We start from the raw sequence: 143485 nt of genomic DNA on the forward strand, positions 1-143485 counted from the left end.
AGCAGAGGGTCCGGGCCGTGACCGCCGGCTCGGCATGTGCTGGAGCCGCGCGGAGCGTTCCCAGCCCCCCTGCCAGGACCAGGGGGGTCGGGGGAGGGAGCGCCGGAGAGGAGGAGGGAGGGAAGGAGGGAGGGCGAGAGGAAGGGAAGCAGCGAGCGGGACGGAGCCCTCGGCATCCAGCGGCAAACAAGCGCTCCGGAGCCGCGGCTTCCTGGAAGCGGAGCCCAGCTGGGCGGCAGGCAGCGGCGATAAGCGGCGGCTATCGGGGCCCTCCCGGCCGCCCGGACCCGCCGCCACCGCCGCCACGGCAGCGGAGCCGAGCCGCGCCGGGGAGCGCAGGTAGGGCACACCTGGGCACGGAGCAGCGCCCAGCGGGGCTCGGGGGGCGCGGGGCACCGCACCGGCACCGGCACCGGCACCGCACCGGTACCGGTACCGGCACCGGCACCGGCACCGCACCCGCACCGCACCGGCACCGGCACCGGCACCGGCACCGGCACCGCACCGGCACCGCACCGGCACCGGCACCGCACCGGCACCGGCACCGCACCCGCACCGCACCGGCACCGCACCGGCACCGGCCGGCAGGTGAGGGCTGCGGCACCGACAGGGCACCGTCACCTGTCGGGGATCCATACGGACACCGACGGCGGGACTCGGTCAGCCCTGGGGCAGGCGGGCATCTGTAAGTGGGCAAGCTTCAGAGGATGCCAACATTCCTGCAGAGGCTGCAGCCGCGCAGAGAGGCTCGGTAGCTTTTGGGCCGGGGTAAGGGCATTCCCGGCAGGGAACACCCCGGAACCCCCCGGCAGGGGAGCACCTGGCTGCAGCAGGTGGGACAGTAAGAGGAGCAGGACGAGGTCTATGCCATCCCCTAGGGTTTGCCTTTTGGAGGTCGCTGTATGGGCTGGCTATATTTTAGTTAACTCTTTTTGTCTGTGCAAAGATTACATTTTATTTGCTTTTTTTTTTATTGCGTATTCGTATAAATACAAGTTGAGGTTTTGGGTCACAGCCCAGTTACATTTTGATCGAGAGTTTAATTTCCCCTTTTAAAAAGTGCTTTAAATAAGTTGGGCCATATGGAAGTAGAGTTGTTCATCAACCAAAGAAACTCGAAGGAATTGGAAAAATAAGGTTACATATTTCTGGAGCCATTTCTCGAGTATAGAACCAGCACCAGTACTCAAACTCCTGATTCAGTCATTTCCTTTGTTGGGATCAAGACTTAATCCATCCATACCTGTGTTTTCACAGCTGCAAAATGGGAGCTACACCTATTGATGAGGTGCTTTACATATCTTTTTTTTGAAAGCCCTTAATTAAAAACAAGAAAAGCAGAGGAAGATCATTTGCAAGGGTAGTAAACAGAGCAAAATGTGTCTGAGGGAATATTGCATGTTGAATGGAGAGGCACATGTGAGAGACATGCAGTGGCTAAAGGAGTGGGCAGTGAGAAACTCCTCTGTTGTGTTCCTGTGTCGTGCAGTTCATCCCTTCCCTGCTGCTGCTCTGAATTCTGCGCAGTGAATGACAAAAGCACCACGCGTAGCAGTGCAGGAAAAGCTGCACAAAACCTGCCAAAATGGGCTGGAGCTGTTGTGGAGTGGCAGGCCCAGCCTCTTTATGCCCCAGGTCTGGAGAGAAACGTGTGAGATAGAACACGTGTGAGCTGGTAGTGAACAATTAACTTGGCAACGTTCTCCTTCAGTTAGAGTCTGGATACCCTCTGGAGGAATGAAAGCGCTTCCCGGAGATGGCAGGTCCTGCATGCTGACCCCGTGCTCCATTCTGGAGTCAGTCAGGAGCTGCAGGGGAGCAGTGGCGTTCTGTTCACAGCACGGAGCCAAGAGCGTGGAGACAGAGGCCAAAGAGGGAGTTATGTAATGGATTCCCTAAGAGACACTGTAAGGATGGGATGGTTTCCTTCTGTCAAGACAAAGAGCAGCTGTACGGTTGCTCTACAATGTTCTCCCTAGCCCTGGGTTCCTTAGGAGCAATATAGGCAGGGAGTTGGGATCCTGTAACAGCACATCCACCAATGTCACTTTATTCCCTTCCACAGCTAATTCCTTCAGAAATACTCCTTTGGCATATCCTCATAAAGAGTCTGAGAAGTGGAATAGAGCCACTCTGGCTAGAAAGGGAAACCAGACTCCATCTGTGGGGAGGGGAAAGTTGTCATCCTCATGTGTCTCTTTCTCAGGGGTCTGAGGAGTGACAATGTGGGGTTACAAAGCACCAGGACAAAACAGAGGCCCTGGGTGTAGAAAGTTATCCAGGATAAAGCAAGGGAGGGGGAACTTTCTCAGAAGGGTTATTAATTTGTTCCATTTGGATGAAATAAATAGAAAGACTGGAAGTGAAGGAGATAATTTGTGTAAAATAGTAGGTTTAATATTATTTCAATCTGCACACTTGATCTTAGCCAAAAGGCTGAGAAAGAGGGAGCAGACAGAGTTGAGTTATCCAGACTGTGTTGGCCAGAACTGGATTTTGGAAGGTGATTGGCTGGTGACAATCCAAAATTATGGACATCAAGTCATGCAAAGGACATCAGCCAGCCTTTAATGGCTACAGGTGCTCAGGGCCCTGGCTTTAATTCCCATCCTCAGATGCTGCCTCCGGAAGCACAAAAGGGACATACATATTTATGAAATACCAGGTTTTATCCTCTTTTTTTCAACTTTTCCATTTCTGCTGCCAGTTTATTCTCCCTGAGGACAGACTGCTTTAAACCAGTATGTCTTCAAAGATAGAATGCCTGAAAACTATCTTTTTTTTTCAATTCAACTTTTTTGGGCAAAAACTTGGTTTTCAGACAGACAAGGAATTTAATCATCAGTAATTTAGAAGATCAGAACACTAAGATGATTCTGTCATTAATACAGAAATGCCCTAAGTGTAGTTAGCAAACATATTTATATGTAACTGCTCTAGATGTGAATTTAGCTGTTTCCAATTAAATTATAAAAACTACTTTATGGAGAACATATGCAATTATTATTGGGACAATAACTCTGTCAGTGATATTTTATTGCTCATCAGATACGTTCTTTCCATGAATCCATCCCTGATCTGCTTGATGAAGTAGCAAAAATCTACTTCCATTATTTCCATAACATAAAATCTGTTGGTACTCAAGAGCTTGAAGAGCCCAGGGATGAATGTTTTGGGAAGAACTTCCCCATGGAAAGGGTGCTCAGGCCTTGGCAGGGGCTGCCCAGGGAGGTTTGGAGTGCCCATCCCTGGAGGTGCCCAAGGAAGGGCTGGAGGTGGCACTCAGGGCTCTGGGCTGGGGACAAGGTGGGCATTGGGCACAGCTGGGACTCCCTGGGCTGGGAGGGCTTTTCCAACTTTAAGGATTCTGGGATTCTGGGAGGGGTAACTCATCCTGGGGCAGCTTTGGCCTCCTGACCTATCTCACGTGTAAAATAGTGACAAGCCAGCAATGCCTGTGCAGTGCTGGGAGATGAGAAATCAGCATCAATCTTGCTCCATTACATAGGGAGAGTTATGTTTATGATTAGGGAATGAACCTTGTTCCTCTTAGCTGAATAATTTATTTATTTCACGCAGTAGGAACAGCAGTAGCAAAGCACTCATCATTTTATTTTCAAAAACCCCTGGCTTCTAGACTGTGTTTACCATGAGAGTTTTCTCTAGCCATTGCTGAAATGTTTTAAAACTTGCCATTTTAAGCTATGCATAAATAGGCATAGCTGATGTTCTGTGTGCCTGGGAAGGCAGAAAGGGTGACCTGATTACGTGTGTTCACAGATCTCTGTCTGCTTCACATTCTTGCAGACAGAACAACAACATAACTTTCTTCTTTCAGGATAGTTAATGTTCTGGCCCGGAATTACAGCGCCAGATGTGTTGCCACAGAAACAATTTAAAGGGAGAAGGAATTGTGAGCAAATTGGCTTTCTTGTGGAAAATGTTTGAGAGCTTCTCCTTGGTTTCCCTGTTTCTATCTATGTGTGTGCACAGCAGAGAATAAGGGGACAACTTTGCTTTTGTTTCATACATCTGCTAGTGGTTTAAAATTCTCTGTTCAGGGTTGAAAATTGAAAAATATTCTATTATGGGCATGACTTACGTACCTCAGAGACATTTTTTATTAAATCCTGATTCATTTTTAGAAACCTTTTTCCTTTGAAAATGTGCAGTGTGCTAGCTGATTTACTTACCTCCACTTGCAACATGCTTTGCAAAATATTTCCAGTCACAGTTGTTTCTGTGAAATTAAGAAAACATTTGACTTTATAAAGTTATCCCAGATTTTGATGCTGAGAATTAGGATCACATTCTCCTTACTACAGTTGACATGCTGATGAAAAGAGGGAATGTTTACAGGAAACATTTTGATTTAATCTTGCCTAGGAAGCCTTAAAGTAGCCAAAGCCCTTGATTTTAGCTAGCATTTCTTTTTCTCAAAACAGTGGATACTTTATTCAACATACTTTTTTGTCAACTATTATGAAAATATTTGTCTGAACAAAATGCATTGTGAATTACCTTAATATGTCCTTCTTGCATTTTTGACCACAGCACAGCATCTTCATCCTACAGTTTTGCATTCTGCTTGGGGAGAGTAATGAAAGAAACATCCAGGAAGGTCCCAGCTCTGGCAAAATTTTAAAAAGGCCACAATCCACACATAAAGAGCTTTGTTTCCACAGTTCTTTGTCCTTCATGCATTTGGGAGGTCTTTGTCCCTGCACATTTTGAAATACTGCTGGCTGTGGAACTGAAAGAGCCATAACTGGTTTATCTTAGCAAAAGCTAAGGTGACGTTTGGGTGTCTTTGGAGTGATGGAAAGACCTTGCCATATGCACTTGCATGCGCGCTGCTGCCATGGTTTGGGAGGGAATAGACACAGAGTTATCCGAGGAACCTCCTGTCCTTATTTATGTGTTTAGTATTTCCCTCTGTGAGATTTATGATTATTAAATCTTTTTTCTTATAGCCAGAGTTTCAAATGCCCCTGGGTTTGGAAATACACAATTTATTCCCTTTTTTACTCATTTTTGTACAAATCTGGGATCTTTTCCTTTGACAAAAACTGTTTATAACAGAAATATATTCAGGTATCCCCGAGTTAGGAGCAGTTGCTTATGCTTTTGAAAACAGTTTTCCCTTATTTCAAGTGTCCTGCCGGAGTTCTGGTTTGAAATCTCTGGGCTCTGGAGCTAGGCTGCATGCCATGTCCCACATCGGAGTTCTGGCAGCCTCACAGGCATCTACATCACCCAACAAGATCTGCCAGGCCGATAAGAAATTCATTTCTCTCTTGCATTCCTTCTTCAGGCACAACTCCAGCCCTGGGTGTGGAAGGAATGCAGAGCTGGGCCTAGAGCTTGTGTCTCCTCAGGTTAGAAATGAACTTCCAGTGTGAAATGTGGCTCTGAATCTGCATCCCTGCCTCGCTGGGAGACCACAGGTATTTGCATCCAGGTTTCTGGTTTGGGAGCTCTCTGGGGTGGAATCAGCCCTTATGTTTACAAGCTGATCCAAAGGTGCCCTTAATTAGTTCACATCTCTCCTGTTTGATCCCATGAGAAGGTAGCTGTTGGGGTCCCTCCCCTGCCGTGTAGCCCTGGGAGAGGGGCCCTGAGGGCACAGACACGGGGCTTCCCTGCCCCTGCTCAGCCTCGTTCCCATTGGTTGGTTTGTGCTCCCTGCGCGGGCAGAAGGACCCTTGGTCCCGTGACTGGAACAGTTCCTGGGCAGAGCCCCGGCCATGCGGCTGGAGAAATAAACATCTCTGAAACAGCTAGCAAGAATCTGTCTGTCCATATATATTTCCTTTCCACGGGACTCCTGGTTTGATATATGCGTGTTGCAGTATCCCCACTGCAACAGGTAGCTTGGTGTTTCCTTAGGCAGTAGAGCTTTCCCAGACAGACATTGTAAACTAGAAATATAGGTACTTGTAATTTTCTTAAAAACCTCCTTTGGGCCTGAAATGTCTTGTGCTTGGTTTCAATCCAGTATTGACTAAGACTGGAAAGTGTGAATAATGTCAGTTCAGCTGTATTTGAGTGAATCAAATGAATTTTAAAACTATGTACTTTCCACTTATATTTTTCCATAATTCTCTGCACTTACATAACCTCTGTTTTATTATTGAAATTGCTACAGACTTGAAGAGGGAAATATCATTTCCCAATACTGGGCCTGAACAGATAAACAGGGAGGCAATTCCAAGGCCTCAGTGTGCTTTAAAATCTGGATGTTTGCTGCTTTGATGTTGGCATGAATGGGTTTGTACTTCTACTAGTGCAGAAGAAACACCACCTCAATAACCTTCAGTTTCCCTGTGCACTGAATTTCTGAAATGTTTCCATTATGTAATTGAAATTTTACAAAAAGAGTTTAGAAAATTCCTCCAGATTATAAGGAAGGATTTTGTTTGATGAGATCTGTAAAGTTAAAATAGTAGGCTGGGGCTTTCTAAAAGAACTGGCACCTGTGGATATTCCAAATGCAGCTGTTTGAGCAGCCACTGCAATCCAGTGCATGGACATGGCTGAGAACTGATCTATACAGAAAGTTCATTGGCTTTTCTACAGTTTGGAAGATAACTGGTTTGTAGGAAATTAGTGACCTGGTTTTTTACAATGGGAGGCAAAAGAAGAGCAGTTGCATTGGATGGATCACGTGTGAAAATGCCTCGCCCTGAGTCCATCAGTAACACAGTGTGGTGTAAGTTGGTTGCATGGATCTCTGTAACTGCACATCTCTTTGTGCTGTCAGCACAGCCCCAATGCCCGGACTGTGTGGAAATCTGTCACTGTGCATTGTCTGAAACGGAGCCCCAGACGCTGAGCTGGAAGGTGATGCCCCCTCTGAAGAGCCCTGGCATACAGAAATACTCCTTCAGTTAGGCACAAGAGCCAGAGACAATAGAGCTGTCCTTTGTGTAACTCTGCTGAGGTCACTGCAGCTCGTCCCTAATTCCACTGAGGCCGACTTGTGCCTCTCCCTTTTTCTGAAGGGTTCACATGCCAATGTGTTGTGCAACAACGTAATTTGTTAACAAATAAAGAAGAATTTAAATAACCTTAGAAAATCAGTGCGGGCATCCCAGCTGCCTGCAAACAAACAGCAGAAGTGCAAAACATTTAAGTAGCAATGCAAAGTATCTCAAAATTGCTTGAGCTTGGGTTCTTCAAGAACAAAAGCACAACTGTAAGGAGAACATGCTCTGCAGGAGAAGGCTTTGGGTGAGAACATACACTGCATCTTCTGGTAAGGTCTCCAGTTCAGACATAATTTCTGTGCTGTTTTCTCCAGAGCTGTAATAACACATGATGAATCTTTTCCCCATGTGTGTATGTATGAATTTGACTATGTTTAGTTTCATTTAAAGCAATAAGCGAGGATCCTTTGACCTGTAATTGTCAAATTATGTTTACAATGCAGTAAAACTGCATCTTCTTGTAAAATATCTCTTGTGAGTAAGCCAAGTTATATGGAGCAAAACTCCACTTTTCTGTTAGAACATTGAAGCACTGCCTGCCCTTGCTGCTGTAATTGTGTCAGAGTCTGGCTTTCATCCTGGATCTGTATTAGTGTATTGCTGGAATCACTTGTCAATATGTTTTGTATCTGAATGGCCATTTCTGAATTTTGAAGATCACCCAAGGGTGACTTTCTGCCAGGAAGGTCTCTGGTCTGTGCATTCGCCGTGGCAGTTCTGCAGAGGATCACCAGTGGGAGTTCAGAAGATCTCTGGTCCATAGATGCTGAGTAAACCAGTCCAAAGTCTAAGAAAAACTCCTTGTGATGCTGAAAAATAGGAAACACTAAGCAGATGTGTTAGCTGCAGTAAAAGCTTTGGGTCCTCAGGGAACAAACAGTTGGGTTCACAGACTTTGAAGAAGTCTGAGACAGAGAGCTGATTGACTTTTTTTTGTGCACAAAGCTGAAATGCATTTTCATGAGTGACTCTTGCCATGTTTATTGATGGTATTCATAACATTTCAAGGGACCTTAAATTCCATTAGCTTTTGGCTTAAATGTTGAAGTGGTTTGATCTCAACTGATCCTGCTGAACAACTTTTGCTTAGCACTTCCAGTTGTGTCTGCCTTTTTTTTCCAGTGAGTAGCTCTTGTGTGCTTGGGCTGGGTGTTCTGGGGTGCCTGACATTTCTAGGAATTTGTTATCTCTGGCAGAGGCCTCATTACTGTCAGTCATTGATAAGTGGGAAAGTAAACATGTTGCTGATGAGACAGTGCATCTTCAATGGCTGAGCACTAGTCTGACTTCATTGCACACAGTGGTCCTCCAGAGAAAAAGTCTTCTACCACTCATTAATTTAAAAAATTTTCTTGACTGTATGATTTTGGCTATAACTTACCTACTTCTTGCTCCCTTCTAATGTAGAGTTTTTTTCTTGTTTACAAAGTCACATTGGAGCCATCACTTTCTAGTCTTGCTAGAAACGCTTCTGAAATGTGTGGCAACTATTTAACTTTTAATGAATACGAAAAGGGAGTTTTCACATGACCAAACAGATTCTTTCTATTTGCTGACTGTGAAAGACTTGAATTAAATAGCAATAACAAAAACACAGGGCTGCAGAAAGGGAGTTGGTAGAGGCCAAGGCAGATCTCAGTCAGTTATTCTGATGGATGGCACAACCACTCTCCTTTGGAGATGTGCTCTCAGAACTGGTTTTGTGAGCCCTCCCTACCAGACTTGCAGGAAAACAACTGCTTTAGAGAAACCACTTGAAACAGTCCTTGCTAGGATGTCTTCTGTAGGCCAGAAGAGATTTAAGGGGCACTCCAGGAAGTAGCAATCACTGTAGGTTTTGTAGTGTTTCCGGGGCAAATGATGCCCAGAAGTCAGTACACAAGTTTGCCTCCTCAGATTTTATAATTTTATAATACAGAGAGTACTGCTGTAATTCTGTTTAGGCTTGAAACAATCCAAAGCTGTCTTCTAGGCAGGGCCAGACTGACAAAACTTGAATATCTGGTTTAAAAGCAAATGTAGTCCAGTTTAGACTGCATTTTCCTCAACTGCTCACTGCACCATTTGTATCCTAATGCACATTAGTCTTTCAGCTGTTTCCAAGCTATCTCCTTTTGAATGTTTAATATCTAAGAACCAATTAGTTCCATTTTGTTTTCTTTGGATAGTTTGCAATTAAACATTCTTTCAAGTGGGCTTTATTTAGCTAATTCCATCACAAAAATAAGCTCCAAGGGAATGAAGAGAAGTTCAAGCCAGCCAATGTTTATTTTTATTATTAATAATTTATATTATGGGAGTCCCCGGGGGAACCAGGGCCCCACTAAACCCAGTTTCCCCTGCATGTAATGACTGTGTCTCACAAGACTTTATTCAGCAGAAGATTCCTTTTGGCTGCTGTGGCACAGTGTGGGGGACCTGCTGCAGGGAAAGGACTGATGAAGAGCACATAAAGACAAATCAAGAATCATTATTTTAGAGAAGCTTAAGCTAGGCACCAGAGGGAGAATCTGAGGCATCTTTTCTAAAAAAGAAAAAAAAGGCCATGCTTGTGTATTTTTCCAATTTGAGTGCCAAATCATGACCTTGAAGGTCTTGTTCATCATCTCTGAAATGATGGTAATGCTCCCAGTGACTCTGATGGAAGCAAGACTGGGCAGAGAAGTGATGGTCCTAAAATCTTATCTCTTTCTGAACTAGCAGCAGAGGACACTTTATATTTTAAAAACACACTGATGGGCAAAGCTGGTTTAAAAAATGTTCTTGTTTGGTCAGATTTCTATCAGAAGTTATGGTTTTCACAGCGTCTGGTCCTCAGTAATTGGTCTGCTTTTTGTTTTACAGAAGTCTTGAGAGAAGTAATTTAGGGTCCCTTGCCAAATTCAAAGGTGACACAGAGCCAGCCCCTGGCTTTCTGTAAATGGGTTGAACAGAGTTAGAGCAGCTCCCATCACCTGAGGGATCCTGCTCTCTGTGGGATCCCTGTGTGAGTTAAGAGGTAGCAGTGACGTTGGGATGAGCAGGGCTGTGGGGTTCAAGTAAATTTTCCTGCTGGAGGAATTACCATCCTCCTCCCTTTCCTTTCTGTGGAAGCTTTGCAGCACTCTTTCCATAATTCCAGAGGCAAGATCTAGACAGGAGTTTTCCTGACCATATTCCTGTCCTCATTAGTTCAGTTTAAAGGGGGTGAGACATCTGGTTCCAAGTACAGGTGTGTGGTTAGGATGGAGGGCTTTTTCTCTCCACAGAAAAATCACTAAATCTGGCCATTTAAGACAGATTTTATAGGAGCTAGAGCTGGGCTGTGCAAAGTTCACCTCATTAAAAATAAGCCCAAACCAAATAAAAGCAGAGAATAACAGCATAAAAAATGTAGGCCATGAATGTCAGAGCATGTGTATTAGGAACTGGTAAGAAGTGAAGGGAAAAGTACAGATATACCCACATAGATTCAAAGGTCTTGTTTTTTTTCCATGAGTAAATATTTGGCTTTAAAGCATAAACCTTTTTTCGCTTCTATTTCTCTCTTCTATGAAATTCTATATACTTTTCCTCTTTTTCCAGTGTTCATTGGGATACTGATCCTAACTTAGCAACTTCATTACTTCTGTGGCACAAGGTTATCTTGGTAACATTTATGGGAATAAACCATGGTTGCCATAGGAAGCGGGCTGGATAGATCAGTTCTTAGTAAGGGACAATTTTCCTGGTCAGACAGGTAAGTGGCACAGTTTGTCCCACTTCAGAAGCACCAGGATATTGTGATTCACAGAACTCAGTTTTTGAAGATAACAAATTACATCCCATGTGCTGTTGGACATCAGATTTCCCTCTTACTGGAATTTTGTCATCTGATTTGGTTAATATACCCTTCTCAGTGTAATAATCAAAGCATTTGCCTGTCCATCATGGTGGCTGCTATTGAAACTTAGCCTTGGGACTTTCCACAACCCTAAGGCTGAGATAAAGGACCTTTCTTATGTCATAATTAACCTGGAGATGGGCTCCTGCATGACAAGGCTGGCTGGAGACATGATCACACCTGATAAGTCTGTTCGTAACACACATTCAGGCATAGGTTGGGGAAAACAAGGAGAATGAGGTCTGTATTACAGAGGAAGGATCCTTGGGGTTCATAATTAATAAGCAGGAATCTCTCAAGGCCAGAACTGGTGTGATTCAGTGCCAGGCGAATTTTCTCTTGTCCCAAATGGAGGAGCCTGCTCCTCGCTTGTAAGCTGCTGTCCCTCACCTGCTCCTCCTCGGCAGGAGGCTGGGCTGCGGTGCCCTTCCAGCGGGGCTGGCTGCGCTCTCCCGCTCCGCCAGCGCTGGAAAAGCTGCGGGTCGGGCCAGCCTGTGCAGCCTGGCGCACTCCTGAACCCCCGACCCAGCCTTGCAAGTCTGTCAGCAAGCTGGAAATTGAAACCAGAGGAGCACAGCAAGGCCTGTGCTCGTAAATCAGCTGGTAATGGGTGAATCGTCCTGTGCCTCCCCCAGGAGGAAAGGCAGAGTCCGTGGAGGAGCCCCCAGCACCTCGGAGAGCTGGCACGGGAACCAAGGGCTGTGCCACGGGCTGCCAGAGGATGGAAACCAGGGCTTGGTTATGGGCAATCGCTGCGGCTTTTCTTAGTCCAGCGTTGCCAAAACACCCCAGTGGGATTTACAGCCAGCTGTGATTCCCAGTAACACATTTCCACGAGGGCAGGGGCACAGTCCATGGGGTGATCCATGCTGAGCTCCCCGGGGCTCGCTGGCAGCTGCTGCTGCTGCTGGGAGGCACGAAGTGGCCACGACATCATGTCTTGGAAAATAATTTCCAGGCCATTAACTAGGTCAGGCCAACTTCTGCTGCCGGATTCTGCTGGGAATCTGGAATAAATGGCTGATTAATTTCCTCTGGATGTGCACACTGTCACTGAGAACAGAACTTGGAGCTGCATGCTGAGATGGAAAGTGATTGGAAATACAGGAACACTTGGGGTGCAGGCTTGAAAAGCAGCTCATCCTGGACTTGAAATCTGAGTCCTGTTTTCAAAGAACCCCCTAGAAATGGGGCCATCAGACCTGACCTCCAGCACAGGACAAGCTGTCTGAGAGCACTGCCTGTGATATTTAAATTTATTGCTGCCTAGGAAGCCTGGACCCCAGAATGCCATTTCCAGAGGCTGGCATGAAGCTATGGGAGGGCCTAATGAGTAAAGCAATAACTTGGATCAAAGCTGTTTATCTGATTTTCTTTTAATGGCTTGAGTATGGCTAGGAGGAAAGTATGCAGTATTTAAATATATATTCAAGAGTTAAATCTGCATAGATAAAATTTGCAAAAGTACCAAAACTAGTTACACACTGAATTCCTGCCTTTCTAAATAACGCAAGCTCTGAATATAATTCTTATTAAAAATCAATTGAAGTAGCTCCTAAGAGCCTAAAGTACCTATGAGAACGGGATTATATTCCTGAATCACTTGACATTTTCAAAATACGACGTGACAGATGTAAATTTGGTGCAAAGTAAAGGGCCCATCTCATAATCTGAGTTAAACAGGCTTGGGTCAAGAAGTTCTGTGGAACGTGTGCAGCTACACAGGGGAGCAAAAGCTTCCATCTGCAGCAAAACTGTGATGTAATTACTCATATTGCTCAATCTTAACCCAGCAGAAATGCCTGATGAATGGGTGGAAGCTATTTGTGTCCCTTCTCTCCCTTTTCACAAATCTGTTTGACCAGATAAAAACTCAATATCAAGCACACATTTCCCATGTCTGTATGTCCCATGTCAGTGGCTCTCCCCTGTCTGTGGGTGGCAGCTGGAGCTCCCATGTGCTGGTGTGAGACAGCAATGATAGCCACAGGTCAGAGTCCCTGTGTTGGAGTGAATGACATCAGACCTGTTCAGGTTCTGCTGGGAATCCTTTTGCTGGGAGTTCTTGCCACAAACAGGATTTGTCTGAAGAAAGGATCCCTATTTGCGTGTGATGCTGTGTTAAAATACCTATTTCGAGAGTATTCTGAGATCAAGGGCACTGTGTGTCTCCCTAATGCAAGTTATTTTTCCTCTCTTGAAAATAACCAGATAATTTTTTTCTTAGTTCTGCCCATAACTGTATAAATAGAATGTTTGTCAAACAGCTGAACAAAACCGCTTAAAATGTGAGGGGTTTGAATGATAAATTTGGAATGTTTATGTAGCACAGTAGACATTGCTACTGAGGTCAATGGTTTTCCTGAGGAATGCTGGAGAGCAAAGACTAAACACAGTGTGTATTTTCCCAGGGGATTCAGCCTGGGGCCGTGCCCAGACGGTCACTTCACTCCTGCTTCACTCAGCCTTCATCACAGCCACCTTCAGGGGAATGAGGGCTGAGTCAGGCCCTTATCACCTCTCATTCATTTCATGGTTTGGATTCTTTACATGTCCAACACTGCAAAGTAAGTGCCAAAGCCCAGACATTTCCACCTATTCCACAGTGCATTGACATCACAAAAACTTCAGTGGTCCAGGCCTAGACCAGCCCTGAGACTTTGTTCAAAATCTTTGACAGGATTGTAATACAGAGTGGGGATCTGATTTTTTTTTCTTTATCAGTGTCATGAAAGACAAATGCCACTGTCTGCTGCAAGTGTTTCTGGATACAGCCCATCAGCAGCATTCAGAAGGGTCAGTTAAATCCATTGTCCCTATGTTCTGAAATAAGCAAGAAGAAAAATAATTGTGATTACATCAATGTGATGGCAGACAAACGCAGCCCAGTTTGCAAAATCAGTCTTAAATTTAACTTATGCTGAAGATTTTTGGTGTAATTGCGTTAGGGTTGTCTTTTCACCCATGAAGTGTTTGCAGAATGTATTTCTTTCAGCTAAAATCCTGATCCTGATGCAATTGTAGCAGCAAAACAGTTCTGGTGGAATTTATAATAAATTCAGGGAAGCAGAATGCAAACCTAGCAGTTTTGACTGACTTTTTTTTGAAACAGCCAATGATTAGCTGGAACCACAGCTCATTCCTAAGGTCCAGAGAAGGTCTCTGAAGGCCCTAAATGTTCATGTACTGATTCACTGCTGATTCTGGTTCTGTACTGTGAAAGCTGAGTTTCAGTAGAGATGGTGCAGAGCCACTACAGACCAATGGCACGTTTGTTTGGCTGTCATGAAGTGAATTTTATAAAACCATGCTATAAAAGACATAAATTCCAGGTGGCAACTCTGCAACAAACTCGTGCTCTGCTGTGCACAAAACCACCAGGGGAGTGTCCTGATAGGCACAAATCTAAGCCCCAGATTTTAGCATGAAGGCCCCAGTCTCTCCAATAAACTGTTGGGCTTACCAGATACTGAATTAAGTATTATGTTGTGATAATACAAAATGAAATCAACTCTGTTTGGTTCCCACAACTAGAAGTTAAAATGGCTCTCTTGTCTTTCCAAGTAAAGTGAGTGTAATATTTATGAATAAAATTATGTATAAAAATAACAAGGGTCTGAAAGTGTAAGGAGAAGGATTGCACCTGGCAGTGGAAGGCAAACTGTCATGATCACATAATGTATCCTCAACCACAAACGTGACCCTCAGACACTGCAGTTATTAACAATGGATATCTGTCAGTAATTGTGTTTATTTGCTATAGTGACAATAACTTGCTTGATTTCAGCCTGGCTTTTGTTGTGTCAGGCCAGTGAAGAGCAGGTGGTGCCCCACAGGTGAGGTCTGGAGCCCTGTGCAGGCTGCCAGGGCCCACGAACAGCTGAGGGAAGCAGAAGCTGGTGCAGTTCTTGCAGAAACACAACCAGGAGAAAGTGTCTCCCACCCACTGCCCATTCCCAGTTGGAACATTACAAACTTTGGGGAAACATGAATACTTTCCTCTAGCAAGGGTTCACCAAGTGGACCTCTTGGAGATGCTAACACAAAAACACGGCTACTAATTTAAAGCACTAAACATGAGCAGAAACATTTTGCAAGAAGTCGTTGAGTCATATTTTCCTCATAAAATTGTTGAAACCATTGTGCCCAGAAACAATTAAAGATGTGAGTAGGGCTGGAAAAGTTTAGCCATAAACACAAACAGACACCATTATTTTGTTTGTAGAAGGTGAAGGTCATTTGGCTTGAGGAGCATCCTCAGCCTCAGAGGGAGGGAGCGCAAGATGCAGTTTGTGTGTCCTCACTGCTCAGAGGAGCCCCAGCGTGCCTGGATGCTTGGTCACACCAAAGCTGACACACCAACAGTCTGTTATGGCAAATGGACCACTGAAACAGGGCCAAACAAACCTACTCCTTTGATCTGGAAAAAAAATTCTTTTTTGATTCAAAGGTACATTTCTGAGACCTGAAGTCTCAACCATAGGAATGGCACGTATTAAAACATTACAGCCAGTGAGTCCCTGGCAGCTGGGAGGTGTGCCCAAGACTCACAAGCTTTAGAAGACTTTGTCAGGACTCCATGGTTTTTGCAGTAATTTGGTGTTCCAGTTGCCCCTGGCAATAGACTCCTTTATTTTGGCCTGCTGTTCTTGTGCTCTGCATATGCAGCCCCTGGCTAACTGCTGTTCCGTGCTCTGGGGGAAGAGTAAAGGAGAGGAAGTTCCTCTGCTCCCCAGGGCATAATCCCTGTTTTTATGAGATTTGGATTCACTGGCACAGCAGAGGTTGCAGGTTGGAAGGCAGATTTGAACTGAGCTTTGTCGGGGTCCTTATCTGGTTTATTTCTACCCTAAAGGGAGGGTAGAATTTGAGATGGATCCAGATGCTTTTTCTCAGGGGCACTTGTAATGTAGCTCAGCACTTTTATACAGACACTCCATCTAGAAAACCCTCTGTTTAAACAACTGCATTATAAGTCTTACAAATAAAATGTTTTCTTGACATCCAACTTATGGTCTTCTGCTCAGAAATGTGAAATGAGCCATAACATTTCTTGGTCACTACAAAAAATACATGTGCAAGTGTGTACCAAGAGGTATTGACTTTGTTGGCATTATTTTGAAGCAAGAAAGATAACCCCTTTATTTGTGCTTTATTTAAATTCTCTTCATTCTTAGGGAATTGGAAAGAGGTACTTGTGAGTTGCTTTTGAGAGGAGCAGTACATTGGAGCAGAACATGACAGACTCAGTGGCCTTGGGGATGGAGCTTTGGGCAGCTACAGAAAGCAGATGACCCTGGAGGAGCTGAAGTGCTTTTGGCCATGCCCATGTGAGGGCCAAGGCTTCTCTGGCTCCTACCGAATTGCAACAGTGCATCTCCTGGAAATCCAGAATTATACTGGATTTATAAACACGCGTGGTCAGGTCTAGGAAATTTGGGCAATGTAGTTCTTTTGCTAATTTAGTTTTGGGGGTCTGTACATTTCCCACATACTCCTTCACGTCAGTCCCACAGGTTTTACTTAAGGAGTCTTCTCATCGTTTTCCACTTCCTGTTCCCTGCCAAGGGTCTGCTTGGTTTTGTTTGTTCCATATCTGTGTGCTCCAAAGGCTTTCAGTCTCATGTTAGGCAGGCTCTAGAGCAGCTGCTCTTGCACTTTCTTCCTCCCTTATACCCATGAACTGAGTTTCCCAGGTTAAAGAGCTGAAAAATAGATCCTGGGAATCTGGCTTAGCCTTGATGAGGGATGTGGTCAATAACCACAAGGCTATTCCTTTTATTTCCTCCTTTAACAGCTTGTTATGCAATTACATTTTTCAGTAAGTTACATGCTCTTTTCAGGCTAATGATCCTTTTGATGGGGTGACAGTTCACAGACTTACAAACATCTGAAAACTAGAGGGAAGAATGGAAAATATTTTGAAACTTCAGCTGTGATATGATGCAAGTCCAAGGACTGATTAAGGGTGTTAAGGAGGATCTTTTCAAAGCAAGAGAATAAAAGCACTGTATGGTTTGATTAAGAGGTGGTGGAGAGGCACCTGAGTTTTCCGTGTAACAGATTTCTGTGGATACTCCTGAGGCTGTGGAGTCACTGAACTTCGCTCCTCTGAGCAGTGAAATACCTGGCCATGCTCAGCACCTCTTTGCACACTGGAGAGCTTCCAAAGCAGGTGTCTCTCAGCTGGGATTTATCATTGTCACATCTTGCTCTACAGTGTTCTGCCTGTTTTCCCCGGGTGTATTCCTCAGCTTGGCACAGCCCATAGAACAGGCAAGGAGATGGGAGTTTAAACCTCAGCCCGGGGAATTGACTGAGTGGCTTCTCCTGAACAGGCAGGATCTCTGCTCCTGGAAATGCAGGACAGCTTTTGCTCCTGCTCTGTAGGTGATGGTACCTAAAGCGTGGTCACTGGCAGTAATTCCCTGTACTTGTAGACTAGCCCAGAATTAGCAAAATGCTCTCCAATCCCCTTCCTCTTGGGAAGTGTATTAAACCATTCAGTTCTCTACAGGCAGCCTTCACAGGCAGGGAGGAGGTTGCTCTCCAAGTTAGTGGCAGAGCCAGGGAAAGAGTCTTACACTGACATTCTGGGCTTGTAGTCTGACTAATGGTAGCCATGCTAAAGGGATAATGTCAGGAACAAGGGCTGAGTGCAGAGTTCCTTTCCAGCATCCCCTCTGATGGATTAAGAGTGCTCTTCAGAGCACATTCTCTAATGTGGGACAAAGTTCTGCATGGAGCATTCAGAGCTCCTTGTTGGAGCTTGTACTTCTCTCTCCAGACGCATCCTCCAGCTTTTTGTTATACCCAGATTTACTCACTTGTGGTGTTTACATTACACCAGCTTGAGGGGGAAAGGAAGGGAATTTTTCTGTATATGAACTGTCTGGGTGATTTTCTACAGCTGCTTTGAAGGATATGTCTGTTACTTATATTGGGACTTGGATTCTATAGACATATGGCAGAGAACACAATTCTCCAAAAAGCAAGAGAGTTTGACTGATGGAAAACAAGAGAGCAATCCAAGAGAAACCCTGCCAGAGGAGGAGCATGAACCTGAAATTTACTGTTGAAACCAGACTTCTGCCTTGGTCTTAAGCACCACACAGCCAATTCTACCATTGACTGCAGTGTGGCTCTGCACAGATGCAAGGAGCTGCTTTTTCGACCTGACTAAGTCTGGAGCTTAAGTATTGTTCTGGCATCCACACCTATTTGGAAATACACAGGTTGGCCTGGACTCCTGAAGCACTGGGACAATTACAGGGTTTTTAAAAAGTCAGAAATGGTAGAGAGGCTCTGAATTGAGGCTATTCTGGCTTTTGCATAGTGAGTTTGTAAAATCAATCAGAAATTGAAGAGAGCATGAGAGATTTCATTTTAGACTATTCAACCCCTTATTAATTGTACTGTGGATGGCAACACAGGAAACGTGAATTGCAGACAAGTCTTTTTTTTCAATTTATTCTGCTGTGTGTTGTTTTGACTTTCCACTTCCATGCAGCTCACCACTTGCAGCAGCACAAGAACTGCCAAGAATGTTTGGCCTCGTCTGTTTTTGTGTTTTGTGTTTTGTTCCAGACTCACTGACTGGGAGCCATGTCGGTCAAGCTCACGTTTGTGTCCCCTGGGGATGGGGGTGGGATCAGCAGGAGCTGCTCCTTCACTGGGTTCAGCACTGTGCAAAGCAGGAAACTGGCGTAAGTAACACCAAAACCAAAGCCCCTGGTCCCTGGGCAGCAGGCTGGCAGTGCATCGACCTGAGGCAGCTTTGTGGAGATGCTGCTCCTTCACTCCCACCTAAAACTACCGAGGGCTGCTCCTGCACTGATCAGCAGCTGTGCTGCCCTGCAGACTGCCCCACTGCTGGGCACTGCAGGGACAGCTGCGCCACACACGGGATGCAGCTTTTCCACTAAAAATGCTCCTGTGCTTTTTGTGAATTTAGCAATTCCTGTAAATCCCTGTAAATCTTGAGTGCTTTTAGAAGATATGACCTATAAATGGAAAATTAATATGGCCTCTGACTGCCAGTGCATGCTAGAGAAATATCAGAGTGAATCATTTAGCAGCACCACATAGAAGTTTTGGGAAGTGTGCCTCCAGGAGTATTGTACTCAAAAAAATCCACTTCTGTATCAGCAAAATACCTCACTCATGTAACTAAATACCTTCTCAAAGAACCAGATGACTGAATTAAACTTTTGGTTAAACACAGCATGGTAAAGTATGAGCAAAAAATGAAATCCCAGTATGATTGTGATGCAACTGAGAACTCTTCAATTTGAATAAATTAATTAGTTGGTGAAAATGAAAATTAATATTACCCCTAGCAAAGATCAGATCTCTAAAATCCCACCAACTGCTAAGGTCTGGAGAAAAACTCTGTCAGATGACGTAAACAGGCTTGAGCTCCAGTCCAGAGTGGGAGTTCTAGCAGGGAAAGGATCCACCAGGAGCTGTGGAGAGCAGCTGTTTCTCCACCAGGCACCGTCCAGCAGGGTCCCAGTGCTCCAGACAGAAAGTTCATGTGTCCCTTAGGGTTATCCTCTTACTTCTAACTGCAAAGCTTTCCTGACCAAGTGCCTCTCTTTATGCACTTTTATGACGTTGTTTTTCATTATGTAAGTGTTTAGACAGACAGTTTTGTGCAGGAACCACTGCAGTAAGGAAGATTTCTGTACTAGACATTCAGTCACACCCAGTGAACATGAGAGCCTGCCCTGGCATGGACAAGAAATTTTTTAATCACCCTTTCCTAACTTATCTCTCCCTCAGGCACTGTTGCAAAACTCAGCAGGAGCTTGCAGGGGCCCTGTGCAAGGTCTGTCCAAAGGATGACACACAAATCAGGCCCACATGGACACTCTTGAGCAGATACTAAATATACTTTTGCTTTTCTTTAGCAACTTCCCCTCGGGTCTCTCAGTCAGACACACGATTTTGTGTTTGCCCACCATGGTCTCCACAGGAAGTCAATGTTATTACTTTATCTATATAGTGGGAAATCTGATACTTAAATTACGAGGTTCACAAGGGAAAGCAGCAACAGAACATTCAGCTTTTAGCTACTGGCCCTACAGGCCATGTCAGCTACTTAACTTTCGTATGAAATGTATGAAAATGGGATTCTTCACATCAGTGCTCATATGGGCTGCAGCAGCCAGTGGGAGATGCTGAGGAAAAGGGGGAGTGGGAAATCCCAGCCTGTCTGTGCAGTACTGAGATGCTGCACTTCCACATGAAGGGAACTCATTTCCAGAATCTAGGATCTGCACTCCAAAAATCTGAAGGTAGATTCCAAAATGAAACAAAACCCAGGAGTAATTTGGGCTTTTTAATTTCAAAACAGCATTATCTTGTATCTTCTATTTGGTATCCTGCTAATTAGAGTACTCTAATGGAATTAGATGCTATTTCTTCTTAGCATGAAAGAATTTTAAGTAATGAGCCTTCTAGGAGACTCTTTCAACTGCTTATTGTCCAGACTGTCCCTTCCAGTGTTATTCCTGTTGAAACTCTCTCACTTTGCCTGGAATACTCAAAGATACATTATCATAATAAAGAAAAGTAATATTAATGTAAGGTTCTAATTTAACACTTATGTTCCTTGTTATAGGTAACCTGAGCTCCAAATGGTTTGGTTAATTAATACTTTACATTAAGGCATCATAAAAAACCAAGATAATCAGTGGTGTGAAGAAATTAAGTACCCAGTAATGTTTGGCAACACCTCGTTTATCAGACTTTTTGCAGAACAGATGTTAAAAACTGGAGTTAAGTGGAAATTTAGGACAAGGATAATTAAAGTAGTTACTCAAGGGCTTCTCTAATAGGACTGGGGACAGCTCTCAGGTGTGTTGGGTCTGGGCTTTAATCGCCCAGCACAATAATCTCCTTAGGCCTCCAGTTACATGCCTGGAACTGAAACCAGCCAGTTGTTAACTATTGAGCCTGATGAAGTTCATAATTTCTCCAGGTGAGTTGAATTTAGGATGGAAATTGTAGAAAAGGTAGAAAGCTGTTCAGAGAGCAGCTGCCTGGTTTGGCTTGCTTTGGTAGATGGGAAACTTCTTTAGGTAATGTTATTTTAGAGGCTTTACTTAGAGGGATTATTAACAAACCTGTATAAAAATAGCCAAGACTTAGGGGCGCACATAGATAGAGGTAAGCCAGGCAGGAATTATTTGCAGAGAGTTCATTTTCTGCTTTATAGTTGGCTATAACTGATGGTTTAGAGTGTTCCAACTCCTTAGGCTGGTGCAATAAAATTCTGTGTGGGGCACTTCTTGTAGAAACAATACTTAATTTTGATTTTGCAGGTGCTTTTAAGAGCAATTAGCTGAGGGGTTAGAGGCTGAAAAAACCCTTGGTAATTATATCTTGTATGCAATCCGGGCCTGGCAGTTGGCTTTTCAAACCTGGGGAGTGCTCTGAGCCATGGTTTACATGGATGCTGAGTGCAAGTGAAGAAATAGCAATTTCTAAAGGCTCTTTGGGTGAGCTTTGCCACTTAGACCTTGAGCAGGCAGAAGTTCCTTGCCAGCTTTGCCTGGATTGCAGGTGGCAGTGAGAGTGGGACTGCCCTGGCCCTGCAGCAGAGCTCCCTTCCGCGGGTGACCCTGGCTGTGCCCAGGCTCTGGCAGCTGCCCTGCCTGCTGGGCACACAGAGCCAGCACTGTGCGGTTTCTGCTGTCTGCCAGAGTGTGCTCAGGTGTCCAAGAACTTGGTGATTTTGAGTAAATGCACATGGGAATGGATAGAGCTTGTACCCTGGAAGTTCTGTGGCTCAGGCATTTCTTGTCTCCCAAGTGATGGGGTTTGCATCTTTCCTGTATTTCTTTTCTCTTTCTACAGCAAGTCCCTCAGCAGAAGTTCAGTGAGATCAAGGATGTCACTGAAACCCCCCAAGGCCTATAATTCCCTGCAGAAGGGGGCACTCATCTGGGATCCAAAGCCACTGCAGGTGAAGAAAATTTTTGAAGCTTTGAAGAAAGGACTTAAGTAAGGACTTTTCCAATATTGTAATTTGCCTTACCTAGTCATGCTGCTTAAGTCTGTGTGTCACTGTGCTCTGTCTCCATCTGGCATCTCCAAACACATGTGGTGACTTCCCCAGGCCTGGGACCTTGTAAAACAAGTTTCATTCACTCTCAGACAGTCTGCTTGCAAGCAAAGTGCTCTGATGTTTTTGTTTGTTCCTAGTTAATTACACTGTAAAAAGTGACAGCGAACTCTGCCCATCTCCTGGGGAGCAGCTGAACTTCCATGAGGAAGGGAGGCTTTCAGGGCAGGGTGGCAGCATAGGGATGGGACAGCCAGACCTGGGGAGTGATTGGCAAAAAGCTTCTGGAGAGGGAACTGTGTGGAGTTCGCTTTGACTCAAAAAGCTGACTTAAAATCGAGTCTGAAGATGAGGGTGTGCCCTGCAAAGGCAGAGTGGGGAGGCTGGTTCATCAACCACTTCTGTTTTCCTTCTGCTGATTAGTGAACACTGACAGAATGAGCTGCTCTAGGAGGGTTGTTCAGTGGGGGTTTTTTGGTTTTTTCTTTATTTTTTTTTCTTCCTCTTAATAGAATTAAACTCTGGATTTCAAAAGTGCTCTATGATCTTCAGGTGTCTTGTAACACAAAGGCCTAAGCAGATTCACCTGAAAACGTCAGCTTTTTGATTTCCCAGAATGTTCTATTATTACAGGAACTTCATTTACACCCTGCAGCTGCTATCAGAAGATAAAATACCTTCCCTTGGATGTGTAAACCCCACAGCTCTTTCTGCTGGCACCCTTCTAACAGTTCCTGCAGTGTGTTACTGCTGTCCTCCACATTTTGCTCCTGTATGCATTTTGCTCCTAGTTTGTTTTCCTAAGCAAAGAACATAAAATGCACTGTAGTAACACTTTATAAAGTCAGATGTGTCACGTTTTCAGTCCTATAAAAGACTATGAAGTATTAGCCCTAAAAATATCCACCAATGTCTTATTAGAGGATTTAGATTTAAAAGAAACAAGGAAACCAAATGTTTTTGCAGAGTTGAGAATTTATCTGAGCTTAGGGAGGAGAAACTATAAAGTGGATCAGAATTTGTTCCCAGTTTTGCAGTGAGTGCCACATGATCAGCCTCCTGCCAAAAGTGAGTGGCTGACTAATTGACTGAAGTAACCTACAGAAAACAGCTGTATCAAATAGCAATGCAAAGGCCAAATTTTAAGTAAATGCAGACTTAAGTCCACTCGGTGCTGGAGTGACTCGAATTTTTAGTACAGAACATATTTTATGTGCCTGTTTCTTTATAGTTGTAGAAAATAACTCTTTATTCTGTTAACCATCTGGGTGCCATTCCATCAAGCTGGTCATTCTAACATACCTAAATCTAAAAGTGATGAAGCCTTTCTAAAAGGTAAATGAATGTTCTTCTGCCTTCAGCCTTGGCTGCTTCTGCACTGAGCTCTTACTGGGCAGGTGTTAAGAGCAGACAGCTGAATGCTGGAGACGTGGGATGTCTTGGGGGACCTGGTTTTGGAACAGTAAGAAAATGAAATGCATCAAAGCAAATGTGAAGAAGTGTAGCTGTCTAAAATGAAGTTATTTTGACCGCTCGGAGACTGTCTAATAATGTAGCATTTACCAGGTGATTCTGGTTCCCTTTTAAACATTAGAGGAAAAAGTTACCTAAGTCTGCTCTGTATTAAAAGGAAAGTTGGATGAAGATGGTCTCAGCTGAAAAAGTTTAAGGCCCTGTGGAAACTCGTAAAGCATGCAAGCAACAACCCATGCATGCAAGCAACTCTAGAGAAGCCAGCTGGCACCAAGTGCTTCACACCTTGCAAAAAGAGTTCTCATTCTGGGAAAAGTAATAGTTGCATTAAGAAATTGCCTTAATAGGGTCTTCAGCTCAGTTTGCTAAAACGCTGAGTGGCATTGGCCCCACCTTACCTGGGCAGTGCTCCTGTGAGCTTGGGTTTGTAGTGCAAGTGTTTCATGTTGCAAGTCTTTGGCTCTCTAAGATGGAGTTGGTTGGTGAGTCCTTCCTCCTCAGTAACTGTAAGCAGAGGCTTCCTCAACAACTGAGCCATTCTGCTGCCTTACAGGAAGGGGTCACGCAGGAATAGTTAGAGGAATCAGAGAGGGAGATCTGTGATTTTTGTGTGTGTTAGAACTTGATATTCTCCTCCTACATCCCTTGTAACATTCTGCTGAAAACACCTCTCCAGAGAATCTCTAATGACCACTCTGGGACAATCTAACAGTGGGCTTGCTTTCTCTGCAGTGAATACCTGGAAGCACATCAGGCTGAGCTGGATTATCTCTCTGGTCGACACAAAGATACGAAAAGGAACTCTAGATTGGTAAAGTGTTTTTAATGTTTAAGTACTTAAATACAGTCACAAAAGTAGGTGCTTTCTCCCTCCTGGGACTCCCAGGGGTTGTCCAGTTAAAACACTGAGGTGGGATCCAGCAAAGCATCACAATCAGAATTTTCCCAAGCAAGTGCCCTCGTTGTGAGAGCTTGGGATTTCTCATTGCCAATATCCAGCAGTGTACCTCAGATCATGTTTCTTTACTGGGCTGTACCTCCTTGTGTCCGCTCAGTGATCAGTGTTTGCAATATTAATTTAGTGTAAATGAGGATGTCCTAGTGAGCCTTGCAGTATGTATGAAGGTATCATCACTGTGTACAAATACAGGTGCTCTCCTCCTCAGCCTGTGCTGTTTCTCTTTCAGGCTTTCTACTATGACCTGGATAAGGTAAGGCTGTTGGGGATGAGATGGAATGTTGCCAAAAGAGGAAAATGGGTGATTTGCTGTCTGCTGTGTTACCTAATGGCGCATTTAGGAAATAATTTCTCACATCCCTTTTTCTCTCTCTGCCCTCTTCAAAAGCAAATCCGCTCTGTGGAGAGATACATCAGAAAGTTGGAGTTTCACATTAGCAAGGTAAGGGGTTTATACCTTGTACCTGTAAGGCTCACACTGCTTTGTAAGTGATCTATCCACATGGAAAACACTCTGATTATAATTCATCTGAAGGGGAGAATGCTGGGGACTTGCTGAAAGCTGTAGCCACTCTTTTTACAGGAGGAGGGGATTTTTATTTATTTAATTTCCTGAATGGTTCTATTCAGGCTGAATGTTGGGCACGACCCAACCTGAGTTTTCCTGTGAAACCAGTTTGCATTCTCTGCCGGTTTATTCAGAAAATGCTGCTCTGAAGCCTGATGTGTTCTCCCCCCTTCCCACGAGGGGCCACAGGGGCATTTCTGTGTCTGCTGTCTGCCAGTGCTTCCAGAGGGCTGGAATCTCTCCTCTGGCACAGCTAACACAGCAGGGGGTTGAGTCTGCGTTGAGGGAATTGGTTTCCTGCTCTGCAATTTTTGTGAGCAAAGTGTTACTCTACTACTTGTCTTCTACTCTGGTAAAAGCAGAGCTGATGGTATTCCTGAAAAAAAAGCATGGGATATTGAGGAGCAAACTGTTGCACTCTGTAAAATGCAGGAGTTGCAGCATCCTGCAGTGCTCTGACAGGGGATTTGGTTTGGCTGTTGCTTTTTGTTTTGGCCAGGAAACACTGCTGATGTTCCTTTCCAAAACGCCTTAACTATGCCAGGGTAATTCCAGCTCCTTCTTTCCCATGTTTCAAAGGTGGAAGAACTCTATGAAGCTTACTGCATCCAGTGCAGACTGCGGGATGGGGCCACCAACATGAAACAGGCCTTCTCCCTGTCCCCTTCCACCAAAGCCTCCAGGGAGAGCCTGGTGGAGCTCTACAAGAACGTCCAGGAGTGCACAGAGGTAGGAAATCCTTCACACTTGTAAGCAGGACCTGACTGCTCCTTCACAAAGAGCGCACTGGGAGTTGCTGCTGGCTTTTTTTTTTTTTAATGGTGTGGGTTAAAAGCATGTGTGAATAAAATGCAGGTACATTGTATGAAAAATCCTTAGTACTGGGGTCTCTTATGTCTTCCACTGGAAGTGTGGGATGAGAATTGAAGGAATGAGCTATGCTATTTTTACAAAACCACTGATGGAAGGTAACTGACAGTGAGGAGCTCAAGGAGTTCCAGTCTTCTGTGGAAGATTTTATGTCTTACAGAATCCATTAACATTACTTTTATCTGCCTTTACTGGTGAAAATGTTTGTATGCCCTTTTAAAAAAAAAATAAAAGGAATGCAGTCCTTTAAAAGAAATGGCATGTGTGGGGAAGCAGCTCCTCTGCACTGCTGGGCAGTGCTGGTGACTGTGCAGTCTTTCTTTCAGGACATGTGCTTTATAGAGGGGGCACTGGAGGTCCACTTGGGAGAGTTTCATGTGAAGATGAAAGGTAGGTTCCTTTTTCCTTTCCTTCAAGACTCATCTGTTGATTTGGGGTTTCTGGGTAGCAATCTGATCCACTGAGAGTCCAGTTATTCAGTGAGATCTTGGATAGAATTTTGTTAAAGTTACTTTGCTCCAGTGCTGTAAAACAGACCTGCCATGGTGTTTTATACTTGAATACAAGGTTGACAAGCTTGCTTTCTTCAGCTCAATTAAATGCTCTCCTTTTAAGAGTGTACTGGGCTGGTGGGGTAGCTTCTGCTCAGAGCTGAGGACAAGAGGGAGCGCTACCCAGAGAGTCACTTGATTCATTGCAGGCTGAGGTGTTGGGGGGCTTTGTAAAGCTTACAAACACTGGGAGTTTTCCTTCTCTTTTCAGGGCTGGTGGGCTTTGCACGTCTCTGCCCCGGGGACCAGTATGAGGTGCAGTATATAACACGTATATTTTGCCCTTTCTTTTCCTGGAGTGAGAGTGCATGAGCAGCACAGGAGGGCAGGGGTGGAACATGGAGAGCAGGAGCCAGACTGTGATAAATCCACACTCTGCTGTGAGGAGAACAGAACATTGGCACACTCACTGTGCCCCTGGAGGCTGGGGAGGGACAGAGGGGATTAGATGTGATCTGGGTGTTACAGGAGCGTTTAAATGATGCCAGTGATTGCCTATCAAACCCAGCTGCCAGGGCTTTGCCTTCAGAGTTGCCCTGGAATCAAATAGCAGTGGCTGCCTGTTTCTTGGAAGTTTGCCCTTGGTGTGATGTGAAGGCACTCAGTGTCTCCCTGGGTGCTCTCCTGCTCCTGACCTTTCCCAGTGAATTCCAGTGTCCTGGTACTTCAGCACCACCCCACCTGCAGTGCAGTGTGGTTTGAGCTCCTTCTCCAGTGGGTGGGATGTGGCACTGGGTGCTGACTTCAGGGGTTGAAGCCTGCACCCCCAATTCCTGTCTCCAGTTTTCTGGCTGTATCCAAGCTCCCAGTGTACAGTGATCAAGGGAGCAGCTTTGCTTCCATAGAACTGGAACAGTGAGGGACCTGTGGACTGAAGGGGATAGTCTGGGACACGCTGGCCCAACAGGCTCTTTTCTTTGTGGTTTCCAGGTGTTTGTGCGACTGGGGCGCCAAAAATGGAGGCTGAAAGGCAAAATTGAGACTGATGACAGCCAAACATGGGATGAGGAAGAAAAGGTTTTTATACCCAATCTGCACGAGAAGTTTGAAATCAAGGTGTGGTGTATAATGGTTGGATTGGAATCAGTGGGTTAACAGGTCTTCTGCTACTTCCCCCTTAGACCACCAAGGGTTTCTCAAAATTCTTGGTTTTCTTTCTCTAGCTATGTAAAAAATGGCAGTTAATCCATGTTCTGCCTAGTGAAGGGACATGACTTCTGATTTTCCTTTGCTCCTGGCACTGGTGACTGTATTAGTGCACCTGCTTTCCCGTGTTCTGGGATCTGTGGTTGTGTTTCAGGTTTTTTGTTTGGTTGGTTTTCTGAAAAGGTCCTAGATCAATATCTGGGAATTTCTAGGATGCAGCTGGATGTGGAGACACAGATGTGGATGTAGATATTATTCCCATCCCTCATGTGGATGTTAAGTACCTGTAGTACTGCTCTCTATTGGAGGAGAGAAATTCCTGTACAGAAAACCCACGCTTGGTTCTGGCACTGCCCTGGCAGGTGGGGTTAATCCTTGAGCAGCACTTGTGGGCTGCTCTGCAGCATGACTCCTGTCAGCCTGAAAAGAGCTGAGACTGAAGGCTGTGCTGGATCCTGTCCTACTGGGAAACTGTGCCAGTGCAGGCCTTTGGGCTCTGGCAGCCTGTTAAAGCAGCTCCTGCAGAGTTCCCTCCCCTGGCAGCAGGAGCTGGGTTACACAGGAGACACTCTGGCACCCTGCCAGCACTGCCTTTGGAAATGGGTTTATGAAGTGGTTTTTTACTTTTACTGCACAATGAGGATCAGGTGAGAAGTTAATTCAGATCCCTGTTTTACCATAATTGTTGTAAAAACTTGTATAACTTTGTGTCACAAGGATAGTTTTACTCTTTTTGTTAGCTTATGAAAATCTGCTGATGAATGTCCTCCACACCTCCTGCTCTTTCCACTTTGTCCTCAGTAATCTTTGCCCAGTACAAATACACAGCAGGTTTAAAAATGGGAATGCTGTACAGCTCTGTGTGTGCCCAGCTCCTGGAACCCCTCCCCTCTTTGGCAGCCTCCTGTGAGATATTCCTTGTGGGGACAGTGGCTCACAGCAGTTTGGGAATGCAGAACTGAGTATCAGGGCTTGGTTTGTTGTGGGCCTCAGAGCAGATCTGACCTGGGCTGTTCTCTTCTCCGTGCAGGGGGGATTTAAGATTGTCTGGTAAGATGGAATTGGATGTGTTTGTCTGTCCCTGCAGGTGACAGAGCTGCGAGGCCTGGCCACTATCCTGGTTGGGGTGGTGACATGTGACAGCGTCAACTTCTTCACCACCAAGCCCCAGGCGATCATTGTGGATATAACTGAGCTGGGCACCATCAAGCTGCGGCTGGAGGTCCTCTGGAAGTAAGTACAGCCTCAAACAGCAACAGCTAGAAAACATTTGAAATAATGAAAGGCTCCCAGGTGTGTCCCTGAGTTGCATTCAACATTTACCTCTTTCTATCTGAGAGCAGGTGCAGGGTAGAGAACAGCCCCATGCTCCCTCACAGCAACCCCTGGGCCTGATCTGATGGTGGGAGCAGGCAGGGGAAGGGACAGAAGCTGTTCCTATGACCTTTCAGCTCTTCCTTTGGTGTCCTCACAGCCGTGGAACCTCGCCAGTGGCCTTACTAAGCTCTCTGCTCCTCACAATGAGCATTTGATCTAACTCCAAGCAATGTATGTGTGTCTACAAAACATGAAAAATAATCTTAAAGGTGATGAAATGAAACTGGAAGTAGCAGTTTCTGGGCACAATGAAAAAAATACACAGCCGAAGTTTTAGGACAGTCATTATTACCAAGACACGATCTGTTAAAAAAGCAGCTTTCCCAAAGACTTGGCACCTTCGTCTGTGTGCTGTGGGTAGTTATGGACACAAGGCTGTTTGTGCACTCCAGGGAAGCTGCTTACAGATGTCCTTTTAAATAGCTGAGCATTGTCACGGTGCCTGTGGTTTGTTAAATTGTTTTATATTTTAAATTTGTGATTTGATTTTTGTAGTGGATTAATGCTGTTATTAAAAGTAAATTCTCACTGTTGTGGACAGTGCACTGGCACTTATTCCTCCCTCCAGACTCACCAGCACAGGGTTTTGAGGTAGTTCTGTTATTTCTGCTTTATGGCACTGTTGTTCCACATTGAGAGAGCCATCTACAACAAATCAAGACTTTTTAACCTGTTTGCATTTGCTGTTGTCCAGGATTACACCAGCCCCTTAGTGAGGTGCCCAGTGAAATGGGGACACTCTCCGCATGTCCCTCTGCACGTGGCTCTCTGCAGCCTTGGCTCTTCCCAGCCCTGCATGGCCCAGAGGCCTTTGAACACCCCTCTGCTGTCAGGCCCTCCCTGAAAGGCCCCAGGCTCCCAGCAGGAAAATCAGAAACAGCTCTGGTTCCATTTCTGGGGCTGGGGAAAGTAAAGCCTTATTGATCCAGTACCATTTTCCGAGTGTCCCTTGCATGTGCAGTGGTCCTTGACACTTGTACCTGCAACTGGGCTGAAAAATGTGTCCCTGCCACAGCACCTGAAAATTATTTTCAAACACAAATCTCTTGAGGTCAGCAAGAAATGAACTCACCTTGGCAGAGTTTTGCCTGCCCCTGTTAATGATGCATTTTCCTCGTGAGAGCTGACCATGGCCATGGTATATGGAGAATATAGAGTCTGGAAGAAACCACTTCTGCTCCCTTCTTGTGAACCCCCAGCAGTGGCACTGACAGTCCTTCATTCCCTGCTGCTGGATCTACTCCCTTCCTGTCCTCACTGTCAGGAACTTCAGAATTAATCATGCACATAAGCTGTTCTTACAAAAGAACTGGATGAGGAAAACCCCCTCCAATTCTGGGATATTGCACAGTTCCTCATAACCTAAATCCCCAAAGCAAATTGTATTTGGGGCAAAACTTTCTAGAAAAGTCCCATCCCAGTGCTGCTGACACTCTCTGGCTGCAGTCTCCAGCTCAGAGTGCAGCTTTGGGCTGGCAAGAGGAGCACGTCCGTGGGATTTGGGACAGCATCACACAGCCCTTGGAGCTGGCAGCAGCTGAGCTGGGAGCGGGGCAGTGGTGACTCATTTTCTTTGGGAATTAATCCCCCCTTGGAATTTCTCAGTGCATGAGAGCTCCAGCTCTGTGTCTCTGCTGTGTTTAAGTTTCCTGAGATGCGTTGGGATCCCACCAAGTGGATTCTCCAGAGCATTGCTGTGCAGAGCTGGCCTCTCCTCTCTGACAGTCTGCTGAGGTTGTTTACAGAAAAGAGGAGCTTTGTGGTGATAACTTAGGGTGTTTCTGTTTTCAAAGATAGAGCACTCAAAGTAACAGCTGCTTTTTTCTCTGATTTAAGAATAACTAAACAAATTCATCTGATTTACCCAAAGTTCCATGAGGGGCAAGCTTTCAGTCTAGACCTGCTTTGTGAGAAATCCAAATGTAGCTCTCTCTTCTGCTTCTAAATGTATATTTTCTTTAAATAGGCCTCTGGTCTTCTGGGCTCAAACAAAAGTGCCTTCAGCTCCTTTATAGATTGTGCCATGAGGAGTGTGAATGAGCTTGGGGCCGTTGCAGAACGGCTTTGTTGGCCAGTTTGGCAAGAGGCTTTGGGGTTTTTGCCAACCTAAACAACAGTCTGAATTCTGTCTCACATGCAGGATAAAGAGAGGGCTGTATTCTCTTTTCAGAACTCCAGTAGTGCCCTGCACTGGGATCCAGGGGGCACCATCCAGTCAGAACCACTCTGGTGACTGCTTTGAGCAGTGCTGGCCTGGCTCACAAGGGTTCCTGGAGCAGGAGCACAAAACCTTAAGGCAGAGTAAAAAAGAAAGTCTGGCTTTTATTTTGGGATGCATACCTACTGCCAGTCTTGCTCTTAGAGATGCAAGCTTAGGTGAAGAGGCAGTTCCTCCTGCAGGATCTTCGATGATCCACTGGTGCATCTCTGTGCTCTCACAGCTGGTGCTGAGCCAAGCTGGATAACCTGGAGCCTGGTGCTTGTTGGGCTGGAAAGGGTGGGTGAGACCCAACAACCACCTCTCTGCTGAATTGCATGGGCATTTTCCCCTGGGCTGAGTGGGTGAAAGAAAAATCTCATCATTAACAGTGAGTCCAGTCCACTTGACTAGAATTGGCTTTTTCTTGTATTAATGTAAGCCTGGATTCACAGGCTGAGCAGTGGAATTCAGGCAGGGAATTCTATCTGCCCATCTGGTCTGGGGGAATTGAATCCATGGAGTGGCTGGACAGGAGGGGAGTGATTAGGGCACAGAATGGAGACAGCAAAGATGATCAGATGTGGGTCACTTTGGAGTTTTTTTTTTAAATGGAGCTTTTCTCGCCCGAAAAGCTGTGGCTGGATAATCCTGTGCAGGCATGTGGATGTTGGCTGGGGAACATGGACAGGAAATGTGGAGCCACCATTTCTCTCAGTACAGCCACCCCCCATTAAAGTAATTGCTCCAGAATTTAAGGTTAAACAATGACATTCCTGCATAGTTTTTACCTATGGAGAGGTTTTATGTCAATGATTTCAGGAAGTGACTAAACAAACTGAGGAAAAGCTAGTGACAATTAAAGGCAATAGTCTGCTTGCAAAGTCTGGTGCATGACAGATCCCAGCTATGGGTTGCCTCAAACTCCAGCCTGTGTCTGGGGAGAGCCCACTCCATTTGACTGACTTCCTCTGTTTTTCCCTGGAATATCCACTACTGGGTTCTGTCTGTGCCAGAATGCTGGGAGAGATGGATTCATGGAGCTGTCCCAGTGTGATGGTTTGTTTGCTGGAGAAATGTGGAGGGAGATGATGGATTGTGCCCAAGGAGCTCAGAGCCAAGAGAAAATAGAAGCTCCAGAGCAGACCCCATTCCTGCTTTGCCCCTCTGCTCTGCTCTCCCAGTCATTCCTTGCAGGACCAGGAGCATGTGCTTGTCTGCAGCCAGCTGAAGAGCTGCATTTTTCTGGAGGCTCTTAGGAATTGCCAAAGGGGCAAAGCAGATGTTGTTTGTTCTTGTTCCTTTCCTAGAAGTGTCATTTTGCATTACTGCATCATTGTATTAAAAGCTAAAAATGAAAAAATCTGAGGAATGGATCCCTGTGCCTTTTGTTAAGAATGCCATGGGTAGGAGTAATTTGCTTTCATCAGTAAACACAGCAGGCTTTGGCTAAAAGGCTCTTGCTGTCAGAAACCCAATTTATTTCTGCCCATGAGTCAGTGCAGATGGTTGTTCGTGTGGCTCTGAGGAATGGGCCTGTGATGGAGCCCAGCTGGGTGACACTGGCTAATTCAGCCAATTAACCTGGTTTGGGGAGCTCCAGAGCATTCTCTCTGCTCAGGAAGAACACAGAGTGCTGCACTGCAGGATGCTCTGCAGAACTGTCCCTGTGCAACACGAGAAGCCAGAGAGAGTTGGGACTCTGCTCTTCAACTTTTGCTAGAGAGCAGAAATTCATTTCCGTGCAATTGATTAGTCCTTGTTATCACTTACATCTCCTGCAATGTACAGCTGAATGCAGCTGACTTTATCCTGCTCTTTGGTTCTTGTATTCATATCACTGAGGCTGCAGATTTGTTGCAAACAATTCACTTTTTTCAAAATGCCAATACTCAAGTGGAAAAACAAACTTTCTTTTGGTGCCACAAGGAAACTCAGCAAGGAACAAAAAGTAACACATATAAAAACCAAACTTGCTTTACTTAACTTGAAATGTGTTCTCCCTCTCCTGGTTAGCCGAGTTGTATCCCAGGGGATCATTCATCCGAGTTTCCTTGGCTGCTTTGCAAAGAAGTTGAGAAACTAATGGCTGTGCTGAAGTAGGTAATTAGGAAGTCTCTGGAGCAGCACTTGACAAACTCTTGCAGACCTAAGCCAGTGTCCTCTGGGGCTGTAACTGGCTCATCCCTACCTGTATGAACCACAGAACTTGCCAAGTGGCACTGCACAGGCTTCCTCTGCCAGCCAAAGGAATTGTTTATTAATAGGTGAAGGATAATGAGGTTTTTTATTGGTTTTTCCAGGTGGTGTGTGCTCTGCAAGAGGGAAATTGGCAGTTCTGTTTTATTACTTGTGTTGTATTTCCTTCCTCTATGGTTTTGTGCCTGTCACTGCTCAGTGCCAGGCCAGCACCAGTGTCAGAGGACAGAGCACCTCAACCTTTGGGACCGCTGGACTCCTCTTCCAAAGACTCTGGCACAGGTTTCTGTCTAAAGAGTGCTGAGAATTCTGTGTACAAACCACAGCCTTCTTGCCTGTGTCTTTCTCTGCTGGAGAAATCAAAGATACTGGTCAGAGAGGCAGTTTCTGTTTCCTTTTATTCCGTGTGTTGCTGACTAAATGTCCCAGTTCAAACCCTACCAGCAGATAAACACCTCTGTGCTCTCTGCCCTCACTGACACTTGGGCCTTTGTTTTCTGCTGCAGCCCCTTCGACACAGAGAACCTGTTTCTGTCACCTGGAAGTACTGCCAAGTTTTCTGTGGGTAGCAGGAAGAGCTCGTTGTACAACTGGACCCCCCCAAACACCCCCAGCTTCAGAGAGAGATATTACCTGGTGAGTTCATGGGGGAGAGCAAAGGGTAAAGCACAGACCCAGGGCTTGGTTTTTGGGTTAGATTAGACTGTTTAGGAGCACACCCAGCAATGTGAAAGCAGCACTCTGGGGCCTTTGCAGTTTATTTTGGAGCTTTGTTAAGTTTTTCTTTTAACCCCTATTCTTCTGCGTTCTAGTTTAGATTTTGTAAAACATTTTAAAAACCCTCAACAAAACTCTGCTCAGCAGCTGGAATGGTGGGGATGTGGGTGTCTGCTCCAGTAATCTGTGGTGGGCATCAAACTGGGAACCAGGAAAGCAGAGTCCCCTCTCCTAGGTGGGATCTTGGTCTTTCCAGCTGTCTCCAGGCTCACTTGGGGATCTCTTTTCAGTCTGTTTTGCAGCAGAGGCAGAGCCCAGGGGATGGAGGTGAGGAAGGCCAGCCTCCCAGCATTCTGAGCTACTTGGCTGCCTGTGAGTTTGATGTCCCTGGGAGGAACAAGCCACACAACCCGGCGGAGACGAGCGAGGGAGATTCGTTCAGCTCGGAGGATCAGAAAGGGGCAGAATCCAGAAGTACAACTCCAGCCCTGGATCACAGGATGTTGCCACTGGTGATAATTCAAGAGACTGGAGCAGAAGAGCTGCAGCATCCTCTCCCAGATCACACCACTCTGGACATCCTGAAGAAGACTCCGTGTGTGGATGGATTCCCAAGTAGCCCCTCCACTTTTCCAAGCCGTCACAAAGGCAGGAGAGACTCTTTCAGCCAGGCCCGGAATCGCCGTCTGGCAGAGCAGGAAAACACGAGCCAGAAAAGCTGGAATGCTGCAAATGACCTCAAACCAGATGGACGTGCAAAGTCAATCGACAAGACTCTCCAGGAAGTGTTGAATTTGCTGAAATCGCGTGGCGAGGGGCAAGCCCAGCTGCAGAAACTGGAATGCCAGGTTTCGTCTGTGAGGGATAAATTGAAGGTAGGGTTGTGTTTTACTCTCGGGAGGCGGTGCAGCTCTCCCTGTTAGCCCTGAAGGAGCTCCGTGCCGCTGCGGTCGCGTTGATTCGGGGCTGCAGCGGTGGCCCCCAGCCGGGGAGTTTGGCCACCAGAGGTCAGGCGGGGCTCGGGAAAGGCGGCGGAGCGCAGGAGCCGCCCGGGGCCGGGCGAGGGGGACGGCATCGGCAGAGAACTGCAGTCCTGCTGGAAACTCCGGGCTGAGCAGAACCTGGGCTGCGTGTCAGGGCCTCAGCATTTAGGTCTGCTTCGAATCTGTGGCTGTTTTTCAAGCCTGGTGTAGCTCGAGGTGACTGCAGCAGCTCATCAAAGCCCGTGTGTCCGGGCTCCCCCGGCTCCTGCAGGCGGGCCAGGCTGTCTGACAAGTCAGAGGGGCTGGAAGCACTTCTTTCCTTAGAGGAAAGGTCCTGGAGAAGAGCAGGCAGGGGCTGTGCTGCAGGTTTGGGAGCAGGAACACGAGGGCTGGGGAGGGAATCCAGGCTGGAGTAAGAACTGATGATAACACGACTGCCCTGGCCTCCTGCTCCAGTGAAACCCCTGGAAAAACAGAACTTAAAACCTAAACCAAGTAGTCTCAAAGCAGCCTTTCCAGGGGGGAGAAAGGTATAGGCCCCATGAAATCCACTATTGATATGAAGCTCTTGGATGCTGTGCTGGAATGCAACAGCCCCCTGAGATTGGTGCTTTGAGCTCTGAAACAGGGAATGAGTGAAAACTGTGTTAGTGACAGAGGATGCAGAGAACATCAGCTCTCACCAGCCTTACCAGGCATGGAGATAAAATGGAATCCACAGAGACTGAAATATTAACACATATTTTGAATTTAACTGCCAACATTATTTTGGGGTCAGAGAGCTGCACCAAGAGCAGACTTCCCTGATGTGTTAAGAATGAAATCAGAAAAACAAAGTGATTTTTTTATTACTAATGATTTCAAAACCAGCAAAGAACAACTGCAAAATGGCTTGCTAACTATAAATTACAGCATTTGTGCTTATATTTCATTAACAGCTAAAGACACTTCATAAACATTCCTCTATGGAGAGTTTAATGGTGGAGACAGTGCTGGAGAGTTTTGACTTCTTGAACGCTGACTGCAGTGCTGACGAGCTGTCCTTGTTTGGGAGCATAAGGACAGGCAGTGTCAGGTATGTGCTGCAGCACCTCGTGGGACAGGCAAAGGGGGTCCCAGAACAGCCACACTTGGCTGGGAAACAGCTGTGGTATCAAATCCAGCACAGAAAGGTGTCCCCATGTTTTTAAAAAGGGTTATAAAATGCAATTAAAGGAAATGCTGCTTTCTGTTCAAAACCACCTGGTTTCTTTCGCATCTTCCTGTTGAGACAGTACATCTTCAATTCTATTTAGTGATAAGACTTCTAACTCCTTTTTCCCCTCATCTCACCAGCACATACAATGACAATGTGCTCCAGTCCCTGAGCTGTGACACGAGACCAGAAGCACGAGATGTAACTACTGGTGATGACAACCTAGACATGCTGTTGATAACACACCTGAGGCTGTGCAAAGGTCTGCTGCAGGTACAGAGCAGCCTGGGGGTTTCCAGGGCACTGGCTGTCAATGCTGATTCTGATTACAGGAGAAGTTAATATGTTTTGTTTGTTTTATAATGGCACAGAGACTCAGAATGGAAATTGGGTACAAAAAATGCATTGTACACGTGTGTCCACACAGAATTTGTCATACAAACTCTGCTGCCTCTTTTCAGCCTCTGGGTTTTGCTGAAGCTCTAAGCAATACCTTTGTGCCCAAAGCAGGCTGCAAATGCACAGGCTTGGCTTGGGTAATGTTTAATGAATGAAAAACTGCTACTACAGGGAGCAGGTGTTTGATGGGCAAGGGGCCTTCTGAGAGCAGCTGGGGTTTTCTTGCTGGTCTTAAAAGTTGGATTCTAAGAAACAAATCCTCATTTATCTGGAGCTTGCTCCTGCCCTTGTTTCAGCTCCTGAGTTATGTCTGTTGCATTTCAGAAACTGAGGGCACCAAATGTAGCCCAGGTTGTCCAGGAGAGCATTTTGGAGGAAGTGTCAGAGCAGACGCGAGTCCTGGGGGATGTCCTGGATCTGTCTGTCGAGAAAAGTGAGTACCTGCCTTACTCCAAGGCATGCAGAGATGGGAGAGGTGCACCCCTGATGTGTCTGCTTGAGCCTCCCCAGACCCAGAGAGTTTCATTCTAAATTCCTTGCAAACATTTACATCATTCAAGCAGCTCTTTAAATCTTGATTCTTAGAAAAAACAGGGCTCGTTCTTTGGTTCATTTTTTCTTCTGCACAGAAGGAAAATATTTGGAGAAGTTTGTCTCAAAGAAAGATTAGCTGAACTGGTCTTAAACAAGGATGTTGTAGATGGTGGAGTTTGCAGTCAAAGAGCAGCAGAGCAGCCTTAATAAAATCCTCTTTTATATCTGTGCTTTTCCTTGGCAAGCAAACAGCCCCAATTCTGTGCCCACTTGCAGGAACAGATTGGTGGGCACAGAATTCTATCTCAGGTCTTCCCACTACTAAATTCTTCCCTTGGCTGTTGGACATGAGAAAATGATAAAGCACAATGAGATGCTTGGAAGGCTTTTGTTCTCATCTTGGTGAATACAGCAGCAAGAATGCAAATTTTAGTTGGAAGCATTTGCTGCCAGATTTTATCCTGGAGGATGTGAGAATAAACTGTTCCCTGGAGCAGAGCTGCAAAGGGTCTGGTACCATGTGACAGGGGAAGTGTGGGAGTCTGAAATGCAGGAGCTCATGTCTGGAGGTAAAAGTGAGGAGTCAAGGGTCCAAATGGGGAACCACTGTGTGTTGCTTCACGTGCCCTTGTGAAGGGTTTGAGAGCACCCTGAGGTCAGAGCTCTGCCCTGGGCAAGGAACACGAGGCAGGATCCCGAAAACCGTTGGCAGTGGCACCTCCTTGGCTGACAGAAGGGCAACCACTTAAACTCCCAGAAAGTTTTTCTGGAACTGACTCAGATGCTGGGATAAAATGAAAAATAAGAGGCAGAAGAGCTGCTGATGGCAGTTCAGGAGCTCAGCCCAAGCATGGTGACATCAGTGCTTGCAGGTGTGAACATTTGGGCAGTAAATGTCCCATTTTGAACAAAACCATCTCTAATGCAAATGCAAGTTAATACTGTCCCATGTCCAGATAGGCCATCTGCTGCCTAATTTCTCATGTAAAATCCCAAATCTGCTAGAGCTCACTGACTTTTTAAAATGTTGGGTTTCAGTTATTCAGAAGACTAAAAAGAAGAAGCAGTATCTGAAAATCTGGAGTGATCTTGCAGAGCCCGGCAGCAGCATCTTGGTGACCTCAGCAGAAAGGTTCCGCCATGCACTGAAATACACAATGATGCTCAAAGTGAAGGAGAAGTACCCCAGCCACCTGGAGACAGGTACCACATGAGCACAAGACCACGCTGACCTCATTTCAGTGCAGTGCTGAAAATTGTCCTTGTGCATTTAAAAAACCCCAAACCTCTCACTTGTTTTCAGCAGCTTCCATGCAACCAACCTACTGTCTTCTCTTTGTCCTACTCCCTGTTCCCTGCAGTGCTGCAGAGGCTGCTGGAGCAGATCCTCACCTGTGATGGGTTGCTCCCCTCTCCCCGTTTCCAAACGGAACCGGTTACTTTGTTCCAGTTCTATCGTTACCTGGAGAGACACCACATTGCCAGCCTGGAGAAGCACCTGGCAAAGCTCGCTAAAGAAGGTAACGGCAGCGCTTGGCTCCTCCTGGCAGGGCTGGTGCTCTCCAGCTTCCTGCTCAAGATACAGCTCCAGAGCAGGAAACAGCCCAGCCCTTGCACTGACAATTTGTTTCCATTTTATTTCCTCTTATGACCATGTAGTTTTCATCAGAACAGGAAAAACATGCTAGACTCCCATATCTGACCATGTGCAAATAAACCTCGTGTGAAGGTTGGGCTTATCTTAAGTGCTCTGAAAAGTGGATTCTGGGATATTCTGAAGCTAAAGCAGACGCAAAGTCAGGAGCAGCCTTCAGCTGGATCCAAGGACTGAGTGCAGCCTGTGGCTTTGGTTCACTATTGCAGCTGGACTCAGACACAGAAAAGAGCAATAAAACTGCAGAGGTTACTAATGTGCGTTTTGCAGCCTGAGGCAGCCAGTGCCTCACTGGAGTCTTGTCCAACATGTGAAAGTACTTCAAAACTTCCTCTGTATTAGAAAAGAATTATTTTAAAATAGTCCTGGTATTGGCTGCATCTTCAAGCTTGTATTGGATGCAGAGGACTCCTGGAGGGGCACTAAGAGCCTGAGCATTGCTCTGCTGTCCCAGCCTGGGCACGGGGAGGGTGGCAGGGGCAGAAGGCAGGGCCGGCAAAGGGCGGCTGTCCCGCTCCGCTTCCTGCCACGCTCGGGTCGCCACCGGCCGGGAGAACAGCGTGTGGCCAAGGGCACCGGGCTGGGAGGGTTCGTGTTCCTCGCTGAGGCGTTTCCTTTGGGTGAGGCTGGGTCCTTTCCCTGCAGTGATGCTGATCGAGGAGCTGCAGTGCCCCGGGAGGCTGAAGACGCTGAAGAAGCTGAAGGGGAAGAGGCTGAGCAGGCTGCAGCCGCTGCCGCGGACGCTGCGGCTGCTCGGGCTGCTGCAGCTGGACGAGAACCACCGAGTGAGCAAAGCGGCCACGGCGTGCCTGGCCCGGGCCGCCGGCAGCGGGAGCCTCCGGGCCCGGGTGAGCGCGGGGACCCCGGGAGCGGCCCCGGGAGCGGCACTGCCTCCCTGCCCTCGCCCTAGCTGGGAACGAGCCCTAAACACGGCGGTGCCCCAGTGATTTGTCTCTGCCTCTGCTCCGTTTCACGGGGGTAAAACCGCTCCTGTCGCTCGGATTTGGGTGCTCGATTACACTTCCGACTTTCTGTTTTACTGTCCTCTTTGCTCATTCAGGCTGTCTTGTTTTACACCGATGTTTTATCTGACTGTGACGCAAGACTCCAGCAGGCTGCATGTCTGGCTCTGAAGAACCTCAGGGTGAGCGCTCCCAGCTCTGCTGCTGCTGGGCCAAGGCAGGGATGCGAAGTGTGTCCAGCTGGGTTCGGAGCTGGGAGGGGTTACTGCGACTGGGCATCACCGAATTCTTTGGCTGCCAAGGTTCCAAACTATTAATGCCATTATTCCCACAGCAGCAGGAGAGGGAGCTGTGGGCACCTGGGAGGGTTTGGTCAGCCAGGCACAGCACAAGCAATGCGTGAACTCCTGTGGTATTGCCAGCGGTGAAGGACAAGAGGCAGTGTCTGACTGGGGACATCCAGCACGTGGAAAAATGAGCAAGATTTATGTATCAGTCAGTTCTAAACATTTACCTGTAGGAATCTGAAGTTAAATCAGGGGGTATTTTTAACAATAGCTGTTTAGAGTCAGAAAACAAAAGTACTTTTTGCATTGCTATTATAAGAAACAGCACAGATTTAAACCTTCCCAACAGCCCTAAGCTGTAACAGGTTTGCACACAGAGTGAACTGATGTCTACAAACAGGGAGCCACACAACAGCAAATCAGGGCCTTAAAGTCGATTTGCAAAGCACCTACTGGGATTAACCCTTTCAGTGACAGTCCTGGTTGGGTGGTACTGATATAATGGTCCCACTACAGTGACCTGTACCCTGGAACTTTTGCATGCCCTAAACCAGGAGAGAAGGTAACAGAGGGGAGATCATGTCAGGAAATGTAACTGCAACCCAGTATATTGGGGAAGAGAGGGGTCCTGGTGGAATCTGGATGTCAGAGGAGATGAGAGTTGGTGCGGCTGTGTTGCTTTGTAAAAATGTCCATCACACTGCTAAAAAGCTGCTACGGCAAATTTTTCTTTTCTCCAACAGGCTGTGGAGAGCATTGAGCAGGTTGCCCACTTGTGCCAGTCTGAAACAGAGGAAGTCAGGAATGCAGCCAGGGAAGCCACACTGTCCTTTGGTAAGGCTTTTGTACAGCTTTAAAATGGTCTGAAAGAGTCATGTGAAATAGTGCAGGACCAGGAGGGGCCTCAAGTTCAGCCTGAACACATCCAGGACAAGGGAAATATGTCATGAACAGCTGTTTCATACCATGGAGATAAACTTTACATCACATATAACAGCCAAGGGCCCCCGTTGAAGTTTATAGAACCAGACCAAGGAGATCCTGAAGGATTAAGTGCTTTAGGAACCACTGAACCTTTTGAAAAGGTCATAGATAAGGACTGAAGGTTTTATGCTGGTTCATTACTTGTTATTTCACTGGAATCCAAGTAGATTGACAGTGGAGGTGACCTGATAAAATGTCAGTGCTCCCCATCTCCTACTGCCCAGTATTTGTGCTTCTCCCGAGGGCTCAACAGGAGGAATGCTGCCAGAGGATGACCAGGTCATGCAGGAGACAATCATTTCCCTGTTCTGTTGTCCCAAACCCTACCTGGATCCATGCTTAGTTCTGGGGATCTCCAGCCTTGCCCCACAGAAGCACTCAGGCTCATGAGCATGACAAGTTTTCCAGCTGTGCTGCTCCGAACTGTTACTCATGGAAATAGTTGCAGGAGGCCTGATTTTCCATGGTGGCTTCTAGCAGGTTTTGGAAAACTATTCCCTGAGGGATGTGTGTGTCACTATTGAGTCCTTCCTTCCAAGCAAGGCCACGACAGGAGTGTCCCCAGAGGGCCGTGTTCCTCAGGGGCTTCCTGCCTCTCCCTCAGCAGGGGCTGTTTTCTCTCTTCACAGGGGAAAGAGGCCGACAAGCCTTTGAGAAGATGGACAGGATCTGCTGTGAACTCAGAGAAACAGCTCAGGAGGCTGAGATTGAAATCACAGTGTTTTAGTAGTGGAATATGAGGAGCTGGATCCCATTGTCCTCACAGCCACACGGGTACCTGAGGGTTTGGTTCTGTCCAGTTTCCTTCTGTTCTGTCCCTGCTGCCTCCTGCCCCAGGACAGGTTTATTTCCAGAGGGGACAGTTTGTGGTCTCCATGATGCAGCCTGGAATGTATTTTCTCACTGTCTCTCAGCATATGATGAAATACCAAGTGCTGGACAGATGAAAACTGTGGATCCAGGTTTTAACTGGTGTTAAAATCTCCATCTTGCTGGAATTAGCTGCCCCCACTCCAACTCTGTCCAATATGATCTATTTTCCCAGGAAGAGTTTTATTAATCTGGCATTCCCCAAGGAGAGAAATGATCACTCTCCAACAGTCCATCAACTGCCCTGCCACCAGAACAAATCCCACAGCATTGCTCTGTGGTTTCCTTGGACAATTTAGTTGCAGAAGGAAAATCTGGTACTCTCTGAGTCACTTTCTTTAGGATTGCTGCTGCTCAGGCCAGGTCCAGCAGGGCCTGACAAGGCTCTGTAAGAGGTGTCAGTGCTCAGCAGCAGGGGCTGCAGGGGATTTGCCCCGTGCAGGTCTGACTAAGGGAGGGGGGCAGGTTTGCTTTTTTAAAATTCTGAATTCGGTCATAGACCAAGACTTCTCATCCACCATGGTCAGGCTCATCCCCCAGCCCTGGCTGGCAGGGTGCCCACGGGGAGCAGCCTGGCTTCAGGTGCAATACTTGAAAGGGTTGGGCTTGTGTGTACATATTTTTATATATATATATATATACATAAAACTTTTCTATTTGGTATTTATTTGTTGGATTTCATACTGTTTTCTAAAGTTCTAATAAACCATCTGAGACAAGTTCTTGGGAGTGTTTCCTACTGCTGTGCTTGCAGCCCTAGGGACAGATAAGAGGCACTAAACCCTCAAAGGACAGGACCCTGTCCTGTTCTCCTCAGGTGAACTCTCCCCTCCAGTGTAGCTTTCCTTAGAAATATAAATCAAAGGTAAGTACTGGAATTCAAACACCAGGATGTGCTGGCTGCTGCTGCAGCAAACAGGGTCAGCACCAGCTCCTGCCTGTCCTCAGCTCCTGCAGAAACCCACCAGGGTGCTTGAGTTCCTGCACTTCTCACCCTTAAAATTTAGCTGGTTAATGTGAAAGACCAGAAGAGGGAAATGGAAGTGGCAGGGAGAGCTGGGGTCCTTGTCTCACTCTTTTACTGGTCCTCTGCCTCCAAGGAAGTTCTTACAGTAACATTTAAAACCCTTTATGACCTCCCCCCCCACTGGCCCCCATGGGCATGTGGGTCAAGCAGGAGCCCATGGATCCAGCCAGAAGCAATACCACACTTGTGTGAGTTCTTTAAAAAAAGAGTTTTATTGTTACAACTAAAATGAGAACTGAAAACTTGTATGGGAGATTGAAAAACTGTACAGTTGTACTCTAACCTGGGAGGCCCAGCAGCGGCTTACACAAAAGACAAGATACCTGAAACTGTATTATACCAAAACATTCAGCTTTTTTGTTGAGTTTTTACATTTTTTTATAAAAGTTTATTCTATGGCAATCTGTAAAAAAGAAAGACCTGATGAGTAAATATTTGCTTAAGGCAGATAGCAGAGCAGCTCACTAACTTTCTAACGAGTCTAACATGGATGTTTGTCCATTTCCAAGAACAGGTTACCCAACACCCCACTGTGCTACGGTATATACACCCCCCAACTACCACAGACAGTACAGGACAGCAAACAAAATGGGCACAGCTCAGGATTCCCAGCCCTGCCCACACCTCCCTGGGCTCGGGGCACAGTCACTGTGTCCTGGGGCAGGGTCAGAGCTGGGCCTGGAACACAGGAAAGAAACAGGCAGGAAGAGGATGCTCAAAGTTCTTCTGTCAGCTGCAGGAACTTTGTCTGGGTAGAATCCTTTGCAATTGAATAACTCTGTATTCAAAGGAAGGATCCTTTGTTTTCCTGCCATACCTAAGATTTAAAATATTCCCTCTTGGGAACATGGCCAGAGGTGGGTTGGGTTTGTTTCTTTCCCAAGGTGTCCCAGTGCCAGGGGAGGTGTGGAAGGGCTGCCTGAACTCTCTGGAATGTCTGTATTACACTCACTCAGCTGAAAGGAACATGCTACCACCGGGCACACGGAGCACACGGGATCCCACGGGAAGTCATGCCAAGGATTAGGCGAGTACATGGGCTCTGATAAACACCAATCAGTCCAGTGCTGAACAGAGAGACTCAGCAACACCCTCTGAACCACAGCCACTAAGGATCAGGTCATGCAAATATCATTTGGGCACATCAGGAAGCAGGAATATAAGTTCTGTCACCTTTCAAGCACGTGGTGTTTCATCGGGACACCGCAGACTTCACATGCACTTTAATACAAAGGGGTACAAATGGTGCCTCAGGGCAGGGTCCTGCCTACGCTGCAGAGAACAGTGGGGACAAAGCAATCACAGAATGTATCTTAAATACACAGATGAGCCATTATATATTACCATTTTTCTATACTCATTTTTCCTGTTTCCAATAATATAACTAAATATTGACTGATTACAACATTCCTCCTTTCAAGTACTGGTCTGACCGACAGTCTCACAGGTAAAGGATTGATTCCCAGTACTACCTGAGGATTTATTATTGTACTCTTGAAAAGCCCTTGATGCAAGCTTAACAAAACACAAAATAGAAGTAACTCCCACCCCCACCCACCCCTTCACCTACTCACCCACTGAAGGAAGAGCTACACCTACAGCCAGCTTGGCAAAAATAAATATGGAGTGGAGGGACTCCCCTGGGCTCCTCCACAGCGAGGGCTGCACTGAGGGCTGGTTAAGTGCTATAAATCTAGAAAGACTTTAGAAATAAAAAAAATCAGTAACACTGCTGCAGATCAGCTGTCACGGGGCAGTTCAGTCACTACAGCTCCCAGGAGTGAGTTTGCTCCTGTCTGCACCATGACACAAGCAAAGAAATCTTTGCTATTATTGTTTCAACTATTAATAATTTGGTACTGCCCAGAGGAACAGCACTGGCTGCTTGGTGCAATGCTGCCTTCCAGTCCCAGTCCTCCCCCCACACCCCAATCCTCCCTTACCAGCACTTTCCCCCCGGAGCCCTGGCTGCTGTGGGATCCCACGGGGCTGAGCCGTGTCTGCCCCCCAACTGCAGCCAGGACTGGAATCTTTGCTTTGAGCAACGCTGGCATCATAAGCCAAGGGATTTGTTCAGAGCCCAGCACGGCTCCTGCTGGGCTGTTCTGGCTCAGGGAAGCTGCCCCAGCAGGGATTGCTCTGGATTTCCCCAACGCTTCCCTGCTCAGAGCCCCTCGCCAGGGCCACGCTGGGCCTGAGGGAGCAGCTGCAGAGTGAAACTGCATTTTACATTCCAAATGCTGAGGTTTAAGGACTGGTCCTGCCACGGGCCATAGGCATGGCCCCACTGCTGGTGGACATGGTTTGGTTGAATTTCCCTTCCTGTTTCTCTCCCTCCCCTCGACCTCTCCCAACCCAGAATATAAAAGTAAAAACAGCTTTAGAAAGGATGGTGCAATGTAAAGAGGCATATGTGCAAGTAGAGTGCAACAAAAGTCAATGAGGAGATACACTTAGTAAAGAAAAAAAAAAAAAAAAAAATCAAAGAGCTGGACATGTTGGGATACCCTGAGCAAATGCAGAAGCCTGGTTCTATCAACACAAGTAAAACAATCAGCTCTTTAGGAACAGTTATGCCAAGATTAAATATATCAATACCACAGGCACTGCCCACAACTCAGTCTTTAAAGATGAAGCAAGTTTAAAAAAAAAAAACAAAAAACAAACCAAAAACCAACCACAAACACACCTCCCCTTCCAAAAGTTTACATTCTTCAGGTATGTGGGTTTCTTTTTCTTTTTTTGGGAATTTGTCAATGTAAGTCATGTATTTGGTTACAACACTTGGAGAGTACAAGCAAGTTTCACTTGTGCCCAGTTTTTCTGAAACAAAAGAAAATGAACTGGCTTTTTAAAAAAGGCTAAAAACAACAATGTGTTGTAATTCTATTAGTTAGTTTAAAAAAAAAAAAAAAAAAAAAGGAAAACAGACTATTTGGCATTTTCTCTGCTCACTCCTGAATATTTCAAGGCCCTGAGATTACAATATTATGTTCTTGGGACCACAGGGCTGGATAAAACCCTAGTGCATCAATTCTCTCGTTAAGCCCTACCCAAAGTTCTGGCCTTTCCCCCTAAATCTACCTGCTCTGAGCCAAGGCTGCCCTGCCTCGAGTGGCTCCGAGGAGCTGAGCACAAGCCGGGAGCGGCTCCCGCGGCGGCTCCTGGGCACTGGTCAATGGAAACACACCCTGTAGCAGAGATAAGCTCCTGCTGTGAGGAAAGTGAACATGCAGATATTCACTAGGAAGGGCTTCCAAGTTGCCACCACGTTCTCATCCTCCTCCTCCGAGTTTTCCTTCACGGACTCTTCCTGGTGGGGCGAGAGCCGCGGGTTCTCACCAACAGTTCTCCTCCGGGGTTCAGTGTCGTGACTAGTGCTGAGGACAGAGGAAGGGACACTCAGGGCTGGGTAGGAACAAATATTCCATGCTGGATTGGCCAGGGAGAAGAGGAGCCATGCAGGTGCTCCAAGGGCAGGGAACACTACAGAGTTGGAAATCTCTTGGAGCTGCAGCAGCCACCAAACACAGCCTGTCTCCAGTTAGGACACATCTGGCTGTTCAACAGGGGTTTAGGAAGAGCTTGGGAGGATTCCGTGCCCTTTGAAGAATAACCACCACCTGCTTTTATTGGTCATCACAAATCTGCACCAAGACAGGCAGTGAACAAACCCAACTCACATCTACATGCAGTCAGGGGAACACCAAAGCTCTAAAATCGAGCACCGGCCCAGAAAGCCAGAGAGGGATGGAATGTGGCTGCTCGTTCAGCCCTAGCTCCCAAAGAACGTCTCAAGGTGGAACTGAGCATCGCCTCCCCTTTCCCACTCCCTCCAGAGCCCAGTTCTCAGGGGGCAGCGAGTGCTTTACCTGTCTGTGCTCAGGGGCACAGCTGATCGGGCTCTGCCATCCGGAACCGCCTCCTCCACGCTGCTCACTGAGCACCTGATCTCCTCCTCCACTGCCTGGTGCTTGGGGAAGAGCTCCGGGTGCTCGTGCATCCTCCCGTTGTGCATCTCTGAGGTTCTCTTTGGGGGCCTGGGAGGTGGGGGGGTGTGTTCAGGGGGTGGCTCCAGGTCTTCATTGGAGAGCTCTTTCCACTGCTCCTTCAGGGAAGAACAAGCCCTGTTAAGCTTTTCTCTTATGTAAGCTGCTCTAACTTTAAACTTTACCATGGCAGAATCTTTATACTCCACATTTTAATTAATTCTTAAAGTGGCTCTTCATTTTAATTTAAAAAAAGGCAAGAAGAACACAAGAACTCCAAGCCCAAGCTACATCCAATACACAAAACGTATTGGCCATAAAAGCAAGAAATTCCCATCTGCTTCTAAAAAACCTAAGCAGCACAAAATAAGATCTATTTTGCTAGAGTTCTGCTTACCATAAAAAAAAAACCCTGATTAATTTAATCATGACACTTAAACTTCAGGCATCTTAGAAAACTTGTACTGTCTGAAATGCCAGGGGAGGCTGATGCAGCAGCTCCACCCCAGTCACTGTGCTGGAAAGCACAGGAGGCACCTGCTACATCACAGGTACTTTTGGAAATAAATAAAATACAGCACTTTAGGTTGTGACAGATTGTAAAGCACTGTACCTAAAAGCCACATAACATAAACATGTACTGAAGCTGAAGCAAGCACCACATTTGAAGCTTCTTTCCATCCTGTTCCTTCCACCCACTTGCTGCAGTTCCCTGGGAGCTGGCAGGAGCACTCACTTGCACTGAAGCATCTCCCATGATGAATTTTGCCCCTTCAATAACAGCTAAGTAGGAGAACCGGAGCTGATCTGCAGTCTGGATGAGCCCCATCCTGTACTTCCTCATTTCCAAGAGAACCTGCTTAACGTCCACAGAAGAAGGATCTTTCCGTTTGTCCATCTGCAGATAAAAATGTGAAACATGTTTTGTGCTCTGATGAGGTTCACTACAATGACTCACTTTGTGGTAAGGCCTTCACACCACCCTCCACATTACAGAACGAATGAATTCACATACAATTGGTATCAGCAGCTCTTTACTGGGTCTCCAAAAGCACACAGGGGAAAACACTGGGCCTCAAAAATGCTGCTTTCCCTGAAGGCAAAGCCTGTCTTTGTGAATCACTCTGAAAACTGGAGACTTTTCTTCCCCAAACTCAAAATGGCCACTTAGGAACGAGACCTGCCTTCAATACACTCCCAAAACAGCAGAGTAAAACAACAGGAAATCACAGGGAACCCCTCCAGCCCCTGCTCCAGCTCCTTTAAGGCTGCACCAAAGCTCCCCTGAAGGTGCCTGTGCAGGAGAGGTGGCCCTGCAGGTGGCCCTTACCAGCAGCAGACAGGTGTCCACCAGGCAGAAGGTGCCCGACCTCCCGATGCCAGCGCTGCAGTGCACCACGACCGGGCCGTGCCCGGGGCTCAGCGAGCCCGACTCCCGCACCTTGAACAGGAAATTCAGGAACGAGGCCGGCGACTCTGGGACCCCAAAGTCGGGCCAGGTGGTGTAGTGAAAGTGCAGAATCTCCCGAGTTTCCTGGGTCTGCAAAAACAGGGTTTGGGAACAGTTTTAGTTTGGATACACCAGTCAGAAGGACTGACTTGAATTCCAAGGACAAAGTTTCAGGGAGTCTCAGGGAGTTTTTATAGCTGCACAGCCAAGAAACTAATTACAAGTAATTGTCTCTTGTTGTGAAGGTCTCCATTGGGACCAAAGGGAATTAGGTAAGTAAATTTACTTATTTACAATTTAGTTATTTCAGTGCAGTTCAGAAGCCTGTGTCACTCTGGGTGTGGCTGAGACATGAAACCGCCTGGAGTGTCTCCAGGTACGTCTCAGAAATATCCAAGAGTTTCATTTCCATGACATCTCATGCAGAATCATCAAATCTAGACCAATTCATGACCACCAATTTCAAGCCCTTGTTGGTGTGGAGATGAACTTCACCCCAAGGAGAACAAGGGCTGGGACTGGATGAGATCCTGTACTCACGGTCAGGTTTTCCAATTCCAGCTGTCGTACTGTGTAGTAGGATTTTATATCTTCAGATATCAATGTTAATTTCAAGTTTGTATCTTCAAAAAACATTTCTTTCTCCTCCTTCCGTGGCCAGTACTGTGCACACTTTATCTAAAACCAAGCAGGAGACACATAAATATCATTACCTCCTTCTGACTGAATTGCCATTTTCTTATTAAGGTCTCCCAGAGAGATGAGTTCTGCAAAGACTGCTGCATGCCAGGACCTTAATGAGCCAATCTATCTGTGTACACTGAGAACAACTCCAGACCCCCTGGTTGGCAGCAGAGACTTCCATTTATGTGGAGTCATGTTGTGTTTGTGCCCTGTTTTAGCCAAATTAATGCGAAATTAAGACCCACAATTACAAACCGAGTGATTTTCTGTCTGCACCAGGTATTCAATTCAGTTCACCAGGTATTCAATTCCAGGCATAATTTCTTAGACAAAACTTACAGTCATCCCATCCCATTCTTTGGGTTGGTTTTACTTGGGTTTTTTATTACAGAAAACCATAAATGTGATGAACACATAGCAAGAACTGGGTGAGTACTTACAGATCCCTTTTCCATCACTCTGTTCAACATGACAACACCACGGCTTTTCTGTTCCCAAACCATCTCCCAAAAGTGACCACAAGTATTTGGCAAAGGTCCCTGCAGAGACAGAATCCCCAGAAATAAGCATTATTTTTTGCAAATGTCAGTGAACTCTTCCCCAATAACAGTCTCTGCACAAGGCAATAGATTTAAACAACTAACAAGCAACTTCTCATTTAAAACCGTAAAAAAATGCAGTGAGACAGCTGTAAGTTTCATGTTATGAATTTACCCATGAAAGCATGGTTAATCTTCTCCACCCATACATAAGAGGAAGAGAGACACAGTCTCGTTTGTGAGAACGGACCTGGGAGTGAAAAATGCTGCATTTTCTCAGGAAAGGTATACAAAGGTCATGGGGAAATAAACCCCCCTCAATAAAAGCAGAAATAACATCTGTGTCCAGCTACCCTGCAATACCTCATCCTTATTTATGATACTTGAAAATTACTTGACTAAATGATAAACATCCAAAAGACTGAAATGATGCCCAATCAGTAACAAATTCCATTGTTTTCCAGAATCTTCAAGGATGTGCTCTGGGACTGAATGAAATGGTAACTCCTTTTAAAGACCACTGTCTATTCCCAAAGTACATTTCCTTGTAACTTCCTATTTCTGCTATGTTCCTCTGCTATTCTCTACTCAAAAGCTATTGCTCTGAAGTTTGGGTTTGCCGTCCATCCACTCCTGTGCTCAAACAGAGCAGCAGGTCCTCAGAAAGAACAACTAGATTTAAATAAAGCCATTCAAACCCAGTAAACTCTGGCTCAGGACAGGTAACCAGTACCAGTCAGCTGCACACGTGACTATTCCACATACAGTTCCCTGCTGTGATCAACCCTCCTGCCCTGAGTAAGGGGAGTAAGAGCTGTGTTCAAAGGACCACTTTCACACTGAACACTGCACTGCCCATTTCTTCCTGAGAAGATTTATCTTTATTCTTTAGAAACAGGAAGGAAGAGCTGTCACTTGAAAATATTAATCCCAGGTTACCTTTATCTAAAGTGTGGGAGGAAGGGGTAAAAAAAAGGCCAAGATTAGTCTCCAGGGCTTCAGGACAAACAAGAACCCTGGCACAGTTGCTGGCTCTCAGAATAAGACAACAGGGTATCTGGGTACTTTTAAATTTGTTATACAGATAGGTGTGGAATTGACAGATTCAGGGAAAAGCAGTGACTTTCATACACACACAGACATTTATATGCACTTAAGTAACTTTACAATAAAAAAAACCCAAACAGAAAACCCATGAAAAACAACTCCAGCCACCATAAGATTTTTATTATCCACTGTCAGCAATTACCTGGGTAAGGATGTAGCTCCTTTGGGCCTCTTCCATTTTTATCAAACTAGCATTGATATAGTCATTGTCACCTTGGTTTAGCTTAATTCGACTGTGATCAACTGCAGCATAATTAGAAAACACTGGTTAATGTATATGCAACACAGCACAATCCAGGCACATCCTCATCAGATGTGAGGGTCAGAAAGCTGAGCTGTCCTGATGAATAAAAAGAGCTCAATCCCAGACAGGGCAGGGCTCAATGGGGCTGAGGACTCTGGAGTACAGCACAGGTACTGCAAGAACAGCAGAGCAGTGAGCACAGCTCACACTTCACCTTCCAAGAACACATTGCAAGAGTGAAGCATTTGCATCTGAAATAATCCCCACTGCAATTTGCAAACCAGATCACACTGACCTATTTATACAGTTATCAAGTTGGTGGTTTTAAATAAATCTAATTACACAACTGCTTATCTTTTGCAGCTTAAACATTCAAATCCAGCTTGTTCAAGGTTGTTAAAGGTTTGTCTAAACATATACTGGGCAAATAGGACAGACACCTTTCATTTTTATAGACATTTAGCTACTGTTCCCAACTCAACCGCCCTTTAATGTACAGAAAAAATGATCAAAATTCAATAAATACAACAAATGCAAATTCTTTGCTCTTTTGTTAGTCACTTGCTCGACTTGGGACTAAAACCAAACCACCAACTAAAAAAACTCCATACATAGAAGGGTTCCCACATTTTTCAAGAAAGCAAACAGACTGGAAGCAGGATTATCTACAGGCAAGAAGGAATTCGTTATTCACAATCTCAAATATTAGAACTGCTTACTAAAGCAAACTGTGTGCAACATTACTGCTCTGCTCAACTGCTCCAAAGGCTTCAGTAACTTTTAAGCACCAAGGCAGAAGTTCTCTGCCACAGAGCAGCACTCTGGCCTGGGCCAGCGCCCGCTGAGTGCAGGAGTGCTGCACCCCCAGGGGACACATGGCCCAGGACTGGCACCATCCTGTGCAGAGAGGGCTGCTCAGAGACCCCCTGGGAGCTCCCTGCAGTGCCAGACACATTAAATATCATTTCTGACCGTGTGACTGCAGCCCTGTCCCTGCTGCAGCCCAAAGCCCTGGATGCCAGGCGTGGGCAGCGACTGGCCCTGGCCCTGGGATCACAGGAGGAGAGCCAGGCTGCACCAGCACAGTGAGCTGGGCTCGTACAGGACCCGTGCTCAGACAGGCATTCCCCCAGCACAGGGGACACAGCCATTTCAAAATCCCAGCTCTGGCCTAGGAGCATCACCTTTGCTCTTTCTCTGTTCCAACGAGCTTATGAGCTTAGCTTTATCTCTGGCAGCCAGAGCTCTGTGCCAGACTGCTCCCCAGCTCCCAGAAGGGGCACTGCTGCCACCTGTGCTGCCTGGCAGGATGCTCTGCTAGCTGAGAACACTGCGCAGAAACCACCCCTGCGATTTTAGAAATGCTACTTCAGCCACCTTTCTTCTCTAGCAGAACTCAAAGGTAAGGCAAGTTAGTTTCTTCAGATTTCTGCCCACAAATACAGACTCTACTGTATGCTGCTCTAGTATAATCCTATGGATATAAAAGCATCCTGTGACATCAATCTCACAAATAAATAAATATATTAACAAAGAGAATTGTCTTGGATGCTTATCCACCTGACAGAATCTTGTCCTTACAAAGAACATTTAGCTGTTAGAAGTCATTAGAGGTCAACAGTCCTATAAACAATGGAAAAGAAAGTGTACTTACAGGGGCTGACATCTCTGTACCTATTTCTGTTTTTGTTTCTGGGATGTTTGGCCACTTTACACGGAAAATCACTGGCTTCATGCCTGATGTCCTGAAACCAAAAAAACCCAAAACTGTTAGGTATGAATACATCTAATTTCATCCCATTAGCTATTTTAAGACAAATACCCATTTGACTTCACATCTTCATGTGAGAGAATTCTGGATAGAAAGCACTTTGGGCCTCAAATTAAGAATTGAGTTTAAATTTATCAGAATACAACACTAACATTACTTATTAAAATATCATTAGTTTGCATAATAAAGTAGCAGAACATTCATCAGCCATTATGCCTTTCAGCTCGTGAAGGAGCAGGGTCTCTGCCCCAAAGCACTTCCATATAAACTGCTTTAAGCCTTTGTTTGCAGCATCAGTGAAAATATCAACCCTGCTTCTGACTCAGCAGCAGTGCAAACATTCATTGTGATAGAAAAAACTTGTCTACCCTGCTTGGCATCACACACACACAGAGGTGATTTGTCTAAGATCACTTTCATCATTATCTTGAGTTATCAGCAAGGTGTCACAAAGCTGCAATGGTAGAAGTCAGCTGTACCCAATTCACATGCTCAGCTAAAATACATGCAGCATCTCAAACGTATCACTAGGGTTCTCTCAGCTGGGTTCTTTTCAGATGCATCTAATAGCTCAGCTATGTGAGATAATTTCAGAAGTTAAAATAAAAAAGGATCCTGCTGTCCTTGGACATTGTCCCCATTTGTTGAAACAGAACTTCACATTGTAAATAAATACTGTGTAAAGCACAATTCTGCATATAAAGAATCATGTACAGTGCTTAAGATTTTTTCAAGTGGGCCATGGACTGCAGCACATTACCTGTTTATCTCTTCTGCTGCATTATTCAGGTATGTACCAATTTACACTGAATGTGACACATCACGAGAAGAGTTCAGATTTACATAAACCTGCCCAAAATTAGCACAGTATTCCGAACCAGCTCCTCACTGAAATAAGGCCTGACATCAGCTGCCAGCTTTTTATAAGTGAACACATGGCTGCCAGTATTTCTGCTTATGAAGAATGCAGTCTGGAGAATATGATCTGGACTGCCACAGTCTAATATCTCAAACATGAGGCAGCTAAAATGGGTGTTTTCAGAAATTTGTCTCTGACACTAGGTTGGTGACTTTGTACTTTACAGGGATTTATTCTTCTGTACTGACTGTACAGGATTAACAAGAGAAAAAAAACAGGGTATTATGAAAAATGGTTTTCTAGATCACTAACCACATTTCCCAAATGTGTGTTAAAGTCCCTAACACCCAAAACCAACTCCCCCCCCAAGATTCATATCATAAAAGCATCAAAATGCAAACCAAACCAAGATCCCCAAGGAATTTTTCTGTAAATACCAGGCTAACTTAGTAGCAGCACTAATACACAGTTTTGTTTCACAGCATTAACAAATTTGAAAAAAACTGTCCCCTCTTTTAAAAAGAAACTGATCAAGTGCTTCTTTACAGAAAAGGAATTATACAAAGGCATTCTAATACAAAAATATTACACTTAAGCATCCACATGTATGTGCACACACAAACTACTGCCAGTCTCCAGGAGTTCCACAGTAGTACCAACATCAGTACTTCAGGAATTGAAAGTGGCAATTTATTGTGCAGGGAATAGAGAGCTGGCTATTACCTCACCAGCAAAGACCAGGTTTCTTTCAAGCTGCCATGGTGCCTAAAGGTACTTGGAGAATAATGGAGTTCTAAGAGATGCTGAACTCCCACAGGCACAGAGAAAATGAAAGAAAGAAGCCACTTGTGTGCCTTCAGCAGACTATTTAAAAACAGCAATGTATTTCTGGAGCATGTTTCAACAAACAGGAAAAAACACCGCGTGGGGGTGGGATGGTAACAAAAGAGGGATGGAGATACTGCAACAGGCAAGCTGCTGCCTTGTATGAAAACCCAGCCAGCACCCAGCACTTCACTGCTGAGTGTGATGAACATGGTGAAACAGAAAATCCTGGAGAGCAGGCATGCCTGGACATCAGATGGGGCATTCTGTCCTCAGCAACGTGGGAGAAAAGTGGTTTGGAGTTTTGGTTGGTTTTTTTTTTTTTAATACAGAAGTTGCTAGAACATCCAAAGTGACCAAAGAAACTGTATCATCCAAGGTCTCTTCCAGGATGTGAAGTTGACCTCAGTGGAAACGCAATTGCCTTCAACAGAGAAAATGACTGGAGAGAAACAACCCAGTGCCAGGTCACCCACAGCAGCTGTGTGGCCACGTCCTGGGCCTTGTCAAACACTTCTGGTTCCCGTTACTGCTGGAGTCACATAATTACTGACTCCACTGAACTGCTGTTAGGGTAGGTTCACAACATCCCCATAACAGAACCACAAGGTCTCCATGCTGGGGAAATCAGACTCATTCACAGCATGGGATACTGTGCTCTGAGGCACTTGAAGCCAGTGATGTCACGAGAACTGAAGGCAGTGGATGAAGGCAGGGATTTATGAAGTTACAAAACACCTTCTTGAATCACACTCAGTCACACTGCAGAGATCCTGCCTGTGAAAAAGGAAGCTCGACATTTCATTTAAAAGGTCGTGCAATATAAAACTTTGAAAGAGGAAGGGCTAGAACTGAAGTCAGTTTTCCAAAGCAAATGCTTTGGGTTTGGAGCATGAGTCACTTCATGCCACTCCTCTCCTGGTTTTAAGCCCTGTCCCCCAAATACTTCGGGGGTGGAAAGAGGAAGTCTGCTGAAGCCCTGTTCTTCAAATGGGAAGTTCCTGTAGCTCTGAGCACAACAGCACACTGGGCTACACTTTCCCCATCTTGTTCAGACACCAGCAGGAGATTCAGAAAGAGAAGATGCATCCCAAAATGTTCAAGTAAATACTAGGTGAGACCATAGGAAGAGGCAGCCATGCCATCAGCCATTCAAGCACACTGTGTAGATTTGTGTATCAGTATTTAGAACAGAAACTGAAGGTGCAGTCTCAGTGTCTTCAGCTTCGCCAGACAGACTCCCGGGAAGCCTTGCAGCAGGGCTCAATTTGATCACACTGTTTAATTGCACCATAAACTCTGGAGCAGCTCAGACTCAGAGATAACGATTTACTGTCATTTTAACAGTTCTGCTCCTACGGGAAGCAGCAAATGCCAAGATCGTATCAGGGGCTACAGAATTGCTCCTAATCCATCTACTGAGGCACTCACACTAAGGAGAGCAATTCACAAAAATTATATAAAGACTTATACAAAAAAGTAATCTTAGCTTAAAAAACAGGTTTCCTCTTAAAGCTGGCACTGAAAAAAATGATGACACATGACACTGCTGGAAAAGGTGGAAGAGTAAAAAAGTTACAATAAAGTCAAGTGGAAGGTGCTCTTTTCTCAAGATGTCACTACGGGCTGATTTCAGAATGGAAATACTCCTACAATTCAATGAGGTTGCAAAGACCTGTAGAGAAGAGCACAAGAAAACCAGCAAGTACCAAGGGATCCACAATAAACACCTACTTCACACAAATGGGAAAAGGTCTTCGGATTCAGCATGGGAGGAACAAACTGAGGGCCTGAACTCCCTGACAAAAGAACCTCATGAAGATATAAAGCACACAACTGCTCATGTAACCCACTTTGACAAGGAAGATTTCATTTCTTATCCTACATTAAGCTTTACATCAGGATATTTGGGCAAGAACAAGAAATGAGGATGTAACTTGTAGGTAAGAGGAAGGTCATTAAAAATCATACAAATGAACAGATGGTTGCATCACACAACATAAATCTTAACAAGCAGCTGTAGAATTTTAGCCAGCTAAGTGAAATAAATGTAGATTTTAATATCCTTTGAGAACATTTTATCTAGTCTCCTAGTTTTGCTTTCAACTAAGATATGGCACTATTGATTTGTTTATTAATCTCCCTCAAAAAAAAGAAACCAGTTGCCTGCTATGTCAAGCTTCTTCCTGAGGTAAAGCAGCACAGAGAGGAACAGACAGGCTTGTTTAAAGTTCAACACCACTATTACATGAGGTCAAAATAAATAAGTAAATAAGAAATGACACACTTGCAACATGGTTTTCCTAGAAAGCCCCCTGCTAATTCAGCACCGCCCGGGCACTCTGAACAGGCTGTGGCACAGCGGCGTAAGAGGGTTTGTGACACCAGTCAGCTGCTGGGAGCACGGAAATAACCCCCCAGGAGAATGTAAACTGGGCATGATTGCCATATTAAATCATAGAAACACGTGGCAAAGTGGGCTCATTTTTCCCAGGCCCATGTTTATCACAGCTAGCAGGTACTATAGATTGTCTCTCACCACTGCCTAGTTCCAACATGCCTCACTGCAGAGACTTCTGAAAGCAAACCCCGCAGGCCTTTATTGCACCCACTTCATCAGGGAGATAACCGAACATGCAAATGCTCAGTTTAACACCTGCACCTGAATGGCTGTCAGGGCTTGGCTGTATACTTCCAGAAGGGAGAAAGACACAGACTTGTATCACTTCCAAACTTTACCAGTGTATTTATTTTGCATCTTCCCAGGAGGAGGGCACTGCTGTCACTGAACCACAGCACTACTGCACAGTTCAGCTGCTCAGATTCCCGTATTGCTTCAGTGTCATCTGCAATGGGTAAAAACTGATTTTTCAGTTCTGGTTCTTTTGAATGTTGCAGCAGAGCCAGGGAAATCAAAGAGCCAAACTTTAGCACCAGGTTAAAGAATTACATGAGACTTCTCAAATTTCAGTAAGTTCAAAATACAGTTTGTCCTTGAAATTTATGACCATAACAGAAGAAGTTCAGAGCTGCTGGCAGGAGCACTCTACTTCTGCTGTTTTGTAGCCATGTACTCACTGCCAAAACAGGAAACAACTGAATGGAGCGTCAGTGTAAGAAAACAACTCAAGTTCCCTTCTTCTTCACATCCATCTCTATTTTTCCTCCCAGATACTCAATCTGCTCCAGAAGCGCACCTTGGACATTATTGGAAGGATAGAGACGTTTGAGAATGTGAAATAGCTTTTTCTTGACAGCTGTTGTGCAAAAGCAAAGCTTTGCTATCTGTATCATCAAACAAAGTCAGCGCCAGGAAATAAACCACACTCTCATTAAAGTGTCAAGAGGTTCTAACTCAGTTGCTCTTCTTCTCTAAGAAAAATAACCACCGAGATGAGATCCAGATCTTGATTTGCCCAAACATTAGGGGTCTCTACACAAAGACTTTTGGTTTAACCTCATCTCAAATAGACTGGTGCATCCCACAGACCAGATACCCACATAACTCCTAAAGGAATTAAGTCTGTGTAGCAAATCCAGACCTTAATTTGTTTGCAGTATGGGCTTTGTGTGAGTTTAAAAATGTATCATTGCTGGCCTGCAGGATATTCCAGGCTTCACAGACTGACAACTGTGGTTATAAACAGTCCTGCTTTCTTAGTTACCTAATATTTTCATTCTGACATCTCACAAGCCATCTAAGAGCATTATAGCTTTTACAGAGCTACCACCACCAAAAAACCACAAACAAAATCCAAGGCCCTGCAGGCTTCAGAGAGGAGAAAAAGACATGAACCCTGCAAATGCTAAAATGTAAGGCAGGGATGAGAAACACTTCTCACACCTTTCCATGTGCTGCATAACTGAGGTATTTTCTAGAATTTAGACAAGCTGCAAATAGTATGTTTCAAATTGGAAACAAAAGGACAAGAGATGCCCCCCACTGCAGATAGTTTACAGTTTCTCAAGGGGATCTCTGGCTTCCTGAAATAGGAACCATGGAATAATTTACCATGGAATTTTTACCTATACTCACTCAGAGTGCTCTACTCTCTTTCAGAGACACTGTGCTGATAACCTCAGCTAATCTTAACAAAGAAGCAAGACTGTACTATCTCTCCCAAATCTTGCATAATCCATTACCACCATTTAATCTTAAGATAAATGAACTAATTTGATTAATAAGTAAATAAGATAATAAAATGTAAATCTTGCTTCCTCACCAGACAACACATTCAAAATTTTACCAGTTAAAAGCTGAACAGATCTTTACAGATTCTTTTTCCTTTTGTCCCATTTTTGATCCCCGTGTATGCATCTGCTCCAAGACTCTTGGCTCGAACACATCCTGCTCTTCTATTCACTTGGGCATGCTGGCACACTGCCCACTGATAGAACACAAATTTACAGAATATCTGGCGTTACCTGCAGGTAAGGAAGAATCTGAAAGGCCACTGCAGAACTAGGTATTGTACCACCAGAGAAGGACATCATATTCTGCTGCCTGAAGAGATTCCAGGCAGTTGTTTAGTGCTGGATCTACTGTCACAGTTTAAGGCCCCCTAAATCAGTTGGGAAGACACTCATCTAATGAACTGCGCCAGCACCGCTGCAATGAGCAGGAGCACGCAAACGCAGAACAAGCTCTTTGGGCTCCATGAGTAATATCACAAGTGAGTTTGAGAGCAACCAGCCCTGAGTATTTGAGTTTGACTCTTCCTACTAAGCCTCGAAGTTTTTTAAAAGAGCCTTCACTTTAAATTAAGAGGGGCATTTCACATGTGCTGAGCAACAACCGAAACTTGTCTGTGGTGTTTGTGTCCTTTCACCTTTTCCTGGAAAGTGTGTTGACTAAAAGCCAAACAAACAGCACAGCACTTCAGCTGCTTAACAGACAAACACCGCAGTCATTTCACTCAGGACAAATATTTTAAAGAAACAAAGTAAGATTGCAAATGTTCGATATATTTTTCACAAAAGAAATGCCAACATTCATGCAGTCGTCACATCAGCAGTTTAAACTCACACAGTTGCAGAAATACCACAGCATTATTTTTAATCCTTTTGGAGATTACATGAGTTAAACACATCTAGGTTACAAACTGGTATCTTAAAAATACTGGTCACAATAACAGACAACTAGACAAGTCCAGTATTCCCCATCTACAGTGATATCTGCTGATCTGTGATGTGCAGAATTTGCTAAAATACCAGAAATGTCAAAGAAAAAATGCAATTCCCAAGGGATCTTAATTTTGTCAAGATCATTTTCAACATAAGGTACCGTATGTGAGAGAGCTAATTGCCTGGCACACACCATGACTAGATGGCACAGAGAAAACCGAATCCAGCCTGAGAACAGCATTTCAGTGAAGCCCTGCTCCAGGGTGGCCAGAGGCAGCTCCACCACGAGGTGCATTCCCACAACACGGTCCATACAAGCTCCAGCCACTTTCCTGTTATGAAACGATCCATGAAAGCATAACATGAAGCAGAGCTCCCAACCAAAGGGTGATTCCCCAGACATTCCAGCTGGTATGATACACTATCATGTTCCCTCCCCAGGGACAGCTGGAGGGCAGGGGCTGCCAGCACAGAGTCCAAGCCCAGTGCTGAACCGGAGGCCTCTTCTGGGAAAGGAGCTGAAGGAAAATGACAAGTGTTTCTAAAGCACTCCCAAACACCAGCCACACATACCTGGGAACATCACCTCACCAACTCATTAGCTTTCCCTTCTGTCCCTAATTGAAACTAACTAGGGAGCAGCCATGAAGCACCAGGGAGTTTAGTCAGGAGTAAGGCCGTGACTCCTCCAGGGACAGGTACAGGACAAAATACACAAGACCTGAGCAGCACCTGCAGTGCGGCTAAAACTTCCAGCTACTACAAAGTCATAATCTCTCCTAAATCCATCATCTTGCTTATCCAGTAGAGATAAATTATTTGTCAAGCTTTGGGACATTTTATAGTTCTAATCCTCAAGGCAATCCTAAGAAGTCAAAGAAAGAAAAGGTTTTTTAAATGGTGTCCTAGTGGTGAGGTTGGGGTTTTTTTCAGTTTGGTTTTATACCCATACATTTAGCACCAGGACAATTCCCTGGAAGGCATGTGATTCCCTGAATAAGATCACAAGGACTTTTAACCCTGGATTTAGCAAACAGGAGGATGCTTCTCAGCCTGATCTGCAGCACTGCTTCTGTCACAGAGAGTTGAGGAGGTTCCAACAGAAGAAAACAGACACCTCTCCTGAAGGTGCCATTGACTACATTACAGGGGTTACCAGTAATGAAGACCAAAGAAGTTTACATTATTACTTGAAAACAGGAAATAATCTGACCTCAGAAATTCTGGTAGGTGCTCAAAACAAAATTACAACCTAGATGGAATAAGAGATGTCTACACAGAGACAGTGTGAGAGCAAAAAACTTCACCAACGTCAGAGAGGCCTTACAGAACCACATGTGCCTGAAAACAGAAAATCTGAGTTGTCAAAGAGCTCCACACTTCCCATATTTACTTAACAAGCTCCTTACAAATTCAACAACTTGACTTGGCACCTCACAACACCTCCCAAAACCACAGGCAATGCAGTGAGTAATAGGAGAAGCAGGAGACTTTGTACGCTCCAAGACTTATCATCAATTCCTTTTTGTTATGCTGTTAACACGACATCAGCATTTGCTGCAACGGGTAAAAGATGGGCTGGTTGTGAAAACATGCACACACATAATCCTTTGCTCATCAGAGACTTAGAGCTACAAAAACATACTTCTAGGGTTTACAAAGCAAAATACCATACATTTTTTCACATCACCGCTATTGTCCTTTGAATACCCTGATGTCAAGTTTGTTGTTGTCCTTACATTCCAAAATAAACATCTCTGTCTTCTTGGACAGCAAAAACATTAAAGGGTTCCAATGAGAACGAGATCTTATTCTAGAGCAGGGATTTTGATCTACTCTCTCTTCCAAATAGCCACTTGTGTCCTCCCTGAGCAGTGGTGCCAACGCCCCAAGGAAGTCCCCAGTAAGGACAGGCAGAAGACACCTCTTGGTTGCTGTAAGGGATGCTACTTGTGTCCTCCACGTGGATTAGTTCCCAGCTGGGATGCTCCAATTCCTTAGTTTCTAACTTAGGAGTCAATGTTTCTCACTGCCATTTCAGGAATCCAGCCCTTCACTGTAACCAACAGCTGTTCTCCTTTCCGAAGGGAGGCCGCTCCTCTGGGCAAGTTTTTTAGGCTCTTGTAGGAATACTTTTGTCTTCCCTGGTTCCTGGAGGCAAGGGAAGAAAGCTTTATATGAACTCCTCTACCCCATCATGAGCACTGTGGAAAAAAGAAGTGGCCCCAGAAGGGAGCAGTTCAGAGCCAGGGGAGCCAGGCCTGGGAACCCTGCATTCCTCTTGCACTTTCGGTGAGAAACTCCTAAATAAAAAAGCACTTCTAGATTAATTCTCAATGGTGTATTTTCCATAATGACACAAAGCCAGGAACAAAAAGATTCTTACCTAGGAATCAGAACTTCTGGAGTTTGCCTCATTTTTGTTTTCTTGATTTGAGTTGGTTTGAAAGTCTCTTACCATCATGAAAACAGGATTTTGTGAAAACAGAATAAATTTGCAAGCCTCATTTTCTACCCCCAACACTGACTAAAACTAAACTCAGATCTTATCTAATATAATTTATAGGCTAGAGCAAGCAAGCTATTGGTGTTCACAGAAGCAAATACGAATTACAATGGTTTTTCTTTAATACTTATCTGGAGCTAAATGAGTTATATATGCATTTAGAAAGTACAGCCAGTTAAAGCAGTTTTAGACACCAGCTTGCCATATGCTGTGTTAAAATTAGACTGATTTTTTTTTAAAAGAGCAACACATTTATGCATGAAGTAGGTCTATTCAGTACACACAGATTTTTGAGGAATGCTTTTTCTCATCCAGTAATCTCTGCAGAAAGTTCCAAACAAAGCTCAGTAGAAAAAAGAAGCTAGTTCAGAATGTGATTTGGAAGCTATCTTCACAGTATCTCACAGAACTGTGAACACTGTTCGATTTAAAAAGTAATGGACTGCTTGCACTAAAAATGCTTATTGTCAGGGTGATAAAGACACAACAATGTAATTTTTAGAAGTAATAACATGGGTACCATTGAAAACTAGAGACCTTGTAAGCTGACTAAAAATAGTAATTTGAATTCCTGGCTTAGTCAGCTTGGCCAGAAACAGCTGTGTTCACTGTTACCTCTAAGTAGTTTGCATATTATAAGAGCCCCGAAGATTTTTTCCCTCTACAAAACCTACTGAATTAGCCTTCACAGCACAATGCTGTTACTGCACCAAATGCAACAGAATATCCAGACTTTAGAGACTTCCCACTATTCTTTCTGAAATGTTTCATTTATAAAAGCAAATATTCTCATTTGATAAGGTAAAGGCCATCTCCCTTCTATCTGAAGATTCAGAAGAGTCTGCCTTGAAAGGTAAAGACAAGGTCCAGCTCCCAGCTGTTTAAGATAAGAAAGGTCTCAGTTCTAACACAAGTAAATTGTTCATTACTTTGAAACATTGAGCAACCACAGTCAGAAATTAAAGCAAATTTCTCTTCCCTCATGGCTAAGGGGTGTCCTTCTGCATAAATTATTTCATTCACACTGGGTACTCCAATGTGAATCTAAAAGCTAACTTGAACTTTCTAATGTATATGCACATGTTAATGAAACAGTCACACCATGACTACAGTGGGGCACATGTTCAGACCGTGTCAGTGTTATGTTTCCATTTAGAACACAATGGGACAAGCAACAGCCATATTTCCAACTTCTTACTAATTCCATCAAAATTCTCCAAGTTATAAGGTTGTATGTAGAGGAAGTACTAAAACACACGAGAAAGGAAGTGGAGGAATTGTTATATAGGAAATTGTGAACTCTGCTTTACCTATTAAAAATACACCATCATCTACATCTTATTTAGTGGCAAACTTAATTTCCTTGAAGATGTTTGTACTGTGTGTTGCTTTACTGGCTTTCTTGAGATGCAGCTTTTTAGTCAGATGTATGAAGAGGAAAACTGAATTTATTTATTACCAAGGAACCCCATGCATTCAAAATGATGAACCATATGTTACACAGGTACCAGCTCCATAATGTCAGTGGGTCTCCCTCCTGCGTTCTGTTTGTTCCCTACAATTAAGGGTATAAGACCAAATTCCAGCAAGTTCTAATCTATGGCAGAAGAATGTTTCGCCATGTTGGCCATTAGAAAGTAGACAGGCAATGGAACTACAGGTTCATTCTGCCAAAGCATGCTCATTACACTATTACTAAAAGCTTTTTATCATTTCTAACCTAACAAGATTCCAAGAGTTTAAAGAGAATGTACAATTAACAGGATTGCACAATGCAAGTTCATGTCTCTGCATGCAGGGAAAGGTCAAACTTGAGCTTTGCTCCTACAGCAGAACCAGCAACCAGTCTTGCTTTCAGTAGTTTTGTTTCTAAGCTTACTGCCCAAATCCCTCTTTGGGAACTTGAAGTAGCTGTAACAGCTTAACTACCATTCCCAGAAAGAAGTTTTAAGTATCTTTTCTTAAGAAGGACTTTTGGACTGAAATTGAAGAAGCTTGCTGGATTACAAATTTGCATGAACAGCTTGTTTCAGTTGGGATCTGTTTAACGTGGCGGTTGCTGTTATAATCACAGATGCCCACTTCAGTGTACTTAGAATATTCAAATTTGGAAAGGAAAATTGTAGTGGTGATTAAAAGCATACTGAATTCACTGAATGGTGCAGCCTACAGGTTGCCAAGCTACTGCAATGCACACAAAAACCTGCTGAGAACAAACAGTGCTGCTGAAAACAGATGTTAGATAAAGCAGAATTAGGATACTCCTGGTTTTTCACATGACTGTCTAATTGGTGTTTAGCAAAGCAATCTAACTAAGCTAGGTTAATATTAAACCTTATAGCATCCTGAACCTGAGCTGCTCAGCTCCCAGTTCACGGCCCAAACACAAGTTTTAGGGTAAATCAAACCCTGCTGCCATTTCCCCAGCCCACACGTGTTCCCTGCCTGTGTGACTGGCGTGTCCTGCAAGGGCTGCACAGGCACGTTGGCAGTGATGGGGACAGGACAGACTGTCCAGCCTCCACATGGCTCTGGGGCAGGATGCCTGGACACCTCTGTTCTGCACCAAAGTTTAACAGAAGAAGTTGCACATAAAAGCAAAATGTTTATGCAACTACTTCCAGAGTAGTAAACTGCTCTAAGGGTAAGAGAGAAAAAGCCAATATGCTTTTGGAAAGAGAAACTTAACCCTTAAATACTTAGAGCAGAGATGTAGATGTGTAAGAAAATCCACCGATGGCCAACAAGCCTGGGAACTGGTGTAGAGACAGCCCCTCCCTTAGCCCCAAACCAGACAGACCTTACATGCTAAAATGTATTCATATTTTTAGTTCTCCAAGTTAAAAAGCAATGCTTCAAGACATTGACAGAACCAATCCTGTGTTATTAGAGGATGTTTTAACTGTCACTACAAGGACAGAGAGCTTTCACGTCCAGCTGTACAGGACATCTTCTCATCTGAAAGCAACTGAGAGTTTATAAAAACAAATGTCAGCGTTAAACAGAGACATCACATAATCAAGGGAAGTGCTCACAGACATCCTAATGCAGGACAGATTAGCACCCTGCACTCCAGCACATAAAAAAGACTGCAAAACTTGACAAGCCAGGCCTTCAAAGGACTGGTGAATGCTCCCCATGCTAATGGAACAGACTGCTGAGTGAGAGTCAGTTATGTGAAGCAGATGAGATAAACAGTATTGCCACTTCAAAAATCTACTCATCCTGCTGGCTTAAAATAATTAATTCTGAGAACTAAACCAACCCTAACAACTTCTACCTCTTGTAGTGGCAGTATCCTCTCTGGAAACACATGACTCCTATTACTTCCAGAACTCCTTGCCAGCCCAGACAGTGCTGCACTGAACCCACCACACCCCAGGCTCCACCAGACTCTTGCTCATCATGTTCCACTTCCTGCCAGTTATCAGTTATGACTAAACATGCTTTATCACTCAATGTCTACCTCAAATCCTCATTTGCAGCTGTAGAACAGATCTGGAACACCTACAGAAAAAAGAATACTAAAAAATGCAGTAAATATCTTTAAATAAACCCTTCACACCTATCACATCCCTTTCCATTCCCCACCCCTCAAAAGACAGCTACAGCAAAGGCTTCTGAGCACCGATCCACAAATAAAGGTTACCAACTATCAGAATCACACACAAGTGCCTCCTCTAACACCAATGCTGCTGAGGGCAAAGCATTTTTAGATTATTCTTCTGTAAGTATTTCAAGACACAATTTTGCCTGTAGAGAGACAGTTTTATATGCAGAACACATTGTTAGCAAAGACTTTGGTACAAGAAAACCCAAAAGATGTAGATGTTATTACATGAAAGCAATAAATGTTTGAGTGCCTGCTCCTAACTGGGTAGCAATTAACTACTCTTAAAAGATAATAAGCATGTAACAGTTTTACCACCCCAAATTTCGTGTGGTAGAGAACTCAGCAGGCAGAGCAGCACACAAGGAATTTCCTGCTGTCAGCCAGTCACTCACAGAGAGTATCCTGTACACTGGATTGTGTGGGCGACCAAGTAAAGTCTTGTCTGTCAGGCTTGGCTCCCAGTGGAGGCTCCTGATGGTCAGCTTTACACAAATTATAAACATGAAATCAATGACAAATAAGACATAAGTCAGTAGTTTCCATGAAACCTTTCTGCTCCATCTGCTTCCTGACAGGCTCTAAAAAGACTGGTAAGATTAGACCTCTCCACTAATGCTCTCATGTGGGCTAATAAATCCAGGAACCTAGCAGCTGTAAAGATTTCACATATTTTCAACCTCCTGTTCCGATCTTTTGCCTCTACTGAACATCAGACAAGTCTGATGGACACAGGACAAAGAAGCTCCAGAAGTGGGGGCCCCCTTGAAAACAGCCCTGTTCCTGAGCCTTTCTCCAGAGAAGGGCTGAGCACTGTGGGCTTTGTACCTGCAGCTGATCAGACCTTCCCTGTCCCCAGGCCAACGCTGCCCAAAGTCACCACCTGCTCTGCCCTGCTGCTCCCAACAGAGCCAAGCTGCCACATGCTCTCCTGGTTTATCTCTTAGGAGGTGTGCCAGTTATCAGGGATTGCTGGAGAACAGAAGGCAACTGCTATGCACGGGGAAATCATTAATGAGCCAGCAGGTAATGCTGCTCAAGGCAAACACCACCGTCCCAGTGCCCACACCAACCCCCAGCCCCGCGTCTTTACTGCCCTACCAATTCCACCCCAGCTCACACGGGGATGTGCCGGGATCAAAGGAAGGGGTTTGCTGGTTCCTGACACACACTGTCCTTCACACATGTCCTACAGGAGCTTTGAGACAGCATGAGGGCAGATCTGCTCTGGTCATGAAACACTTGAGGCCAATTCTGAGAAGGTTTCAATATTGGGAATGAAAACAAAGTCCAGACTGAAACACGATTCTTGTTCATGACATCCCACAGACACCGTGAAGTTCTAGATAGCAACTGCAATTTACTGTGAAAATTCTCCCTTGCCAGAAGTTTAAGAAAGAAGTGACAATGTTGATTTTCAATTTAATTAAACTCTTAAGGAAGAAACTAAAAACATATTCCAGAGTTGAGCAGCTGTCCATCCCCCCTCCTTTACTGGGTAAAATTCCCCATTTCTCTTCCACTTCTGGAAATATTCGGAAATTTTGTCAAATGTGTCAATATGTATTTTAGCTGTTTAATAAGCTATGTAGTATTTTTCCAGTTCTTGCTCCAGTGACCCACCCTTTCCTCCTTTCCAAAAGAAGTTCCTCTTACTAAAACCTCTTGCTTGTGTCAAGAGTTGTGTTTTTCCTGTAGCCCCCAACTTTAGTCACTGATGGCTGTGCAAATGTTAAGGAAGGAGATACAGTTCCACACAAGGATGGCAGAAGTTTAGTCCTACTTCAAGCAGCTGCAATGACTGTACAGAAGACAGTGGAAAAAACAGGCCCCACACAGTAAAATGGAATCGAGATCTTCTGAACTAGCATGGGTTATTTTTCCTGTCAGAAAAAGGAAGTATACTCTTCCTTAGTCAAAGATGCATTTTTAAAATAGATTTCACATTTTACTTCCTGCCATCACATTAAAAGGTCACGCTGTTTATGTTACTGTAACCTGTTACTGTGGGATCAGGAATGGTATAAACAAGCAATTCTCATTGAACTGTGCACAAGGGAAGAAGGTTATGAGAACATTCCTCTTTTATGTGCAGAACTCTTGTTCCATATAAATATAAAGAATCTGAGAAACAGAGTGTCTTTTGTAGGATGGCTCTCAGCATCGAGTACTTGATGAATCAAGTACTTGACAGAAGCAGCATAAAATTCTGGGAACTTCAGATACGAGAAAAAGCACCTGACAGATCACAAATATAATAGCTACTTTAAGTTCAGAATAGTACTATGTAGTAGCATTTTGAACTGGCAATTATTTTAGCACATGAAGTACAGAGAGCTTTCAGCCCAGAGGGGAGGGTTTCCTCTGCCTGCAGCGAGGTCTGCCCAGCTCCACACTCACCCCTGTACTCCACAGAGGTCTTTCTGTAATTGCAGACTGGCAGAACGTAAAACCTGCTTTCTTTTCTATTTCTACTGATGTAGAAACTGTTTTAACCTTCTAAGGAGAAGAAAAAGACTGCACTGAACAATGCAAATCTGATTAAATGATCTCTTCATCATTAGTGAAACAGGTAAATCTTCATCACTGATCTCTTCAGCCTCAACGCTGAAGGTGACTTTTGACCCCTTAAACAACATGTTCCCAAAGCACCCACAACAACCAAGAGCTGAGACAACCGTGGAGCTCCTTAAAGGCCTGGATCCTCACAGGAGGAAACAAGATATTCCATATACCAGTCAAGCTTTAGTTCCTAACAATGGAAACAGGTCTTTAACATAGGTACCAGTACCCTATTTAGGCAGATCACACATGCCATTAATGTTGGACACAGCAGAAAGGGTTTCTTCATTTCTTCCGTCAAAGATATGCCCAACTAGGAGGTGGGACTGTCCAAATATTTTTTCATTCCAGAGGTTAACAAATCAGCAGCTAAATAAGGTACGTGTTCAGCATCAGTGGCACCAAAAGAATTCGGCCTAAAACGATAATGTAACTTACCACACAAGCAAGGACAGGTAGGAGACAGGAGGAGGGTATCCTCCAAAACCAAAAATCACTGGAAAAAAATATACAGCATACATACAATTTGGGAGGAATCACATCTGACTTGGTGTTGATGATAAATGTTTTGAACTGAAAAATATAAAGATTCTAACTGCAACAGTTAAACCACAGATCTCTGAAGTAAGCTGGATTCACGTTGCTTTCACAAGCAGCTGCCCTTTACCAATTTGTTACTCCACTAGATACAAATGCAAACCCCAGTCATTTATTGAAACAATGTGTTTATCAGTCCCTATTCTAGGATCAAGTATTGTCCAAGATGAAAGCACATGGAAAGTGTACAGAATTAAAAACAAGAAAAAATAGAATTAAAAACATTTCTAAAAGTTTCATATTATGCCAGCTCATTTTCCTTCCCAACAAGGATATAATTTTTTCACTGTTGTTCCATGAACCTGCTTTCTTAAATGCAGAAAATACAACCCAGTTTGAAAGTAGATCAGCTATCACTATTAGCAGAATCACATGAATTTCCAAGAATCACTTTTACCGGTTTTTCTTGGTATAATATGACAGGCAAGCTGTTGAATCTTAGCTGTATTCTGCGTGGGTGAGAGAAAAAGCACATCTGAATTCACAGGCTTTGGTAGAAAATGAATTGGCATTTGTACTACATGATCTACAAAGTGAACACACAAAGGCATTTGGATGCTCTATCAAAGTGCCTCTCCCAGTCAAACCAGCAAGGGCATGTCTCCTGGCACCAGAAAGAAAAAAAACCACCTCTTCTGCAAATCAACATGAAACAAGTTGACCAATGACTAAAAAAAATCCCAGAAAACCTCAATGGTAAGCGCTGCAAACATCCAAGCTCAGAGATCAGATCAAGTCTATGTACACTATGAACACTGCAGAGAAGCAATCGCTTAGTAAGGAATCACTGAGTATCCTCAGGTGTTTAATGAGGCTAAATTCACAATCCAAACAGATACTTAAGTAATGCAAGTGGCACTGATCTAAAACCTGGCAGTTCTCATGTTTACAAGAAAGTAGCAGTGATATTTCAGTGTAAGCCACATCTTAGAAAGTCTCGGCTAAAGAGAGCCCTTGGAGAAAGTCCATTTGCAAAGCAAGTATTACAGGAAAACATTTAATTTTAATGTTTAGTAACTACCGGATGAACTGTTATTTCAAACCTACCCAGCATATTTAGAAAGTTATTTTAGTTTGAAAAATATTTGGTCTACCACTACCACATTTTATTCTCTGCTTGCAAGGGCTATTTCTGTTTGAATTTACCATCATTTGGCATGTGGCCAAAACTGCTCTCTCCTTCACAGTTTCCTTCCATACATCTGTGCTTCTAGCACACAGAGGAGGCATCAGTACCATGTGGAAGAACACACTGACACCATGAAACCCTTCCAAAAATGCTCAGAAACAGGTGAGTACTGTGTGCACACTGTATGATTTCTAAATTTTCAGCAAATGATAACCATAACAGGCTCCATTTTTCCATGCTCTACTTCCAGCAAGGCTATCACAGAAGCTCTGGATTCAAGCATTAAGATTTTAAACTCCATAGAACAAGCAAGAGTAAGTGGCTCAGTAGCTTTATACAATGGTACTTGCCCAATCTCAGATCTGGCAGCAGTAGACACAACTGGTGCTGGTGTGAAAAAGCCAGCAGTAAAACCTAACCCATGCAGCAGCGTGCCCTGAGCCAGACACAGTACACAAAAGGTACCATCACCTGCAGTTGAACAGCAGCTCTGATTTTCAGGGAGGACCCTGACCTTGTGAGCCACAGACACTTTGCTTCTCCATCACTAACCCTGAACACGTGTAGCAAGACTCAGTGACTGTACAGCACTGGAAAACATGGAATATCTTTAGCTTATGGAAGGAACAGAGAGACTCCCTGCAACTCTGAGTTCTAAACCAGCTTTCCACAACCAGAGCCAATTACACTAAGCCTCGAATGAATCAACAGAGCACGAATTAAGCAGTGGCAAGGCACTGCATGCAGAGACCTGCAGCTAGAACTGGCAGAATAAAGCACAAAGATGCATTTATAATAAGTCATGTTCATGCCACAATTTGTCTGCTGTTTAGCACCAGAGGAAAGCACCCAAATGCTTTCAGACTGCAGCCTGCACTCTTGCTGCAGCTTATAAACCAAAAACACTTGTAGAGCTTCCTGTCCATTGACTTTAAATACACAACACAACCACACTATTACAAGTCTTCAGGGTGAACCATTTCACAGTTTACTTTCAACATCAAAATCCATCTATATATTCTACAAATATTTTTCCAGAGACAGCGAATACCTAAAAAACTCCCCATGCCTTTTCCCTCTTGACAAAGGGATATCCAAAATTACACCTTTCTATCTTCCTCCCATAATCGAATGAAGTTCATTAACCTTCATAATTTACAGTATTTTAGTTTAGCTTGGAGAGGTTTGGAAAAACTAACATTTACACTAATATTTGGTTAAAAGACCCTGAAAAATTAATAAAAAAACTGAGAACAGTTATGTGTCTCTTACAGGCCTCAAACCCAACTCCAACTACACTTCAGCTTTCCAGAGCATAGTTAGTTCTGTTTTCAGGATACTCACTTCCAAACATGCTTGAAAATCTAAACTATATTCAGTTCTTTCTTATTACATATTCCACTAGCTACAAAAACTAGGAAAGATGCACATTTTAGTTTCATTTTGCTACCTTCACATGGAAAACTCTGCATGAGCTGTCCCCAATGTCAGCTCTGCCTCCATCCATAGTGAATGGAATCTCCAGTTGAGTGGTACGCCAGTAAATAATTCAGAGGTATTTTTACTGCTTCTGATAAGCACATCAAAGTTAATATCATTGGCCAACATACTAAAGTCAACATATCTAGTTTATATAAACACAAGAAGCAACTCTACCTGTATTTGAGGGTTGTGTTTTTAAGATAGTATCTTGTTCTATCACCCTGTGTAAGAAGTTAGAAACTAAAATATCGCCTAAAGTTCAGGAAGACTTCTGCATGTAAAATTACTATGAAAATCTGATATTGCACTCACTGTGAGCAAATGACAATCCAGCATTGCTTTGATATTCTGGACAAATACCTACTTTTCTTCCCTGCTCTAGAAGCCTAAACTGTGCTTTCCTTAGCTTTGGGGTATGGGTTTTTTGTTGTGACATCTCCAGAGTGAATGCTTGTCATTCCAATAGAGACTGCTAATGATATTTATGCAGGGTGGCTATCATTCACTTACCTTTAAGCATTTGTTTTCTGTGGCACACCTTTACCACAGTTAGCACATGGCAAAGCTTACGTTCCTTTAAGTTATTGTTGTATTGAAGAGGATTTTAATTTGAATGTGCCTTTCTTATGCTTATGTGTCTCTAAAATACAAGCAACAGCCAGAACCTGAGCAGTTCTTTCTCTCACTTGGGTCCCTGAACAACCTCCACAGGATCTCATGGCTCATAGTTCTTGTAGCAAATAAATCTAGAGGAAAGTAAGGGATAGAAATAGGTATTAAAAACCAAACAAATATTCAAAAAACCCCCAACCTAACAAAACACGAAGAACTTCATCACTATTCACACTGTTCTGACCAGCTGTACAGAGAATGGTTCCACCACTTGTGCAGTGCCCAAGACATGATTGTCATAAAATCACCTTACAAGGTCTTCATTTCAAAATGTTTGTGTCCCCATCCTGTGATTATTTATGCTGAAAAAAAGAAGGTAATCTAAATTCTGTTCTTTCACAACTGTACTATCATAGCTGAACAGCTTCCGCTCATCCGAAAAAAAAGAAGCATGGACAATTTTAACCCTTCCAAGTCATGTGGCACCCAGACAAGTCTGCCTGTTGCCACACCTCCTTGCCTGTTGCTAATTCCTCCTGGAGATGCTGTGCAGTGCTGTATCTCCAGATAACAGACTGAGACAAGGAACAAGAGGAAGTGACTGCTAGCAAGCTGCAGTATGCCTCACCTGGAATACTGGTGAACATTTCCGGATTTCAGTAGTTACAATCATAGCACTTAGGTACCAGAAGCCTGTGGTACAACTACCTTGAGGGAGGATGTTTTTCTGCACCAATCATATACATTATTCTACTTACTGCATTCTTCAAGCAAAAACCAGCATTGTAGGAAAACTGTTTTGTTAATGTCACAGCTCAGACATCAAAAGCACAGATTATAGAGAAGTACATTTACTTCCAGAGGCACATGACCTGCCAAGATGCCATTTTCAATAGCTTATTTAAAAGCAGGATCCAGTTGAGGAACTGAATTTCATGACATAGATGCACATATTTACTAATCAACCAGGAAAAAAAAACAAGTAAAAAACCCACCCCCTGTGCTTGTCAATAGCTGGATGCAAATCAAAGAATCACTTTAGTCCTCTTTTTAATTGAATTTTAGTCCTCAATCAAAGCTCACACTGTGCCACAGTTTGAGCAGGCTACTGAGTCATATCATTCAAAGAGAGCAGGACAAAAATATCACTGAATGCTGATCCCTCATTGAAAATGGGCCATTCCCTCATTCTACTTAGATATTTCAGTTCTGTAATTAAATTGTACCTGTAGAAATGTACCACTTCAATTACAAAGCTCTATTACTCAAAATCATTTCCTGAGCACTAAGCCTGCAACATACCAAATCATCCAGAACAGTTCAGCAAAAACATAACGTCATATATCCACATGACTTTCAACTGATCCAGTCAGCAAGCACTGACACTCTGCAGGGAAGGGAAATGTAGGAAATGGACCTTCTGAGAAGCATGCTCAACATTTCATGCTTATTCTCTAAATGCCAGGCAACTGAAGATGTTCACCCTGCAAGCTATTGCTGTTAAAACTTGCCTGCTGCGATTCTGAAACTGGAGTCCATTTATTTCACTTTTATACAACTTCACTCCTTCTCTCAATGGTCTATTGCCAGAGAAATTCACACTGAAAGGAAGCAAAGCTCAACGTCTATGTTGCAAACATGAATTTCAAGTCATTCATTTATGCAATATACCAGTGCAAACATTCAAATGGATGTTACAGCAATGCTGACTGATCTGACTGAACACATCCACCCAGCCATTCATGTATTTCAGCTTCTCTTAAACTTCATCTTACATAAAGATGTGAAAAACTTTTAAAGAGAATAGCACTAATTTCTGTGGCTTGCATGTGAAGCTGGATCGAGAAGGCAAATACTATTGCAAGAAGTCACGTTTGTCACACAGTTGTTTTAAATATCACAAAAAGAAAATCTAAATGCAGTTTACGACACAATAAAAGCCCAGTACCAGCTAGCTGCACAAGTATTACTAGCACGCTGTTTCAGGCTCTGTTCTGCGGTTAAGGTGACTGAAAAGCTAAATGCATTTGATGCCCCCTTCGCTGCTTTTCTGTTCTAGCCCAAAGACAAATCCGGTGGACTGGCTGCCCCGCGGCTCGGGAGGGGCAGCTCTAACAGCTCCTGAGCACCGGTGTCCCCGCTGGGTTCCGGCGGCCGCGGGGAGAGCCGGGCAGCGCGGCCGAGGATGTGACCGCGGCAGCTCCCTGCAGGCGGGCAGCGCCGAGCGGGGCAGCCCCGCGCCGGGCCGGGCCGGGCCGCGGCCCCCGCCGCGCTCAGCGCCCGCTCTGCCCGGGGGTGCCGGCTCGGCCGGGCAGCGGGGGCAGCTCCCTGTGCCTCGCTGCAGGCGCGGCAGCGCCGGGGAACGAGCGGGGACCGAGCGCCGGACCGAGGGCGCGGGGGCGGCGGGCAGCGGTGCCCGGGCAGGGCAGGGCCAGCCCTCGGGGCTGGGGCATCACCGGCGGCACCGCGGAGAGCGGGAGGGAGCGCTCCCCGCCCGGCGCCGGGGCAGAGCCGGCCGGGAGCTGCCGCTCACCTGGTAGATGGCGGCCCAGCTGGCGGCCTGGTCGAGCCGCTGGAACTCCTTCTCGATCTCCATGGCGGGGGCCTGGCCGCCCGTGCCGCTCCGGCAGCTCCGGCTGCAGCTGCTGCCGAGGCCGCGGCGGCTCTGCCCGACCCCCGCCCTCCCGCTGCCGCCGGAACTGCGCACCCGCCCCGGCGACGCGACGTCCGGGGCGGCGGGAGGGGAGCGGGGCAGCGCCCGCCCCGCGGGCCGGGGGGCTGCGGGGGCCGCGCCGGGGGCAGCGCCCTCGCCCCGGGCCGCCGCCGTCCCAGCCCCAGCCCCAGCCCCGGGCACGGCGGCCCCGGGCCAGCGGAGGGGCCGCAGGGCGGGGGCGGCAGCGAGGACACGGCCGAGCGGAGCCATCCTGCCCCCGGACTGGCCTGTCCGGGCGGCTGAGCCGTGAGGAAGCGCTCGAGTCATGTGCTCGGGCTCTCCATCTGCGGCAGGAGGGTCAGCAATCTTTGCATTCTCCTGCGGCCATTTGGTTGCGAGGGAGGGGCACTAAGGAAACCGGCGGAGTGGTGGCAGTGCCTGATCTGGGAGTGCGAGTGCTTGGATGTGCTGGCTTAGCGATGGGCAAGGCATTCTCTCTTGCTGCAGTCAGAAGATGGAGAGAGTTTCTCCTCTTACGCAGTCTGCAGAATGAAATGTACTTGTGTCAGTTGTCCCATTCCTTTTGATCTAGGGAAATCAACAAGCTCTGGACGGTGTTTGATCATCTGTCCTCGGCGGCTGGATTCCTGCTCCGGAGTGGCCGTTACTATCCAGGTGCTATAGTCCTATCCCAGGAGGTAAACCTGTCAGTCTACCTCACCTTTTTCATAAGGCCATTCATTTCCAAATGGAGTTGTAGCCTACACATCTCAGAGACCCCCCCATCCTTATTCCTGGATGTGAAATCCAGATATTCCAACCATACAGACATAGATATCCCAAGTCACATATCCCAAACAAGTTGATACTCAGCTGAAGATTTCACAGAGTAACCTAGAAAATCAGTGTATCTTACATTTCTTTGTAAATCTGTCCATCACCGTGGCAATATGTGTGACAAGTAACATTTTAAATGTGTCAGTCAGTTCAATAAATGATTTTCCTAAATAACTCGAAGTTTTTGAGCAGGTAGACTACATAATACGTATTTGCTTTTACCTGTATATACCTATATAAAAGAAGTAAGAAGCTATGTGCAGCAGTGACATACATCGTGACTCTCGTTTTGCTGAAGGACAGCAAATTGATGTATGTGCTACGGAATTCTGGCTTTCCTTTTACGTGCGATGATATCCAGGGCTAGAAAACAGAGACCCTCACAATATGCAGATACCAATTTATGCCAAATCATAGAATCACAGAATCATTTTGGTTGAAAAAGTGTCCAAGACCATCAAGTCCAAGCTGTGCCTGATCCCCATCTTCTCCTCAGCCCAGAGCACTGAGTGCCACCTCCAGCCCTTCCTTGGACACCTCCAGGGTTGGGCACTCCAAACCTCCCTGGGCAGCCCCTGCCAAGGTCTGAGCACCCTTTCCATGGGGAAATTCCTGCTGCTGCCCACCCTGAGCCTCCCCTGGCCCAGCCTGAGGCCGTTCCCTCTCCTCCTGTCCCTGTTCCCTGGGAGCAGAGCCCGACCCCCCCGGCTGCCCCCTCCTGTCAGGGACTTGTGCAGAGCCACAAGGTCCCCCCTGAGCCTCCTTTGCTCCAGGCTGAGCCCCTTTCCCAGCCCCCTCAGGAATTCTCCAGCCCCTTTCCAGCTCCGTCAGCTGCCCCTCATACACTCCAGACGCTTCCCTGGCTTTGTGTATATGCTCCCGCATAAAAGCTTTATCTCTTTGGCACCCACAATCTTCGGACGCCCAATCCTGGAGAGGAAATTGGGATGTTCACGGGGTTCCTGGGGTGGCCTGGTTTGTTACCTGATCAGCGAGGGAGCAGCAGCAGCTGTGAGGGGCCGGGTTCGCTGTCTGCACGGGGAGCGGCACAGGAGCTGGGCAGCGGCACACGGCAGAGGGGACGGCCTGGCCTGCGGTGGGTCTCACCTGGGTCAGACCTGCCGGGGGGGACGTGAGTGGGGATGAGAGTGAGGACAAGGAGACGCAACATTAGAGATCGGACTGGGGCTCCCCGCCAGGCTGGGGCTCCGCAGGTCAGGGAGCCACATCACACCTGTGGTACCTCGGGTGTGTGAGGGCTGAGGGCGTCCCTCAGGTGTGTGAGGGTAGGGGGTCCCTCAGGTGTGTGAAGGTTGGGGTTCCTCAGGTGTGTGAGGGCTGGGGTCCCTCAGGTGTGTGAGGGTTGGGGGTCCCTCAGGTGTGTGAGCATTGGGAGTTCCTCAGGTGTGTGAGAGTTGGGGGTCCCCCAGGTGTGTGAGGGCTGAGGGGGTCCCTCAGGTGTGTGAAGGTTGGGGTCCCCCAGGTGTGCCAGGGCTGAGGTCCCTCAGGTGTGTGAGGGCTGGGGTCCCTCAGGTGTGTGAGAGTTGGGGGTCCCCCAGGTGTGTGAAGGTTGGGGTCCCCCAGGTGTGTGAGGGTTGGGGGTCACCCAGGTGTGCCAGGGCTGAGGTCCCTCAGGTGTGTGAGCGCTGGGAGTTCCTCAGGTGTGTGAGAGTTGGGGGTCCCCCAGGTGTGTGAAGGTTGGGGTCCCCCAGGTGTGTGAGGGTAGGGGGTCCCTCAGGTGTGTGAAGGTTGGGGTTCCTCAGGTGTGTGAGGGCTGGGGTCCCTCAGGTGTGTGAGGGTTGGGGGTCCCTCAGGTGTGTGAGCATTGGGAGTTCCTCAGGTGTGTGAGAGTTGGGGGTCCCCCAGGTGTGTGAGGGCTGAGGGGGTCCCTCAGGTGTGTGAAGGTTGGGGTCCCCCAGGTGTGCCAGGGCTGGGGTCCCTCTCCGCACACCGGGGCCGGTTTGCTGTCCCCAGAGGAGCTCCGGCGGGGCGAGAGGCCCCGGCAGAGCATCCCCCGCAGCGGAGGCAGGAGCCGCTGGGTGTCACTCCTCCATCGCGAGTGCCGCGTGAAGCGAAGGCAGCGCCGGCACCGAGCCCCGCCCGCGGTCCGCGCCTCCTGCGGCCGCGGGGCCGGACGCAGGTGAGCAAGGGCAAAGCTCTTCGTGCAATGAGACGAGTTTTTACGCTATTTCCATCCATTCCCCATTGTGAAGATGTACTTTTCCACTGGCAGAATATTTCAGTCTAAAATGCTTCTGCAAGGAAAATTTGCCCTGGCATAGTTTGGTTTGTTTTGTAAGATTTTTTTTTTTTTTTCCAGTGGTTTCTGAACTATTTCCTTCTTAGTAGGAAGCAGTACAAATGATAATAAAAAAAAAAATCTTACAATACAATTTAGTGATGAACAGGATAGAATAGGAAGGTCTGGATTGGAATTGCTACAGGAAGGTCTGTTTTCATGATGTTTCCAGTCCTGGCTTGCAATGGAAAAAGGGCAAATTAATCTCTGGATTTATAACTTCAGCTGAAGCCAGAGGGGGCAATACCTGTTTACCCCACTGCTGAATTGGACTCAACTGGCTCCACGCTTTTGGATGCCTGTCCCAGTAGAGTTGAAGGTCTGAAATATATTCCAGCCAAGAATATGGGCTGAAAAGGGCCTCCTGGATCAGACATCTGTGCCCTACAGATGTGTTCAACCCTTTAATAGATACTTAGTCCTCAAATTGTGCCTCCGCACAAATGCAGAGCAGCAAAAAATTTCCTAACAGACTTTATGAAATTTATGATTTACCTTACAAAATACTGAAAGTTGCAAAATCTGCAAAGCAATGCAGGGAAAAAAAACACAGAAGAGATTAAAAGTATTACTGGTGACTTAAATCCTTATAATAATGGAGGATTAAGTAAATGAAAATGTTCTGTGGTCTCAGGACACAACCCTTCTTGCACTTTGCACAGAGGAAGGCAGTCCTGCACAACTTAAGGCACATTGCTTTTTCATTCCAGTATAGTCTGGTTCAGAGGTTTTAGTTTTCAAATTGTCCATTAGAACCTGGCCCTTGAAATGACAATGAGAATCCAAGGGAAAGCGTTGGATCATGTTACTTATTTCTATTTCATAAAAAAGGCAGGTGCTTGTCCAAACTCAATCCTGTATTTCATATCCTCTCTTCATCTTCCATAATTCAAAGCAACTTGATGGAGAAAGTTCCAAACACACAAGTAAACAAACTACACTCAGTGGAGTGGCAAGATGTGGCTCCTCAGGACTCATGGCTCTGTCAGCTGTCAGGCTTGTCCTTTAGCTTTTGGGAAACAGAAGTCCTGGAATGGGATGGGAGAGCCTGAATGCTGTGAACAGGACTAGGATACCAAAAACTCTGCTTACTGCCTCTGTCAAAGGAAAATAACTTGTGTATGTTCGTGCCTGGGCAACTTCTGCTGGTTTGGATCTTTTAGAGCCCCCATGGGTTTGCAGGGTGTGTCTCATTCTGCTGTGGCAGGAGCAGGTAGAGGCAGGAATCTTTAATCAAAGCTGTTAATGACTATCTCACCATTGGATGGCACTCCAGTCCTTACTGCTTGTGGTAATCACAGCCTGGATTTTACTTGTGCATAGCATTTTTAAGTCAAGTAGCAACTAATAGGAAGACTTTTTTTTATGGCTAATGTAATAATAAAGTAAAATTACACTTGCAGAGCTGGCTTTAGTTTCACAGCATTAGATTTTAGGAGGTCTGTGTTGAAATCTTGTCAGATTACTTACTTCTCCAAATAAAGATTTCCAAATGCAGTTGGTTCTGTCACAAGGGACTCAGGTGTGATGTACTCTCTAGTGTCAGAAGAGATGGTGCATGTGTTCATGAGTTGAAGGTATTTTATCCCCAGGCTTTCACTCACTGTTTTATGCTTTATGCAGTGTTTTAGATTAATGAGACAATGTTTTCAGCAACCCTTTCCTTAAACAATCCTTTTTACTTGCAGCAGATACAGCGTACCTGAGTGTGGAATCACCTTCACCTCTGCTTCCCAGGGCTGCAGAATGGTGAGTGCTCCAGCCTGCACATCTGTAGTCTGGCAAGCATAAATATTTTTCCCCTCACACAAGATACAAATGTTCAAGGGAATGTCTGCATTTCATTCAAAGTTGTGACTGATGGTTTTACAAATGCAAGGAAGCATAAGCTCAAATGTGAGTTATTGATACGGCATTAGTTTCCCACTGAGGCAGTTTTGGCGTCACTATGAGCACAGCACCGCAGTCAGGGCAGGCAAGCCAGATGAAGTTTACCTGGGATTCCCACAGGTTTTTGCAGTCTGTCCTGAGTTCCTTGCTGCCAGCAGCCTTAGCTTGGAGCTAAGTGAGTTCTGTGTATGAACTGTTAAATACGCTTGAGGCTGGGTATCCAAGGCAAAGTGTGTGGCAGCAATATCGACGTAGCCTCACCTCCTCTGCCACCTGCTGCTGGTTTCTGTGGTATCCCACCCCTGCAGTTGTGCCAGCCCAAGTGTTTATGCAGCTTCACTTGGAAATGGAGTTGGGAACATAGCTAATTTAAAAAAACAACAACAAAAGCCCCCAAAAAACCCCCCCACCATCACCACCAAAAAACCACACTCCACAAAAAAAAAAGTGTTTTCTTCTGGATTAGTTTTAAGCAAGATTAGGTCTCCAGTACAGTGAACCACATGGCACATAAACAATTTTTCTAGAACAACAGAACACATTGATATGGGGGCAGGAAGAGAACAAAAGATGAATATCAGTACCATAAACCAGTATTACCACTCAAGACTCCATCCTGAGACACCCCAGCTAAATCTACAATTTCAGTGATCCACAGTAAATTTCATTCTAAAATGTTATTATTTATAGTCGTAATAGTAGTAGTAGCAGTAATAATAATAATAATTATTATCATTATTATATTTGTGACAAAATTCATGCCAGCCATGAGTAAGACCGTAGTTACAACAAATACTTTATGTTGAAAGAACGGCCTGAATTCCTTTTTATCTAGGAGGAGAGCAAAAGCATTCTCGTTTCAGGTAAGCCTTTAAGTGGAAAAAATAGTGATAGGAAAATAAAAGCTTATCCATTCTAACCAGTATTTCCTTGAAACAAGTGTGACTATTTTCATATTCTCCTCTAAAGAGTAGTTATTTCTGGAGGCACATCTTAGTACTTTTACAGTGTGAGTTTTATCACTCTTTATTTATTTCCCATAAAGGAAGAGAAGCTCAAATCAACTCCTGTTTGCTCAGTCCGAGGGGCTCAACTGCTTGGGAAACTACCACCACATTTGGGATGACAGTGGGGAGATTTACATGTTGTATTTCCCCAGCACTGTATATAAACAAGTATCTTTCAGCTGAAACATTTTTTCCAAGTGAGATACAGTAAAAATTTCAAATCTGGCCCAGTTTGAAAAGTAAATGAGACAGAAAAATCCTTCTGCAGGGCAAAGAAATCTCAGTGCATGGCTGGCCTTGGTGACCATCTGCCAGGAGAAGAGGGACCTATGAAACTTTCTTCTAGTGTATTATCTGAATCTTATCTGCTCAAACACTTCAGAGTTCAGGAAAAGCAGCCAAAGTCAATTTTTGCTTAGAGTGTTTAAAACAAAAAGTAAACAGAAGGGAGAAGTTGTGTGTGTGCAGGAGGAGGCCTTGGGGTGGAGAATGGACGGGGTGGTGGGATTGGGGAGGGAATGGTTTAACCTACATTGACTCTTCTGAAATCCTCTTGGAAGTATTCCTTGTTTTCTCAAATGACAATGAAATTGCACAATCATAATTGTGGTGGTGGAGAGCTGCTGGTGCTCTCTCTGACCTGCCAGGTAGGTGAAACAATTGTCAGTATAAATTAAAGAACAGCTGTGTCATTACTCAATGCCAGTGATCTGATTGTACAAAGCCTGGAAAATGTCTTCTGAAATGTGTAAAACAGAAACAGGCCCTTCAGGTCTTTGTTAGTATTTTAAAACACTAAAAAGAAGCTACTAAAAAACCCCTAAACCAAACCCCTTCACAGTGTGCATTGTTATGCCGGTCCAGACACAACAAAATCCTTGGAATTTCAGGAACATTTTGTGAACTTTCCCCCTGTCTTGTCACCTGAGAAGGGGTACCTTGATGTTGCTGTCATCCAGATCTGACTGATGGTAGAGATGAGTTATCTGCTCTGTGCCTCCACCCTCCCACCTGAATCGGGTGTTCTCAGCCCGGACATCGAGCTACCTTAATGCCAAATGGAAATGGAAATGGTTGTATTTCACCTGTATTTTCTCTGTCAGCCTATTAACACCTTATTTATTGAATGTAAGGGCTTGCATTCTTTAGGGACCTGTCACCACTGACTTTCAGAGCTGTTCTGTTCCAAAGAAAGCTCCAAGAATGATTGTGTCTGCTTAGTGTCTTTAAAAATCAGTCACTTTCTCCGTCTGTGGCATCAGGCATACCACATATGAATCCTCTGAGTGCTCTTGATAAAGAATTAAATCACAAGCTTTTCTTTATAAAGAAAGCCTTTCCAGCAGGAATGAATCCCTCTTTCGTAGCTGATAAAATAGGAGAAAATTTAACCAAACCAATTTATTCTGGTTCCTATGAAAAATACTGTCTGTGAAAACATGGAACACGTGCAAAATAGCAACATTTTGTTCCTATCTGCATGTAGATCAATATGAATGGGTCACAGTGACCTCTCAGGGAGCAGGTCTGCATGGCAACCAAAACTAATATGTATTTTAGGGACTAAGGTCCTTAAAAAAACAGAAACCACATTTATCCACAGAGGACCTGTTCCCAACAGGATGATTTCTATACTATTTTACAGTTGGTTTCAGGGTCATTTTAGCACTTTTTGGTGGCTTTTTTTTTTCTTTCCACAAGGAATTTTTAAGATGGAACAAGGGACTTCATTTCTGCTACAGCAAAGCATTTTCAGTGCTTTCAATTAGAACATCTTGTTTTATGAGGTGAAAAATCTCTCCTGCCAGAGCATAGTTTGAAGTGCAGGAAAAGGCGGTGTCTTCACAGCAAATTGCAGTTTTTCAGTGAAGAAGGATCTCTGAAATTCATTCCACCATGCACACTTCAGTGAATCACAAAAGTCTGGGGTTCAATGTTTGGTTTCCTTATCTGAAATAGAAATATATAGCTGAGCTTGGAAGAGCAGGGATTGAGCACTGGTTGGGAATGTTTTAGCAGAGCATTCTTTGTCTAAAAATGCTGTTTTGTTAGAAGAGAAAACACTTGTGGATGTGTAGTTTTTACAAAAAACATCTGAGCCTCAGATGGAATTTTTAGCCAAAGGAAGAGAATAGGAGGGACTCTCCCATTCTGGAAAATGGAGAGGTCTGGTGGTCAGTGCTGGCAGTCCCAGCTTTGCCCTGTGCCTCCTGTGTCTCGGAGAAGTGTCTTAAAGAATTGGCTCTTTGAGGTTTCTGTGCCTGTTACAGGGGTTATGTGCTCATGTTCTCCTCTCGGATAAGATTTGGAAGATCTTTAGTTTGTTCCAGTTTGGAACGCAGCCAGATTTTGATACTTCAGGATTTTTCTCAGATATTTATTCCTGACCAGCCTCAAGTGGTTTAAACAGTGGTTGCATACAATGGCTTTGTGCACTCTTACTGTGCATCTCGGTTTCACTCTTCCTCTTTGGGATGTGCTCCCACCCTGCTTGTCCTGCATGTGTTGCCCAGATGAGCAATGCCATGGGATGCGTGATCCACCTCATGGCCTGGAATTCTGGCACTGTGTCCTTGCTTGGAATAGGTGGGGCTATGTACACCCAAAACCAAAATTGTGTCTTTAGACAATAAAACAGTTGGGGCTTGTTTGTGTTTAGGTTTGCACATTCTGCACATAAGCCATTGATCCCAAGTAAATAATGAACAAGAGGAAATCCATTAAATAAGTTATTCAAAATATCATAGAACTTGTCAAATGAATGATTTCACAAGCAGCATCCAACCAATTGTTTTTGCAATACAGCAGTTTTTACGGATTAGAGAAAATCCAAACTCTTGGCAGGCAAAATCCATCTGAGGTGAGATCAGAATTTTGCATTAGAGCTTAGAAGTGTGGGAAGTGTTGAACTGAATAATTGTCAATTTTTTTTTTCTCTTGCAAAGCAGCTTTTATCAATGTGAAGCCAGGCATGGGCGAAGTATGGATATATCAGCCTGAGGGCACTTGCTGTTGACCAAAGAGTGGTAAATGCTCAGTAGTGAAGCTTTAGTCAAAGAGAAGTGGCTCAGTGAGATGTGAAGCTGGTAGAGTATCCATTACAAGTTAAGAGATAAATCTGTGGCTACTTTGAAAATATTCTTTATTGCTCAAACTAAGAGCAGTCAATAAGAACAACTTACAAAGGGGATGGAAAAAATAATGTTGCAATTATGGTTTAAATGTTATGAGATTAGAAAACTAAAATGACATCTAATTTAGTCATTATGAAATAATGTCAAATTGATAGAAAACATTTTCTCCATGTCAGGGTTTTAACTAAAACTGATATTTTTGAAGTCAGGATAATTTTTCAGTGATAATGTGACTTGACAAAAATTCACTTTCAATAATCCATGTGTCGATGTGGGTAGGTGCAGCCTGTAGTTCACCATAGACGCTGTCTCATGGTACTTCAGCAGTGCTTGGTTTTATCAGTTGTCATTATGAAATATGCCTATATTGCTCCTGCTGATTAGCAAGTTACTTGGATAGTAAGATAACTAAGATATGAGAGGTTTATTAGACATTAGCACCCCAGTTAAAACTCCCCATGGAACAGCTACGTGGGCTTGGGACAGGGCATTTTTTCCGTGCAGTGTGGGTATGCCATTGTCCAGATTTGTCTCATTTCAGCTTAAGTAGTTCCAGATTTCAATGAAACGCAATGTTTGTGAACTTTTTCCACTTCATATGTCCCTGATGACCGGGTATATTCAGCTGAAAAGGGATTTGGACACTGCACTTACTAATCCTGTGAGTCTCATGGTCATGACCTGGGCCAAAAGGAATTGGTGAAATTGGCTTCTGGAATGTACATGAGATATTCATGATTCTAGTTTAGCCTCAAACTGTGGAAGGAAGTGCATAGCTCATTTCCCAAGATGTCCTTCCTGCTTGAAGTGAGCAGGAACAGAGTCCTTGAAGAGGCACTGAAATTCAGAGAGTTCTGGTGGCATTTGCTGAGCAGCCTCAAATTCCAGTCTAACTGAAACTCAGCATTTTCTGTGAAGAGCCCAAGAACTCCAACAATCAGGAAGGTGATGGACATCTTCAGAAGATTTTCTTGAGGATTACATTTTAAATAACTGGCATATACATTCGTTTCCAAAATTAATTCCATGATGGACTACCGTAAGATTCATAGACAGGAAATTTCTCCTATGAACTTCTTCAAGTCAATGGCTGGAATGCTACAGCTGTTGGTATCAGTGGTAGAACTCTTTCAAAAGAATCTTGGAGTTAAGTTCTTGGTGCTGTTAAAATTCCCATGCAGGGTCCAGTTCCACTTTACCAGCTCAGCAGTCTTTGTGACTGCTCAGCTCATTATCCATTCTGTGCAATTCTGTGGAAGATCCTGAAAGTTCTCAGCAGGCCCTCACAATCCCAGAGAGCCATGCATGGAAACCCTTACAGTTTGGTGGTTGTCAATCTGGCATTCTAAATTTGTATCAGCAACACCCATTGCAGTTGCTGCTATTCAAATATTTCCTAGTCTCTTATATTTGTTTATCATTATTTTATTTTCGTGCTTAGTAGTTAGTTTGGAAGCTTGTTGGTCTTTGTTTTTTAGCCAGCACCTTAATTATGGTTATGAAGAGACTTACAAGACTGTTTTTCTGTCCTTAAACCACCTTCTGGGTTTTGTGTACTAACACTGCAAAGTCTCTACTTAAAGACCTGTTTAATATTTAACTCAAATAAACAGAACAGATTTTTTTTTAAATACAAAACCATCTATTGCAGACCAAAAAAAAAAAAATCTTTTGATTATTGTGCTTCAAATAATTTAAAGTAAAGAAGCAAGAAAGAACAGACCTTTTGTAATACTTCAGCAAATGCTGCAAAGAGTAGAATGGAAAGTAGTAAGTATTTTAGGACATCTTTTTGCTGTGTGCTGTCTGTGTTAACAAGGTTGGCACTTTGGAGTAGTAACCTAAGAAGGTGCTGTGCAGAAAAGCAAAAGCAAAGTGTCGGACCTGATGTAGTTAATTTAATTTTCTGCTGATTTGCCCTCAACCTCGTTCTCTTAACTCCCTCTTCCCAGCCACTGTGATAAGTTTCTACTTGTTGCTGATTTTTTCCATAGTAAAACTTTTGTCCCAGTGCCAGCACATTATGTTCCTGGTTAGAGCCATGACGTCAAATGGCATCTGGCTCCAGGCCAAGGAATGCTGCTGGGAAGGAGTGAATGAATGAATGGATTTTCAACTCACATTGTAGTTGCCTCTTTCGGAGCCAGGAATCCTCATGTAATGTTCAGTCAGCTGGCTAATGTACATTTATCAGTGTTCCTTAATAGAACTGCAAGGAACTTCAGTGAGGATTCACAATAGTGCAGCAATTCAGGAAAAACGTTGTGATAAACTTCAACTTCAGAACTGGTTATACTCAGGAGAAGCATGAAGGAAGAAAGATGTTTCAGCACAAAGTGGCTGCTAAATTCTAAACATAGTAAATGGAAGAACCCTGAGCCTGGAACAGTTACTATCTAGTGCTCAGAAACTGAAACAGACCACACATTCCAAATTGTAAGCATTCCTGCGAGCTCATGTAGCATGCGTTTCTTTTAAAAATAATATCCTTATCTCTGCATGACAATACACTTCTGTTACCTGTACATTTGCAAAACTGAGGGATCAAAACGATCAAACTTCAAATCAGAATTCGCCAGCATTGTCTACATGAAGTTCTAGTTATTATAGTCAGTTTCCATGTCCTTTCTAATGCCCAGCCTTGCATGGAAGAAATAATCTTTCTATGACAATGCTGTACCTGCTGGCCTTCAATTTCATTATCTGGTGTTCTTCAACAGCTGCTTGCACAGAAAGAGTAAATTGAATGTTTAGAGCATCCTCAGAAGTTAGCCACTGCATAGGTTTGGCAGGAGAACAGAGCACACTCTTGAATTTATAAGGAATAAGGGAATCCACATATTTGGAAGCTACATGGATGGATGATGTGGCATAACATGCCAGCTGGGTCTTTCTGATGTGCAAAACCAGGAACTGATGAATTTAGGGCTGTCTAGTAGTAGTCAGAGTTCTTCATGACACACAGTAAAGAACAGTATTGAACAAATGTTCAATATTTGTTGAACATTTATTGAATATGTTCAATATTTATTATAAAAATAGAGGTTTTACTGTTTCATAGTTAAAAGACACTGTAATCCAGACTGAAAAAGAATTCACACTTTTAAATTAATTTTGCCAGTTGCTGCTACTCTTCCATGAATATAAAGGCGTGCTTCTAAATCTTCTGCTTGGTAGGAAGCAGTAAAACGATTTTAATTATTTTGGCACCAAAGAGATGCACAATACCCTGTTGTAGAAAAATACCTGTATTCTTGGACGTATTTACATGTTTCTTTGAAAGGATTCATGCATCTCAGAGGCAGTGTGACTTCCTGAGTATTGTGTAGAGTTACAAAAATGTTTTTCATGGCAGATAAATCCAGAGATACATAAAACTCATTGTTCCGCATAAGTGACTGAATTCTCTAATTGAGGCGTAATGCACATTTACGTGTGTGCTTGCCTCCCTCACCTGGGCCGTGCTCTTGAAAGCAGGGATTGTTCACAACAGAGTTAAGGACAGGCGTAAGCATCTGCGGCAGTGAGCTGGAAAAGTCTGGCTTTAAACACGAGCCTCTACAAAGCACGGTGGTGCTCTGCAGTATCCACCTGATTAGTCAGGACCATGGAGGAAAAAGCTATTTTGTGATCTTTTTTCCTCTAACTCGGATGATAAAAGGATAATAATGAAGAGAACAATAGTCCCTGAAGCAAGGAGTGATACCATTTGCTTTGGCATCTTGTTTTGCAAATTGTTAAGTAGGACTGCCATGAATGCTTTTACTTTCTTGGCCCAGCACGATTCTCTGATGTGAGTCTAGCGTGTACCTTTGCCATCAGAGCTCCCCTCCAGCTCTCGTGGATGTGAGTGTCTGTACAAAGAGTGCTGCACCACAAACAGCTGAGGCCAGGAGCCCTCTCAGAGGTGGAGGATCTCTTCACGTGCAGTTCGGTGCAGTCTGAGACAATTCTCTTCCATGCAACAGCCTCTGGCTTTAATGCTCCAGGCCTCCTCTCCTTAGAGATTGCAACAGCTCTTTTTTTCCCACAGAAGTGAAGAGCACAGTAGTGGGTGTGGGAATTTCGTAATGCGTGGACCTCAAAACTTCGTATTTTATTTGGGTTAGCTCCCCAAAATTTCCATGCTGCTGGCCCAACCAATTCAAACTGTTTTGATCAGCAGAATTAAGCATAAATAGGGCTGGACTATATGGTGGCACTTTTGAATCAGACAGTGTCACAACACATGACTACAAAGAGGTAAATAATGACAATTAACTGGACTTCCTTGAACCTTCCCAGAAATATCCTGATTTATTCATAGCAAAGGTTCAGAACTGCTCATGTTTTAATTGAACCACTTCACTCATCCCTAAATGAAAACAGTTACAAACAGTGTCCAACGTACATAGCCCCAGGCACTGCAAAACAATCAGATGAAAAGACTTTTCTTTGTCCTATTTATTTACTTGAAGCTAAAGAAAATGCCAAAATTCTGCCCTTGAATAAATCACCACTTTTTATGTGCTTTACCCCAGGCACAAGTTCTAGTTTTTTCCTAACTTATGAGTTGTTTTTGTTTGTATTTGTGTTTGTATATTTTTTATATCTTAGTTGTTTACTTTTCCTGCTTCTTAAAATTGTCTCTTCTCTTTAAAAGTGGGGGAGAAGGAAAGAAATTGAGGTGAAACCACAACATGTTTTCATTTTCATGTAACAAACAGATCCTTTTTCACAAGCTTCTTGAGGCACTAAATACCAAATATGGCTTGAGACAATAAATTATAATATTCTTCAGAGAATGCAGAGCTGGGAAAAGAAGAAATGCAAGTGTTTGCAACATGTTTTAAGAGAGATAGCTGACTGAGATTTCATTAACTCTACATTGTCTCATCATTTTGTATTTGTAAAAGATACTCATGGTATTACTTATCCTTTTGCTGCTTGCTTTCTGTGGGACAGAGTCCTTACAAGTGTATGTACCATTATTTCTGTTTTTCAAATGCCTCTCATAAACTTGGCAATGAAGTCGAGGCTGCCATGTTCAGATTGAGTGTCTTGTGTCAGTCTGCACTGGTGGCTGCTCGGTGAATGCTCTGTGGTTTGGCTCCAAGGAAGCTGAATCCTAAGTAGTGCAACAGGTCAGGTAATCAGCACTAGAGAAGACTCCTGCAGGGGCAGATATGAAACTTCCCTTGCCACTCACTTCACAGAGGGCTGAATTACCTAAAACAACATTGTCCAGGAGCATCCCCTTTCTTGTGTCACTGCAGTGTGAAGAGGAGCAACCAGTTTGTACGATTCCAAGGGAAGGTGCTGCAGAAATGAAATGCTGTGAGGGGGCCTCAGCGTAACATGGAATTCTCCAGCAGTACAGCCAAATGAGCTTGATCCCAGTGTGCCCATGTCCTGCAGGGACCCAGTCAGAGCCCAGGGAGACCCAGCAGAAGCAATTTAGTTTCTCCAGCCTGGATTCTGACACTGCATTCTGGTTTCACCTCTTCTCGCCCAAAGTAGAATTCTTTCCTTCCTTGATCATCCAGCGTAACATTCAGTTCTTATCACCACATGAACCTCACATACGTGTGTGCTCAAACCAGCCGTGCAAAAATTAGCTGGGCAGGTCCTGAAAAAGGCCAAAGCATTTAACGTGTCCTGCTTTAACAACCTCTACCGAAAAATGTAAATGTCATTGATAATGAGATGATAAATGAGATAGGGAAAAATTCCTGTCTTATACCTCCTGCTGCTGCTGCTGTAGAGCTCAAAAGCAAACCCTGCATATTGAGGTTTGTCCTGAGAAAAATGAACACTGAAAGATAAATACTTGTTTATTACATGAATTGGCTTTATCAAGGACTGTACTGATTATTTTAATTATGAATGGAAAAAAACCAATCTTCTGGCTTCGGAGTTCTGAAGTGGTAAAAAATGTGAACTGATTTTATATATACACGAGACCTTTATAGATTAGACCACATGCCTGAAACGTGTTACAACTTCCCAACCCCTTCTGATGGCAGATGCTGCTTCAGAACGAAAAGCTGAACTCTGTGCTTAGCCAGAAACAGCACCAAAGGTATCCAAGTAGAGCATTCCTGTGATCTTGATGGGATAACTACACAGGTCTCTGGAATATGTTCTTGGAGAAGCTGAGGAGAGGAGTGGGTGTCAAGATTATTGCCAGACCAGTCGTTCCTCTCAGGTGCTGATTAATGAGACCTGGAGTTTTTGAGGAAATGTACAAACTCATTCATCCTTATCAGCAAATGTGTCCCAAATAAGCGCTGTCAGCTGTCAGCTCTGGCGAGTGCTGCACATGCTGTACCCTGGGAGCGCAGTCACGATGGGATGATTGTTTACTTTGCTTTTCTATCTTAGGACTTATACAGGTGTGTCCTGTGTGGGAAGATAACGGAGGGCGGGGGCTGAGAGGGAGGGAATGTTTAAGAAGTAGGATGATAATGAACAGAGTGCTGTGTTGGGAAGATTCGACTGAGCCCTAAATGGTTTTAAAAAACATGGCAAGGGTTTGCAGTGCAGAGAAAAGCAGCTGGGTGCTTTGAGGTTTGGTGCAAAGTGAACTCACAGTGTTCAAATACCAACATATATCATTATGGTAATTGTGGAATACTGTAGTAATAGGGGGTTTTGCCTATGCAAAATGCAAGTAATAGGACTTGCAACATAGCTAGCCTTAAGAGAGGGAAAAATGCAGCCGCCTCTCAGAGCAGATGGGAGATGTCAGTAGCTATGACCACGTGGTTTTAGACTACCCAGGTTTTACTGAAATCAGGCTGCACGCCCACTGCCCACCTGATTTGGGGTTGACATATTGATACGTGAACATTTCCTCCTATTGACACATGAACATTTGGGGTTTTCTTCAAGATGTCAGTGTAGTGTTTATCTAAGAGACTGATAGAGATACTGGTTGGAGGGGGCCTTTATTGAAAACTTGTTCAAACTTTTGCTTGAAACAGGGTGAGTTGGGTCACTGCACTGTGTAAATCAGAGTTAGGAGTCGCTGTACAGCTGAAAATCGGAGCTGTTTGACAGTGCTGGGTGGGAGCAGAGCTTTAATTTGCATGAATAGCAAACTCATTCTGACTGATAAAATTCCCTGGGGGTAAAGCACCATTTCTATGTTGCTTTTTGTCGTGGGGGAAGTATAAGCACTGATTCTGTCACTTGAGACAGAGCTGTCAGCTGAGACAAAGATTTCTGCTCTAAACTATATACATTCAAAACTCCTTAGTTTACAAACAGTTACAAATTGTGAGGACTTATTTTCCAGTCACTTCTGCTGCATTTCTACATGTATTGCTTCAGCTGCTACTTTGAAGCCACCCTTATTTACACCACTATAAATGAGAGGAGAAGTGGACCACATTGGTTGCTTGGAAAATTTATCATGAAATATTAAGATTGTCTACAGGGGTGCTCAGTTTCTGCAGGCAGAAATGATGCTACAATAAACATAAAAGAAGATGAAAAAAATAGATCTAAAAACCTGCATTTATGCAAAATGAAAGTCTAGTTCTAGACTAAGTTCAAGTAAACTCCCTTGACTCTCTACCCACGGCATGGAGTACATCTGGTATCCCAGCATGGGAGGAGCACACCATGATCCAGCTGAGCACACCCCAAATGGTGACACTTCCATTTCCACTATATATTGTGGATATTTGCATTTAAGAGATCATTTTTGCTGGTATGGATGAAACAGCAATGAAAACACTATTGTATGATTCTGGTATGGATGGTTTTGCCAGTTCATAAATGCATGCAATGGAAACAATGCTTCTGAATAAAATCAGAATGTTAAATGAACTGTTCAGTCATCTCAGTGTTTCCATTTGGAATGCTGAATAAAGAGTCTTATTTCTAATCCAAGACAGTTTTTATTAGCTCTCAGTGCATTTAGCACAAGCACGGACCAGTTCTGGAATCAGCCAGGGTACAACTTGAATAAGAGAGAAGTTATTTTCTGCATAAACACTAGATTTATTAACACCTATTTTTTTCTCTCATGAAAGACTAGTTGCAACTAGTTTGAGGAAGCCATCAGAACAGTTTATACACTCTCGGGATCTTTGAGAAATGAAGGTGGATTGGCAGCACTGCACAAACAGTGCTGCTTCCAGAGCTTCCACAGAATGCCAGGGAGCCCTGGTGCAGCAGTTCCCTGCTCTGGAACATCCTTCTGCAGAACTGATCTAAAATTGGGACCATACCATGTGCAAGGTCCAGCTTGAAAATTCAGGCTAAAGGTGGACAAGTTCCCAGCTTTCTAAAATGAGGATTGCTTTTACTTTATTGTCCATCTCATCCCTCCAAGGACACTCCTGACACTCGAAGGGTGACTGCCAGGTGCTCTGCACCGACGGTTTTGTTAATTACCCCACTAATTGACTTGCTTCTGTTACACCACGTGACTCACCATACAGACACAGTGAGAGACAGAGAAGCGGGTGATGCATTCAGCTCCACTCATCTTCATGCTCCTCAATAAAACATCATTTTTCTGTTGATCCCTCTCTGGGGGCCTGTTTAATGTTTCACACAGTACAGGAAAACTGCAACAGCAGGTCTTACTGCAGAGCCAACATCCACTGCGACCTTGTGCTTATGACACAGATTTGGGAGGGTAAACCTTGCTTTCTCCAGGAGCTGCAGCAGCTTCCTGCACTTGGCTGTCTTCATTGGTTTTATGTTTCTCAAAGGCACATTGAATTCTACACAATTTTCTGCTGTTCTGTGAGAAAAAAAAAAATTGAAAAAATTATTTATATATTTAATTATTTAGATTTTTTCCTGACTTTTTATTAGCTGAACCAAAACTATGAAATATTTGCCAAAATTAGGAAATATTTGCGTGTATTTTCCCCAACACTTGTGAATTAATTTGGTTTGGTCATTAAATATCTCTCAGTTGGTTGGTTTATGCTTATTCAGTGAGGGTTCCTGAGAAGATTTGCTATGAAAATTTACTAGTCTGGGTGCATTTGGGAGTTGAATTTGAAGTTTATTCTCTCAGGACTGAGAGAGTTTGTGTTTACCTTTGTACAGGTAATGCCACTCACTGACTGCCTCTTTTTCTGGTTTATCAGATGTACTTTACACTGGCCAGCTGCTGGATTTTGGAACAAGAATTCATTTTTATTGAGTTTTAAATGCCTAATCAGTTAAGAAATCTGTGAGTGTGGAGGCACATCTGTATGCCTCTGTACGTGGTCACCAGTGGGGCTGACATAAAGGGAAAAGGCAGGAGAAATTACTGTGCTGTAAATCTACCATCAGCTAAATTTGAGTCTTTTTGAACTGTTAAGCTGAACTGGTGCCAGAATGAATTGTTGTGTTGCTGGAACTAAGTAATGCATATTGCAAAGTAAATGAAAATGTGTAAGGAATGCTGCCCGTTTGTAAGTGCATTAATTTAACACAACTGTAGGCTGTACTCAATGTCATGATTGAATGCAAAGAAAAACAAAATTGTGCCTGATGAAAACATCTGGGTTCAAATCCTGATGCCATTAAATTCTTCCCTCACTGGTAAAAAAGATTGTAAAATCACATTCTTTTTGGGTTATGTGATTCCTAGGAATTTTCTACAGGGTGCTCCAGCTCTTCTCCTAAACCCATAGCTCAGGGTCATTGGGTGGCAATGGCCCTTCTGGGATCCAGCACAGGGGGCAAGGGGCCGTGGCCTCTCCTGTGCTGAGTTTGCACCAGGCAGGTGGGGCAGAGTTAACCTCCAGTCAGGGACTTATGCACTAAATTGACATCGTCATCCACAGATGGAATATGTGATTCACAGCCCGAGAATTCCTGCTTTCTTTGTGGGTAGGAATTGTCTTCAGACGCAAGGAATACGGAATTGAAGGGGCAGGAATGTGGGGCTTCGGGAGGTAGCAATTCAGGGTAATAGAGGAGTGGGATCTTAGTGTAGAGAAATGAGGGGCTCTGAGCATAGAGAGGGGTGCAGTTTTCAGCCCCATGAAGATTTTAGGATGTGACTAAAAAGCTGGGAAGTTAATATCTCTGCACCTAACCAGTGCTTTTCTGGCTGTAACAACTTTCTTGTTGCAAACTGGTTTGGCTCATTCTTGGTTACCTGCCAAAAATTCCCACCCCTACCCAAGCAGGGTCTGTGTTCTCAGTTTGCTCCCTACAGAGCAAGTTGTGAGTAGTGTCCACTGCTCTCTGCCTTGTGTGCAGTCCTTCCTGTGGAGCTGCCACTCCAGAGGGAGAGCTGCTCTACATGTGGCAGGAGACCTGAGCATGTGCCAGGGCTCAGGAAGGCACCAGAAATGACAAAGTCAACGAGCTGTACATGGAAGGGCAAGGGAGTGTTCTTTCACTGAATTAGGAGCAAAGAGGGAAGGATGGGATGGGGATGTTCTTCTGGAATTTTATTCTGAACATGAGAAAATGCAGAGTAGTAATCCTTGCCAAAGATATTGCTTGGTTATTTCCAGTAAAAACATCCAAACAGTTTGTGAGCACTGGGACAGTGGTTGTTATTCAGAATGGACTCCCACTGTAACCAGTCATATTTAGCCAGCTTAGCCTTAGTCTCTGCTCAGGCCACACTGCAGTTGGCTTCAGTGGTCCTTCAGTCCAGGGTGCTCTGTCCCTGGACCAGATTTTACCAGCAGGTAGAGTTGTGTCAGGATAACTGCAGCACCTGGAGCCAGCACAGCACGATTTTAGGTCACGCCTGTGCGAGGTGCTTGGACTTTACTGAGCTGTAATCACAGCTGGGATCCTAATTCAAACAAGCCCTGGGGGTATGTCTACACTAAATCAGAGCAGGAGTGCGACATGTACAGGCTTGGGTGAGCTGCTTTGAAACAACAGCAGTGATGGAATGGCAGCATCAGCTTTCCAAAGATTGTCTGAGCACACTGGGAGCTCGGGGCAGGTATGCCAGTGACAGGTTGTATTGAATTTCAGGTCCCTGCTGTCCCACTGCTGTCACTAACTGCAGCTGTAATGGTGCCTCTGACAGCAGTGCACAAGTTCTATAAAGCTGCTCAGTTGCCCTGCTAGAGAAAATAGGCCATTGGCTGGAAAAAACCCAAATAATGTAAAGGCAACTTGTCTTTGCTCCATTGCCAAGAGTGTGATCTGAGGCTCAAACCCACAGGAAGCACTCATGCAGTTTCCTGCTCTCTAGAGAGTACATGTGTGACATCTTTTCAGGTCAGAAACTAGGTACAGGCTCTGATCATGACCTCAGTGTAGGAGCTACATATCAGGTAGTTTTTTTTAGTGTTGCTCTGGTTTGAAATTAGAACAAAGGAAGGAAGCACTTTGCTCTTTCTAGTGAAATGCTTATCTGTCACAAGAGGCATGTGGCTTTAAAACTGTTTCTCTTGCTTGTCTCAGATGAAAAGAACATGCCCTGGCTTTGGAGTTCAACCAATTTCTTAATTAAAGACAGTTTTATGGTCAGCTTGGAACCTCATCTATTCCAATTTCAGTTGTTTCAGTTCACAAATAAGTATTTTACAATGAAAGTTTTAAGAAGAAAAAGATTTTCACAGAATAAACATAAATTTCTGCTGGGGAACAACTGGCTCAGTAGTCCTGATACGGGACTGGACAGCAGTTTTGTATGTAGCTTATCAGTTTCAATCCAACAGGCAGTTACTGCCTAAATGGCAATCTTAATTGAACAGCTCTTTTGGAGCCTGCAGAATGAGACAGTGTGACTCATTTCTCTTTCTAGAGGCTAAAGGTGTCTGTATTACAAATTCAGCTTTCTAAATCTAGCTCTAGATTGAAAAAAATAGAGAATTCAGAAAGAACTGAGAAGAGGACTGAAGTATTTGAAAGGAGAAATTCACAGAGATGTATTTATTTTTATTTTATACCCCAAACCAGACCAGATCTGATTTAGGACCCCTCACTGTTGGATATGATACACAATATGAATCAATATTGGGATCTGAAGTCAGATATTCAGTGAGCAATGAAAAACATATTTAACAGTTCAAAAAAATTGCCCAGCATTTTATTAGATTTTTTTGCTTACACAGTTCTAGAAATATTTTCCTAAATATTTTCTAAAATAGATGTATTCAACAAACTCAAAGAAACCCAGTAACTGATTTTCTGTAGCAGGTCAGGTTATGCAGTATGTCCCTGTGACTGTCAATATGCTTAGAAACATCTAGAAGAGGTTCCTCTCACTGCACGTCTCTGTGATGGGAGGTATCACACGTCGTGCTGTGCCCAGAATGAGTAGAAGGTCCTCCCACACCTTTCTCCAGTGCTCCAGCAGGACTGGGGAATGAAGGCTATTGCAGCTGACAGGGAAGTCAGGCTCTGCCCTGCTGTTTGTGTGTGCTAATCCATGTCAGTGCACAATGAGTCAAGCTTTAGTCAGTCCCTCAGCTGGCAGCTCTGCTGGATTGATGGTTTATGTCTGCACCTGCCGTGTGTGGCCTTCCAGATCTGAGGGACACTCAGCTGTTCAATCTGACAGGGCAGCAGCGTGGTGTCTGCAGTGAACAGCACATTTACAGGCTCTGGGATAAGATACCACAGGAAAAGAGGCTTCCACTAATTAGTCTGTTTGCAAGGTTATTCTCCATCCTGTTGGTGGTAAAAATGAGAGCCATCTGAGGTGGCTTGGTGAATGTGGGCTTTCTCTTTAGGAACGGGTCAGCTCCAGGGAATGCTGTGTGCAGTCACCCGGTCAGCCTAGGGCAGCACATGAACAGAGCCAGATTGCCCGGTCTGGGAAAATACAAATGCTTCAGATGTTACAAATTAGTAAAATAGAAATTGATTCAATAAGGTTCAGAGATGAGTATCTTTGGGTTTGGAGACTCAATGGCAAAAGCTCATTTGCAAGTACTTCAGGACTAACTAGAAGCTCCCAATCCCATTTAACAGTAATATGTTAAACATATATAACAAGTTTTTGAGGAAAAAGCTCTAGAACCACTGTGGGGATGCAACCCAAAATCTCACAGCAAGGTGAAACAAGGTAAAACTGGCTCCACCAGGAAAGGCAAGCTGCTTAAATGATTGCTATTCCTGTCACATTAAAACCTTTTAGCTGCCTTTCACCCTTGTGGGGTTTCGTTTGGTAGGTCCTTGGTAGGTTTGATAACTGTCTTTGTAAAGTGTTGATTTCATTATCCAAGAGAGACTGATACATGAGATAAGCAGATAGTCTGAGCTGGCTTTTCAAGACTGCTCACATGTGTTTACAAATATTTCTGTTTACTTAATTTGTGACAGCTAATGCTGACTTCCAATTGTTTATGTGGCTGTGTTTTCATATACTGGTCTTAAGTATTCATTATGAAAACCGGGAAAGGATAAAACAAAAGAGTGAAGCTGTGGAAAACCAATAGAGAAACCTTTCAAATTTGCATCGTTTTGATGTAAATTGTAAATCTTGAGGCCACATCTGTTCAGAACCTAAATGTTTATGTGGGATAAAATCTGAAATCATCAGTATCAACATAGGAACCTTGTACTAGAGAGGGGCAGTGTCAGCTTGTGATACCGGGAGTCAGCTTCCACCAGAGATAACCACAGAGACGTAGGTTCACCATAATCTAGCTGTGTGTGTGCACAGCATGTGTCGATGTTACCCTCTGGAGGCCACCTCTTAGGTAAATAAGTGCCATTTGTTGGCTTGTGAGTGCTGTGTGCTGACAAGCAGTCAACAGTACCAGAGGAAGCCTTGGATTCATTAGACCTGTTCTGCCTGAACCTCACCACAGGCTCAGATTAAACAAAAAATGAACCCTCAAATTGACAGTAACTTTATGAAGGTGTTTGACAAATGTCTTACCTTCCAAAAGTGGAATGAAAGTAGAAAACTATGGAACATAGTGTCAATCTGAGTGTTCTTCATAGAGAGCATTAACAAACACAGAAGATTTAAACCTGACATTCATCTGAGTGTAGTGAAACACCACTGAAGCCTGTGAGTATCTTGATCCTAGGCTTAGATTAGATTGTCCTTATGCTCAGTTTCAGGCCAGTTGCAAAGATCCTTAGCATTAATCACAATGATCAGAGTAAAAGTTCAGTGAAGTTTGTTTGAGAGCCATGACACTTGTGGTAATGATTTGAAAATGAAACATTTGTTTTTATTTGGTTTGGGAAATAAGATTTAGTAATCAGTTGGCTGTAACAGAATGAAGTGCACTCCCTCAGCCACTCCTTAAACTGGGCAAGGGCTCCTCAGGTGAGCAGTGTGCCAAATGTCAGGACTTGCAGCGTGTTCCAGAAGACTGTTCCAGAAGACACACACACCACTGGTGTAGTCTGACAGCTACATATGACTTCTGTCTAAGGTCACCCTTGATGCCAAAAGCCCAGCACATTCAAGCAGATCTCTGCAACAATCTGACATGTGCATGGCATTTTTCAGGTCTTTTGATAAGATTTCCAGTGACACGATCTTGTTTGTTTAACATAAATCATTAATTCTTGGAAACCTGTGATACTGTGTTCTCTGTGAAAAAGAGGAAATTCGTTGGAGGTGTGAAGAGGTGGGGGCAAAGCAAAGTAAAATATCTGCCAGAGAATAGAGTGGCACAGTAATGGTAAATGATTGGGCTCGATGGCAAGCACCTGGAAGGAGCTTGGCTCTGCACCCTCTCTCAGTATGATGGTAAATGGGAAAGCAGTCCCACTTTAACACTTTGCTAGATGATTTTATGAACTGCCTTCTAAGCCTTGCTTCCAGTGCCTCGGGAGCTAGAACTTGCCATCAGTGGTTGAGGTTATCTGTGCAGTTTGCATGGCAGCAGTGACTGGCTCTGCCTTTCCAAAACAACAACACTACAACTATTTCCCAGTGCAGCCAGGGGCTTACAATGGGGATTATGAACTCCTTTCCTCCATGCTAATCTTATTCTTGTCTTGAAACTCATAATGATGAAAAAGAAACAAACTTGTTCTTCTAAAGTCTTCCCTGCCTTATTTTATCCCTGTGGGATGAATACCTTTTTGCACATTCAGTGGAAGAGATGACTCGGACAGATGAAAGTACCAAATTGGCAAGTACTGGATGCCTGAAGGTGTCTCAGAGGGGCTTGCTTGTGAAATACTAGGCTGCAGGCAGGACTGCAGTTCCTGAGCTGTTCTTTCACTTAACGTGAGGAAATGCCATAGAAACAGAATAGGTTGGGTTGGAAGAGACCTTAAGTGTCAGCTAGTTCACCCCCCACACTTCCATGGGGGAGGGTTGGCTTTTGTTTTTCCCCAAAAACTACCGAAGCAGTTCATTAGCATGATGTGATACTGAGCCATGTAAATGTGCCCTGTGGCAGCACCAGTGACATGAATCCTGTCCTGCCTTAGGCCAGTTGTGTTGCTGCTGCTCACCATGCTTTGGGGCTCCACTGTAGATAGGGCACCATGAGGCTGCTGGGAGCCCAGAACAGAGCACCCTGCCCGTCTGTGGCAGGCCCTGGCCAATCTCTCTGGCTTGCTCTTCAGACCAGCGCAGAGAAAAGATTAATTAAGCCTTTCCTGCTCTTTTGAAAGCCTCAGAGGGATATTTTCCTAGCAGAGGAAAGCACAAAATGCTGTGTTGCATCTTGCAGACACCCTCTGTGCTGCACCATCCCTTCTGGTCCTGGGGTGGGAAAGAATTGTACCATTTGCTGACCACACTTGGAGGATCAACATTCGTGACAGTTTGGGGAGTGGAATAACACTGTAGCCAGCATTCATAAGACTGCTGGTGATTGAAAGCAGGACTGCTATGCAGTGGGTAATTGTCCACTGCCCTGCTGACTGGTAGCTGCAGTGTTTGATCTTGTATTTGTTACAACTTTTCTTTTAGTTTTTGATTTTTTCTTTTTGCTTGTTTGGTTAGTTTTGGGTTGGTTTTTTTTTTTTGGGGGGGGGGGGGGGGTAGTGGTGTTATGTAAGGTCATGAGTAGAAAGACCCAGTTCTATACACTTTTACTCATGTAATGACAACCTTAGCTTGTCCTCATTATTTATTTACAATGCGGCCTTGTGGCTTAAAACAGAACAGAACTTTCTGGAACAAATGCTTGCTCTGCATTTCTCTCGCAGATTTCATGCACTCTTCTGAGTGCTGAGCTCTCTGGGGCAAGCCCTATGTCTGTGTGGTAATGCCCCACTCCAGGCCTGCGAGGGAGCCACAGCACAGCCGGGATGTGCAGCTAGCCCTGGAGAGAGCACAGCTGTAGCGCCCTGGTGAAACAGAAGCAGTATTTGCTTAGAGGAGAACATCTCTCTCTTCTCTCCCATATCCACTGTTCTCTGCTACCTGCAGGGTTTTAAGCCCACCTCACTGCCAGCAGCCCGGTGACAGGCACAGGAATGGTCATGTCCTGCTCCCTGTGGCAGGGGCTGAACCCGGGCAGGGTTTGTCCCCACCTGCCCACCCCGTGCCATGCAGGGCAGCTCTGCTGGGCTCTGTGCTCCTGCCGGGGGTCAGCAGGGACTTTGGGACTGGTTCCCAGGAAATCCATGCTCGCAGCACCACTACCTGGCACGGGACGTGCTGGGCTCCCTCCAGTGCTTCTCACTGGGGTTTTCAACTTCATTTCCATTTCACAATAATGTGTTTCTGCCAACACTACCAAAGGCTTGTCAGCAGTAGCTCAAAATGTAATTTTCTTGTCATGTACTGTTGCCTAATTATTTATATTGCCTATTAGAAATATGGATAATTTAACATAATCTGCTGGGGATCAAGGCAGAGACGACCATACTCTACATATATTTCAAATAGAAAAAACAGATACAAAGACTATGAAAATCACCTCGCAGTCAGCATGTGACATCTCTGCTAGAGCTCTATTTCTTCTGCCAGGCAGGTCTTTTGTTTGTTTCCTTACTTTCACATGTCTAGAAAGAAGGATTTAGAGAAACAGTTAGATCCAGCCTTTGTATTTAGCATAGTAAATCATGTGCCTCAGCTGCTTTGCCATCATTATTTCACTGAACCAAATTTGTCCCAATGCATGTACACTGATTTAAACCAGAAATTAATTTAGCCTATCACTTTTTTTAAACACAAAAATATTCAAGTAGGGTGGAACTACAACAATAATTGGAATCAGAGTCTGAAACAAAAACATTAAAGGCCAAATTCTCCTTAGAGGACCTGACCTTAGACATCTCATGTCCACATTAAAAAAGAGAAAGGAAAAAGGCATGGTCTATTGTCTCTTACCACTGGAATTTATGATGTCATACTAAAACTCCAAAGTAACTCCCAGTGAATAAACATTATCTCCAAAAAACTGTATCTGTATGATTAAGAATCATTTAATAAGTGAAAATGACTGCAATTCAGGAGATATGGAAGATCTTATAGGGTCATGTAGCATTGAAAGAAAAGGTTTGGAATGTTTTAGCCTGTGTATTCTCTAAGGGCTCTGTTTGAAAAAAGTATTCTATTGGCATATCAAACGTCATCCAACTTGTGGAGTGTGACAGATGATCCCTGTGTGTCCTTGGGACACCCCTGCACACACCTGCAGCATGTCCAGGCTTCTCCTTGGTCACACCAGTGGGATGGCTGTTCCCACTGCCTCCTGAGATGCTCTGTGAAGTGGGGCAGCGTTTCACAGCAGAGCTGCAGCTGCAGCAGGGGGGCAGCCAGGCCAACTGCACAAGGTGTGTGAGCAGCTGGAACAGATGTGGTGCCCTGGGGGTTACCCCACTGCTCCACGCTGCTCGAGATACTCAGCAGAAGGCTGACAGTCCAGGCTGGCTGGTGCACACCTACCTCCAACCTCTGGTGTCTTGGATATTCCTCCCCTGCTTTCCAAACAGGGTACAGGAGCAATTTGGAGGGAAAAGAGCCTGTAGTAGAATATTTAAGATGTGAAGTAAACTAAAACAAGATCTGAATAAAAGATTAAATCAGACACTCAGGTCTAAGACAGAAATACAGTTTTAGCAGTGAGTGTTGAAACCATTGGAACTGTCAAACACAGGGGAAGATTCTCCATGACTAGTCCTCTGAGGAGTACTGGAACCCTTCTGAAGGACATGTTGTGGCCAAACAACATTACTGGTTACTTTAGGATGTTACTGGGGTAATATCAAAGGACCCATGGTTTATAAGGGATCAGATCAGAACATGGACAGCCCTTTCTGTCTTTGAGTCATGTCAATGTAAACTAATAAAACTAGAGTTTGGAATTTACAGCAAAACAATTTAAAGGTACAAATAATGTATTATGCAAAAGGTTTCATTTGGGAGAGCAGAAATTAAATCTGTGGAAATTACAGATAGAAGAATTACAATGAGAGACATCCTAACAGGATGAAAGAGAAAACCCTATTTAGTGGGCATCTGGTTTAAATTGCTAATTCAGCCGTGCCTGGATAAATGATAGTAAGTGTCACAAGCCACCTCTGAGTTCCAGCAGGCACAGTATGAGTGTTTCTGGGATGGAATGACTGTCAGGTAAATTCTGCTGAGGAGACTGGGAATCAGTTCTAACAATGAGGAGGAAGAGGAACAGGGAAAATCCCAAGCACCTTCTCATAAGCCACCTGAAGAACTTGTCCCACAAGCCTCAACTGTTTGTTTCCATCAATACCACCCTTTGTACACAAAGAAACAGCCCATGCCTGGACCTGCTGGCAGCAGGGAGAGCAAAACAGCCGCGGGAATCAGACGTGTGTCAAGACTTGCTGTTGCCCCGTAGTGGTGTAGCCAAGGCAGGGATGAAATATGGAGACCCAGCCCCCATTCCAATTGGAAGGGCCTGGTTCATCATATTTTGGTTGGGTTCAAAGCCTTAAGGTATTTCAGTGGTGGTAATTATGGGGTTTTGGTTTTTACCTTCTGTAACTGGAGTTTTAAAACTGCCTCTAAGTATTACCTTTCCTTCATGAAGACTGGATTTCTTACAGGAAACATGAGGGTTTCTGTTGGTTTCTACATTTATATGGTGGAAGAGGCCAATCTATCCCTCACTGGCCATGTGGGTGACCAAGGAGTTTGATATGGTTTGTGAGAATGGCTGAAGATGGGCAAAACGTGCACCATCTTGATGGGAGCAAATGTGCCCCTGCTGTGTTCATCACATGTTGGACAGATCTCGTGCAGGATGGAGTCTGAACTGAAAGAGTAGTTCATGTCCAAGAACCAGCTGGACACTTGTGAGGGATCACGTTTAGAGAAACACTAAAATATCGCCAAACAGAACAAAATCATGAGGTATCTGGTCAAGAGCTGGGTGAATACTACTGGCAAGCATTCGTTTGACTAATTTGTTTCCATCAGCTTTGAGTCATGTGTGCTGTGTCTTCATTTCTCATCTGGTTGCATTCTTTAGTCAATTCAATACTTTTTAACATCGCTTATTTAACTTTTGTTCCTGTACACATTACTTATTTATGCTGATAGAACCAGTGATATTGACATTTCTGAGGTTGCTCTGTTTGTTCAGTATTTGGAATATAAATGGTGGTTTGTGATTCCAGCAGGGCGGTTTATGATCCACGGCGTCCTTGCCCAGGGAATGACAGCACTGCTGTAAACGCTGATGATTTACTGTCTTGTTTTGTGAGTGGCTGGACCTAGTCAGGACTTGTCACGTTAGAAGCTATCCCTCTGGAATAGATCAGACCTACCTGGGGGTAAACTCTCAGCTTAATGAGAAGGCAGACATTCCTTCAGGAACATCCCATCAGGGAACTTATGAAGAGAGAAAGGGAAAACAGAATCTAGGGCAAGGTCGCTTCTCCCCTTCCCTACTTCTGAGATTTTCTGGGGTCACTTTTTATGTTCCTCCTCATTGCAACACTTGATGTGGAGAGGATTAATGGAACCAAAGGACAGAAAAGCTGTGGGAAGAGTAGCATGTGATGGGATACAGCAGAACTGATTCGCTGGGAAAATGCAAAGCTAGGATTGATTCGGAGAATCAGAAGCAGACAGAGGTGTGAATAAGCACCTGCAGAATAATACAGCCCTCCCTCTGCATTTCCTGGGGGGCCAACAATAGGAAAAGGGATGAAAAAATCTCCTGGGGGGGGGTGACAATATGAAATGCGATGCAAAACTTGGAAGGGTGAGGGGGCGGATTTTAATAATCAAAAGGTAGGTAGATCAAAACTGGAAGCTGAACAAAAGTGATTTCCTGGTTTTGCATCATTTTTGTAGCTGCCTGGAATCTGAGTATTTTTACCTTTTTGACATGTAATTGTCACTCCTGAAAATTCACCTGTAATAATGGAGAGAATATAAGCAGACAAACTGATGCAATGGATAATTTTTTTGTTTTACTGCCTGTAGGCTGGTATTAAAAGCCATCACAAGCAACAAGGATTCACAGCAATATTCTGTTCTCATTTATCTATATTTCAATATGATCCATTCTGTGCATTGTTACAACCTGAAGCTGCATTTATGGCAATAAAAAAGAATAAAAAGTAGCACAGGTTTCTGTCATCACGTATGTGCTTAAATACATATGGCATATATACACACATGTACCTGCGTGATGTATATCTACAGTTCCCAACTCTCTAAAGCCCTCATCTCTAGCTTTCTTATGGCACACATGGGTTCAGACAGTTTAGATTTATATTATTTAACATCTCGTTTACATACACACAAATTATACTTAATTTGTCTTTAATTACTGAAAGCCTATTTCCTTAAAACTGTATAGTTCCCTTCCTGCCTCCTCTAATAGAATTCCTTCTGCTTCACCTGGCTAAAAAGCCTTTTAGGTGAAATCCTGGTTTGTGGGAAATCACACTGAAGCCGCAGTAACACAGCAACCAGCAATTAAAAATAAGCTGATGCAAACAACAAGAACAGCAAATGTAATCAAAAGCCAGACCTGACACTCTGCATTCTATGGATTTTTTCTCATTCTTTTGGGAGCAGTTGGATTTGCCTTGCCCTTTCCTTCAGGCTTTCTGTGGTTCTTATTAATTAGAATTTGTGCTTATAAATTGCTGTTTAAAAAAACCTCTTCAGTTTTTGCTTTTTAGTTTTGGTTTTTGTTTTTCCTTCTCCTTGCAGCTCTCCACCAAATACTCCAATTGTTTACCTACAGTTGGTTCAAACAAGGATGAATTGATGCTTGAGATTGTGCTATAAGACATCTTACTTAAATTTAACTGTGATCATAGTTTTTCAGTGTTACTGGTTGGGGTTGTTGATCCCTTTCTCATTGGAGACAGAGAGAACGGGGGGTTCCTTCATTTCAGGCATGGCATCCATCATGGACTGGTTCAGTCCTGGCACAGAGGTGGAAGGTCTTGCCTTCAAACTAAGACAAAGAATAAACCAGGAACCAGGGAATGATTATGGAGAGGGCAGCCCTGTGCCAGTTTCCAGCCTTCTGCAGCTCTCTCAATAGTGACACTGAATTTAGTTATACACCCACATTTCAGCTTCTCTGTCTCCCAAAGTTCAAAATGTTCAACTTCAGACTCCTGGAATGTTGTTTTTCTCAGTGCATAATTGCAGCCAGATCCCGAGGTACAGCTATTTCAACTTCATGGGTAAGGTTTGGTCTCAGTGAAAGTTCCTGCAATCAGGATTTGGCCCCACTGTAACCATACTGGTGCTTTGGTGTCCTGTATGCTCCACACTTTCTGAAGCACAGGACCTTTTAAAGACTTCATCCTAGAGCATCCATGGTGGTCTGGCATGTGTGCCATAGGAAATAGCTTAGAAAGTGCAAATATTGTTTGTCCCACCAGCAAAATGTGTGGAAAATCATATTATATTGTGTTATGTCTCAGTGCCACAGCAGCATCAGGCCCAAGGACCAAGAATCCCAGAGTTTCCCATGAAGCAACACTATCTCTGAAACAGTTACACCAAATCCAAGTCTTGCCAGTGAGCAGGCAGTCCCAAAGAGGGTGCCAGTGGTACAATTCCTGTGTTTGCAGCTGGGCTCTGTAATCAGTGGCCAGCAGGTTTGAGCTGAATTCAGGTGGCAGCTGCAAGGCAAGCCCAGTGGCACAGAAACGCTGACCAGCCTTAAGGAATGGACTCACTGCTGGGCTTGCAACCCAGCAGGGCTCAGGGCAGTAGACAAACACTTTGTGTTGATAGGGAACCTGTGGAAATGAAAAGATGTTATCACCTGGAGTTTATGGTTGTTGACATGCACATCTATTGCCGTTGTGCAAACAATAAATTTGGTTGCAATGCAACAGTAGAAAATTCTCAGCATGAAGTCAGAGAGAAGAGTTATTGAGAGGTTTTGCCAGGATTTGAAAAGAAGAATGGAGTTTCTAAGGGAGAAAAACAGCTTGAGGGAAAGTCTAAATTTAGAAATAGGTCTCTATGTTTAATAAGATAAATACAAGGCTGAGTCAACAGTAAATATATCCAGGAGATTAATGATGAAAGTAGAGCAGACACGAAGGAATCACACTCTCACAACTCAGGAGCACTGGGAGAGTGCTCAAAGGAACAAAAAGGCTGGTTGGCAGGACCCAGATCTGTTCCCCAGCCTGCTGAAGCAGACGTGTGCCCATATGACTGTCTTACACTTATAAACTCTTTATATGTGTATATATATATATATAAAGGAAGAAGCAGCACTTCATGAAGTGAAGGCAGTGAAAGTAAAGGTCAGAAGTCAGACATGAAAGTCAGTTCCGCCTCCACAGAATAGCTCATCAGTCTGTGTGTTTCATTTTGCAAGTGGATCCTTAACTATTGTTTCTTTCTATTAGAAAAAGATAGTGATCTTAGTCTTCTCATAGCTTGTGTAGAAAAACAATCTTCTTATTCAGCTGTAGCTTTGCTGTGGCCAGATTTTCCACCAGTCCAGTGGTTTAGCTCTTTGACTTTACTGCAGCAATGTTTTCTCACTCTGGCTGAGGATCAACTTTGGCACTTTGACTTTTTGATCTAAAATATTTCCAGAATGAAAGGTATTGTCCTGATCTGTTACAGAAGGGTAGTAATGAATACTTACTGGTATAAATCCTGCTGGATCAGGCTCTAGCTTAAATGCCTGTTTATCTTGGTGACATGCTGACTGAAGCGTTTCATAGAACCTGTTAGTTGACAGAGGGAGAGAGTTGAGGGGGGAATGTTTGCTCTTGGTGTTTATCTTCCCTGTACAATCCTTTCATTCCACTTCTCAGCTGGGATGGATAAAGCACAAGTACAAGTTCCTCCTGCTCCACTTGACACGGAGCAGAGTGCTGTACCAGACCTGGCTTTGAATGGAACCTGCTCCATTTCCCTTCTCCAGGAAGAGTGCGCTGCTGGTCCCTTCCACTCCCTGATGGGTGATAATTGTGCAGCCTCATAGGATGCTCCTGCTACTCTCCCTGATGTTTTACTCCTCTCATGCAGCCTCCTTTCCCACAGGTTGGCTATGTATGCATCACTTGAAATTGCAGAACTGAGATTTCATCTCTAAATTTTTAGTCCAGATATTTAGGAAAAAAAAAGAACCAAAAAAGTCAAACTCTGAGATTTAGGGGTGTTTTTATGTAAGCCAAAAATGCATGTTTCTTTTCAGACTTCATAGCAACTGCAGAACAGAGGGTGGCACCTTTTCCTCGTTGCCCTCACTATGGTCAGTGTTCCATCAGATGCCACTGTGCTGTGAGGCAGAGATCTTCCTTAGCTCACAGGGGAGCTAAAGCTCAGGGGTTTGCTTAAGGATCTGTGTCCTTATTCTGGTGGCAGAGCCAGGCTCTGTACCATGGCTTTTCCATCATATGACAGTCCCTGTGGTCAGGAGGCTTAAAGGGGGTGATATGTATGAAGTGCCCAATTTGTTGTGCATCTGTTTACAGAGCAGCTGTACTACCCATGTGGGTTGTAGGGAACACACACATCTCCAGCTGAGCTCTGAAAGCACCTGGGAAATCTTGTGGCCAGGAGGAGTCTGCCACTGCCACGGAAATTCCCAACCCAAAGATGAATTGTCCGTGTGGGCCATAGAGAGACCATATGATGGATGCTGTGCTTTATGTCAGGAACTCTTTGGAGACAGAAGACTTTTTTCCTGTTTGTACCTAATAAAATGTCTTATGATCCAAGACTGGTCTGTAACTTCCATTCATGATGTAACATGTTAAATGTGTATCAAATGTATGCTGTCCCCTTATACAGGTCTGTTTGTTTTCTCCTGGTTTGTTATTCCCTAATCTAAACGACAAAACAGTTTTTCTGAAAAGTTTACTCTGGGGGAGCCTGAAGATTTCTTGTCTGTTAAACTACAGGGGAAATGGAATACTGAATTAGAAGTGAAAGGTGAACCAGGTAACAACAGCCTGTAGTCAGGGGAAAGCAATGACACCTGAAATTAAAATGGTTGTGTCTGGGCTAGTAAAGTTCCCTCTGGTGTTTTACTGTTCACAGTAACATTGACATTTTATGCAAGGAGGAACCAAAAGAGTTAATGATCGTGTAGAAGCGTTAGACATCAGAATCCTGACAGCCTAATTGCTGTGCTGACAGCAAGGGCTGTTTCCCTGCTCTGGTGGGATTTCCATCTCCAGAGCTTGTACTGAATTACAGCAATGGCAGGGACTCAGACACACCTTTCTAACACACCTGCTGGCGGGGAGGATGTGTGTGGGTGGCTCCCAGGGAACACAGACAGGCAAGAAGGAGTAACAGGCAAAAGCACCTGTCAGACAGTCTCAACATTCCCTTTTGTGCAATGGGATCAAGCCCACATTTGAAGGTGTTTGAGAAAAATAAAAGAATAAACAGAAGTTGTTCTAATTTTATCCAATGCTCATTTTTCAGTTTATCAAGGTGGGTTTGATTTTTTGCTTCCATCTTGAATAGAAGAATAAAGGATCCACGACACCTCTGATCAGAAAGCAAGGGGTGAAGTGCATTTCTATGTAGAGATTGGTATTGACCATCAACAGCTGCTTTGTCTGTGCATTTGAAATTACAGTGGCCTTCTTATTGCTGTGCACAGGCTGCCATATTTGTTGACACTGCTACATTTAATAGGGCTGCTGCTGAATAAAGAGTCAAATATTCTAAATATCCGCTGAGGTCATTTGTGGTGCAAAAACCTGGAATGTGGTGAATGCCATGATAAGATTCTTGTGAAGATAGGGAAGGATACAGCTGAATTCTCCTCAGGTCATTTCTTTAGAAGTTACACTCTGATTTGGCTTCTCATGTTGTAAAAATATTTGCAGATTTGAGGAGCTAGAATTTTTGATGCTGTCTTCATACTGATTGGCAAGACAAGCCTGATTGTTCTTGCAAGTTCACCCTAATGCTTGCTATGCTGGAAAAAGAACTTTATAAAGCTAAGAGTTTACAGGAATTCTATGGAAAGCTAGAGGAGGAAATTATTGCACTGTGTTCTGCAGGAAAAATGAGACTTTGTTTTTTGAAAACTGAGCAATTTTCAGGCATCTGAGCCAGGTTGTGAAGCAGCTCTCTGTGCAGTTTCTAACCTGCTGGTATTTCATAGTGCTTCATTGTATACTGGTTCGCAGTGGGCAGTCTTTAAACAAGAACCTGAAAAACATTGTAACAGGACTGATATCAGATGAGTGAATAGCACAATGGACTTTTCTTGTAAGCATAATGCGAACTTTGAGTTACTTTCATTATTTAACTGTGGCATAAACTAGACTGTGTCTGACTGTGTCCTGTAAGAAAGCTGTGGTGGATTTCTACATAATAATGTAGAACCAAGGAAAAGTGTTCCAGAAATTGTGTGGGGAATAACCCATAGGGCCACCAGGGAGCCTGAACATGTGATCTGACACAGCAGTTGCAAAAGGAGAGATGAATCATCTCACAGGATTTAGTTCCATCCCCCTGAACAGGCGCTGCTTCTCCTCGGTGCCAGCAGCCACTTGTTAACATCAGCTGGAGATCTGGCCTTCAAATGCTTCATTTTTTGGTCTGGATTGTAAAATTATGGTGAGTCTTTCAACATGATGCCTTCTGTCACTGAGGGAAGAAAGACAGCCATAGCTGGATGCTCCAGGCCATTTGAGTGCAAGACTCTCAGCCAGCTCCTAGACCAAGGGAGAACAGAGCAGTGAGGGGGAAGGCTTTGAAAAGCCCAGACCCTCGACCTCGCTTCCACTCAGCTCCGTCAGAAATTTATTGTAGCTTTTTCATGTCATCTCAGTAATTGAAACCAGCACCAAAAATCAACAGTTTCAGAGAAAAGAAATTGAAACTGAAGACTCTTATCATGATACAAACTAATACTTCTTAGAAGGAGCAGCATTCTGAGTTTGTACTCCTGCCAGCAAGAGGCCGAGGCCAGAGAAGTCAGGCTCTTGCATCTGCAGAACTCAGACATCACTGAAGCACCAATGAATCCTTCGAGTTATTCTCCAAAGTGTGGTTAACTTCTTTGAACTTGTTACCAAGTGACCCAGACTAGCCAGAACAAAACAAGTCTAAAAAAGCCAAGTCGTGTTAGAATAGAAATTAAAATGCTTAACCTTTTCAAAGAGGAAAGCTCCAAATTAGCTAAGACAGAATAGAAATAAAAGAACTTATAAACAAGTTCCCCTGCCCAAGCCTGGGCAGCAGCTCCTCCTCTCTCTTCCCATCATCTCTGAGCCTGGTGCTTGCTCAATCGTCCCTCTCAGGGTCCTGCTGCTGGAGCCGTGGGCTTGCAGCTCCTCGCTGTGCCTGTCTCTCTCCGTTTCTCTGTCATGTTCTTTCTTCTGCCCTGCAAGCTTCTGTCCCAAGCAGTCTCAATTGCTCCTCAAGGGAAGAAACAATTTCTCTCTCCCTCCACAGGATTTCTTCAGACCCAGTCACTTGTTTTTTAAAGGCAAAAAACACACAAACTAGCCACAAATCAAACAGATACTGGCTGTCCCAGAAATCCATAGCAAACTGAATAAAAATTAGATTTAAATGACCTCTCTGAAGTCCCACTGGGTGTTTATGGCATAAGCAGGATTAAAGCCAGTATCCTTTGTCTGGTTTGTGGGTATGTTTCCTCCCTGAATAATGCCATACTCTTGCCTGGAGTGCTTGAGAGCAAGAAGATTCTTTGTAAATTCTGTTTTCATTGGGAAGTCTGTAGGAATTATTCACATTATGTTCTGTGACACTCTGCAATGTCCACGTCATGTCGAGAGGGGACATCCAGCACTTCAGTCCTAATGGTCTGGCCATTGTTCTGCACAAAATGAGAACACGCATGGTATAAACACCTTGCTTTGGCAAGAGTGGGAAACCTCATGAAGTCTGAGCTTGGTTTCTTAGGGAAATGAAAGTGAAGCTTATGTTGCTGTACTGCAAACCTTGGTTTGTTTGGGATAAACTCTCCTGGCTTGTTCACTGCCTATGGCTGTGGGGAGAGCAGCTGCTTCTGCTGGGCTACCAGCAACAAAGAGCAGCAAAACCTCCGAGTCTGAAACTTTCTGTGCTCTGATGCCAGTGAGTCCCAGCTGACCCGGGCAGGACCTGTCCTCAGGAGGTTCAGCATTGATCAAAACTGAGTAGAGACGATCATCTGCCTGAGCACCAAAAACTGGGAGAGGAAGCAGGGCTGGAGAGGCCAGAGACTTGTGCAGCTGTGCTCAGGGGTGGAAGCGGGCACAGACTGCCCTGTGCCAGCTCCCACACTGGCGGGTGAGCTGCCAGATCTCATCACTCCCCCCGGAACCAGCACTCCTTACAGGAAAAATATGAAATCTAAGAAGCCTGAGATTTTAAGGGCTGGGATACTGCAGTTAACCTGGCATCTGGCCCAGATTTCAAAGTCCTGGTGGAAAAGTGCTCCACCTCCTAAGGAGACTGTCAAAATTATGAAACTACTGAGGTGTTCCATTCCTGTTCCAGTTCAGGCATCCCCTCCTGCTATTGCCTGGACAAAGGCTGTCTGGGCTGCTGCAGCTCTTTCATGGTGCCCAGAGCCCTGATGAGGTGTCACACAGCTGGTTACAGCAGTGTGATGGTTAGAGAAGCAGTTCTAGAGTCCAGTTTTTATAACAAACTGTCCTGAGCAGTCAGGTTCTGAACCAGGCAAACCAGGCTATTAGACCCTTGCTAAGGCAAGTAAATAATTAAATACACAGTTTATAATTTCCTTTTCCTCTTCTAGGTTTTATCATTAAAAAAAAAAAAAAAAGAGAGAAAGAAAGAAGAAGGGAAGGAATGTCAGTTCCTGAAGTCTTTATAATGTGTGCAAACTCTTGCCACGAGGCTATAAGCAATACACGAGCTGCTTGCATTGACCACTTCTCTTTTACTATTCCTTTCACTAGGCCAGTAGGAACAGAAGTCCAACTGTATCAGTGGGAACAACTGTATGTTTCCAATTCCATTGCCATTTTTGATTCAGAACACTTTTACTTTGGCTCAGTGCATTACCCAGTGCATTTAAATCTATATTTAGTTTCTTATAAAGGAGAAGCCCAGTCACACAAATCCCATCTGCAGTAGATGTTTTGACATGCACGCTGTAAACCAGTGATTAGCAAGCTTTTTTGGAGTCCCCACAAGCCAAGATGAGTTATCCTACTGTGATTCTCTTGGTGACTCTATTGGACATCATGGGATCCTCTGATGCCATGTGGCCAAAAATTACAGGAACTGTAATTCATCGGCAAGGTGAGGACAGCTTTCAGGGAGATACCACAACATCCTGTCACTTTGGAAATTCTAGCTACATAGCTGGGAAGCTACAACTTGCTTAACTTCTGGTTCTAATTGTGGCTCCCAGATGTGTGGTTCCAGCTGTAGAGGGCTAGCACGCAAATCTGCAGTGCCACAGGGACTCAGGAAATGTTGGTGTGCGTAATGCCAGCCTGTGGCCTTGCACCTCAGGAGCACTGAACACATTCCGCTTCCAGTGAAGTGACTTTCTTTCTGAATATAAATGAGAAAAAGAAGAATTTTATTTAAAAGCACATGGAACATAATGTTTACTTCTATAATGTGTCAAACAGAAAATACAAAATGAGAAAAAATGCACTGTAATTTTTCAATAAGCTGAAATAAAAACCAACCCCACCAACATAAGGGTGAATGAGTGGTTTTTGTGACAGGTTATAGTTATCCAATGCATGAGTTTTGCAGGCAAATCTAATCCAAATGGATTAAAGACAGCCAAATTGCTAAAATAAGACTCATAATAATAAAAACCAGCCCAAATGAATCATGGCCTCTATGGGTAGAGTCATGAATCACATTCTGTGACAGAAGAGAGTCCCTAAAAGTTTTGTGACAATGTATTTTAATAAAAAATAACTTCACAGTGGAACTATTGGACATAAAAATGACAGCTATGATGCAAAGCTCTCTGGATACTCTGTGTTTAATAAATAACCTCAGAATGTAATGTTCAAGCATAGGAAATTCCCTCCTGGGCCAGTCCAGTGGCGTGCTTTTAACACAGAAAGGAGGTGCTTTTTAGGAGAAGCCGTGAGCCTGGCCACTTTCTGAGGTCTGTTTCCCTGATTTTCCCGTGGCATCCAGAACTGTTATATTCCTGGAGGGTGGAGAGTCCATCTCTGAGGGTTCATCCACCCTGAAGGCAGTGGAGAGTCAAATATGTGATGAAGAGCTTGGTGGTGCCTGGAGAAAGAGAACTTTGTAACTGCCCCGTTTATGTTTTCAGCTGTGCTTTGCATGGGTATTTATTGACTGTAAATGGTGCCAGAACCTCTTGGAGAATCTCTGACTAGGAATGTTTGGGTATTCTCTGGTTCTGGGTGAAGGGATCATCAAAGTTCATCAATGACTCAGTGGTCAGTTATCCAAAGCTAAGTTATCATTACTGCAGCACAACTGCGGAATGCAAAGAGTTAAGGCAGTCCAACCCAAAGCCCTTCCACCTTACCCATGCTCACATTCTGCCTGTGGAAGCACCTGCTCCTCCTTTTCCTAGGGAGGTATAATTGGACTTTGTTTATGGCAAATAAAGGGTTTCATTGTAAAGATTGATAGGTCCTAATTGGGAAAAATCTGGCAAAGATTATTTGTCAGTTTTATGGAATAAAGCTTCTTGTCATGCTTTTACCTCCAGGAACTGGAGGAAGGCCAGGGGAGATTGTTCTCCTCTAACTTTTCATGAAGAGCTTCTTTTCATAGCACACAAAAAAAAAAGTCTGAGAAGAAAAGAAAGGAAAAAATCAACAAAGAAACTCCCCAAAACAACATAATTTCAACACCCAGGATCAGGAAACAGGAGTGGCTGAAGAGCCCGGCTGTCCCTTTAAGTTACACAGTTGTTCATGGGCCACAAAGCCATTAGACCTCCAGAAAAATGAAAATGATTCCATGTTAGTAATGCTCTTAGTTAAAGACAATGTCTTGGTCTGATGTCCGCTTACTCAAACCAGGACGCAATAATTCCAAAGGGGATTGAGAAGACAAAAACAATCCAGTAGCTGGTAAACAAATTTTGGAAGCTAAATTCATCTCAAAGGAAAGATTTTAAAAATTACTTGACCACCCTGAGTAGATCTTTGCAATCAAAGTCATGTGATAGTTGGGGCACTTCAGTTTTGCAAAGACAGGAAAAGATTTCATGCTAGAAGCAAAGGTAAAAAGCCAGGTATATTTAAAATAGATAATATACAACTTACCAGCAGTGAAGATAATTAAACACTGCAGTTGTTTTATCAGGGACAGCAGTGGCTTCACCAGGTTTTGAACAATCTCAATGGAATTAGATCCATTTCAAGAACATGTGTGTTAGTTTAGGCCTTAGAAAGAATTACAGCCTCTGTTTTCAGGTCAAATTAAAGGACCATAATATTCCCTTTCATGTCTTTCAGCATTTGGATCTATAAATCTACTTCAGAGAAACTTCTGTTGGGCTGGAGGCTGAAGGGCTGGGAGGGCTGGGAGTTTCAGGATGTCTCTGTTCCCTTCACTTTGCTTCTAATGTGCTAAGAGCAGGTGACTTTTTCAGGATTGTTTCATAGGGCTCTATGAAACAGAAGCATAACTGGGAATTTAGCTGCCTTCCCATGACTGCCTGTTTACTGAGCTTTGCTATCCATGTGGTCAGAAATGATCTTTTGACATTCTTTCCTCTTTAGTAACTCCAGCTTATGGAATTCAGAATAACCAGAAATAGCTTCTTGTTCGTTACATTTCTGCTTCCAGGTGAAATGACTCCCTGCAGTGTGTGATATTCAGGGTATGTCCTCTCCTCCAGCTGGTCCCAGCACAAAATAACATCTGTATGGTTTTGCCCAGCCTCCCACAGGCAGAAGGGACATATCTTTGCACACCTTCTGCATGCCTATATCTTGTTTATCATCAGTGTCATAGAGATGGAATGTGGATTCTGCTGTTTCTCAACTATTTTGGTGAAGGCTAGGCTGAATGCTAAGTGTCTCCTTTTAATGTAAGACAAAATGGAACTCTGGTTGTATTATGGCTGAGCAATACTTTCCTAATTACTCAGTAGTCTGTCTCTGTGCAACAGCTCTCCAGTGGAGTTTTGAGTCTGTGACTTGCGTACTTTTAGGGTCACCCTTGCCCAGAGCAGCCCCTGGGCAGGCACAGCACATGCACTGTGGTACCTGTGGCACAGTTTCATATGTGATTCCCAGATTTTGTGCAGCTAAGGCATTGTGTCCATGCAAGGAATCAGAATGAGCTGTTTGTGTGCTTAGCTGTGTTTAGATCACTGCCTGTATTCACTCATGCTCACTGACCTCTGTTTTTGTGGCACATTTAGGCTGTGATTTTTCAAATTTTTGTGCTGTATTTATCACCGATTTATAACTTTTTAATTTCTCAGCCAAATTCAGTATTCAGCACAGACCCAAATCTTCAAGGATCAGGGGGAGAGGGGATGCTACCCAAACCTTGTCACTCTCATAATGCTCTTCTTGCTCCCTAAAGTACACAGGCTTGCCCAAAGTCCTTCCATGGTCTAGTGAAGAGGTTTTCTGATGTAGATATTGGTATGAAATGCCAGAAAAAACAACAACCTAATGCTGCCAATTCTGTATCATTGCCCTTCCAGAGCTGGAGAGCTGGGCAGGCTGTGCTGTCACTGCCTTGGTGGTCGCAGCCCCTGGCAAGACCTTTGTGCTCTGTGCCACACAACAAACACAGGGCAGAGACAATTCTTGTCTCCAGAGCTTCAAAACAGGACAAAGAAGAGAGCACAAAAGATCTCCTGGGCATTCTTCTGTGTCACAGGCGTAAGAAGATTGTAGGTCCAGCGTTAACAAAAAAACGGGAAAAGAAGGAATGGAGACAGGAGACAAGGAAAGGACAGGAGAGGGCAGTGGTGGCATTTTCCCTAGGAGGAGTTGGTCCCTGCGATCACGTTGCAGTCAAACGCTACAAACTGACATGTTAAAAACTTGATCAGTGATTGCAGCCTTGATGAGAGGCTTCTCTGAAGAATTAACCATGATAAAAACTATGAGTAGAGATGTTTGTTAAGTATCTACCTCCTACTGTCCCAACCAATTCCATGTTTTGCATTTGCTAAGCAAACCATCTGTACTTCTGAAATTACAAATGAATAATAATAGTACTTGTTAACAATACAGGCTATCCTGGGAATAGCAGAGCTGATACTGGAAGCAAGGGCAGGGCAGTGGGGCAGGGTCTGGCCTGCTGGTTGTGGTCAGCTTGGCTGGATTCCAGAAACTGAGATTTGTAGTTTAGAATAAACATTTTAAGAGATGCCTTAATCAAGCCACCCTGTGTGGATCTTGAGCACTATTCTTTGTAAATAATGAAATGTGGAAAGAAAAAAGTGACTGTGCTGTATTGGGAAATACATCTTTGCATCTTTGTGCACGGGTGGGAATGGTGAGAGAAGGGCATGGTCAGAACCTGGTCCCACAGAGACATTTCCTGACATTTCCACGCATCGACCATCGTGGTGGGCTTTTCCAGTCAGGTTCTGGCTGCCAGGAGTTGAGTCTATTTCCAGTGGTGAAGAGTCACAGAAGTAAATCCTGTGTAGCCTGGAGCTCCTGTGGCTGTGCCAGGGAGGCTCAGAGGAACAGGGTTGTGCTGGTGCTGGGCAAACACTGCATCACAAAAAGTCCCTGTCCCCAGAGGTTACAGTTCACAGCAGGCAGAGCAAACAACGGTAGAACAAACACATGTCAGCCTTCCTAACAAGGTGACACAATTTAGATCCTAAAAATGGCAGAAGATTTTTGCTCTTCTCTATAAAATATCATAAGGACAAACAGCTGGCTCATGCCAGTAAAGGGAGACTGGAGAGGGGAAACTGAGGGAGAGAAGAACACCCCAGCCAATTTGTTGATGGCTAACATACTTTAAAACAACTGGCTGCTTTTAAACTTAGAAGGTGACTTGCTGAGTGGTTATTGGCTGTTCACTCCTGCTCTTGATAAGAGCTCCCACAGGACATTCAGTTCTTTCCAGCTTCTCTCGCACGGCTTTATCTGTGAACATCAGTACAGAGCAAAGGGAAGGAGGCCGGGCAGGTTTGTTTCATCTCTGCTGTGACTAATCCTGGTGTGCTGGGCTGGCAGCTCTGTAACACATTGATAGCACTGACTTGACTGGCCTTTTGCAGCATCTTCCTGCTCCAGCACGGGGCTGGGACTAGATGACCTTCAGAGGTGCCTCCCAGCCCCAACCATGCTGTGATTCCATGGTCTTCTGATGGGGTTCCATTGATAACTATCACAGGACCACCAGCGATTCTAAGAGCAAGATTCAAATGAAAATCATTGTTACCAAGCTGGGAAACCCAGAGATCTGTGTGAACATCACAGTGAGCATTCCAAAGGCTTTGGCTGAGGAGTTGCTGAGACCATGCAGGACTGCATGTTCTTTGGCAACTGGGGAATGGGAAAGGCCATTCTGGCACATCTGCCTTGTCAGAGATCTTCCTACTCAGTGTGATTTGAGCTGGGCCTCTGTGAGCAAAGCAGTTGGACTAGATGGCCTCCTGAGCTCTTTCCCAGCCTAAATGGTCCTAGAATTCTACTCAGATTTTTATCCTGTTTTCAATATCATGGTTGTGTTTAATATTAGTTATTTACCACTAGTGCCCAATGTGTGCATCTTTAGGCGCCATAGAGATAATCCAACCTGTATCAATGGTGTCACATTTTTGGGATTTTAAGGTCCCCAAGATGTTCTCAAAGCACATAAGGGAGCCTTATCACACTGTTGAGGATCAACTGCTTTTGTCTTATGCTTACTCACAGCATTTGCTTATTATATATGCCTAGTAACAAATACTTTGGAGGGTGGGCACTGTATTCCACATGAGAAGTGGGGCTGGTTCTGCAGTGCTACTACAGCAGAAAGAAGGAAGATGGATCTATTTTCAGCTGAGTTAAAATGTGTGGAAGAAGAATGATAAGGAACAGGCAAGAAATCAGTGACTGAGAGGCTGGGGAAGAGGGGATAGAAACCCAACTGGATGAGTGTTTCATGTCTTAGCGCCTGGACTGCAACACAACCTCTCCCCTTCCTCTTTGGTCTGAAAAATCAAAACGTTCCTGCAAGTGAAATGAAAGGGAAATGCTTGTCTGCTATGCAAAAGCAGCTAAAAAAAACAAGGGAAACTTTCAGAAAGATGGGCCTACAAAGGACTGCTTGGGATGCTGACTCAGGGCCCTTCTCAGAAATACCAAGCTATACAATTTCCTTTGTTGCCTTAACAGTTTTATTCTTAAGATAGAGTTTGGTCTGGGCTGCTCCCATGTTTGACAGCTCTGGAATCAAGTTGTTGAACTGGCTGGGAGCCTTCTAATTTTCATTCAGCCTTAGTATATTAGTAATCAGTTCATGCCTATTTACTCTTACTCCAACAGTAGTATTTAGCTTAATCTGTTCTTTTCCTTCCTTTATTTCCCTTGATGCATTAATAGCCATAAATCATATTTTTTTTCACACTTCATTTTGCTGAGTTTACTGACCTTCTTTCTTGTATCACTCTCTTGCTCAAAGAAAATTGATCTTTACTATTTCTGAAGACTTGAGGGATTGGAATTACACTTCCCTTGACGTTGCTTGAGCTTGTGGTAAATAATACATCTATGTTGTAATGTGTGAAGAAATAAAATGTTCTGCAGACTAAGACCTGGACTCAGCAAACAGGCCCATGCACAGGGATTTAGAGGCTGGAATGGAAAGCTGAGAGTCTCTCTGGCTGTGCTGCAGCTGTACCCCGAGCTGGAGTGTGGTAGGTTTGTGGAAAATGGGAAGTGGGGCCAGAATGGCTCACTTTGTGCTGAGCTTCCACAAAAGTTGTCCTGTGATGCACTGCTGGGGGCTGAGCCCATTTTGTGAGTGAGGATCTGACCACGGGCACTGACCACAGGCCAAGGAAGAGGTGCCTGTGCTATCAGTGTTTCTAGATGTAGTTGTTTTATTCTTTTTCTTGAACTTTTCCTGCCAGATGAGAAATATCAATTTTCATGTTAGTTGAGAAAAATTGGAATGGATGAACCATAAAAGCTCAGAACTTAGAAGGGAATTGAGAACAGCCCAAGCTCCACCATGGTGAAAGTCGCAGCTGGTGGAGGCAGCGTGAGCCTTGCAGGGAGGTCAGGCAGGGCACAGGAGAGCCTTTGGGAGGTCCCACGAGCGAGGGGAAGAGCGCAGCGCTGGCTCCAGCCTCTGGTGCTCCTTGGCTGGGAAGCACTGCCCCACTTTTCTTGTCAGATAAGTTAATCAGAGTGTCCACTTTGTGCTGAGCAGGCTGGAAATGCACTTTAGCCCTTAATGGAGTTACTCACGGTTTCATGTTTTGGACAAGTCTATACTGTTGAAAAATGTAATCACTGCATTTTAACTTGCTCTGATTTTGGATGTATTTGTCTTTTCACTACCAATTTCCAAAACCACTCACACTTTCTGCTGTCACCTCAGTCCATGAGATTTGTTCTGACATGTCTGTGTTAAGTTTTTCATTGTCTGTCAGTACCCAGAGAGAAGAGCGGGGGGACCTGCCCATGCAGCTTAAATACAATTTAATTAGTAGTGATTAATAAATCAGATATTTGATTATTTTGGTCTGGCCTGAGTTCAAGATCTTGTTCCCTCCCAGCTGTGGGAGGGCTAGTTCAGCCAAAAAAATCCATGCCTAGATTTTTACTTTCGGGAAGTTCAGGCATTTGAGATCCAAAATTAGGTTTTCAGTTTGTGCCAGGAAGGAATCAGCCACTAGATTAAGAATTTGGATGCTTTCCCTCACAAAAATTTCTGGGAGTTGTATGTCAGATCCAGGATTTGAGATCTATTCCCAGAGTAAGTTCAGCACTAAAGCTATGCCATCTTCTCACTGCAGAAGTAGGTATGCCATCTTCTCACTGCAGAAGTAGGAAGGAAAAAATGAAAAATTATCTTGAAGGAAGAGGGGGGAAAAAGGAAGAGAAAAAGAAGTAGGAAAGGAAAAATGATAAACATAGTTAGTCACATGGTGATTGGGGAATGAAGCTCAAGGGCACAGAGATGCAGATGAAAGATCGGATAATAAATGCTGCTTTGTATAAAAGGTTCTCCTTTCCATATTCCAATGGCTCTCCCCGGCACTTGGGGTCAAGGAGTTATTTTTAAGCTGGCCATTGATTCATACAAGATGCCTGGTTATGAAATATGGGAATCTTTCACCAGAGGGAAAAACTTCCCCGTGAGTGACTGCCTGGAAACCCACAGCAGGGAAGGGTTAATGGTTGCTCAGTTTACAGCTGGGAATTGCTGGTATCCAGGAAACAACGCAGAATGCACAAACCATGAGACCAGCTGGAGCCTGCTGGAATCCCATTCATTTTGGCAGAGGTGTCTGTGGTCTCCAATTCTGACATCACTGCATTTGCGTCACACAGGAATGCCTTAACCACTTCTCCCTTTCTATTTTTTCCTGTCTCCCTCTTATTCCTGTGGCTGACTCAGATTTGCAGAGCAATGAGAAGAGGCAGATCACAAACCCCCAAATCTGCTGCCCTTGATGTAGCTGGTAGGTGGCTGCACCCAAACTGTCAGATGCAGATTTTGGGGTGCGGGAGAAGCCGTGCTCAGGGAGCGTGGGGTGGATGGGAATCATCTCTGTTCCCAGTCCTGTGCAGCACATGGCTGTAACAGAGCCCAGAGAGGAAACGCTCCTGGGGTGCAGGAGTATGTCCAAGAGCTGGAACCCCCTCTGCTCCCTGCTCCCCGAGCTCCCTGCTCAGTGCTGCCTCCTTCCTGCTCATACAGCAAAATCCACTTGAAGACACAAGTGCACGCTCTGGTTATGCTCTGTAAGAAGTTCTGAGACCCAGATCACCTGGAGCACAAATAAGAAATCTTAGGCCATTAAAGACAGGCTGTCCTGCTCCTGCCTACTTAACTCTCTGGGCTTTGTTTTGCTGAGCTATAATCTCTGGGCAGTCATCACTCAGCTCTTGTGATTTTGCTTCTGCTGCCATGTCTGTCCTTTTGCACCCTAAGCAAAGCTGCCTGAAATTCTTTACTACTGCCTGTGTGCATGAAATACCATTTTAGGGTCCCCAGACTTTTGCTGGTCTGCAGAACCTGCTACCATAGACATAATGTTAAAGCCTGATTTTTTCCTCTTTTATATCAGGATGAACACAAAATTGCGCTGCTACTTTTTGAGTTTAGTTTAATTGATCAAACATGACCAACTACCATGAAGTAGCTGAAAATGCATGCAGCTGCCTTTTGGAGTGGTGTGTACAGAAGTTGTGTGCCACCTGCTGAAGTTGGCTGCTCACAGCAAGAACGCCTCTGCCCAGGGGAAGCTGTGCCCCATCCCCATTTTCCTCTGGAAAGGCCTGACAGAGGTGCCAAGTGTGTTCTGCATGGAAGACCCTTTGTTTTAGAAAAGACTGTGACCTCAAAGGGCTATGTGAAGGGAAATATATTGTGTTTAAGTATTTCAGGACTGCTTCTGAAGCCTCTTGTGTCTGGTATTTATCCTCAGCAGCTGATTTGCGACTTCGCTGCTCTGCAAGCAACCACTGATTATCCTGTTACTCTTCTTCTCATGATTAACATCCTAAGCCTCAATGTTCAGCCTTAATATAAAGTGCAGAATAGAGCAATCATCACAAAGGAATTGCTGTGGTAATCCTGAGAAAATGCATATGTGAGACTGGGTCACCAGGGAAATGGAAGAAAATCAAAAAAGTGCTCTTGGAAAATTTGGAAGGAGATAGACTGTTAAAAGAGTGACCTAGATGTCTGTTCTAGAAAATATTATCTAGAAAATTAATTCAGAATATCTATGTGGAAGTTTTTCACTATTTAATGTCCCTTTCTCAGAGTGTGCTCTAATTAATGTAAAGATTTTGTTCTTTTCCTCTACATGTTTACACAATTATTTACCTTCCTATAAATAGATGTGCACTCGCACCCTCAGCCAGGTTTTCAGACCCCGAAGGAATGTCTCTATTGAAAGATTCCTGGTTGGGTGTATGTGATGATGAACCTGTCATTCAGACTCGAGGCCGCATGAGCAGGGTCTGCCTGATGGAATTTGGGACTTCCCATGTCTCTAACTGAGAATGCCCATCCCATTCCTTTTCCAGGTGTGAGGAACATGGGCTTGGCCAGCGTGAGATGCTGCTCAGGTGGCAGCCTGTCCTGTCATGGTCCGTGTGGGCTGAGCCATCACCTCTGTGCGCACGAGGGAGAAGAGAAAGGCATCCCTCCCCCTCCCCCTCCTCCTCCAGCCGTGCATCCCACTGCTGCAGCACGCATTTGGAGGCATTGGAACAATCCAGGCTAATCTGTGTTTTGCTTCCAGAGAGTTGTTACTGATCCTAGTGAGAGATTGTAAGGGTGGAAAGGAGAACAGGACAGAACATGCAAGCACCAGCCCTGCCAGGCTGAGGAACACAGCCAGTGTGAGTCCATGGCACACAGGTTTCACAGCCAGCCTCCAGAGCTCTTACGAAACTGGCTCTGGAAGTCTTCGGCACATGGATTTTACTAGATTCCTTGGCATTCTTAAATTTAGGTGTGCCATCAAGCAGTTATTTATAAACTGCAATTCCTGAAATAGGGTCCTAACACAAAAAGATTCAGATTTTCAGGAATTCTGAGCTTTAACAGTCGCCAGCAGCTTTCCTGGGATCTGCTGAATGTTTATTGCAGTGACCTCTTTAGGTACAGAGCATCTGAAAACTTCAACTTCCACTGCCAAAATAAGCAGTGAATTTATATGCCTTTACTATGCACCTCTTGTTTCTTAAGAAGTGTTTGTTCACTGGTCTTGGGGATCGGGCTCAGAAGTTCAGAGTTTAGCTTGGTACAAGGTTTCAGCTTTTCGGAATGCTTTGATGATCTGGACTGGGTGACACCTCAGATCTTGTGCTGTGGGATTTGAGGCAATGGACCTACTCCTGTTTCCATTTCTGGTGCATTTTTGTCACTGGCAGAAGTAAGGCTTTTCCTGACAGGCAGGACAAAAGCAGCAGAGGTAAATAACCCCTCCATGGAGAGCGCAGTGCTTTAGGTTTGTGTCTGTCACTCCTGATCCCTAAATGGGGCTTCCAGGCAACGCAAATAAACACAACAGTTCACAATACTCTGCTGGGCTGGCATCCACACTCACGGATGTCGCTGTCTCCCGTTGCACAGGACACATTATCACAGGGTGGATCTCATCCATCAGTAGCTGGCCGTGGAGCTGGGCTGGAGTTACAAGCAGGTAACTGATACATTCTGAAGAGCTGAGTTTCACACTGCTGGGAAGTGCAGGCTGAGCTCTGACGATGCCTCTGGTTAAGGCAACCAGAGCAAACACCTGGCATCATTTAACTTGACTCAAAATACGTTTTTTCACATTAAAACTGAGGAGGAATGTGCCTCTGACCCTCCTGGGTGTGGTGTGAGGAAAGCCACAGCCACTGGGGGAATGTCATTAGCGCAAATCAGGCAGAGATCAAACCCACCCCGCCCTCCCTGCCGTGGTGTGAATGTGTCACACGCGCTGCTGGCAGCAGCTGGTGCATGGCATTTCTGCACAGCCTGATTTCAGCCCTTGATGTTTATTTTTTCCATGCAGGAGCTTTCCTTGTTTACCACCCTTTTTCACAATCAAGTTACCCATCTTGCATTGTTCCAGCTGGGGTCATCCCAGCACTGGGAGTCACTGGGAGACTCTGTGCTTACCAGTCTCATCCTCCTTCTCTTCCCATTTCTGTTTTCACAGATCCTCTTTTTGTGATAAGCAACATTTCAGTCTCAAAGCTGTATTTTGAATTTTGGTCAGGATCTCTTACAGTTGCTGTCCAGCCTGTCTGGCTGTCCTTGTGCACGGCCCCCTGAGTGGGACATCGGGCATTCAAGGAACTGTCTCTGCCTACCCTTAAGTCTAATGATGACAAACTATAGTTAAGTTTGTAGTACAGCATAGGAAGCTTTGTACCAATTTGGATGCCGTGATGACATTTTTAGATGAACTCAGTACCCACTAAAGTCAATGGCAGCAGTGTTGCGTTGATCTCTGTTTATTTTTTAATATAATGTAACTTAAAGCTGAGGTTTGGTCTTGCACTTACTACTTGTAATGGCAATGAATGAACTGACATTGAAAACCAATCAAAAGAGCTAAACGTTCAAAACGAGGTTCAAAAGAAGCCATACATATAAAATGAGACTGATTTTGGATCAAGTCTGGGTGCAGATGGCATTTGAAAATTGAACATGCCGTGTCACCTTCTTCATTCTTCATGGTCAGAATTCATATCACATCTTTCCCTTTTCTTGTCATCACTGTTGATACTTTATTTATGATTAGAAGAGGAACTAAAGGTCTGAAAGGCCATCAGAAGATAAAAACCAGCACACTGAAGTAACCTGCCTGAAGTCATGTAGTAGGACAATGGTTGCTTTTAAATCAGGTAAATAAATGTCGTATTACAACATGAAAATAACGGAAAAGACTGTCTGGCAACAGTCTGGGCAGTGCTGGAGAGCTGGGTGCAGGAGCTGCAGGTGGTTATTGTGTGACTGGACTTTACAAAGTTAGTCCTGAGGGGATATTTTGCAGTCAGATGAGGGCTGAGGGCTCTGGCCCACCACAGCTTCCTGTCTCCCTCCCGAGAAGAATCAATGTCTGTCACATCTGTAAAGTCTACATTTCAATTATTCTCTGCATTTTTCTTTAATTATGTCCCCTTTTTGCTTCTTAAGAGAGTCTTAAAATTTTCAAATATAATAAGAAATAATAATAACCAATTAAAAAGCTGTGGGTATTAAGTGGGAAATAACAGACTGAAACAAAAGTCAAGGATTATCCTGGGAAATGACGTTTATGGATCCTGGATCACTCCGTTCTGTGAGGCAATCTGAGGTTTTGGCTGGCCTTAAAAAAGCAGCAGCACAGCTTTGCAAGGAAAAGCTTTGACAGAAATCGCCCAAGTAGATCTTCTGCAAGGTTGGGTGTGGAGGTAAAGCAGCTCTTGTGTCTCCACTGCCCTCACCAGCACTGCTGGCCCTGTCCCTCGTGCTCTGTCACACGGGCCCCTGTTTGTGTCAAGGCTGTAGCTTTCCCTGGGTGACCCAGGATGCTCCTGGCAGCAGCCAGGGTGTAGACATGGTTATACAAGCAAAAAAAAAACAAAAATTCCCCTGTATACTGCATTTCCCTTGTAAAGTTAATGCAAACCAGATGGGTGAAAACATTTTTTTTAGTTGTAACTCCACCGGGACAACCAAATATTATTCATGCACCGTATGGTGAGCACTGAAGGGAAGGGTGAAGAGGTTTTGTATGAAAATCTTTGTCAGGCACGAGCCAAACATGCAGAGTGGGACCGAGAGGTTTGGTACACAGTGAGCTCTCCAGATGTGTTTGTAAGCAAGGTGTCACAGCAGATAACAGCCCAGTCAGAGAGCTGCCCTTGGACAGGATGTTCGTAGAGAGGATAGGAATTTGGGAAAGGTATAGGAATGTATAAAATAATTTCAGATGACACTTGCTTTGAAAAGACAGCCAATAGGGAGGAAGTTGCAAGGTCCAAATGCTGCATTGTTTGGTCTTTCTCTTCCTTTATGGTTGAATAATGGCGTTTGAAGACATCTTATTCAAACATAATAAGTTTTATCTTCCAAAGTGGCTGAAAAAGATTATACCTTTTCTACAAAAAACCAGTGCCCTGGAAACCAGCTTGTGAAAGCATTAACTACTAAAAGTACGTCAGATTAATTTACCCTTCATTATAGTTTGAACACCTTAGGTCTCAGTAATGAAGACACTTTTAATTTTAACTGGACCCTAGGCTTTAATGTGAACCGTGTGGCATCTCTTGAAGTCTGCACTCCATGATTCATGAGACATGAATTCTGTTAGACAGAACAAAGTCAAGAGGGAAGAAAAACTCTTTATCAGCTATGAACACTTCTGTGGAAGTACAGGACCAAGGATTTATCCTTATAAATCCCTGTGACCATCAAATGTTAGGTGAAGTTCAGGACAGTGAGCAGACCGTCAGGCTAAATTGGTGTCACTGCTTTAGTTTGGAATACTCACCAAGGGAAGGATTGGGTACAATCTCAACACAGATTTCTAGACCTGATCTTTTTTGTGCAGCCTTTCTCATGTGAATCAGGCTTCCAGGATCAGGATCAAGGCCCTCATCCAAAGGCTGCTCAAGTCAATGGAAAAACTCTCATTGTCTTTAGTGAGCTTTGGATCAGGCCCCAAAAGTTGAGTCATACTTTGAATGGAACATTGTTTGAAGCAAAACAGGCTCAAGGCTTCATTCACGTAGAGGTTTTAACTGTTAAGTGAAATTTCCCAAACACTTCCTGTGCCCTCCTGCCTGCTTCCTGCTGCCACTTCTCCCGAGGGGACACATGCCCAGGGAGAACATTGTGAGCCCAGTGCCTGACTCAAGTGTCTTCAGCCTGCTCTCTACCTTTTCTCTATGAAATGATGGCCATAGGACCAAAGTGCAGATGTCCCATTTTACCCCAAGAATGTGGGCAAAAACATCTTTAGTTCTTTGAATTTCAGACTTAATATTACCATTGGTATCTACCAGTGAGTATTTGTTGGATCAAGTTTTATTTTCAATTCCCACACACATTTCTGTGACTCCAAGTATTCTTAGGGAGGCTGTTGCTTCTGGATGGAGAGGGGCTGGAGCATTTGGCCAGAACTCTTCTTTGGTAGGCAGAGGTGGCAGACCAGCTCTTCTGTTCAGTAGAGTTTCAGCGCACAGAAATAGTGGTTATGCCTCACACTTGTTGCTTTAGTGCTCGTTTCACATCAGCTGGGCAAGGACACTGGATGGAATGATGTGTTTGTACTTATTTCTACATGCGACATTTAAGAGGCAAAATAAAGCATGATTTTCTCCAGATGTGTTTATAACAGAGATCTAGAAATATGAGGGATGTTTTGTTGACCTTATGTACAGGTACTTTGTATTTACTAATTTACTATAATCACTATACAAGTGATACATATCCACTGAAACTGTCTGTGCACAAAGGAACAGGGAGCACATAACCCACGCCGTGAGAAATACACCTTACACACACCATGGCCCCCAAACTCCACACTCTGCACACTCTGGGTCAGGACATGCCTGTGTGCAGCCTGCACATAACAAACTGGCACACACAAACCCCCCAAACCAAGTCGCTGCCTCTGGAGCATGGGTGCATCACACGGAGCTGGAGCCTCTGCACATTGAGTCTGAGAAGCAGTTTTTTGGTCTAGTTAAAGTTAGTTCAAGTTCTCACAACATTTTCTTCTCTCCACTGGGTTCAAATGTTCACTTTCCCAAATTGTCCTTGAAGAGCATGCAGGCATCACCCCAAAATAATTAACAGCCCAGTAGGTAGGACAATTAGCAGGGATGCGAGAGATTTCTGAAGTCAAACCCAGGAGGAGAAGTTATGCCCCAAGCCTGATGTGAGGATATTTCTCGCCAGAGCAGTGGCTGCTTTAGGGCTCTCCTGTTGTGACCTTCTATTTTGATTAAAAATTCAGCAGATTGCTAGACCTAAATAAAGAGATCATTTTGAGCCCCAAATGGTCAGAGTACTTCTGCGGGATGTGGGAGACCAAGTTCAATGCCTATTTAATATTTATACAAAACAGGACAGTTCCAGTGCCACGCTCCCATTAAACAGTTCGGGTTCAACATAGTGTAATTGTCCTTTAAGAAAACCTACAGAGAAACTCTTCACCAGAAAATTCCCAAGTGCCTTTTCCTCTTGCTACCTACGAGCTGTGCCAGAGTAGCTGTTGTACAATGAGATTTTGCCCTCGGTAATTTTAAGTCCATGGGTTTTTCCTACGGGTGATTCATTTGACCAAAACACACAACAAATAAACAAACACATCACCGGAGTTAAGAAGCAGCACGTGCTATGGATTAGGGAAAAGAGCACCCCTCGAAAGCCCAGCTGTCATGTTCAGTATAAGGATAATGTTGGTTTTTTCCATTCCATTGTCTTCCTTTCTGTCTACTCTTTTCTCACTGTGTCTCCCTTCCTTTAGTCCTCACTCTCTGTGTCATTTGTTTGTTTCCCTTGCTTCTAGGCTTTGTCTAGACCAGGGTGTGGGATGTCTTGGCCAACACCAGCTAACAGTAGAGCAGATAAGACAGTGAGCCTCGGACTTGTTTCAAATGGACTTAGATACACTAAAATATTAAACATCTTGTCTGGATGAGCCATTTTTTCCTCTGAAATGAGTGTTGGTCCTTTCTACAGTAGTGTCAATACCAGTCCCACCATCATCCCTTCTGAACTCCTGCCAGCCTTGCACAAAGCAGCACTGATCAGCCTGGCATGTCCAGTTCATCCTCTTGATCCCTCCCCAGAGGGAGAACTGGGTTTGCAGGCAAATGTTTTCCTTTCCGCAGCCTCGTTTTTGTTGAAAATGGCATTCCTGCACTGTGCTTGGCTTGACAAAGTGGGTCAAAGCACATCTGGTGCTTGGAGTAGGACCTCAGGTGCTGGTGAGTCTATTCCAGGGCTGTAGGACAATCTCTGTTTCCTTAACAAATGAACTTTAACTGAAGCAAGCACGTAGGGCTCCAGCGTTTGCCCATATGCACTGTAAATACTATGGAGGGAGGCAGGGAGAAGTAAGCAGAAGCAACTTAGGACACAAATAGGAAGGAAAAAAAACATAATTTGATTGTAGCTCCCACCTAAACGGAGACTTCAATTTTCTCTCCTCCAGCTCCCTCTCCACCCAACTTTCTACAGCAAGTTTGAGCCTCTCCAGTGAAATTACAATGATCGTCAGCTCAAGGAACTTGATCAAAATTAAACCCATTTCACCTGTAGGCCCACACAGGTTTTTTCTTTCATTTGTAGGAAATGCACATGTGTAACTAAATCCAAATTTGGCAAAGATAAGACTTTTGAATCAATTCACAATGAGTCTCATTCATTCCGCTGTAGCTGAAGCACAGCATCACACCCTAGAATGTGATTAGCTTCTTCATATAGCAACATCCCTGCCCTTTTTTTCTTTGAAGCATATAATTGGTGAGGCAGAACGTACCTGGAATGTATCTTGCTGCAGCAGACACAACAGCTCTGCTCCTTGGAAAGTGACACTCAGAATTTCTTAGCTACAGTCCAGTTGTCATAAGAAGAGATGATTAATTAGCCATGAGCTGGAGTGGGACAGGGGGCTGAGGGTTGGGAACAGGCAGGGAAATGGCTAAAGAGATTCAAGGAACAGTAAAGGAGGCCAAGAGCTGGAGGAGAACTGCTGGAGAGATCTCTGGCTTGAAGGCCAAAGATTTCCAGGCAGAAGCCAGAAGGGCTGTATAAACGTAAATGAGTGGGTGGACAGAATAGATCAGCCATGTATTCAGAGGTCTTGCGATTCACTGACCCTCTTTAGCACCAGATGCTGCTTTTAATGCACAGCTGGCTGGTGGAGGAGTATTTCTGTGTAAACAGACTGGGAGATGGATCTAATATCCAGGCTGGAGCCCAGAGCCGCTTGCCCAGTACTGTACTTTTCCCGGCTGGAGGCTGGGATCTTTTTGATCATGTCCCACACGTTGTACTGTACTGGGATGAATCACTTCCTGCCTCTGCCCTTTCTGCTTGTGCTGCATCACGGCATTGCTGCTCTGGGACTGGATCCTGCAGCCTTGGGCTGAGCTGTTTGTGTGCTCTGAGCTCCGTCCTGGCGCCTGCTCGCACGGAGAAAAGGCTGCTGTGCGTCTAAACTGCTGTGTCATACTTCGTTATTAATGACCGAGAACCACATGACACAAAGTTCTGGGAAGCTCGAGCAGATTCCAGGAAGGGGTCAAGGAGTTCAATAAACAGTTTTATTAGAACTTGAATTGCAACCAAAAGGCTACACATTGACTTTTTTATAAAAACGTTTGTGAGTGTTACTTGAATTTAGAAATCCTGTGAATGGCAGCAGAAGCACACAGGGTTATCTTTTCTTCCTGCTGATTTCTATGTCACTGCTAGATCACAGTTGTCCTCAATAGGGAAACCTGAGTGCACCCTCCGTTTACATTTTCCAGTTGCCTTTCCAGCTTCTTGGTAAACTGTAGGGTTATCTGAATTTCAAGGGTCATATTCTTGCCTCAGTGATACTGGCGGAAATTCAGAAACAAGCAGAGAGATCCTAGACTACACCAATGTTTCACACGACGGTAGCACCTCGTGTGGGCAGGTCACCCATCCCGGTAAAGCAGAGAGAAACTCCAGGTGAGTGCATTACCTCAGTGGGGTGCAGGTTATCATTCAGCATGACAGATTCCATGTGAACACACATTGCTGAGGAACCCTGGACAGGGAACGTGTACCCACACCGAGGAATCGTGTGGCTGGGGACAGGACATGGGGCCGGTCTCAGCAGGCGGATGGCCACCTCTCAGTGTCCCCAGCATAAGTGGCACTAATTGGCTCTGTCTCCTGGAAGCAATCCTGCCAGCTGAGTAAGTTGGTGCTCTGTAAAAAAAGAATTTTTCAGTAAATAGCCTTTGCTAAAGTAATTGCTTTTACATTATCTCTACCACACACTTGTTAAGAATAAGCTGCAGTTCTGTCTCCCTGAACATGCTTTCAGTTACCATTTCTGGCTGCACTTCTGTGTTTGCTTCTACTGCCATCAGGCACTGCGAGGTGTCTAGCACAGCGTGGCATACAAATGGCTCAATTTGTTCATTCTTCACTTTGTATGTATCAGAAGAAATGGGAAATAGGAATTCATCTCACTTGCAAAGTGATCATAAAGCATCCTTTATAGTAAATATTAATGATGCATTAATGAGCATTGCTATTTCACTGTTACTAATGAGTATTGAGGAACAGAAATTAGAAGTCCAGACCAGCTTACTCTGATGTGAAATTAAGGTGCTTTTTGGCCTTACTAGAAAGTGACCAAGTTGCTGCTTGAAATAAATAGAAGAGCTAAAACCAGAGGCTGTGTGTAGCTCACTCTCTACTGATCTGTCCACAGGACAAAATCCTTAGTGCTAGCTTTTGTTGGCTGTTTGCTGCAAACCATGGCTCTGTGGGAGAATGTCTAGCAGTTCTCACACTGAACAGACAGACCAGCATTGCCCCTCAAATATAACAAATACACCAAAGCTCTGCACTGGGTCATTCCCTGGGTGCTGTAGCTACCCTTGGGGTAAAACACAGCAAGTGCTCAGCACAACATACTGAACTACTCAGCAGTCTTTAATGGAGGAAGTGGAAAATACTGCATCTGTTTGAAATAAATGGGGAATTTTAGGGAGGTAGAATGGAATTACCCAAGCTGGGATCTGACTTCAGTTAACTGGTGTTAACTCTTGCAAAAGCAGCCTCAAATTTTTCAATGATCGCACTGGTCAGAAGTTCAGTCTGACCTCTTGTCCTAGGGATGGCATTCCAAACATCCTGGTACCTCCTACCATGGGGAGGTGGGCTGGGTCATTGCTGACTCAGAGAAAATCACTGTTGCTAATCTCTGGAGCTGCTTCCACAGCACTTGGAGTTTATCAAAGCCGTCACCTAAAATGTGCCATCACTTGTCATAGCTGTTCCAAGGTTCCTCATTAGCAAAGCTTTTTGTACATGTCATATCCAGTCTGTTGGTGCTGCTGGGCAATGGCCCACCTCTGCAGTGCTTCTGTGCCATCCATATCGGTCATTCCTGGTCTGATGCACTTTATCTGCAGAGGCTGCTGAAGTTCTGGGGTACTACAGGAACTTTACTGCATGTAGAAGTTGCACATAGATATGCAAAAGATGCTTTTTCATGCCAGACAATTTACATCTTAGGGAATGCCTAAAGCTGTGACTGTGAAGGTGTAATTGTGGCACATCCAGGGAGCTCTGAACTTCTTTGAGGAGCAGAGGTAACAGGAGCACACTGACAGAGCCTTCAGCTTTCTGAGGCTGTGACTCTCCTGGTTCTCTGCTTACCAGTAAGGGCGATGCAGAGCTGCAGATCACCTTAAACAAAATCACTTTGCTTTGCCCCAAAATATGAACCATTTCCAATTAAACTGGTGCACATTTACAGTCAGTCAGTCTCACAAGTTCTGAGGATTTCCAGCCTCACAGGAAATAAAGTACCAAAGGCAGCAGCATTGAGAGTCTTGCTGTTCTGTGCCTTTATGCCCTGTGGTGTCTGTCCTGATGGGGATGAACTCCAGTGGATTTTCCCATAGCTGGGCATTTACTGTTCCCTCTCATCTGCTTTCTGTGCTAGTGAATACAAGGTCACTGCTCCTGAAGCTTTTCCCTTCACAGATGCATTCATAAAAATTCTTTTCTGTCTGACATCTACAGCGAAACACAAAATGATAACAGAATTTAGACTTGTGTCTTTACATCAGATCTGGTGGAAAGCTGCCAGTTGCTTTGAAATTATACTGATGGATAAAGAGACACGTGTATGTAACATATGCAAACATAGCACAACGACATAAATCCCATTTCCTTGGGCAATCAGGTTGAAGATAAGAAATCTGGCAAGAAAGAGTCACCGCAGAATGCTCTGCCAAAGATGAGGTTGGCATGGAAATGGAGGAGATGGCAAAGGAAAATTTAACATTTTGCCGGATAACTATTTCTCCCAAAGTTTTAATCAAAATGTTTTGGCAGAATTTATTTGTTACAAAAGAAATAATATAAAATGAAACTTGATTTTCCATCAGTAAAATTTCCATGGAAAGTTTTAGATGAGGCACAATAGAAAGCCCAAGAAAGATTGCAAGCAGCAACAAAACCAGACAGACTGATCTCTTTTAGCTGGAAAACATAAGGATCAACAGAAACATGACATATGGGGAAAAATATACATGGACTGAGGTGAAAGTTCTTAGGAAGTGAGGACCATTCCGTAAATGGCTTTGCATTTGGGTGACAGTGAAAAAAATTACCCTCAGAAGTTGTCCAAGCAACAGTGTCTTGTTTATATCTTGTGGTCTTATGAGTAACTGACTGGAAAAAAACAAGAATGAAAAGATAACAATTACAATAAAATTAAATTAAATAAGCCAGTGACTCATTACAGAGCAGTAAAAACAAAAACAAGATCATTTAGGTCCCAATAACAACAAGAGAATTAAAAGGAAACACAAAAATGGCTAGACTGTTTTCCTTATATGTACAATCAACCACATGGAGATAGGAGAGGAGCAGAACCCATCACACAGTTATTCACTGGAAGGCAGAGAATACAGAAAATATGAACTGTGATGCTACAGTACTTTGGCAATGTTAATTTGAGTGGGACAGAGCTTTTTCTGAAGTGCCATAGAGGGACATTCCCCTCCACACATCCTGGCGAGGCACCCCACGGGAACTGACAGCAGGATTTATCCCACAGTCTTGCTCCAGAAATGACTTTCCTTAAGCAATATTGTCAGGCTTTAGAAAAGTGTTATCAGTGAAGACCCATCCATGATCTCCTTCATAATTCTGATAAAGACTCAGGGCTAATCCTGGAGTAAATGCAATCCAAGAAACTCTTGGAATATTTAAGAAAATAAGCTCAATTTCATATGACTCTGCTGGGACAATTTGTGAAGCTCCTGTTCTCCCAAAGCACAGTAGTGTTTGGAACTGTGCATCCTGAACTTGGTGCTGTTCACAGAAATATCACATGGAATACTGAATCTTGCATGGCTGCAGTGCTTTGATTTAGCAAAAACTCTAAAAGATTTATTCTGAAGAAGAAAATTTATTATACAAAGGAGTACCTTGACTTTTCAATGCTATTTAATTACCAATGCCAATAAGAAGCTGAAAAACTCAGAGTAGAATATCAAAATTCCCAAACTTTGGGGTCATTTGTATTGGCTCACCTCTGAACAAATTTTATTTCTCTGTCTCTTTTCACATATTCCAGTGTTCTCACTGATCTCTAAAGTGTCCCTTCTTCAATATCTGAAGTGCGATGGAGAGAGGAGCACAGGGACTTTTGTACTGCATTGGGGTTATTTGTGACAGAGTTTACAGACCTTTAACTTTGCTGCAGTAGGAAGGCTGACCAGCTGTTTCTGAAGCTTTAGAAATTCTGTGTAAATACATCTTGTTTAGTTCTACTTTAGCATTGCATCCAAAGAACAAAAGGCGCTTTATAAGCACAAACAAAGTGTTCATTCCACTAATAAGGTAAAGCAGTATCTTGGAGGAAAACAAGACACAAAGCAGGAAAATGATTTCCCCATATTTGCTCTGGGAGCCACTAGGAGAGCAATAAATAGAATCTAAATCTCCTGACTGCTTGTCCTGTGCTTCAGCCACGAGACCAGGCTCCATCTGACAAGCCCTGATTTCTGGTGTGAGCATTGTTGCGCCGCACAGATGGTAAATCCTGGTGCAGAGTAAACAGGCTGAGCAGGGAACAGCTGCACATGCCTTTCTGACAAGCACCTCGCCCGTGCTGGCCATGCGGGACATTTGTACCCGTCACATCTCTTACCCTGCCCTGCCCTCAGTTTGCTGAGTTGTTTACAGCCTGCTTCCCTGGAAGTCAGCACAGCTTTTCACAGCTAGTCCTTCAATCCTTGAAAAGACATGACTCAAGCATTTTAACTGTTTCGCTGCAAGGCTTCTGTGGCTGCAGTTTGTTGCTGTTTCGTGCTTGGGTTCCTGTCCTTTGCTGTGCTGTCGCTGGGCAGGAACGCTCTCCTGGGGTGTTCCTGGCACTGGGAGCTGCAGCCATGAGGGTAACACAGAGGTGCACTGATTTCAGGCTCCCTTGCCTTCACCAGGCTACACATTTTAAGGCTTGTAGGGCTGAACAAACGCATCCTTCACGAGCAGCTCAGTTCTTTCACCAGGAAAGATGCTGCCTAACTGAGACAACGTAAGGCAAGGCCACTCTCAGTTTTTGATTTGTACACACAAGCCTTTCCCTAGGGAAGAATTTCTCTTTAGTCAAGAAAGCTTAGTAGGAAACATTTTCTTGCCTCCAGCTTCTCCAGTCCTGGTTTACCAAAGGAATGACACCGACCCCTCTCCTGTTGCGTTTGTGTTCATGTTACAAATGTTTCCTGCTGACATCAAGTTCCAGTTTGCTATATGCATGCTCTGGTTTTGATGAAAGTGTGCTGAATTTATACTTCTGCTCTAAAATAGCAACTTACCAACTGGGCTTCGTACTTTGAAATGTCACTGCCAGTGGCATAACAGATGCTCGCAATAAGCTGACAACCTGGATTTTCCACTGAGGAGTCATTCATGGATGCTGCTGTTGTAGCAGATTCTGACAGTTCTTCAACTCGTAACTCACCACTTTGCTTTTCTTTAACTGCTGAAGATTGTGTCCCAGGTGACTATAAAAACTTAGTCTTATTTAATCTTCAAAATGTATTCAGTGTGCTACCAGATGAATGTAGCAGAATCAGTCCTTGTTGGAAGAGATTACAAAATAAAGGGTGATAAGAGAGAAAAAAAAGTGAGGAGCTTAGAGCCATGAACAATGCAGAATTTTTCTTAGAGGTTATCGAAAATTCATTGGAAACCACCAAACTATAAAATCAGAGGCTGAGTTCTCATCATCTTCACTGACACGTAGTAATTTCAGCATAAACTAGGAGAGATGAACTGAGTTCACTTTTTTTCACCTCTTCCAAAAATCTAGTAAACATCCAGAAAAAGTCTCAGGCTGAATTGGCATGTGCCAGGCTGAACAGCTGGGAAGCAAAGAGGAAGTGTTCTGGCAGGAATGCTCACCTCTGTTTCCTGGGACTCTGGGGAAACCAAGCGGTACCACTCTGAGCAGAACATGCTCCCACACAGGGACCAGAGCTGCAGCAAGAGAGGTGCAAAGGTTCACCTTGATGGGACAGAATGCCTGAAGAGAGAGGCACAGAGGGAGACAGGATCTCCTCAGACAGCAGCTAAAGGAGGACGATAACAGCAGCAGCTTAAAGCTGTCACAGAATGTTTATTATTCACCAGTGTTACACACTGCAAAGCTTTTTGATGTCTGCTCAGCTCAGACCTGGAAGAGCTGCTGAGCCTCAAGTTGCAAGGTTAACCCAGTTTGATTCCCGGCTTGGCCAAAGCCTGTGCTTAACCCTGACATGTTTGAAACTTAAGCTATAAAGTGTCATAAACAGGGACCACTTGGTTTTAAATGTAAGTATAGAGAGTCATTTTATGACAAAATGGTCCAGCAGGATGTTCTGGTATCTCTGTCCATACAATCCTGGCTCTGCTAAATGAACTGCTCAGAAAATGAGTTTGACTACCAGGGAATAAGATGTGTTATATCTTGCAGATATCAAACCTGTTGTTTTAGTACCTCCCTGAAATTTGAAACGGGCTTACACCACAACAAAGTCATCAGGCAGTAAGATTGGTGGGCAGTTGAGGTTCACTAAGCAAATTAAGCCACACTTGAGAAGTGTTTTGTGACAGTGAATCTGTCTGGGCCTTTACCAACACACAAATGTTACGGAAAAAAGTGTTTATAACTGGCATTTGTATTCCAGCAAATATTTTAGCAGAGAGCTGAACTTAGAGCAAGTGCAAGTGCTGCCACGTGGTTCAGAGTGCTGGGGTGTCACATGGTGCCCAGTGAGCTGTGATTTGTTTCTCTGCAGCCCACGAGGACCTGGAGTCATTAGCAACAAAACTAATTCTTGTTTTGTGCAAGGCAAACCCGTGAGGGGAGAGGGGAGGAAGCAGCAGGCATACATCAAGCGCTCTTTAGGCAGCGAGCCTCTGCCAAGGAAAGATAAGGAGAAATGAATTAGCTAGTCTGGAACCAGCTCCACTTCTTCTTCTCAAATAACTTCGGCTCTGTGCCTAGTGAAAGCACATCCTTCCTTTGAATGTCTTGTTTCCATTCCATGTTAATTTTCTAGTGCTAAACTAATTTGCTGAGGCTCTGCTAATGTCCCTGCCAGAAGAGCTTCCATCGCCCTTATCTTTATTTACTCAGAAACATCATGACAGTGTATTTTAGCCCTCTTTGCCTTTCAAATTATTTTCAGCAACATTCCCCATCTATCCCAAAAGCTGCTTCCTGCACAGGGGTACATCTTAGCAAGAGGAAAATGCGAATGCAGCAGTCAGGTCCTGGACACGTTGCACAGTGGTGGTGACAGAGGAGAGCTGGTAGCCCTGACCTTGGCTCAGCCAGCAGGCTGGAATGCCAGCAACACCAAAAAGCAGCACCAAGCCTGCAAATGGCCTGAACCTGACATTTAATGGTCACTCCAGGCAGGAATCTGCTCTGCTTGAACCAGTGTGGATCATCCCCGTCAGCTCTGAGCCACAGGGTCTGCCTTTCCTGGGGCTGGCACAGGTGACTGAGCCTGGCAGGTCACAGCAAGGGTTCTGCACTGCTCAGCAGCAGTCTCCCCTTTGCCTTTCCAAAATTTGGGCTGGTTGCTGGAGTTTTCTAGCAAGTAACTGCAGCAAGAAAGAGGGGCAGACCTTAAGTGCTGGATCAGTGTCGTGAGACAGGCCCATACACAGTCCAGGGCCCTTTTCTTGCAGCACCTGAACCTAATGGCTCCACATAACTTATTTTGAGCTCTTTAGTCAGTGGAGTATTTAATCGTTTTGTAACTAAAACCTGTCCTTAGGTTTATCTGTTCTGCCCGTGTCTGCGCCTTTCTCCGCGGAGAGAGGAGCCCGTGGAGCCGGGCGGTGGCTGCACCCGAGCATCCCCGCCGGGCTGCAGGAGGTTACAGGAGGGCAAAGCTCATCCCGCCCTCCCTCCGTCCCCTTGCGGGCTGGACGAGGAGCCTCCCTCGAATGACGTAGGATGATCCTGTTTCCTAGCGCTCACCCCAATGCTTCGCTGACAGGCAAAATGATCCCTGCCAGGAGCATAGTGCCTTTTGTGTGATAGCACTGAAGATGCTCCCTCCCCACAGGCAAAGTGCCTCCAGCAGGATAAAGACATGGGGCCCTTCCCCTCTCCTGGAAGCTGAAGATCTGGGGGGAGCCTGTCCCATATCTTTGGAGACTCAGCTATCTGGAGCTTCTTACCTTCTTCTCCTTCCCTGCTTACTTATGACACTCACTGGAACCAGATTTAATGCTACACTGCTTAGAACACGTCAAGAGTAAAGCCTTCCTGTTTTATTTTGTCTTTGGAATAAAGTCCAGGGTTACAATGACTAGAGGTTCTCTTCAGTTTCCTGTTAAATCGTTTCTAATTATACATCTCTTTTAATCACGATCTCTTGGCTGATGGTAAAAGGAAATGCAGTAGGGTTTGGCTTGGACATCACAGCTAATGACTTTCTAGTAGTTTCAGTACAACAAGGTACCAGTGCCACCTCTTGTTAGTAAAATCTGATAGCAACAAGCCAGTGACTAATGGTCCAGGACCAGCCTTGTTCTGTTCCACTGCTGTCACATAAAGTCACTTTCTTGCTTAGCTTATGCGGCCATTGGGGATATTGGATGGAAAATTTTTACACCTAGAGTACATTTGCAACGTTGAAAACTTCTGGAAGATTGTACAGTGCTGGTTCTGGGGACAGGTAGCAACACAGTCGTGACCATGGACAGCAGTGCAAGTCATCAGCAGAGCCCTGAACCCCAACCTTTCAGCCCTGAGCACCTGTACAGAACCCAGGGATCTAAACCCTTGCTCCTCTCAGGAGACACAGGAAACTTTAGGAAAACAAAAGCTCTTTTCTCTTGCTCTTTTAGATTGGCAGGGAGCACATGTACTCCAAGGAGCAAGAGTATCAAATTTGAATTACTGTTTATTTCTACCACAGCCATGCCCAGAATCTTGGACTGAGTTGGGACCCTGTTGCCATGTACTGTTCAGAACGTGTCCAGAGAAACTACAGCATGAATGAATAAAACAGAAACAGTGAGAAAAGAAACAAAAGTAGAAGGAGGGGAAATAATCTGAGTGGAGTGAGAGAGCTGGTGATAGAACTTGGTCAGGAAAACCCAAGTATTGAACCCACATCTCTCGAGCAGTCAGTCATACATTGACTTTACCACACTGCCCAGTTCCTGTTTGTATTCAGAAAGATGCCTGTATCTAGGAGTTACAGCAAAGTTATTACGAGTTCTGGTAAAGACTTCTCTTTTGTTCAATGCCAGAGCTCATTCTAATGAGAATGGAACAGAATCCCTATGTCAGCATACTTTTGATATGAACACAGATGTTAATACAACAATCTATGAAAAAACTAAGAACACTTGCTTTAGTTTTATAAATGGATGTAATCCTACTGAAATTAATAATACAACTTGTCCCAACTGCAGAATTAAATGTACATTCTCTCCTCTTTTAAGACCAGTACCACTATTTAGTACCGTGTCTTTACTAATAATTGTGTAAAACCCCAATCCTGTACTTTTGACAGCAATCTCCTTGGCATAAATATATTCAGGATTTAGCTCAAGTGTCAGTGTTGGCCAAAGCAGAGCCCCAGACTGTGTGTGCTTGGGGCAAGGTCCTGCCTGTTTCGCTGCTTCATTGATGATAGCAGCAGCGCAGCTCCCTGTCTAGGGCTAGAGATGCTGAGCAATACAAGCAGTGTTAAGAAGGAAGCTTCTCTGGGCTCAGGGAAATGTTGTTTGCCTTTGGCCTGAAAGACTGAGCCTCAATTCTGCTGCCAAGCCTTGGAGCTCTCACCCCGTGGACAGACGCACTTGGCTTTTTCCCATCCGTTTCATCAGAATAAAACTGTTTTGTGGTTTCTTGTTATAAACTCTTTACAGAAGCTAATTACTGTTGGCACAGAATTAACCACCAGTTGTATAAGTGAAATTTTGCTCAGCTCTGGATCCTGGCTGCACTCACAATATGGTGAGAGGAATGTGCTGCCCAGCTGTGGGTGCTACCCACAGATGCTCTGCTGGTGCAAGATCAACCCATCTGCCCTTCAGGTAGAACTTAAAAGTCCTCTTTTACTTTTTCAATAATCAGGGGATAAATCCCAGTGTCCTTGTCAACATTTCCCCTCTAAACAAACTCCATTCTAATGCTCAAGGCTGCAAACAAACTGCAGCAGCCTGCAAATGCACTGGCACATTTACCTGTGTGCTTGATCTGCTCTGTTCCAGTGGCACACGTGGTGTGCAAGGCTGCAGGGAAAGACTCCCTTTCAGGCTAGTTCAGTGCTGAATATACTATTCTGAACAGTTGCTTTGACTGTGAAAACGAAGGGGAAAATCTGTCCTGTGCAGACCAACCTGTGAGGTTTGCATTTTATTTATGGGAAAATTATTCAGCAGGGTCAATGGGGCATTGGTTTGCAGGATGCCCTAGCTCCACTGATGAGTAATCTGCTAATTAACAGCTTTGGAAATGCTGCCAAGATGCTGCCAGGGTGATTGCAGCACACCAACAGACCTCGCTCAGCTCCTGAGCAGATGTTCTCAACAGCAAGCAGAGGTGCTGGGATGAGCAGGATGGTCTCCTACTACTCCCTCCAGCCAAAAGTTATTAGATCTTGTATCTGTCCTCAAATATAGATCTTTATTTTTGTATTCCTGGCATCATGAGTCTCAGTAGCTGAAAGTCAGCCCTGACTTCTGTCTAAGCAAGATCTCAGTGTTTTCAGAAAGAGTAACAAAAATGCCAATAATCTGACAGTTTCCTCTTTGGCCAACAGGAATTCAACAAGTAAGTCTGCACACTGTGTCTTTAAACCTAGGAAGACTTTGTGCTGAAGTTGAGGTAAAAAAGCCACCGGTTCATGTAGGAAATTTTGAGTTTATGCACTATGGTCTCTTGTCCTTATATTTAAATGCATCTAAAATCTATAACTAAATGTCAGTGAGACATAGATGCTTGAAAGATCAGTTTTATGAGATTCCAAGTTATATTGCCAACTGCTGTCTCCCAGGAGTGTTGAATATTGGGAAAATTTGTTCTCAACCTATAAATTAATATAAAAACCCACAGGCTCTTGTTCAGTATCTTCAGTGCAACATCCTCAGTGGGCACTGAGGATGTTGGACTGAAGAAACAGCCCTGTTCCCATGCTTTCTGTCCCATCTGTTCAAAATTCACCCTTCATTTTACATTAAATGTGCTGTTTTCTTGCCAGACCTGGCTGCTGGGGAAGAAGAATTTAAAACAGAGAAGAGTTCATGTCTGGGGTGCACATAAATTGGCCCAGGGCTTTGCAGGAGAGGAGCAGCCATCTGCTGCTGGACCTGCTGGCAGTCAGTTCCCTCGGTGTGTGTACGGGTGGGAATGTGCCCCTCAATGCCTCCTTTACTGTTTGTGTGCAGGCACAGAGGAGCCAACTTCTCCTTCAGACCACTACAGTGGTTAGTGTGGCACCTTTTCCATGTATTTCCAGATCAAGAATGAAATTTTCGTTGTGTTCTTAGTGGGTGTGCCCCTCATGCATACTCGACCACTTCTTTTGGCTTTCAGTAGTGGACGTGGGTCCAAGTCCCTTATGACAAACTTTTCATTTTTATCATTGAAGTGCTATCTTCTCCTTGCTTCTGTCACCTTCAGGAAACCTGTTACCCAATTCTGGGTGCTCTTTGAGGAAGCAAAGATTAAGTAATAGGCAGCAACAGGGGATGCATGACAGTGCACTGAGAAACTGCATCTCTGAGGGACAGGTTCCGTAAATGGCACCCAGAGCAGGGGACCACTGGATGCTTCCCTGTCTGGAGTTCCTTTCTGGCCACTTTCTTCACTCGCTCGGTGTTTGTTCTCCTGCAACAGCAAGGAAATGAAGAAGAGGAAGGAAAGGAGGCAATGAGCACACATCTAATGAGGGAGGGGGCAGATTAAGGTACTAGAGGTACCCTTACAGCTTGTGCAACTGGCCTGTGCTCATCACCCAGTGTCCCAACAGGGCACAGAGGCAGTTTTCCTGTTAGACAAGAGCCTTGAGAAGGAAAGGAGAAGTGGGGCCCTGTGGGTTACAGGAAATCAGTGTGGACCAACCAACGCCCTGTCCAGACAGCACAAGCCCTGCCTTTGCCCTCACCCACCATGTTGTAGGTCTTTATCAGTCATAGAGCAATTTTGGGTGTTGTTCAGCACCAGCTAATGACCGGTATCTTTGTCCCAAGTGAAGCAATCTGAAGACCCATTCCTTCTGTGTGATTTACCCAGAGCCCCGGGGGCAATTCCAGAGACCAGTTTTTCAGCCTGTTCACACTGTTATTTTTGCTAAACAGAGTCTAATAAGGCAGTAACTTTGCTTCAAACCAAACAAGAGAGGGGCAGAGCCCCTTCTCCACACGGGCCACAGGGAGAGAAGCAAGTGCTGCTTGGTCAGGGAGGCTGAAGGCAGCAGAGCAAGTCCAGCCTGTGGCTGCCCAGTGCCAGGGACCCCCTTTCTCCTGGCCGGGAGGAATCTCTGCCATGCACAAGGAAACCCTCGAGCTGAGTCCGTTGCACGTTGTGCTGGACCCCGAGGACCCTGTGGCGTATGAATCACCTCCTGCTGTGGACCTCTGAGCCATACGAAAACCCTTCCCTTCTCTAGAGGTTCAAGCTGTGCACAGCTGATTTGTGGTGAGACTGGCGAATGTCCCCTGACCCAGCTGGGCACACTTGGATTATTTGCATGGATTATAAGGGTGTTGAAGAGTCCCAATGCTCACCTGAACCCAGCTGTGCTGGGTGCAGTACAGGCGCGAGTGCCAAAGCTGGCCCTGACCAACAGGTTCTGTGAGTGTGGGCCTTGTTTTTGCACTTGGGAGAATATGGGGGTTTGAAATGTGTCAACCCCAACGCTGCCATTCAACTGAGTCAAAGGCCCCAGCTGAGTGGGTGGATTTTTACAGAAGGCCTGGCTAATTTTTAGACCATTAGTAATGTAGTTGAGGAAGATAAGGTGATGAACAGTGTGATCCAGTCTCATGCTGCAGAGTGCAGAGAGTTCAGCTGCAAGAGTTAAGAAAGAATTCTTTTCCCCGTCTGTGCCATTGCACAAGAGCAGAGGTGCCTGAGCGAGGGGACGGCAGCAGGACACGTACTGGACACGCCATGGTTTATTGGTGACCAGTATGGAAAATACCTTTCTTCTTATGCTCCAGAAGTGGGATCTGTATAAGTGCTTCTGGACAGGCAGCCTTGCCCCTCAATTGCTAAACAGCCAACAAAGAGCATTAAGAGAGGAGCTGCAGCCTGGGAGCTGTTTTGCAAGGGCTGGAGTTTATTACCATCTCTCTGTGCTGAGAATGGGCAATGTTGTCCATGGGGACTGTGCCACGGTGGTGTGAAACACCTTTAGTGTTTGTGAGCACTTCACATGAGGACAAGAGACCATAAAGAAAGGGATCGTTTAATATTTGGATGCACCGACTGCAAGGCTTAAAAGGGATTCTTTTCTCAGTGTGGTTTAGATGGATCAGTGTCGTCTCTTGAAACAAGTGATCTGGATTTCTCTGTGATTGTGGATCTGCTAGAAAAGTACAAAAATGCCCTTTACTTTCT

General features: G+C 44.5%; 2 protein-coding genes and 1 long non-coding RNA gene across 12 annotated transcripts; 1 reads left to right on the plus strand and 2 right to left on the minus strand.

Annotated features, from left to right (window-relative positions):
- Window positions 1–215: 215 nt before the first annotated feature.
- RIPOR3 (RIPOR family member 3) lies at window positions 216–42565 on the plus strand. 10 transcript variants are annotated; one of them, XM_048321974.1, is made up of 23 exons: window positions 262–339; window positions 5315–5447; window positions 18439–18557; window positions 21715–21861; window positions 24128–24206; window positions 24583–24606; window positions 24742–24795; window positions 25501–25650; window positions 26118–26181; window positions 26554–26597; window positions 27273–27398; window positions 28576–28721; window positions 33768–33897; window positions 34269–34853; window positions 35900–36036; window positions 36297–36429; window positions 36880–36988; window positions 38128–38292; window positions 38451–38609; window positions 39389–39591; window positions 39804–39887; window positions 40736–40826; window positions 41606–42565. In XM_048321974.1, exons 3-23 carry the CDS (start codon window positions 18457–18459, stop codon window positions 41701–41703), a joined length of 2829 nt encoding a protein of 942 aa, XP_048177931.1. In that variant the 5' UTR covers window positions 262–339; window positions 5315–5447; window positions 18439–18456; the 3' UTR covers window positions 41704–42565. The 10 variants fall into 10 exon arrangements, with proteins under 10 accessions (XP_048177937.1, XP_048177933.1, XP_048177931.1 ...); XM_048321975.1 differs by lacking the exon at window positions 262–339 and adding an exon at window positions 604–685; XM_048321980.1 differs by lacking the exon at window positions 21715–21861 and having other exon boundaries at window positions 216–339; window positions 24546–24606.
- Window positions 42566–43062: 497 nt separating this feature from the next.
- Window positions 43063–74651, minus strand: PTPN1 (protein tyrosine phosphatase non-receptor type 1). The gene is made up of 9 exons (XM_048321955.1): window positions 74497–74651; window positions 52541–52631; window positions 50785–50885; window positions 49437–49535; window positions 48853–48990; window positions 48193–48402; window positions 47599–47760; window positions 46746–46981; window positions 43063–46253 (listed from the first exon to the last, which is right to left on the minus strand). Exons 1-9 carry the CDS (start codon window positions 74557–74559, stop codon window positions 46049–46051), a joined length of 1305 nt encoding a protein of 434 aa, XP_048177912.1. The 5' UTR covers window positions 74560–74651; the 3' UTR covers window positions 43063–46048.
- A 55279-nt stretch (window positions 74652–129930) lies between these two features.
- LOC125335046 lies at window positions 129931–133068 on the minus strand. Its single transcript, XR_007207313.1, has 2 exons — window positions 133008–133068; window positions 129931–130581 (listed from the first exon to the last, which is right to left on the minus strand). It is a non-coding gene; the product is annotated as an uncharacterized LOC125335046 (long non-coding RNA).
- Between the last annotated feature and the right edge of the window lie 10417 nt (window positions 133069–143485).

Source organism: Corvus hawaiiensis, chromosome 17, assembly GCF_020740725.1.
Source record: "Corvus hawaiiensis isolate bCorHaw1 chromosome 17, bCorHaw1.pri.cur, whole genome shotgun sequence".
Classification (NCBI taxonomy): domain Eukaryota; kingdom Metazoa; phylum Chordata; class Aves; order Passeriformes; family Corvidae; genus Corvus; species Corvus hawaiiensis.

Excerpts from the sequence above, each read along its gene's own strand:
- RIPOR3 (XM_048321976.1), top strand. The coding sequence starts at position 18,457 with ATGTCGGTCAAGCTCACGTTTGTGTCCCCTGGGGATGGGGGTGGGATC. Across the intron at positions 24,796-25,500 it reads TGGAGTTTCACATTAGCAAG|GTGGAAGAACTCTATGAAGC; the intron begins GTAAGGGGTTTA and ends CATGTTTCAAAG. Across the intron at positions 33,898-34,268 it reads TCAGAGAGAGATATTACCTG|TCTGTTTTGCAGCAGAGGCA; the intron begins GTGAGTTCATGG and ends ATCTCTTTTCAG.
- PTPN1 (XM_048321955.1), bottom strand. The coding sequence starts at position 74,559 with ATGGAGATCGAGAAGGAGTTCCAGCGGCTCGACCAGGCCGCCAGCTGG. Across the intron at positions 49,536-50,784 it reads GGAGCTACATCCTTACCCAG|GGACCTTTGCCAAATACTTG; the intron begins GTAATTGCTGAC and ends CTGTCTCTGCAG. Across the intron at positions 46,254-46,745 it reads GTGCCCCTGAGCACAGACAG|CACTAGTCACGACACTGAAC; the intron begins GTAAAGCACTCG and ends CTCTGTCCTCAG.